The following is a 121,896-nucleotide window of genomic DNA, read 5'->3' as shown; positions in this document are numbered from 1 at the left end:
ATGGTCAGGGGTCCCTTTACCTTTACCTTTACCTATTCAATAGCTCAAAGTGGTATTAGCATCCTAGACATCAGACAAGAAATAGATCCCTACCCCTAAAGCTTTTGAAACCTATATGGGGACAATAGAAACAGCAACAAATGGTGGGTGATGCCTGACTATGTCATTCACATGAATGACACAGTTCTAAAATTCAATCATTTGTGGTTAAGTTCTGATACAGATCTAGCCTCCAAATTGGACAGTGTCGGTTTGCCTTTACTTTCATAAATACATATTTAAGAGCACAAAAATGCATCATGTATGAATGAAGAAGTGCTTATTTGCAAAGGCTTGGCAAAGCTCCCTTGTGATGGAGAGACTGAAAGCGGGAGAAGGCGAGTTGGGGGGAAAGAAAGGTGGCAAGTGTCCAATCTGCAAGGGAAGAGGGATGTTATTGCTGTTGTGAAACATGTTTAGAGAATTGGGAAAGGGGGACAAGCTCTGCAAGATCTAAGTAGCCTTGGCTAATGGATGAACTGGTTTAACCATTGTTATGGGGGGGCACAAGGGGGGGGGGGAAATAAAGAAAGGGGGGAGGAGGAGGAGAACAGCTTCCCTTGGGAGTACCCTGGCGATAATAATAATAATTTATTATTTATACCCCGCCCATCTGGCTGTCTTGGAGTTTCCTTCCTGTCCTGCCAGCCCAAACCTAGAAGCTCCCTCTTGCCTGAGCTGGCGCCACACCCTTGACCCGAGGCGATGAGCTGCAGCTGGGGCTGCTTTCCTTTATCACGCCGGTTTATCAAGTACGCGGCTGCCTCCGAGAGACCTGCAGAGGGCGGTCGCTCCCCTGAGAGGCCTCAGGCTGAGGAGGGAGCAGGGGGCTGCTGCGGCCGGCAACTTTATAGGGGAGGAGCCGCCACCCAGCAGCGCGGGGACCGTGCTCTGGAGCCGCCTGCCTCCACTTTCCCGGCGTTATGAGTTTGCCGCTGGCTTTCGAGGCGGAGCGGGATTTTTTTTTACCTCAGCAGCAGCTCGCTTCATCTCGCGACGAGCCTAGCGGAGCCTCATGGACGCGCAAAGTAGCCGCAGAAGCAGCAGCAGCAGCAAGAAAAAGGAGCTGAGGTACTCTGGGGGAGGTGGATCCTGCCTTCGGTTTAGCTAGGTTGGCGCGCTTGTGTTTCACGAGCAAGCTGCCTTGGCAGGCAAGAAACCAACAGGTGAAGCTGTTCCCGGCATGCATGGCGACATTTGCAAATAAACCTGCCGGGAAGTTTGCAGCTGCTGAAGCCAATATGACTTTGTTTGCTTGCTTGCTTCAGTTATTATTATTATTATTATTATTATTATTATTATTATTATTATTATTATTATTATTATAATATCTCGCGTTTTCTTCCAAAGGAGCTCAAGGTGGTGTGTGCCTGGTTCTCCCCTGCCTCATTGAATCCCCACAACCGCCCTTTGGGCTGAGAGGCAGCGACTGGGCCAAGAGCCCTTGCCTCCCAAGTAGTAGTAGTAGTAATAGTAATAATAATTAATATAACAACAACAACAACAACAACAACAACCATTTATTTATACCCCGCCCATCTGGCTGGGTTTCCCATAGCCTGACACTCATAACCATGACACCACACTGGCTCTCATATTTAGCATTCTTATGTGGATTGAGTGTATTTCCCACCCCGCTTCCTGACTGTAAACTGTTGGGGTTTGTGTGTGTGGAAAAGCATTAAATGTAAAAAGAAAAAAGAAAGAAGAAAGGTAAGTAACCCTGAGGTGAAACCGAAATAGAGTGTGTATGAAACCCCTGGGGAGCTGCTGCCAGTCACTGTCAACAATACTGATGGACTCAGTGTAAGTCAGCTTCCTAAATTCCTAAGGCGGTTACATAAATGTTTAGAAATGGCGGGTGAAAGGGGATGCACTACAGTATTGCCACTTTATGTAAGTTAAGGCGACATATATTGTAGGTACATACTTTCCTGTCTTTATGTCAGGTGAATCTACCGCCAGCCTGAAAATAAATGTTGCAAGCAAGTGGGATTCCTGACCTCCCTGCTATGTGTGTGCAAATTTCTTATTGTGCAAATAAGAAATATTTAGGGTGTGCATGCTAAATTTTGTTCTTGCTCAGGTGCCATATTACCAAAGTCTGCCCCTTGTTTCTCCTAATGTTCAACTGAAATCTACCCTTCTGTAACTTAAGCCCCTGAAAAACCTGCGTTTTACTGCAAACGCTTTTCTCCTAGCACTTTCCCCGGGAAAACCTGCGTTTTACTGCAAACGGCAATCCAGGGAAGACTTGATTGCTGTTTGCTCCAATTCAGCGGTAAAACACAGGTTTTCCCGGGGAAAGTACTAGGAGAAAAGCAACAACAACACTCGGACATGGAGCTTTAAAGTCTGGACCTGTGCCCACTGGGTAGTGAATGGTGATCCAGAAAAAGGTGGCAATTCCAGGTTTTCCCCATTTTGATTAGCCCCACTGTGTCCACCTTCTGATTGTGGTCTCCAGTATGTTCAGATCAAGTTACAAAATTCTTGCTATATGAAACTGGTTGCTAAGTTATGAGGAGAAAGCACTTTTCACGTGCTCAGAAGGTACCCTTTTCGTTTTTACTTCAAATATTTTCAGGGCTAAGCTTTGCTGTTGGGGGACAGGAGGTGGGAATGCTGGAAACAATGTTCCATCCTTGTCCCACAAACCCAGTTTTTTAAAACCCTAGAATATTTCTATTCCATCACTGCCAAAAGCTCAGTGTGTTTGTGTGTGAGAGCCTGCTTAGGTTGAATGTGCTGCCAGCTTTCTACAAAGCACAGGAGGAGATGTAGACCTATTAAATGTTAAACAGGACTTGGTAAAGGACAGGATATGCCAGAATTGATGATCTCTTTAATGTGCTTATTTGTTATTGAATTATTTATAAGCTTTTCAGTTGGATAAAATGACAGAGACAGTTAAAGAAAATTACACATGATCTTAGTCAAAAGGCCGAGAAGAAAATTAACAGTTGTGGGGGACCATTGTTCATTTTCTCTCTAGTTTTGGCAAGTCATGAGTTGGCTGCTCATATTGGATTACTATGGTACCTCGGGTTAAGAACTTAATTCGTTCTGGAAGTCTGTTCTTAACCTGAAACTGTTCTTAGCCTGCAGCACCACTTTAGCTAATGGGGCTGCTGCTGCTGCACCGCTTCTGTGAGATTTCTGTTCTCATCCTGAAGCAAAGTTCTTAACCTGAGGTATTATTTCTGGATTAGCAGAGTCTGTAACCTGAAGTGTCTGTAACCTGAAGCATATATAACCCGAGGTACCACTGTATTAAGTTTGCTCTGTTTTCATAAAGTCTTCAGAGGGTTGAGAAGGGCTCTGTGCAATAGATCAAAAGCTGTTGAGCACTTGAATAGGAGAGAAAGGGTTTGGGCACTATGCTGTATGAAGGAAAGTCTTTCATTTGAAAGCATGTCAAAGTGCAAGTAGATAAATAGGTACCGTTCTAGCGGGAAGATAAATGGCATTTCCGTGTGCTGCTCTGGTTCATCAGAAGCAGCTTAGTCATGCTGGCCACATGACCCGGAAGCTGTACGCTGGCTCCCTCGGCCAAAAAAGTGAGATGAGTGCCGCAACCCCAGAGTCTCCCACGACTGGACCTAATGGTCAGGGGTCCCTTTACCTTTATTCTTCAACACTGTCGCTAAGAGTTTTCCCATTTTAGAGATGTGGTGCCATGTAATCACTGATAAATTTGATCCAACTTGTACAGGGTTGAACACTGTTGGATTAAGTTCTATAAGGTGTTTTTTTTAATTTCCAATCAGCTTGTAGCAATCTACTCAAAATATTTTTAATATTTAGTATCATTCTACTATTGAAACTCCTTGATCTAGATCTTTCTCCCATTTGTCTTGTAAATCTGGAAGACTGAAAGTTTTAAATTTAACAGCAACAATAAAAGTTTGTCTGTCGTCAGATATATAATGTAATAAGTATTTTCTACTTTAAAACAAACAAACTCAGAGCCAGGCCTACGTTTTTCTTGCTACTCTGTTCAAATTCTTTCCTACATGCTGTGCAGCATAACAGCAGCACATTAAATGGTCATAGGTTGCCCAGAATACACTTCCTTTATTTTTAATCTTTAATGTCTGTTGCTTCTTACTTTCTCTGCTTTATGACTGTATTCTGTGCCCCAGGCAGGTGATAGAGGTCAAGAGGTTCTCTGTCATGTCCTCTGGGATGCTGAGGACACTGTCTAGCCTGGTAGCCGCCTTTTGCACTTCCTCCAAATGCACAGGTATTGGCTCATACTCCAGTATGTTAGTGGTTATGCTCAATGCATTCAACCCAAATTCAGTGTGTTTTTCCAATATAGTATTTTTTATGTCCTGAACAAATCCACTGCCTGTTTCTGTAAATCAAAATCATAAGTCAAAGCAGCCTACTTTGCTCGTGATGTTGCAATAGCTAACCCATAAATTAGGTTAGAGAAGTTTTATAATTAGCCAATGGACTGCATAATCTCTGGGCAACTTCTGATAGAAAAATGCACAGTAACTATACTTTGAAGTGGAAATAAACTTTGATAGGAAATAAACGTTGCTATTTCAAAGCCATGTTGTAAGTCCATTACAACAGCTGGGAAATTTAAAAGGAAATAAATATTACTTTGCATACCAAAAAGTACAATAGCTGATAGGTTTGCTAGTTTAATAGTTTATCCATAATCATCATTGTGTTTAGGACTTAAGAAATACACTAGGGTTATTGGCTAAAGCATTTCATATATATTTAAAAGTAACTGAGCTATTCAAATGTCTTTTATCTGGGGGCAGTGATGGGCCGGATGAGGGCTAATAAACTCAATCTCAACAAGACAGTGGTTCTATGAGTCAACGTGGTTCCCAGTTCCAGGCATTAGGTGGACAGCCTGTTCTTCAGTGGGAGTGCTGCCCCATATAGGAGCAGATTCATAGATGAGGGTGATTTTTGATTCCAAGCTGTCACAAGAGACCCAAGTGACTTAAAATGGTGAGACGTACCTGCGCCCAACTATTGCTGGTTCACTAGTTATGGCCGTTCCTGGACTGGAACAGCTTAACGCCAGTTATCAATGCTCTAATAACCACCCATATAGAGAAATGCAACATTCCAGAAGCTGCAGGTGGTACAGAATGCTGCAACCTGGCTGTTGGGCACAGCTGACAGGGTCATGTTACTTCAGTTCTGAAGATACTGTAGCGGCTGCCATTCATATACTGTACCAGGCCCGCTTCAAGGTGTTGGCATTAGTCTGTAATTAGTTTTTTTTAATAAAAAAAGTAATCCTTTTATGTATTTCCTAGTATGTGCTACCCCAAACCTTAAGAACTGCTGAAAAGTCTCTGCTTGTAGTCCCACTGGCTAGTGTGGTGAGTAAAATGGTGATATGAGGCATGGCATTTGCAGCAATGGCGCCCCTTTTACAGAGCTCCTCTCTGAGATATGAGAGTCCTCCACATTAGCTGTTTTCAGACAACAAGCAGAAACATGCTCTCCATCCAAGCTTTTGGAACCTGGTGCCTCCACTGGGAACTACCCAGTTGGTGTTAAACTATGGCAGGGCCTTTCCAGTAGTGATTCCCCACTTCTGGAATACCGTATTTTTTGCTCTATAAGACTCACTTTTTCCCTCCTAAAAATTAAGAGGAAATGTGTGTGCGTCTTATGGAGCGAATGCAGGCTGCACAGCTATCCCAGAAGCCAGAACAGCAAGAGGGATTGCTGCTTTCACTGCGCAGCGATCCCTCTCGCTGTTCTGGCTTCTGAAATTCAGAATTTTTTTTCTTGTTTTCCTCCTCCAAAAACTAGGTGCGTCTTGTGGTCTGGTGCGTCTTATAGAGCAAAAAATACGGTAGTTTCCCTGGTGAGGAGAGTCTGTCTTCCTCATTATTGACTTCAAAATATTCCTGTTCACCCAGGTATTAGAAAGCAGAAAGATACCATTCCTAGCAACCCTGAAATAATTCATTGAGAGACTGGTTGTATTTAGAATATTTTAAATATTATTTTAATGATGTGTTTGCCACCCTGGACTCCTTTGGCAGGAAGGCTGAGATATAAATTGAATAAATAATAATAAGTATCATGTTGGTGTTGATTCTGGATGGAATTGAGGTCTAGTGCTGCAGTTTTTTATAATGGATGTACAATTTAATTTTGTTACATGTTTTATATTGTTTATACTACATGTTGTGCTCTGTGCTCTGATTTGGGGGAAGGGCAGGGTATAACTGCTGAAATAAAGCAATTGAATAAATACTAGATGCTGCAGTGGAAATTAGCAATAAATCCATTGCTAGTCAAATATTTATGACTTTTTTTTAGTTGCCAGCTGCTGTAGTAGTTGAAAGAAGGAACCATATTCCTGTTTTGTGTGTGTGTGTGTGTGTGTGTGTGTGTGTTTTCCCCCAAGATTAAATTTTTATTCAGTTTTCCTTTTACAAGTATTAATTACAACCATAATTACAAATTTACAGTTTTTAAACTTCCACCAGCACCTCCCTCAATCATCCATTTTTCTTATTTTCCCGCATTTTCTATATAATATTGTTTTGTGTGTTTTTTAAAATGATATCGTAAGAACTTGCTTCTATGTTTGATGTGAATGTGTCCATGTCAATTAAATACTTCTGGAAGTGAGCAAGTTAAGTTTGGTCATGAATTATGAGATGCTATCCTTTGTGTTTTATTTATTGTTTCCAGATAATTTTTGAGTGCACAAAATGTTTAGTAGTTCTTATCTCATTTTGCTTAGGGAGGGAAGCAATTCCAGTAGGTGCACTGACGTCTATTGCTTCTTTTTAGTAGTTAATGTCTTAATTTAATATGAAATTATGCTAATAGTATTTTAAGGGCCACTACATTTGGATCAAAGGACAGAAAGATAATGACATTATTGGGGAGCATGAAGAACATGGAGAAGGAAGCAGTTAAGTCCATGTGAGCAATTGAAGATAAGTTGCTTGTTAAAATACCATGGAACAAGAGCACGTGAGACCCATCTCTATACTTATATCACAATCACAAGACATATTGTAAGTACATAAGAAGAGCCTGCTGGATCAGACCAGTGGTCGCTCTGGTCCAGCATCCTGTCCTCATAGTGACCAACCAGATGCTTGTGGGAAACCCATAAGCAGGATTAGAGCACAACAGCACTCTCCCCCAGCTGCAGTTTCCAGCACTGGCATTCATAAGCATTGCTGCCTCCAACTGTAGAGGCAGAGCATAGACTTCATGGCTTGTAGCCATTGATAGCCCTCTCCTCCATGAATTTGCCTAATTCTCTTTTAAAGGTTAGTGACCATCACGGCCTCCTGTGAGCTGCATGAATACATAATTTCTTTCATTTGTCCTGTAAAGAAGGTGTATATACTGCTAATTGTTCTGGAGGTTAAAACTTTATCTCAGACTCTCTGTATCATAGAAAAATGGTGGAATAGTGCTACTCTTAATCCTTTTCCATAATTGAACAGTGCTCAGCTTCTGACAATCTATTACATATGTTGTGTAGTGCATTAAACTATTTGAGGTTCTTTGAGTTTCAATGTGTTGTTATGCATTTCAGGTTTCTCTCTTTTTTTAAAAAAAGTAGAGCCTTGAACAGGAGCACTCATAGGGCGTGAGAATCCTCTGGTACATTTTGTTGCAGATGCACAAGCACAAAATGTTGCACCTTTCACATAATTTTTTTAAAAAGGCAATTTCAAACAAGATTGCCTGATGATATTTTCTAATATGGTGTTGATGGAGTAATTGTGCTTCGTATGTGAAAACTAAGGGTGCAATCCTATGCGTGCTTACCTGGGAGTAAGTTCTATTGAACTCAATGATTCTTACTTCTGACTAGACATGTACAGAAATACACTTTAAGAAAAGCATTCTAATAGTTAACATGCTGACCTTTGGGAGGACGGGACTTCTTTTTCTCATTCCGCATTGGAAACAGAGAAGTTAGCATTAACTCTTTTCTCTTTTTCCAGATCATCTGCACAGGACTTGAATGTTGCTCTCAGTGAATGTATGGCAGCTGTGGATCTGTTTCTAAATAACAAATTCCAGGATGCCCTTGTTTCTCTGCAAACTAAGTAAGCTTATTTATTTCTTTCTCTAATTATTGTTAGCATTTGTGCTTGACAAGAGAGGAGGGTTTTTTCCAAGCTATGGTGCTAAAGTAACTAGCTTTTACAAGTCTTTCTGTATTGTTGCATGCCACTCCAGTCTCCAAGCAGTGCGAGATTCCAAGGGTTCTAGGCGCCTACCAAGGGTTCATGTTTCCTTTGGAATGAGGTACAGCAGAGACTGTGGTGTCTTTATAATATATGGTTTGTTTACATATATATACAACCTGAGCTTTTGTGATGGAGGAGTTCACAGCATTAACACCCCAAGAGGGTCTTGCTGCACCCATAGCCACAGCCTTGGATTCAAACAGAAAATAAAACATGGCTCTGTCTCTCTCAGTTTCTAGCTTGCTACTTTCTGGGTTCTAGCTTCTAGTTCACATAACTCAACTTTCTACTCTGACCTATTGTCCTTCAAACTACCCACAAGTTGAGGTAGTGGGCCCCATCCATTTGCTCTCTCTCACAAATTCACTTCCTTTCTTCCCTTTAATGTTCTACTGGGAAGCTAACCTGACTATTCCAATAATGAGAAGGGGGCCCAGGCATTCAACTTCACCCACCCCGCAAAGGAACATAGGAATCTGACTCTCTGATTCTCAAATTATTTTTTAACCTGAAATGAAAAGCATTGAATAAGCCCCAGTGCAAGTATTAATACTCAGTTTCTGACAGAAAAACTTGTAACTCACTTCCAGACCTGGTGATGTTGTATCCATTTAGGGATGCAATGTACCACCAGCCGAATAGCTGAATAAGTTGTACAATTAAACATTTTCTTTTTTTAAATTATTTTTATTTTTCAAATTTTCAAAAACAACAGAAAAAAACATTCCATTTAAATTTACATCCAGTTCCAATCTTTGTACTTTTTTGGACTTCCCTCAGCCTGTCGGAGAATTTTTCATATTATCACTATTATTCACATTTCTTCAATCTGTATTGCATTTTAACAATCTTAATCTTATCGAATCTTATAAAACAATATTTCTATCAATTATTATCACAGAACTTCTTGAAAACCTACAAACGTTAATTGCTCTTCACATATACTTTTAATATACTCTATAAATTTATTCCAGTCCTCGGTGAATCTCTGGTCACGTTGGTTCCGAATTTTCCCCATTAATTTGTCCATTTCTGCGTATTCCATCAGCTTCATTCTCCATTCTTCTTTCGTCGGGATTTCTTCCTGTTTCCATTTTTGGGACACCAAAATTCTAGCTGCTGTTACTGCATATAAAAATAACTTCTCAACTTTCTTCTTAATATCATTCCTTAATAATCCTAACAAAAAAGATTCTGGCTTCTTAACAAAAGTATATTTCAACATTTTTTTCAATTCATTATAAATCATTTCCCAGAAACATTTCATTTTTTTACAATCCCACCACATAGGATAAAATGTTCCTTCTTTCTCTTGGCATTTCCAACATTGATTACTAACTTTATACATCTTCCCAAGTTTTACTGGTGTTACATACCATCTATATATCATTTTCTTGACATTTTCTTTTATTGTAGTACATTTCATGACATTTTCTTTTATTGTAGTACATGCAGTGAACTTCATTCCTTCTTCCCACAATCTTATCCAATCATCAAATTGTATGTTATAACCAAAATCTTTGGCCCACTGAATCATAGCAACTTTAACTTTCTCATTCTTTGTATGCCACTCAAGTAATAATTTATACATTTTAGATAAAATGTTTACATCATCATTCAAAATTTCTTTATGGAACCTAGATTTTTCTTCTTGAAAACCTCTTTCTAACAACTCTTTTTTAAACATCGCATTCAATTGAAAATAATGTAACCAACCAGTCATTTACATATTCTTTAACTTCTTCATATGGAAGTTTTTTTGAGAGCTTTAAGAAGTAATGAAAAGATAAAAGGTGTGACAGTTGGTTCTAAGGAATATAAGGTAAAAGCCTTTGCTGATGACTTGGTCATAACAATAGAAGATCCTATCAAAAGTGTAAAGGAAGTATTAGAAGAGATAGAGCAATTTGGACAAGTTGCTGGTTTTAAATTAAATAAGACTAAAATGAAAATAATGGTTAAGAATATGGATCAAGAGATAATAGAAAGAATACAACAACAAATAGAGATGGAAGTGGTTAAGAAAGTTAAATATCATGGGATTATGTTAACTCCCAAGAGTATTGATCTTTTTCAAAACAATTATGTACCGACATGGAATAAGATTAAGAGAGACCTGGAGGTGTGGGGGAGAATGAAGTTATCACTTTGGGGAAGAATTGCAATGATAAAGATGAGTATGCTACCAAAAATGATGTTTTTATTTCAATCAATACTGATAATTAAAGGAGTGACAATATTTAAAGAATGGCAAAGAATTATCTCAAGATATATCTGGCAGGGCAAAAAGCCGAGAATAAAGTTTAAGATATGAACAGATGCAAGAGACAGAGGAGGCTTTTTCCCTGCCAGATTTAAAGTTATATTATGAGGCTGCATGTCTTTGCTGGGTAAAAGAATGGATAAAGTTAGAAAATATGGAATTATTGGATTTAGAAGGTTATGATAACAGATTTGGTTGGCATGCATATTTATGGTATGAAAAAAAAAGTGCATAAAGGTTTTGAAAACCACATCTTTAGAGGTCCGTTGATTGAAGTATGGAACAGGAACAAAAATTTATTGGAGTTCAAAACTCCTCACTGGCTGTTGCCATTGGATGTAATGAGTGTTAAGAAGATCAGTATGACTGGGAGAGGGATTACATATGAGAATTTAATAGTTAAAGAAGGAAGTACAATTAAACATTTTCTACTCAAGAATAATAGTTGTAATGTGCTCCCACATTTTACTAGTATCTGTGCAAAAATAACCCTTAGTGTTTAAGGATTCTTTGAAAACACTTGCCTGGTTTGCATGACATGGTAATCCAAACAAATGTGCAGGATCCCAGACAGGAGCTCACAGCCACGTTGCTCCTCCTCAGTTCTTTTTACTTGTGTATCAAGCTGAAAGAAGCCAAAATTTGGCTTAATGTGTTGTCTGAGCCTGGGTTCATGGTTAAGCTCACTCCATGGTAACCACGAGCTGCAGCCAAGAACAAACTATAGTGTTGTGTGAACGAGGCCACTAAATAGAGAAATGTAGTATTATCAGTCTGGTAGTTCCTAGTGCTACCCAATTGTTGGTCTTCCAATGTAAGCTATATGTGGAATTGAAAATGACTAGGCATAGCCACATAGGCAAAGAAGGGATAGAGTATTAATATTAGCCTGCCTGATTAATGTCTATTTGCAAAACTAATACAAATATTTTTTTAAATAAAAATTTGCATTAAAATGTTTTTATTTAAAATTAAATTCTATCACACAAATATTTCAGTTTCTTTTTTTAAAAAAGGAAATCATTTTAGTTCAAATTAAATAACTGATTTTTAAAAAGAAAATAAATATGCCGATAAAATGATACCAGTGCAAAAGATCATAGTGAATGTATGCCAAAGAAGATGCCTCATAATAGGCTTCATTGCACATGTCAAAATGCCTCTTTTAAAAATGCAAAAAAAAAGCACTAAGTTGATCAGTACCTGTACAGATGTTGCTACTGTTGTGTTCCTTAGCAATAAGAATTTGATTTTGTTTGAAGTCTGGAAAGAAATGGAAGAACTGCAGGAAAAACAGAAGAACAATGATATGATGACAATGTATTGTAGGTGCCTCATAAAAAGTGAATGAAGACAACCTGGCTGTTCTGTAGTAAACAACTTGTTTTTATTTATTTATTTATTCATTCATTTATTCATTCATTCATTCAATTTATATGCCACCCTATACTGCTTTATAGGTCAAAACCAGCAATTTGAAATAGGTCTGGAAACTAATTGGTAGCCAGTGCAGTTGGACCAGGATCGGTGTAATATACTCAAACCGTCTTGCTCTGGTGAGCAACCTGGCCGCTGAATTCTGCACTAGCTGAAGTTTCTGAATCGTCTTCAGAGGCAGCCCTACATATACCGCAATGCAGTAATCTAACCTTGAAATTACCAGAGCATAGACAACAGTAATTAGGCTATCCCTATACAGATAGGGGCACAGCTGGGTCACCAGCCGAAGCTGATGGAAGGCACTCCGGGCCACGGAGGCCACCTGAGCCTCTAGTGACAGCAAAGGATCCAGGAGTACTCCCAGGCTACAAACCTGCTCCTTCAGAGGAAGTGTAACCCCATCTAGAGCAGGCGACCTCCCAGTCATCTGGTCTTGGTTGATAAGATGTTGGCAATATTCTTTAACTAGAGCAGCAAAGGAAATAATGTGTGTCCCCCTTCATTAGCTTTGGTAAGGTGGCTGCTTCTATAAAAGGGAAAATACTTGATTTTACAAAGGTGGAAGCTGCTACAGTGGTACCTTGGTTTACAAACTTAATCTGTTCCGGAAGTCCGTTCTTAAACCAAAGCGTTCTTAAACCAACACACGTTTTCCCATAGAAAGTAATGCAAAATGGATTCATCCATTCCAGACTTTTAAGGTAAATGTAAAGGGACCCCTGACCATTAGGTCCAGTCGTGACCATTAGGTCCAGTCTGGGGTTGCGGCACTCATCTCACTTTATTGGCCGAGGGAGCCAGTGTTTGTCCACAGACAGCTTCCAGGCCATGTGGCCAACATGACTAAGCCGCTTCTGGCGAACCAGAGCACTGCACGGAAACGTCGTTTACCTTCCTACCGGAGCGGTACCTATTTATCTACTTGCACTTTGACGTGCTTTCGAACTGCTAGGATGGCAGCAGCAGGGACCGAGCAACGGGAGCTCACCCTGTCGCGGGGATTCGAACCGCTGACCTTCTGATCGGCAAGTCCTAGGCTCTGTGGTTTAACCCACAGCGCCACCCGCGTCCCCTCCAGACTTTTAAAAGCAACCCCTAAATCAGCAATTTAACATGAATTTTACTATCTAACAAGACCATTGATCCATAAAATGAAAGCAATAATCAATGTACTGTACTATAAAATAATTAAAACAGTATTGTAGATGATAAAAATGAAAATTAAAAAATTTTCTTACCTGCGCTGATGATAGTCATTATTTGGATGTGGGGCTTTTATCCATTTCCTCAGTCACACAATCAATCAGTAGCAGAACTGGGATCCACACAGATCCAAACCCCCCCCCCTGTTGCAGGAAATACTCCCTAGAGAGCGCGTCTCCTGCAGGGGCATGGCATGGGGGGAGAGTTGCGAGCCTTCCAACCAGATGGCTGGCAGGCATGCAGCTTCCCTCCCAAGCCTCTGCAGGGATTGATCTCCTCTCGAAGCGGCATGGGGGAGAGTTGCAAGCCCACCAACCAGCAGCTTCCCTTCCTCGCGTCTGCGGGAAACACTGTGACAACCCCCTTCTCTGCTGCTGGACAACAGAAGTGTGGCACTCAAAACGGAAGTGCACCCCTGAATGGAGTACGTTTGTATACCAAAAAAAATACGCAACCTGGAACACTCATTTTTGGGTTTGAAGTGTTTGTAATCCAAAAAGTTCGTTAACTAGGCTGTTTGTAACCCGAGGTACCACTGTACTTGCAAGTTACAAAGTTCTTGAAATGCTGGTACGCCAGTTACTGTTTCTTAAAATTCTCCAATGGTTATTTGTTGCTCATTTTAATTTACAACTACTACTTCAATTTGACTGCATCTTTCCCTACTAAATTATACTTAGTTGCTATTAACAACTTTACAGAGAAGGATATAATTGAAAATGATTGTTCAAAGGTTGCATGACGTTAGCCAGCTTTGTCTCCCTATTTCCTCTCCTCCCTACCCACCGCTCCAATTTTCCGTTTTAGTCCCATGTGGAATGGAATATGGTGTACAGTGGTACCTCGTTTTAAGAACAGCCCTGTTTATGAACAGTTCGGTTTATGAACTCCACAAAACCAGAAGTAGTGTCCCGGTTTGTGAACTTTACCTCGGTGATGGGAGGCCTCATTAGGGAAAGCACACCTCGGTTTAAGAACAGACTTCCGGAACGGATTAAGTTCATAAACCGAGGTATCACTGTACTCAATATATATGACAAAAAATATATCTTTTATTGAATCGGAATGTCACTACATTTGGCAGAGACAGGCATAATCTTTTGGCTAAGCTCTGCTCATCTAGTAGCAGCACAAGGAGCAGGGTGGATAGATAGAAAAATGGCAGCTCTAGGATATGAAAGCATATGTGGTCTAACCTGGTATAGGCAGGACATGCAAACAGATAATTCTCTTTAAATGACATCCAGTCTTTTTGGATGCTATGTGCAAAGTGGAAAATATTACTGGGGCCTGGGAATTAATGGGAAAATCTGCATTTATTTAAACCTTTATCTATATATATAAAATCATTGCATATAAAACTTGAGGTGGGGGGCGCCTGCAAAAGTGATGGGAGCCATATCCTTTGTTTAAAAATGTTACACAGTTCATCACAGATGGTTTTGATTATTGCTTAAATGAGCCCCTGTTGAATTGGTTTAATGAGATGACTAGGTATCCTTGGATTTTACATGTGAATTTATTTCTCACTGTTAAACTACTTTAACTTAGAGAGTCAGTCAACTCCTTTTTTTGTCTTTGAATACAGAGTGATGGCCCCAAAGAGTCAAAGGGAGAAACAGGGAGCTTAATTTAACTGCAAATGAGCTTCATTATGACACACTCCTTGTGTCAAGGGAATGGTGGTAGAAGTGGGGCAGGCATATAATAATACACAATATTTTCTTTCAGAGACATCTGTTCCTCGTCATTCACTCTTTCAGTGTCCTGTGAATCTAAATGGGTTTTCACGGTCTATAAACACACACGTTCCCTCTCTTTCTCCTAGTGGAAAATACTTACTGCCTTACTTTATTTGACAGCAGGCAAGAATTTACCTTTGATAATATTTCAGGTTTATTGCTAAGTACCATTCTTGTAAAGCCACTGAAATAACTTTTGATGCACCAGCTTTGTTAAGGGAAAAAAAAATACTAGCAATATGGATAGGCTGGTGATTGCTATTTCTTTTGTGTGGTGGTGTCCATAGGACTGCATCCTTGTGGAGAAGGAAAAGCAGAAGCTCACTGGGGAGCTATGAAGCATATAGCCATATCATATAAAATTAGCATATTCCATTTGTTTGATAAAATTTTCCCTTGTGCCAGAATGTTTTAGCTCCAGATACCACTTCACCTAGGGAAAATGAAGTATTAATTATATTCTGTATAATCATAAGCTGCAAAACTGTGAAGAGTGTGTGTGGGGGGGAGAGTGATACAGGATTCAAGGAGCAAACTGCATGAGTGTGAAGGGCTTTGTAAAAATAGAGAAGTGGGTTCTGACAACACTGGTAACCCTATTGCATTTCAGCTTTTTGTCCTTTCAGAGCCCTGTATCCCTTGAAAGGTGCATGAGAGGTGGTGGTGCTTGGGGCAGTAAATGATTCTACATCTGTGAATCCCTAGGTTTGGCATAGTTACACTATTTATATTTCAGCCTGCCGTGCATTTGCTGAGAGAGACACTAAAAGGTAAAGGTACCCCTGACCATTAGGTCCAGTCGCAGATGACTCTGGGGTTGCAGCGCTCATCTCGCTCTGTTGGCCGAGGGAGCTGGCGTTTGTCCACAGACAGCTTCCGGGTCATGTGGCCAGCATGACTATGCCGCTTCTGGCGAACCAGAGCAGTGCACAAATACACCGTTTACCTTCCCGCCGGCGCAGTACCTATTTATCTACTTGCACTGGTATGCTTTCGAACTGCTAGGTGGGCAGGAGCTGGGACTGAACAACAGGAGCTCACCCCTTCACAGGGATTCGAACCACCGACCTTCCAATCGGCAAGCCCTAGGCTCAGTGGTTTAGACCACAGCGCTACCCTGTGGTTTAGACCACAGTGCCCTGAAAGAACAAGTAACTGGCTTCCTACTAGTTTCAGCCTCCGAATGACACTGTGGGTGGTTAATATCAGTGCCACTGTGTATGTTGGCTGGTTGCCTGTAGATGCAAGAGACACATAGAGATAGTGATGAATAATTGGTTGCATATTCTATTTTTTTAAATATTTGATGTTTTGTTGTATTTTTATATATGCTATAAGCTGCCAAGAGTGGCTAGGGAAACCCAGCCAGATTGGTGGGATATAAATAAAATATAATTAATAATAATTAATAATAATAATGTGATTGACCATTCCTGTGACTAGGTACTAACTAGAAGCTATTGGCAAGTGATTTAAGGAGTGTTGCCATTGTGTTGGTGTTCGCTTTCATGTCTCAGCCCCGCTTCCCACTGGAAATCCCATTGGAATATGAGTTAGAGAGTCACCTATTGGGAAAGATGATGCTTCCACCCAAAATGACCATTTTCCTCTGTCCTAGTAGGTGTCTATTTTCTCATTGAGCATGCATAAATTGAAGTTAGGATCACTCTGTTAGCTGCCTAGCTCTGTTTCCTTTGCCAAATGCTGGTGGTGACACACCAAATCTGGTCGCTTCATGCAGGGAGGACTTATGAATCTTTTAGGAACAGGTAACTCAAAGGAATATAAAAGGTTACTTTCTTCTAGCTCATAGAAGCTGATGGGCAAAAGCTATTTCAGGATTCAACAGTGTAGATGAAAGCTTCTTTGTAGTCCATATATTGTAGATTAAATGTCAGATCTAGTTATTAGGTTTCTCAAATTCTGATGTCATTGTTTTGATATGAATCAGAATAATGCACTGAATTTCCTGATGATATTGAAGATAACTGATCTGAGTGCCTGCCAGTCCTGACAGAAAAGCACTTTGCTAGCTTTTTATTGAAAGACCAAGACTATAACATAAATGCTATTTCAAAGTTTTTATATTGCCTTAGTAAATTGAATTGGTATTCATGCATCATGTAATGCCTGTCTTGAATGCAGGAACAAGTAAGTATTTTATCTAATTTATCTAGGTTTTGTGTTTGCCATTACACACCATAGAAAATACCTGAGAAATATATAAAATGTAGGTGCAGCACAGGAATACAAGAATACATCTTATGGAGAGAGAAAACAAAAACAAAAGCAAAACAATGCTTTTATCTTGCCCAAACGTAAAGGTAAACTAGTGTTTCCCAAACTTCTGAGTTCATTTGTTAAAGTTGTAATGAGGCTCAACCCAAATTCTTAGGAATGCAAATAAAATAAAGTAAAATAAATCAGTATAAAATCCACATTTATTTATAATCAACCAGCATTCCTAGGAATCGTAGAATGTAAAAATTCTATGATGCATTGCAGGGGGTTGGACTAGATGATACTTGGGGTCCCTTCCAATACTATGATTCTATGATTATATAAAAAAGAAACTAAACAACTAAAAAATAACAACATCTGTATACAATTTTTAGCAGTAAAACAGCATGTTATGAGAATACTGTAATATTGTGGAATCAGTTTATTAAATGCAGAGGTTATTCATTCACAAAGGAGATGCACTCTGTACCTGCCTTTATTTATGAGGCTCATAGTTCCTTGTTAATTTGATTGCACTATACATCCTAAACTGCTTTTCAACCTCAGGCCTTTTTCTACCTCTTTTGACCCTCAACTCCAGGGGGTCAATATATGTTGGCAAGCCCAAGTAGACAAGCTAATAAGTTATTGGCTTCTGTACCACTTATAACACATTTTATGATTGCTCTGTGGTATAACACACCAACTATCTGTACAAATATACTGCAAGAAGCAGTAGCAACCTTTCATTAAATGGCTGTATTTACAAGTAACCTCATGGGCTAGTAATAGGTTTGATTTTACAGTGTCATAAATGTGAGGTGGAAAGGCTTTTGCCACAAGGAGAAAGTACCTCTGTGGACAAACCTTAAGGGTATGCTGTGATTATCTCCAATTTAACATATAAATAAGATCTCTTTGTGAGTCAGACAAATCCCTCTCTTCCCTCCCAATGCAGATTGTTCCCCACAGAACAGTTTGCTGTTCTTTATCTAGTGTAATTAAATGTCGATTAATAGCTCCTCCTTTCCTTACTTTGGAGACTGTAATTTAATTAAGGGTTTGTCCCATTGTTGTGTTCTGTGTTAGTGTAGCTTTGCTGAATGCAAGGTCTCTAGCCTGAGGAACTGCTGTTTGGATGGTGAGGAGTCAAATAATGGAGAGATGAGAGAACCTATATGTCCTAGGGTGATAAACTGGGGGGGGCTACATCTTTTGGATTTAAATTTGCTTGAAGGAGATACTGTAACTGTTTGGAGGAAAAAAATGCCCACAGATAAGAAGTTGCTTTGACAGGAACCAGTAGCAACAGTCAAAACTAAGAGGTTCCTAGAAGGACCCTTTAGGATGTATTAGATGACAGAAGGCAGCACGCAGGTCTTTGTGTGCTTTCTGACTGGTAGCCCAGTCTTTGTTGCATTCCCCTCTTTCTATTTTTTCATAGTAGTGCAAATAACTAGATGACCATATACCAGTGCAGTCAATTGTGTGAACCTTTACAAGTGGTCTAATAACAAAGGATCCTAATAGATGACCCAACCCTTAAAAACATCTTTTAAGATAGTCTACTTGAGTTGCCACCGCCATCCAACACATGCAGACATACTTGTGGGGGATGGGAGAGAAAACCCATAGGAGTGGATGACAAAGGGAGTACATGTTCTAAGCACTGAAAACCAAATCCAACAAAAATTATAACCAGAAAATTCTGTAGAGCAGACAGAACTTTAGTAAAAATTTGGGCTTGGTCTCTTCAGTATTTCTGAGGTAAGCACACATTACAGTAATAGATGTTAATATTAGGGATTCCATGTCTGGTGCTAAGATTTTTACTTCAGGAGGTATCCTTTCAATGTGTGTTGCAGAATGTACAGACACAGCTGTTTTGTTTTCAAACATGTACAAGGGCTAAAGTTAAGTCAAGACCATGTACCATCATGCTGCCTCTTAAAAGCAGTTCAGTATCACCGTGGCCGCTCTTCTTATATCTCTGCTTGTCTGATCTCTTAAATCTTGATAGGATTGTTGTACTGAAATTTAAGAAATGAGGTCTACAGCAAGACTGCAGTGTTTATTCTGTGCTATTCAGAGAAGCGTTTGTGTTGTGAATGGCACTGTGATGTTCAACGACAAAGTCCAGTTCTTTAAAGGGAGGGGAATCTCCAACCCGTGGACTGAATGTGGCCCTTTAGGCCTCTCTATCCAGCCCTCAGTTTTTCCCCCAGGCCATGTCCCATCACACCTTGCCCTTCACCCTCCTAGAATGCTCTTGCTTGGCTGGAATGCGTCCTTGAAGTGTGGTAATGCCTCTTGCTTGCCTGGATGGACTTGTGTGCATGGAAACCTGGTTTTTGCACAGCTGGAATGTAGCCAACTGTACAAAGGAAAGAGTCCCACCTATTATTATGTACCTTTTCGCTCTGGCTCTTCCCACCACTGACATGTGGTCCACAGGAAGTTGCCAATGAAGGAATATGGCTCTTGGGCTGGTAGGTTTTCCAATCCTGCTTTTAAAATATCCTTCAGTGATCCTGGGTGTTGCTGCTTCTAACTCTCCACTCCCTTGACCTCCTACCTTTAAGGCCATTGTTTTTGTTTTCATTCCTTTACTCTTTATTGTGGCTTCTGTGAACATCATAGAATAGATGCATCTCCCTATAACTTGTTTCCCACAGAACAAAGGGGAGTATGTATCATGCATTGACATATGCCACCATATTGGAAATGCAAGCCATGATGACCTTTGACTCTCAGGACATACTGAATGCTGGAAACACAATGAAAGAAGCTCAAGCCATATGTCAGAAGTAAGCACAGAGAATTATTCTAGATGGTCAAAAGCATAGAATAAGTACATAAGACAGCTTTGCAACAGTAAGAATGAAGAAAATGTTTTAGTAGAGGAAAACGCTAAAGGATTCTTAGGAACCTTCATGTGCCACCAATAATTTTTTTTGACAGTTGGATTCCACCATATATAAATGCAGTCATCTACATTAAAGTTGAAAGGTATAATTTTACTTGCACTTTACCTACATATGGCCACATGTAAGCCATTTCGGAAATATTTATTTATTGTCATGCAGCCAAAATGACAATTGTGGGACTATAAACAACTATAGAATAACATACCGCTTTAAACGGAGATTAATGTTTATGTCAGAAAATGCTTGAGGTGACCACATAAAGGCATTGAGACCCAACTGTTCCTAGTCAGAAATTTTAACACATAGAAATATAATGGCAAAATTTAGTATGCCGAAGTACAGTGGTACCTCTGGTTACATTCTTAATTCGTTCCAGAGGTCCGTTCTTAAGCTGAAACTGTTCTTAACCTGAAGCACCACTTTAGCTAATGGGGCCTCCCACTGCTGCCGCGCCGCCACCACGCGATTTCTGTTCTCATCCTGAAGCGAAGTTCTTAACCCGAGGTACTATTTCTGGGTTAGCGGAATCTGTAACCTGAAGCGTATGTAACCTGAGGTGCCACTGTAATGTAAAAGATAATTGAAAAATAGTATATGAAACCTTTAATTATACATACAGCCTTTTCTTAAATCACTTTGAGCATAAGAACATATTGTTCTGTGTACTTGGCATTTTGCAGAGTAATAAATTAAAATTTCAAGTCTGTAATCTCCTTGGATTGGAATCTAAAGTTTTGACAGAGTGGAGGAAAAGCACTGAAATAAAAAAAAGACAAAGGTATTGGAGCAAGAATATATGCAGATATAGTTTAGATGTACTTAGACTCCATTCCTCTTTCTATTTAGCTTTCAGCAGTTGGACTTGCTTTTGATAATACATGCATAAGATTGCATTGTTAGGCTTAGTTTTTAAAGGCCAATATGACTAAAGGGTTTTGTCAATATGTTCTACATTTCCAGCCTCTTTTGTTTTTATGTAGGTTTCGGAAGAAATCCACCGTGGCCGATTCACTCAACAATTTAGTGCACAGACACAATGTTGACCAATTAACTGAAGGTAAAAAAATAAACAAAAATAAACATTAGCTCCTGTTTCTGTCCACATGACTACCTGGTAAAATAAATAAATATTCACCTGGTGCTTAACAGCTCAGGAGTGGGCAGCTGGCAAGCCTCTGTGGGGAAAGAATTGTGTAGGTGGGAAGCCACAACTGGAAAGGTCACCACCTGCCTAATTTTCAAAAACAAGGGCATCCAGGCAACAGCCTTAATAGAACATCCTAATGTGGACATTTTTGAGGTGTGCTTGTATTATAATGTGGAAGATTGTAGTGGTTATGATGACACTCTTCCATTTGGTCGTGAAGCTTTCCTGCTATTCACTTCATATATATTTTTCCCCTTTCCTCCTTTTTAAAAAGAGGAAATTCATGCAGAAATTTGCTATGCCGAATGTTTGCTTCAGAGAGCTGCTCTTACATTCCTTCAGGTAAGAGCATTTGTTTTTGGAACATTGTTGTGGAAACAGGAATGTGAGGCCTCAGTTAATTTCAATAAGACCGTGTTACAGATAGGTAGCCGTGTTGGTCTGCCATAGTCAAAATAAAAAAATTTCTTCCAGTAGCACCTTAAAGACCAACTAAGTTAGTTCTTGGTATGAGCTTTCGTGTGCATGCACACTTATTCAGATACACTGAGTTTCAGTGTATCTGAAGAAGTGTGCATGCACACGAAAGCTCATACCAAGAACTAACTTAGTTGGTCTTTAAGGTGCTACTGGAAGGAATTTTTTTATTTTGAATAAGACCGTGGTTACTGAGATCACAGTGAGTCGGGCAGGTGATGTTAATAAGAATCTCTTTCTTCGTCTACCCACACCAACACCATGCAGCTTTGCTTTTATGCATTTTGCATAACATGTAGCTTCTCACACACTGAGAAGCAAGTTTAATTAGGAAGTCAGGATGTTTCCAGTTTATAATATGGGGACTTGATAAATCATTCTGTAACTTACTTTTCACAGAGATTTCCTTGTCCTCGATTTGAGATGGAGACAGCTTGTTGGATCCTTATCAAACTCTACAGTGTCAGGGTGGCCTGGTTGCATTTTGCAAGTTCAATTCAGTCGAACACTGTTCTTGATACCTGCTTTCTCTAAGGTTTCTGATGCCTTTGCAAGTGTCCAGCATGTGTCTTGGATTAGCTAAAGCTGATGACCCCATGCTAATCATCGGTAGTCCAAATCATTGCAAAGCCTATGACATAGCATGTAGGAACAGTGGCTTTTGTGCAAAGTCAGTAATAATAGGTTCTTCTCCGATGAAATACTTCCTGTCTCATTTTTCTAGTGTTAATTAATAAGGAATACTACTATTCTGCTTCTGTTTTACTTGATGTATCCAAACTAAGGGCTAGAGCTTTGAAATTTATGTTAGATATTTAACAAGGTCAAAATTTTAAAGATTTTTTTTTAAAGGTATATGTGCATGTATTAGAAAAGACTGACCCTTAAGTATTTACCAGTCTAGATTTTGTAACTAACTTTTAGTCATTGTCCCCAAAAGCAAGAGGATTTTCATGTACACGTATGCTGAAATGTGTTATCTATTGTATTTTCCTTAGGATGAAAACATGGTTAGCTTTATCAAAGGAAGCATCAAAGTCAGAAACAGTTATCAAACATATAGGTTTGTAGCATTTTAATATTTTTTTACAATTATTATGTTCCAGGCATCCATCCAAATCAAAAACGTATTGCTTATTATGTTTGGTGCTCTGCACTTCAGGCTTCACTCTAGTCTAAATTGATTCTGGCTGATATTTTATTTTAATTAATTAATCAATCAATCAATCAATCTAATGTATTTATATCCTGCACTTTCAAAGTAAAAACTCTTATAAAGCAGCTTAGAGTGGTTACTAATAAATACAATATATGAATCTAAAAGCAAAACCAGTAAACTCACAGTTGAAACAACAGCAATGAATCACAAATATAAGTGAGGCCATTAATAAAAGTCTGAGTGGAATGATTTTTTTTTTATTAACTGCTCTTTAAAATCACCAGCAAGTGGGCGATGTGCACCTCCCCAGTGGGGAGGGAATTCAAAAGATGCAAGGCCATCTTTGGTACTCTCTTCATACCGTGGGTATTGGGTAAATGGTATATTAGCAGTAGCTCTTATTGTCATGCATTTCAAAGTGCTAGACCATGATTGGTATTAGAACTGGATTACATTCTGGGTTTTGATGAGATCTTTTGGTTTGATAGGGAGCTGGACAGTCTAATACATTCTCCCCACTATGTTAAAGGAGAAAATCATCCCCATTTTGAAGGTGGCGTAAAGCTGGGAGTTGGGGCATTTAATCTGGTATGTATCACAGTTTTGTTTTTTTTTGTATACATGGTTCTGGCTAGGGCTGCTGGGAGTTGTATTCCATCATGTGGCTTTATATTTGACTGTTCAAGAGATTATTTGAAGTTGACATCTTTTACATAAGAATTGGTTCCAGCGGCTGAAAATGCTGCTATGTGGTAGTAGCTCCATATAGTGGCTAAAACATTTTATGAGCTGCTTTCTTATGAGATTTCCCACCACCTGTAACTCTCTCACTGCTCTAGCTGCCAGTTTGCGACTGAGCCATATCTAAGGCCCATGTACTGGCTTAGAAGGCTCTAAACAACTTGAGATCAGGCTATTTTAGGGAGTGCCTTCTTCAATATCAGCCTGCCTGGCTGTTGAGGTATGCGAGTAAGGCCTTCCTGATTGTATTGTGGCCTGCAGCAGAAGGGCTGAGTCTCGGTGGTAGAGCATCAAGTTTGCATGCAGAAGGTCCCAGGTTCAGTCCTCAGCATCTCCAGGTGGGATTGGGAGAGACAGTAGTGAGTTAGATGGACCAGTGGTCTGACTCAATATAAGGCAACTTCCAGGGTGAGCCTTCTCTGTGGAACCAGAATAATTTCTGAGTTGTGACCGGCTAGCATTTTAGTTCTTACTGAAAGCCACTTTACTTCCCAAGCCTTTGATGGTGGTTTGTTCTTAATTTGTCATGATGGTTGATCATTTTATGATTATTATTGTATATTCATTCATAGACTCTCTTGTGCTAGCCAAAGGCCATGGCATCGTTCACAAGGGGAACAAAAGGAAAAACAGCAATAACCATAAAAACATTTAGCACTACCAGTGCAAAAAACCACGGTCAAGTCTCCTAGAAATTATTTGTTGCATAAGCTAGAATAGGAGCAGGGAAATCTCAGGTAAAATATGCCAGTTTAAGTGTCCGAATCCCAGTTGACTGCTATTTTATCTAGCTCTTTTCTCCTGATCTTTTTAGCTGCCAACACATATAGTGCTACTTTATAGGTTACAAAGTCATCAGTATCGCTCAGCAGCCATTTCACCCTTTCCACCCTGTTAGAGTGTATTCCATTCATAAGCAGGGGTTTTATAAATTGGTCTCTTGGATCTATATATAGTGGGCATTGCAATAAATAATGGTACAGGTCCTCTACACAGGGTTGCCCACATATACAAAGTCTCTCCTTGTACTGTACTTTGCTGTACCGACCAGCCAACACCATCAAGGGCACTGATTGGAATAATAATTCTGTAAAAGCGATTCTTAGTACGGCAAGTGGGAGCTTTGTCAGATATCTAGCTCGGGTGTGCTCCGTTTTAATAAGTGGGAGCCATGGTGAACTTTTGGTAGAGGCAATCGTGGATAAATCCCTTTCTTCATCGGACCTAAAGAGACAATCTATTAGGTGCCTCCTATCCATCTTCATGGTCACCTGAAGATCTTGTAATTGATATTGGGACAAGAGGCTTTGGATGACAGCCTTCCAGCATTTGGACTGTTCTCCTTCAGTGTGGGACATAGTGGGGAATCTCTCCTCCAAGAGCGATTGGAGTCTTTTCACATAGCTTAGACACAGATAGTCAATTCTAGCCCATATTGTTGTCACGTCCGCTTCAACGCGGATAAGAGCAGCTGGGGTCCCCTTGGGGAGCGAGAGCACTTTCCTGAGGAATTTGTTCTGTACTATTTCTAAGGCTTTGTTAGCATTTGGGTCCGTGTCCCATATCACTACTCCATAGAGCATTTGGGAAACCACTTTACTGGTGAAGATTTTCAGCACAGGTTCTAATAACTGGCCACCCAGTGTAAAATAGAATTTTATTAGTGCCCCACAAGCTTTCTGTGCGTTGAGTTTCGAGAAACTAGTCCTCGCCATAATTTCCTGTATGCTTTTCACCTGTGCAAATTTTATCACAATATACCAATTATACAGAACGTTTAGGCTACAGTGATTAAAATCACAAGCACTTCAGGAAATGAATTAACTTGTGTGAAGGAGTGAAGGCCTTTTCAGGGAGGAAATGTGTGAAACCTTACAACATGTGCTTGAAGCTCAAACTCATCAAGTTTGCAAGAGCTATATTTGTCACACTGGAAATGCTCAGATTATTCTATTATATATAGCTTGTTTCTTGCCAGTAATCAGAATGTTATAAGGGCAGCATTATGTATTGAAGAGCTACTGTACTGATGAAAAGCTTTTATGATATTGCAATTTTAATTTGCAGGAAGGTTCCCTCCATTATGACCCTTCTGATTTTATATTTTATATCAGTATCTGCTTGTGAGCTACTTGTGAGCTGTTTGTAGAATTTGTAGGGGCTAGCTAACTACAAGTTATATTAATTATGTGATTAGCAATTGCACTGTGGTTTTTAACAATGGAAATATTGGGAGTAGGGGATGGTAGTTTCATCGGTACCTTCAATATGCAAGAAAGTAACATTTAAGTCTTCCCTCTCCAGTAACACCTCATCCTCCTTTATTAGAGATTGGTGCTGAAGGGATATTTTTTTCTAATGGTGATTGCTGCGCACAGTCCAGTTTTTCTTGAACACCGCCAGAGAGATAAGGCTTAACAACCCCCACCCATTGTTGATGACAGCCCCCCCCCCCCAGTGTATAATTTTTTAAAACCCACAATTCAATTGCTAATTGCATCACTAAAGTACAGTAACACATAGCTAGGCTCTTAGTTTGCACATGTGTGGTATTATAAGCTGACATGTTCAGGAACAGAGGAGTAACTTTGCATCCTCCGCCCCTGATGTTTATGCAGTTATCTGTGGGGTGGGTGTTTTGCATGTTTAGTTGTACATGCAGAAGGTTTCCTGTAATCTGGAACTCGGATAGTTGCTGAACCATGATTTTTACTCATAATGCCCAATAGGGCTGCAGGTATAAGTACATCAAATGTCAAGATTTTCCTTTATAAAGGTGACTTGAACAAAAATAACAGAAGTGGCTCCTTCATACTGGAATCTTCTTTTCTGATGATTCAGCTCAGAGCTTTTTTTCTTAAAAAATGTTTAGGGGTACTCTCATTTTCCTATTTGTATTAAAATACAGCCCCTCAATGAGACCAAACTTAGATTCATAAAATGTTTAGGGGTATGCGTACCCCTGCATCACCCCAGAAAAACAGCACTGGTTCAGCTTCATTTCTAGATATGTTTGTTAAGCTTATTTCCAAAATAATAAGACTGTAAGGCACCACTTTATACTGCTGCTTTCATAATGAAGGAAGGAAGGAAGAGCAAAAACACACACAGAAAACTAACCCTGCCTACTGTTTGACCTTCCTCATTACCATGGCAGATTGTAATTACCAACCTCACAAGCTTGTTACCTGGTAGAGATGTGATGTCTCCACTCTGGTGAAAGATGACTTGACCCATGACTTGCTCAATGTGGAGGCATTGAGCATCTTCCCACACCTGCCCCATTATTTCTTGTGCTGACATGGGAACTCTCCACATTATGTGTAAATAATGTGCCTTAGGAGAGTTTGCCCTAAAATATGGCTTAAACATATAGTAATAAATAAACTAACAAATAAGAAGAAATTGCATTGTGCTCAGTGCTATGGAGGGGTGTGTGGTATGGCAAACATGACATATGGAAGCCATTTTAGGTGAGCTTGATATGAAACTTGTTCTTTTCCTTTTATTTGTAAAATATCTTTTCTGAGATGTTGCATGTAAAATAAATGTATATCTATATATAATTTTCTTTCCACAAATTTTCTTTGGTTTTTATTTCTATAGACTTTGTCTATGTTACCATCAAGGATTGTACGGTTACTGGAGTTTGTTGGGTTTTCAGGAAATAAGGCAAGTATATGTTTGTTTATGTTGTTTCATTTATTAAAATCTTTTATATGCCACCTGTCATTTCAAAAGACATACCAAGGCACTTCTCTGGGCAATAATAAAATACAACAATAAAAATCCTATAAATAAAAAACTGTAAAACACCAGTATTGATTGCAGTAGCCAAAAATGCCAGGAGTCAGTATTAGCGGTCAGCAAATGCCTGGGTAAATGAGTACATTTTTAGTTGCACCCCATAGCTGGCTCCCAAATGCTCTCTAAGCTAATATTATTTCAGGGTAGGAGCCACCACTGTGAACATTTAGTTGGCATCTATACAGTACAGACAAAACTAAGAACTGCTACACACACACACACACACACACACACACACATATATTACAGTAAGATAAGATAAATAAAACTTTATTCGCATTAGCCTATGGCCATAGCAACAGTAAAACATTACAGTATATGCAGAAAAGGAAATTTGATATAAAAGTACAATTTAAAGTCCTGAATCAGCAGTCAGTTAGTGGCCCTTATTCTGATTGCCCCTGCTATGAACCTAGCAACCTTTGCTGTTATCTGCTCATTTTGATCTGATAGAAGAAAGGACATTATGGCAGTGGTTGAGCACCCTGGGATGGTCAGTACGAGTGGGGTGATGATCTCGTTCCTAAGGTCTTTGTAGAGAGTACAGGACAGGAGGACTTGTGCCGCTGTTTTGGTGCTACCATCTCCACAGGGGCAAAGACGTTTCTTAGGCGGAATCTTTTGGAATCGACCCTCAGGTACCGCAGATGGCACAACATCCAGTCTTGCAAGTGTAAAAGCACATCTATTTTGGGATAATAAGTGTGCAGCTATGGGGCCAGAGAATCAAAATGGGGAGATGAAAACGGAACATACCAAGGGCAGAATTTCCTTATAGTGGCCAGGTTGTTCTGGTGCTCAATATCTTTTAGACGCTGACCAGTTAGACTGTTTGCTTTAGTGGGGCCCAAAGTGAGTAGATGTTGTGGGGATAGGCCACAAGAGTGAAGTTTTTGATAGACAGTTTTAAGTCAGGCACTTTTATGGGAGTCTTGAAGTACTAAGGATAGTAAACTGGGGGATTTGAGTTTAGGCGAAGCCAGAGGTTAAAAGTTATTTGCCAAGTCCATAGTTCTACTGAAGAGAGACTTGCCTCCAGTCTCAATGATGCGTTTGGGATGCATGGCGGCACCGAAAAAATCTGCCTTAGAAACTTTGATTGAACAGCTTCCAAAGTGCCAAGGTGGTTACCAGTCCAAATCTGAGCCCTGTATAGTAGCTGTGCTAGGGGTTTAGCTTGGAAGGCTTCTAGGGCTGATGGTATATATTTGCCACCCTTTGTATGGAAAAAGCGAGTCAAAGCCTTGGCACTTTGGGATGCTTTTTCTTTTGCACATTTTTGGTGTGCTCCCCATGACCCCGTGGACTGGAAGATAAGGCCCAAATATTTGAAAGCTTTGACCTGTTCAATAGGCTGATTGTCCATACACCAACTGTGGGGCCTATATTTTCTTGAGAAAACCGTAACTTTGGTTTTCTGATAATTTATGACCAGGTGTTCTCTCTGGTAATACACTGAGAATTCTCTTATCAATCTTTTTAGGCCTATTTTTGTTTGGGATAAGAAGACCGCATCATCAGCATATACAGTGGTGCCTCGCAAGACGAAATTAATTCGTTCCGCAAGTTCTTTCTTCTTGCGGGTTTTTCGTCTTGCGAAGCACGGTTTCCCATAGGAATGCATTGAAAATCAATTAATGCGTTCCTAGGGAAACCGCTTGCCAGGCTGGCGGTGCGGAGAAGGGCTTTTCTCCGCACCGCAAGCCTTCAGGACAGGTACGGGAACAGAGGGGAAGGGGCGCAGCGCTTTCCCTCTGTTCCCGGGGCTTGCGTGGGAGGAGGGTTTTTCCTCCCCACCGCCAACATTCAGAACAGCATTCTGAATGTTGGCGGTGGGAAGGAAAACCCTCCTCCCACCCCAAGTCTTCAGGAAAGCCATCCGATGCCGGGCGGCGGGAGAAGGCTTTCCCCCTCCCGGCATCGGAGCTTCCTCCCGATGCCGCACGGCGGGAGGAGACGTTCCCCCTCCGCCGCCCGGCATCGGGGCTTCGTCCCGATGCCGCGCGGCGTGGGGAGACGTTCCCCCTCCGCCGCCCGGCATCGGGGCTTCGTCCCGATGCCGCGCGGCGTGGGGAGACGTTCCCCCTCCGCCGCCCGGCATCGGGGCTTCGTCCCGATGCCGCGCGGCGTGGGGAGACGTTCCCCCTCCGCCGCCCGGCATCGGGGCTTCGTCCCGATGCCGCGCGGCGTGGGGAGACGTTCCCCCTCCGCCGCCCGGCATCGGGGCTTCGTCCCGATGCCGCGCGGCGTGGGGAGACGTTCCCCCTCCGCCGCCCGGCATCGGGGCTTCGTCCCGATGCCGCGCGGCGGGGGGAGACGTTCCCCCTCCGCCGCCCGGCATCGGGGCTTCGTCCCGATGCCGCGCGGCTGGGGAGACGTTCCCCCTCCGCCGCCCGGCATCGGGGCTTCGTCCCGATGCCCCGCGGCGTGGGGAGACGTTCCCCCTCCGCCGCCCGGCATCGGGGCTTCGTCCCGATGCCGCGCGGCTGGGGAGACGTTCCCCCTCCGCCGCCCGGCATCGGGGCTTCGTCCCGATGCCGCGCGGCGGGAGGAGACGTTCCCCCTCCGCCGCCCGGCATCGGGGCTTCGTCCCGATGCCGCGCGGCGGGAGGAGACGTTCCCCCTCCGCCGCCCGGCATCGGGAGGAGACGTTCCCCCTCCGCCGCCCGGCATCGGGGCTTCGTCCCGATGCCGCGCGGCGGGAGGAGACGTTCCCCCTCCGCCGCCCGGCATCGGAGCTTCGTTCCGAAGCCGGCGGCGGGAGGAGGTCCGAGGACAGCGGGGAAGACGCGCTGCGCTTCCCCGCTGTCCCTGAGATTTCCCTATGGGCTGTCGTCTTGCGAAGCAAGCCCATAGGGAAATTCGTTTTGCGAAGCGCCTCCAAAACGGAAAACCCTTTCGTCTAGCGGGTTTTCCGTCTTGCGAGGCGTTCGTCTTGCGGGGTACCACTGTAATAGTACAGAGATTGGTTTTGAGGCCAGTTTAGGAGCGTGGAATTCTGAAGATGTTAGGCACTGGACCATGTCGTTTATGTATAGGTTAAAGAGTGCCGGGGCTAAAATGCACCCTTTGTGGCTGGGACAGATCCTGTAAGTTGGCCATTTGTAGAGCAGCACACTTCCAGCACAGTGTCTTTATAAAGGCAGTTAATCGGATATAATAATCTTTTGTCTATGCTTGAGGTGTTTAATTTGGCCCATAGACTTATTCGTGAGATTGAATCAAAAGCAGCTTTCAAATCAATGAAAGCAGCATACAGCACACCGCAGGATTGCTTGGCGTACTTATCTATGAGGTGGGCTAGGACGAAGCAATGGTCTATAGTAGATCTGCCTTGCCTGAATCCTACTTGCTCTTCCACAAGGATAGTCTCAGCATCAATCCAGTTGATTAATTTATTGTGGAGGTGTTTTGCATATAATTTACTAACTATAGATAAGAGGCTGATAGGTCTGTAGCTGGCCAGATCCCATGTAGGGCCCTTTTTGAATATTGGGATGATTACCTCAATGGCCCAGCTGTCGGGGAGTAAACCAGATGAATCAATGTGAGAGAATAGTGCCACAAGCAGAGGTGCCCACCAGTCAATATTGGACTTCAAAAGTTCAGGGGGCAGGTGATCAATGCCTGGGGCTCTATTGTTTTTTAGCTGTGTAATTAGGTCTTTTATCTCAGTCGTGGACACTGGGGGCCAAGCTGGTAAGTTTTCTGGAGATACTGTTGCGTGATTAAGCTGAGCATCCTGGTCTTGGAAAAGTGAGCGGTAGTACTGCATTACATGCCTGCTGTAGAGAAACCTCAATACATTGTGCCCTTTGTGTGACCAGATGGCACATCTTCTAAGGGGAACACATGTTAATTGCGGTTGCATTTTCTGTAACCACTACTTCATTCATTTGGTGTTTTGTAAAAGAGATGTCTGATAACTTTATTGGGCACTATGGTGACATACATTGATATTGTTCTCCTGTACTAGCTGAGTAAACCAATTTAACTTTCTGTGTTGGAAGATACTTCTCTCCTTAGTTACGGTGGAACAAATAGAGCAAACCACAGGTGTAATTAATTTACAACCATTTATCTGACTGTGATGCAGGAACATGGTCTGCGACAGCTTCAGGAAGGAGCCTCAGTGTACAGCTTTAGGTCTGTGCTGTGCACTATGCTGCTGCTCTGCTATCATACCTTCATGACTTTTGTGCTAGGTAGGATTCCTTTTCTTCTCTAAATGTTGACCCTTCATACATCCAAGTGTGTTCATCACAAAGCTGGTTGTGAATTACTTATTCAGAATAGCTTTAGCATTGTTCATGTATGACTTAATTCTTCACAAACTTTTATTTTCTTCAAGAAACACTTAAGATGGATATGATATATGCATAAAGGTAAAGTGACCCCTGACCATTAGGTCCAGTCGCGGACAACTCTGGGGTTGCGGCGCTCATCTCGCTTTATTGGCCAAGGGAGCTGGCGTACAGCTTCTGGGTCATGTGGCCAGCATGACTAAGCCGCTTTTGGCGAACCAGAGCAGCGCACGGAAACGCCTTTTACCTTTCCGCCGGAGCGGTACCTATTTATCTACTTGCACTTTGAGATATATGCATAGCTTATCCCAAAATTCTAAAACATATAGGCAGTTTTTGAACCAGGCTAATCCTAGCAATTTAAACAGAAACATAACATTATGAGCTATAAATGCAAACATTTTGTTAGGTGTTTGCTGTTCCCCTAACCACTCTTTAACTTGTTTTAAAAACCTTAGCACAGGTCCTCCTAGTCACTGGGATCAGATGATATGAGGCCTTTATAGGGATGCAGCTTTAGGGAGCTTGGGGTTGCTGATTCTAGAAGTGTGACTCTTCCTGCCCATAGCTTCAGTTTTACAGAATCCCCTCCCCAGTGAAACCTGTAAATGCCCAAACTTGTTTTAATGAGTTGCCTAAAAGTCAACTATCTTCGGACTATTTAGGAGCTGCTCAGTTTTGATGAGAATTTCCCTGTAATCATTTGCTTTTAATATTTTTGTGTCACCATTATTTTTGAGCTAAATTAATGTTTATATTTGGCCTTGAGAGAAAGTATGGAAAGGACTCACAATGTAAACTAAGTCTGGGCTACCCCCACTTTCTAATTTTTTGTTCTCCCAATTAATTTAGGGACAGGAAAAGGAAATGTTGAAGAAGCAGAGAAACTTCTTAAGCCTTACTTGGCTCGATATCCAAAAGTAAGATATATCTTAAATAGGCCTGATATGTGTACCAATGTAATATCTTATTGTAGAAAGATGATTAAATGTATATGAAAATTGTTGCCAATGTTTTTTCTTGATTTATTCCAGGGATCCATATTCCTGTTTTTTGCAGGGAGAATAGAAACAATAAGAGGCAATGTTGATGGAGTAAGTAATTTGTTTTTATCCTTCACATACCTTCCTTGGGGCTTAAGAAATCTTTGGCCTTATGATTGGCCCACAGTTCCTGGTGGGTTTTGCTCTCTGCAGTATAGTACTTGGCCACACTAAGAGTGACAAATGGATGTTGGTCTGAAAGAAGTAGAAGGGCATGCAACTGGTTGACCTGGCAGATTTGATAAGAAGGATTCAATAAAGATTGTAAGCAAATCACGGTAGAAAAGCAAGGCTATTTGCCATCTTATTTTCCACATGAACCTGACCACATATATGAAGGTCATCTACAGAGGTCCTTCTCCACTGGTGCAACCCTGTCACTGGTTGAGATGCCCTTCAGCTGTAATGTCTCTGCTGTGGACTACCTTTCCCACCTGGTGCAAAGCCTGACATTTTTTCAGCATCAAGTATTTGCCTAGGCATTTTAAATCATTTGAGCCTTTTGGATTTAGATTTTGGACTGGTTACAACTATTTCTGATATGCTGTGTGAGTGTAGTGGTGGGTTTTTAAACTTTTATTATTTTAACTTCATGCGAGCCCCTCTAAGTATTAAAAGTGAATATAAATACTTCAACATAAATAAATGGAGCATCTATTATTGTTAGGTACTGGGTGGAAACAACACTAAATTACTACTAAACTGTGAATTGGCTCTTGGTTTGAGAAGCAATATGATGTGATAGTGTTTTGCTAGGACTTGGCAGACGCAGATTCAAAGCTGCACACCACCTCGAACCTCACTGAATGCTTTTGGGTTAGTATTTTCTCGCTCAGCCTAACCTATCTCACAGTGTAGGAGGTGAGGAACAATATATACCCCCTGAACTACTTGGAGGAAGTGTAGCATCAAAATTGAATTAAAAGTAAGAAATAACGTTTCTAAGCAAAGATATTGATATCTTCTGCTATTTCTGTCTCCCCCTTTCCATGGAGATGCAGACTGTCAGAACTGGTTGTAGTATGTGATTGATACAGGAACAGTAGTGTATGGCTTCTGGCCTGAGTGCATGCTTGACAAGTATATTCAAAAGCTGCGCTGACATTTTTGAATGAGGGGTGTAGTCCTTTAAGGTTTTCTTTTGATTTTCTAGGCCATCAAAAGGTTTGAAGAATGTTGTGAAGCCCAGCAGAATTGGAAGCAATTTCATCACATGTGCTATTGGGAACTCATGTGGTGCTTCACATACAAACGTCAGTGGAAGATGGCATACTTCTATGCAGATCTGCTCAGCAAAGAGAACACCTGGTCCAAGGTGAGTACAAGGAAGATGGGCTGATGAGCACATCTGATAAAGAAAGGTAATGTTATGGTGTGATTTGGATCAATCAGTTTTCCAGTAGACTTATTCCAGGTAGACATTAAAATATGATTGAAAGGCCACTGAAGATATTAAACAATGCTATTCCTAGTTGTACTTTAGTAGCAGACACTTTCTCCTCTTAATCAAGCTCAAGTGGCATATGCTGTTGCATAGAGCCAGAGTCCTTGAGAGGCCTATAGCTTTGGTCTTCTCTCTTGTTCTGAGCTGTTCAGTAAGCATATGAAGAGAAGCCATGTCTGCTGGCTCATTTCCACTGTGTCCCTGATTGCTATCTTTTAAATTTCCCCCGAAGAAGTGATTGCTTTCCATTGAGAAAGATTAGGGGCTTCTGATAGAAATTGTCTTCATTTTTATACATTTGGTCAGCTTAACCTGTCCAGGTCTGCCTTTTGTAATATCCCAAATCTTTCTCCTCCCTTCAAGCAGCTTGTTTTGATAATAAATGTGTGTTCAATTTCCTGTGTAGGAATCCTGTCTCGCTCAGATAGCAAGATGTGTACTCTTGTGTTGTCTAGAAAAAAAGGCTCACATTTGCATGAAATTTGAAAGCCTTCTGTGCTTTTGCTTACTCTTCAATAATTGGGTAGTTTTTCAGTTCTCTGCTTGACTTGCTAAAAGCCTTTCTTTGCTAATTCTGATTGGATACACTTTCAGTCCAATTAAATGTCTCACAGCAGAACCAACTGCTGCTTTGGCAAGAGAAATTCCGGTTGGCTGTGGGGTAGATGTTCTGCTTCTCTTTTGTTCTGAGACAACATGTGTCTTCATTTTGAAGTGGCTTGAATAAATGAGTAGTTAAAACCGTATAAGTTTGGGCTCCTTCTTATGGTAAGATACTGAGCTGGGCAGTATAGGAATCTTGTATTATTATACTTAGTCATGTGTGTTTCCCATTTTTATAAGTTTCTTCCCCTTATGCTTTTTAAATGCTATGTAAATCAGAATTTTCAATTTTACTTTTTCAAGGGATAATGTGCCTGGCAGGGTAGGGGTGGGGGTTGTGAAATATATTGCTAGTGGGTCTTGCTACCTGATTTGGACACTTAGAACATATTAGCCCTATTGATGTGTTATAGTCAATGCAGTTGCAGCAAGGCTTAGTTCCTGCTGGCAATGGGTGAACCTTTGTCTTGACTGTACCACTTTAGACTATAAGTGAGTGCTCACATGCCTGAACGCTTTTCTTTACAAAAATTGCCCACACATAGAAACTTAGCCATTTTCCTAGTTTCATGTAGAGATTGTTGTTTCGTATGAATAAGCATCCAGTCTTTTGCACCTCCATCTTCAGTCTGAAATGGAACCATTAAACATAGATTTACCACTTTAGGTGAGGACAAAGCCTAAGAATAGCCTGCTTTCGGGGCAGTGCTAGGCAAATGGCAGTGCTGTTGGATTACGATTCTAGACTAATGGTGCCTTTTTTGAGCCTATAAAAACAATGTTAATCAGGATAGATTCATGCCATCCTCAGGAGTGAGAAAAGGAATAGGAATGACCATAGTCATGTACTTTTGACTTAACTTCCTTGAAACGAAGTGCCCAAAAGCTGTTCCTTGGTGTAAGATCTGTTTTCTGCAAACACACACACACATACTAAACTGTAAAAGCAGGGCTTTTTTTCAGCCAGAAATCATTGGAACTCAGTTCCGGCACCTCTCAGGTGTGCGCCATTGCCATAATAAGAGAACAAGGGAGGCATTCATGGTGCATTCCGGCACCTCTTTTTCTAGAAAAATAGCACTGTGTAAAAGTATGTATCTGTACACACATCTTCTTTGCAAGTAGAAAAACTTGGATACAGAAAGAATTGAGTTCTAGTATATGTTTCTGATGTATTTACTTCCCTTTTCTGCTTCGATTTGGTTACAATATCCTAATGCAAGAATATATGTTCTAGGTAATTTCACTTATGATAGTATAAGGCCATATCCCTTAAATGTTTCACCATGCTGTCTTAGATATTGAAGATGACACAGGAATATAAATTACAATAAGGATTTTTAATCATACGTAATTTTCATTTTAGGCTACATACATATATATGAAAGCAGCTTATCTCTGTATGTTTGGACCAGATGATCATAAGCCTTTTGGGGATGATGACGTTGCACTATATCGGTAAGATTACCTGACTCTCCACAAGGCCTATATATTGACTGAGATTAGTCATGAAAAAAATACCCATTGTATTCAGCCCAGCTCTACACCTAAAATTGTAACTTTGTACATTCCTCTGTATTTAACACCAAGCCATATTTTAATTTATGGTCAATGGGATAATTCAACAACATTTCTTGAATATAGTTTTAATTTTCTCCTACTACTTGAGACATGGGAATCCTACCCACAATAACATTAATTGAATCTCTTCTTCTGTGTCACATGGGATAGAGGGTCAATATTAAATGTATATGGAGCAACACATGGAAATCTTAACACTTCTATATAGGCTACATTCTAGCCACAGAAGAGATGAAAGTTTCTGCACCCCAATTTTGCTCCGTCCTGGCATGCAACAGGGTGGTCACAGTGTTAAGGATGCATGTGAACCAGACAAGGCAAGCCCTTAAGGAGGGCATGAAGCAGAGCTGGAAGGGTTGTGGCCTATGGAGAAGTCTGCAGGGAGCATTTGGTGGTCTTTAACTCTGGGGCAAGACATGGGGTGGATAATTTGAATTGGATGTGCCATTACTCTAGCTAGTGCAGTACCATCCTCAGGTATTTGTTCTAGGAAACTTGGAAATGCCAGAATCCTCAAACTTCTGTAGCTGCCACAAAGTGTTTTTAAATTACGTACAGGTTTAAGGGGCCCTGAGATGCATGTCTGATTCTGTCACTAAGCAGCTGCCCAGAGGTCAGGTGTGATGTAGGAATGGATGGCTCCTCCGTGAATGCAGAGCAAGATGTCTAGTTATTCTATGATGTTGATATTTTGATGGTGCTGTATTCCTCCTCCACTACCACTTTCCTTCTTTCTGTTTTATGTTCTTTTAAATACCTAGATGTTTGTCTATTTGTTTACAATCAAGCAGTATACACATTTTGTTAAATAAAATAAGTACTTCTTCAGAGCTGATCATCTTTAGAATGGAATCTGCTGCTTGACAATGCAGATGGAAAAATATAGGGGAGAGTTTTCAGTTCTGATTTTGTCTTTCTAGTTCAGAGGGCTGCAGTATGTAGTAAATAAAGCAAATGAAATTTTGTATGCTTCCTTTCATCTTCCCCACACCTCACAGGGCTGTGCCTAGTTTGAAACTGAAAATAGCAGGAAAGTCCCTGCCTACAGAAAAATTTGCAATTCGGAAATCCCGCCGATATCTATCCTCAAATCCTGTTCCACTTCCTGTACCTGTTTTGGTAAGATGAAGAGGCTTCCCCTGCCCATCCATTGCTTAGAGATCTCATTATTTATATAAAAACTTCCCTGGTATTTCTTTTTTAAATGAAATGGTTGTTGGGGGGTGGGGAGAGGCTTGAAATGCTTCTGTCGTGGCAGCTAATAATGGATACTGCCTGTGCATACTTTCATGCATATGCCCTGCTGTACCAGGGGAAAACAGGTGGGTGGATAATGTGGACAACAGCTTAAGTATATAGAAATGTATGCAGTCAGTTGCATAACACATTGTGGATAAACCATATTTTCATGGTTCTTTGGATTGTCCTGAATACCACCATTTGGTAGCCAAGCCCCAAGCCAAAAGTCCTGCTTGGAATGCATTTTGGCTTGCCTCCTGATGAAACTGAGTGATGATTGATAATATTGTCATTTATCTGTTTTAGACCCCCTAAGTAGTAGCAGTTGCCAGGACATTGTTCTGTTCGCCTCAGACATTGTGGTAGATTGCAGTGTTTAGCTGGTGATATTGTGAGGTTTAGCTAGTGATAACATTGCAACGTTTAGCTGGTGAGTTATCACAGTGTTGAAAACCAAATATCTCTCAGCTCTTACACACATTGTGATTTGCGATATATTGCCAGCTCAAATATTATGAAACAATTATTACGATGTGAACTTCAAACCAGTTTTGCATGATATATTGATAAATCACCCAGTCTTAGCCTGCATCCAGTGATTATGGCTACTGGGAGCAAATAAGCACCTACATTACATCTCTTTCAGGTCAAAGTTAGTGGAGTCTGGTATTGAAACATGTGACTCTTGCAAGCCACCTTGACTTCTATGTGTCCTCCCTTTTCTGCTGAACTTGCACTACAAACACAGCAGATGGTGCTCTTTAACAATTCTCTCCATTGAGGAACTGGAAGTTGGTATTGAAGCTATTTATAGCACTCTGTTAATAGTTAATTGTGCTAGGTCTATTTGGTTTGGATCGAAAGGTCCTTACTGCTGGAAGCTTCTAATTTAAAGTGGGGGGGGGTATATTTTGTACTGCAATTTTTATTTTTTATTTTCTTCAAATCCCTGCTAGAATGATCTTGACAAAAACACAGTTTCTGCATTCAGTTACAGAATTGTTCAGTACAAAATATATAAAGCTGATATAAAAAGTGATGCTGCTTCAGTTGAATCTGTTCAGTCTAATCTACCAAGACAGGAAGAAAAGTAATGTGCAGGGTGGCCTAACCGAGATAAAAAGTAGCTAAGAGGAATAAATAGTATAGGATCAAATGTTTTGCTTTTTATTTGTCCAAGGAGACTACAGACCTTGCAGTTTTTCAGTCATTGCATACCTTTCCATAGCAGTGGATGTTCAAAGTAGATAGAAATAAAATGGAACACTTTCTTGCACATCTCGGCATAATTGGGGGTGTGGCTATTGGCATTCTCTAAGAACAAAGGAATTCAGCTAGGCTGGATGGACAGGCTGAACATTGTTTGCAGGGGGGAAAGGCAAGGCCTGAAATCTGGCAAAAAGTGTAGCAGTTCAGTTGGTCCAGCAGTAGATAAAATTTTCACTGCTAACTACGTGCATCGTGCACATTTTTATAACATTCTGATCTTTGAAAAAGTGGTTGTAAAATATATTTCAGAGGTTAGCTAGTTCACAAGCATTATTGTTGTTATTATTATTATTATTAGTGCTTTTTTCTGGGGGGATGCAGGGGGACTCATACCCCTAAACATTTTGTGAATCTAAGTTTGGCCTCATTGAGGGGCAGTATTTCAATATGAGTAGGAAAATGAGAGTACCCCTAAACATTTCCCCCCTGAAAAAGTTCTTCTTCATATTCAGCATTTATGCATACTCTTTGAACAAACTGAAGTATACCAGATCAATCACCTTTGTAATCTTTATAACAATCCTGTAAGGTAGGGCAATATTATCCCTATATTGCAAGTGGAGAGTGGGTAGACTAAGACTGAAATATGGTGGCTTGCCTAAGAACCGCATTGTATTGTGGTTGAGGTGAGATTCAAACGTTAAGTCTGCTGGGTCATAATTTAGTCAACCTGGTATTCAACAACATCTGGAGAACTACAATTCCCATCAGCCTCACCCAGCATCAGTCAATCATTTTATTTGTATGCCACCTTTCCAAAGTGCTCAAAGCGGCTTGCAACATATTTTTTTTAATAACATAGCTATAAGCCTAGCAAAAGTAGCCATAAACAATAAACAAAACATCAAAAAGTACGTAGCTAAATTGAACAATTTCCACATAAATCATAAGAGCCAAAATAAATATATAAAAAATAATATCAACGACAGGAGCACCTGCTCCCAAACAATGCCCCAGCCCCAACATGTCCTGTGGTCAGGGTTATGGGAGTTGTCAGTGGTGTTCTGTTGTACAGCACTGTTTTGGTGCCCCCTGCAAGGCAGGACCCAGTGCAACCCCACCAGTCCTGCTACCCTAAAACCACCTCTGGAGTTGTTGTAGTCCACAACATTGACAGGAACTTTGCGGCTACCCCTGCCTTAGTCTGTTGAACACTTCCCCCACATTAACATCACTTGCTACACTTCTCATTTGAATTTTAAATGGAAAAGCAGCTGAGCTTCATTTCAGTGTCTCTAGTCAGACCATTGATAGGGAATGGAGCCAGAATATTATGATCATAATAGGGCTATGTTTATTTGGGCTACAAATTATAGAAGGGAGAGGCTTTCACTAGATTTTTTCCACAGAACCCTGAGTTCTTTTAAGTATTATAGCCAACTAGCTTCAAAACCCAAATTCAAATATGGGAAATAAAGTTTAATAGCCCATTAAATTCATTATCTCATGCTTCCTTGAGGTCATCACATGGCACAAATAGTCCTAGTAGTTCCATCTTCTCTGGTTCCTTTGGAAAGTTCTTTCTGTTCCTTCCCTGCTCACTTCTTTTTTGTGTTATTCACTCATATGCTAGGTAACATCTGAAATAGAAATACCCATATAAAAGTTTCAGCTACTATATTCCTGCTTACCCACCTCTGCTATCCCATTGCTCTTGCCATTTCACTATTGATCACCTGTTTTTAAGGTCCAAACTAGAAAAGACTGGAAATAATTATAAATGTATGTATGTTTATATTTATTCATATACAGGCAACTTTCCACTAATGCAGGGATTACATTATAGGTCCTCGAATGCATAAGTTAAATGTATGTAAGTTGGGTACACCCTCTAAATGCCTTAATTCTAACACTAGCTTGATGGGAATTTAGAGGGGGCTAGCATTCACAAACTCATAACAATATTAAAGGGGATATATGTGGGTGCACTTGTGCAAATTCAGCATTTATTAGGAGTAATGTTAGAAAATGCAACAATATTATGTCATGGTCATCAGGTGGTTGAAATGAAATGTGACAAGAGTGCCAGTGGGATATAGGCCATTATTCGTCAGTTCCAGTGTAGTAATTAAGTACTCAGTGATTCAGATCAAACTTCCTAGAATCAGTTTTCCAGTTGGCCCCATATTGATAACATCTCCTGGATTTTGTGATTACATGTTACACAGGTGATCTCAGCTTAGCAAAGGAGCAAACTAAATGAAATATTTATGTCTAATTCTTACCATTAATATTAATCAGAGCCAATATGTTGCTTGCCATGGGAGCTATTTGCTTCTCCCCAGGGATTCTTTCCTTTACTGAGTTTGCATACCAATATCACAAAAAAATGTCCTGTTGATTCTTTCTCTTATCCTTTGGCTGAGTTGCTATGGACATGAATGTTCACAGACATTCTGCACGATCAGAGTGAATGAGTCAGCAATTTGCTGTCTGGTCAACTTGAAGCTTCCATGATAAAACAAAATAGTTCATTTTAGAGAGAGCTTATGCAGACCAAAGGTTGTGAGAACCAGTATGAGTAGGTTGGAAAGAAGGCCTAGGAGGTAGGGTGGCTGAAGAAGAAATGAAACCATGGAACAAGGAGCAGGAACCTTATGAAAAGGTTGGTAGAAGAAGCAGACTTGAGACAGAGAGAAATGGAATTCTGGAGAAACCATGAGAAAGAGGATCTCATATGGCTTTGGGACAAGACGCTATGATGAGAGAGAGAGAGCAGTGTTGGTTTACCTAGGAAGCTGAACAGAGGTTTGAAATCCAGAAGGCTAAAGTGAGGATAGTGTAGGCAGCTGGCTAAAGCTATCTTGATTTTGAGGGAATTAGGAGTGGGGAAGGTTGAAGAAAGGAGGAGCCAAGTTCAAAATGAATATTGAAGGAAAATAGTAAGTGAATGAGGGAGGCCAAATCCACCACTGAGAGGTAAGAGGTGGGGGAGCAGAAGTTAGTCTTGCAGTGTTGTAAAGACAACCAAATGAATGAGTTGGCTTTCTGATGAGTTAAATGGTTCTGGAGGTTTTTTGTCTGTTTTTGCTGAAACTGGCTAACTCTGCTTCCAGAATATTTGAACTAAACCAGCTAATTGTTTGGGCTTAACACCTCTAGTTTCCAGTAACTAAATTTCTCTACTGCTGTAACAACATGCTCTACTCTGATATCGCATCTAGGAGATGATGTATGTCTGGAATGGTTATGCTGTGATTGGGAAGTGTCCTGACCTGACTGGCGGTATTTTGGAGTGCTTGGAAGATGCAGAAGCAGCCCTGGAAAGGAGCCCAGGTACCTCATGTCTAATTTCAGAGGGTGTGGTCCATGAGAGATTGTGGTTGTCCGTCGAGTTGTTAGACGGTAAACCTATTAGCCCATTTTTATTTAATCAGCAAGTGGATTATGGGTCAATGAGTTGATGATACAGATAGTAGCAGTATTTTTACTGTTGCTTTGGCCTCCCCTCCCCAGTTACTACCTTATTAAATTGGGGGGAAAATACTATCGTATTTTTCCATGTATAAGACTAAAAAATAATGCAAAAATTAGGGGGCGTCTTATACATACATGGGGCCATTCCCCCCCCCCCGTTTTCTTAAATGAGTCCCCCAAAGTAGGAGGCGTCTTATACATGGGGGCGCCTTATAGACGAAAAAATACAGTAATCACTTCCAGGAATATACAGTGGTGCCCCGCAAGACGAATGCCTCGCAAGACGAAAAACCCGCTAGACGAAAGGGTTTTCCGTTTTTCGATGCGCTTCGCAAGACGAATTTCCCTATGGGCTTGCTTCGCAAAACGAAAAAGTCTTGCGAGTCTTGCGATTTTTCCCCATTCCCCCCCCTTTTTCTAAGCCGCTAAGCCGCTAATAGCCTTTTAGCCGCTAAGCCTTTAATAGCCGCTAAGCCTTTCATAGCCGCTAAACCGCTAATAGCGCTAATCCGCTAAGCCGCTAATAGGGTTGCTTCGCAAGACGAAAAAACCGCTAGACGAAGAGACTCGCGGAATGGATTAATTTCGTCTTGCGAGGCACCACTGTATTTACAACTATTTTTATATTTGGATGTAAGTTTGGGAAGTTGACTTTTCCTGACAATAAATTGACTGCCTTCAGTCAGTCTCTGTGTTGGGAGAAGTTGACTAACCTTTAAGGATGCAGTGGTATAACTGCATGTATGTTAGTCGGTGTGGTAGGGGGCGAGATACAAGAAATAAATGACTTTGGCAGTACAGGGACACAGGACTTTTGAACAAGATGCAAGGGGAAATATGTATGTATGTCTCAAGCAAAGCTCTTTTTTGCCTAATTATGTTTGGTTGTATTCAACATAAAACTAAGTAAATAGTTCCATCAGCACAAAAATTTCTATTTGCACAATGTTGTTGTTGTTTGTTGATGTTTATTAAATTTGTATACCACCCTTCATCCATAAGTCTCAGGGCAGTTCACAAGATAAAACTGCAATATAAAAGACACAAAATACATAATAAAAATAAGAACAAAAACAAGCCAATAACCCCCCCTCCCACAACACATTTAAAAGGGCATTGGATGCCAATAAGCCAAAGGTCTTGAACGTCTTCCCACCCCAATCTGTTTTAATCTGCATAGCAGATTTTGGGAGTGTACAGGTTACATGATGGAGGTGGAGAGGGTGGGAAATCCCACTGCACTTGCAGTAATCCTTCCACCCTTTGTTTTATCTTAGAAGGCTTCTGATCAGTAGCATGTTCTTAGCTGCTACATGCTAGTTCTAAATAACACTTGGTTTTATTTTTAATTGACCATTGGTTGATGACATTTTAATTTGACCAGTCTGGGATTTTTTTAAAGCTCAGATATTTATTTCAGATACACCAGTTAATGAAACCTAGCAATAAGGAATGCCTCTTTACAGCTATTGGTTTCCCCTGCCATTATCTTTTTGTCTTCACACGATATCAAAGGTTGGATGAAGCAAAGTTGTACTCAGAATAGATCCATCAAAGTCAATGGATAACTTACTCATATCCATTGATTTCCATGGGTCTACTCTGAGTATAGCATAGGCAGGTGCAACGCAAAAGTTTCTTCCCAGTGCATCAAACTACATTTAGCGAAAAGGAAAGGAAAGAAAAAAAGTGCATTGTCGCCTGGGCCTTTCTGCAGTACAGTACCTTACAAGGAAGTGCTCTCTCTGTAGGAAGTTTTGTACCTTGTGAAGTAGGACTAGATGACCATTGGGTCACTTCCAGCTACGATTCTATGATTCTATAAGTAGCAATTGCTCTCAATGGCAATTGCAGTAAAAGGGCCACAGCAGGGTATCCTGTAAGGCTGCAAACAAGCAAGGCGCAAAGAACTGTATATAGCCAATTATCGGTCAGACATGACAAACTAATGCCCAACTGGATACTGAAACCAGACAGGAAAGGTCACTATCTTCCCAGACTATTTTTGGAGACACCTGTCAGCAACACCCCCCTTTTTTGCTTGCATGACTAGACATTTTTTGCCTCTCCTCTCTTACATCATTTAGCTTTTATGTGGAGTGATTTGGGTCAAGCACACTTCATTTTCTCCTTCACCCAACAACTTTAGGTCCTCTTGTAGGCATTTGTGTGTCACTGCCTTTTATCTACAGACAGCATGGGTTAGCCAGAAGCAACCTCCTTTAATCTCTTGCTAACCCGCAGTCACTTCAGTTCAGTAAAAAAATCCCTCTCTCAAGTTTAAAGCCTATGTTACTTTGGATCCCAGCAACCATTGCCATTTCCCCCATAATTATTGAAAAGAGGCAGTAGAAAACAAACAAACAAAAAACGTGGTGATTTATGGTGTATGTGTGTCACTGATGTAACTGCATATTCTCATCACACATCTGTTCTGTATTTCTTTTCAGCTTAAACTGTGCTAAACCTCAGTTGTACTATTCAATCCATTAAGCTTTCCTTAAGGATCATTGTGGAGAAATCTCAACAGGCTGATACTTAGATAACATGCAGTGGGATGGTTACTACTTTAATTATGGTCACACTTGATGTATGGCATAGGGCAGCTTTCCCCAATCTAGTGCCCTCCAGATGTTTAGGACTACAACTCCTATTAGCACCAGCCAGCAAAGCTGTTGCAGTTCAAAATGTTTAGAGGGCACCAAGTTGGTGATAGCTGCTGCTGCTGCTTCTCTCTCTCTCTCTCTCTCTCTCTCTCTCTCTCTCTCTCTCTCGCTCTCTCTCTCTCTCTCTCTGTGTGTGTGTGTGTGTGTGTGTGTGTGTGTGTTTGTGTGTGTGTGTGTATTGTGATGGAATAGTTTCTTTCTCCCCCTTTTCAAAGTTTACAAAATTGTCTCAGTTCAGCTCCCTGTTGCTTTATTTTTCAGCTACAGATTTGTTTGTTGATGATCAGTGTGTAATCAAGTTACTGAAAGGGTTGTGCTTGAAATACCTTGGCAAGATTTCAGAAGCAGAAGAACACTTCACTTACATTCACTTAAAGTAAGTGTCCTAACTAGAGAAGATGACAGCGCAATAAGAAATACTGAGCCACATCAGCTTATCAAAACCTGTGAGCATTTCTCATTGGAAAGTGATTCTATAGAGATGTTTCAAAGTTTGGCGTAGTTAATGGACAACCATGCAGTTATATAAATTGTTGTACATTTCTGTATCTCACTATGTGCCTAGGTGTTGAACTTGCACCTCTGAATGTTCAGGATATAACAGAGGTCAGGATTATGCCTATGTGTCACAGTGGAACTCAGCACTGATAGTGCTCTTTACAGAGGCAGTCTGTCAGGAGTGGGACAGCAGTAAATCACATGACATCAGTAAAGTTAACTCTTTATTCAAGAAAAGGTCATCTCAGGAGGTGAGGCCTAGTGAGCACAGCAACTCGTCCCATTAAAACGGGGGGTTCCCCACAATTTCTTTGCATGCAGCCAGTCCATGACACAGGCACATCCAACCCACAAAGCAGGTTCCAGTATTCTACAAAAATCCTCAAACATTGAGGAGACCCTCCTCCTGTTCCTCTGCTGATTGACAGAAGAGTATAGGAGAGAGGCTGCCTGCATCTGCCACATGAGTGGGTAAATGTGTATTGGCCACTTTGGCCCTGCCTACCACTGCCATGCAGGCCCCAGAAAGTTGGCCAGGCCTCAGAGGCCTCAGTGCAGCCTCAGGTCAAAAAAGGTTAGTCATCCCCTGCCCAAGTTGAATAGAGACATAACCATCATACCACAAATTTTGCCAGAAACACAATTTAGCTGTGTCCTGGAGCACAAAAACTATATAACCAACCCCTGCAATGTAATGTATATTTGTACAAATATGCAGGTGCGAATCCATAGTTATATCACACATATATGACTACAGTGGGGGTCACTTGTTTAATTGGCTTCCTTAATCAGCATATCTGCCCTGACATCATGATGTCGTTTCATGCCAGTAATGTATTAACTATGCTGAGAAGTGATGAGGTCAGCACCCAGGAGACTCGGAATCTGTGGCTGATTTAGATATTGATTACAAGCTGAGGCTGAAAATGTAGAAATCCATCTGCACTTCTGGAGCCCCAGTTGTATGACCTGATGCTCTACTCTTCAAAATAGAAAACGAATGTGGGAACAGTTGCATTTCCTGTGCTTCAACCACTCCTTTACTGTCATAAAACTTTACATTGAAACAAGGGTACAGTACATGTATCTGTACACAGAATCGCCCTTACTCTGTCCCAAGACTGCAATATAATATCAATCCCAATTACAGATGAACATGGGACACTCCATGTTCTGTTATTATATTGTAAGGAAGCTATAACTGCATTGACTTGTTTCCTGAAAATTAAGTCTCTGGCCAAACCTGTGGTGTAACTCTGAAAGCCCCATGTGCAGGTGCTTGTAGGTATTATGTTCAAGTAAGGATCTTGAGGAGCCTGAGTGATGCCATACAAGAATGGCCATGGGATGTTCTTTGGTGCCAAAAATGTAGATTATTTAACAACCTAGGATACATTCAAACAATGTGAATCATTCGTGTCAGCACCAAGTGACTTTATTATTTGATTGTAGATAAAGCTGCTGTTGTTCATTAATTGCTATTTCTTCTTTAAAGTGAAAAGAAGATAAAGTATGATCATTATTTAATTCCAAATGCACTGCTTGAACTTGCTTTATTATACCTGGACCAAGACAGAAGAGAAGATGCTGTGAAGATCCTGGAGCGAGCAAAGTAAGCCTATAATAAGCACTTGATTATTAGAACTAGATAGAGCAGGGGGCTGAAACAGTGGTGGTTATTTAAGTGGAGTGTTGCAGAGTTCCGTCCTGGGCCCCTTGTTATTCAACATCTGTCTAAACAACTTGGACAAAGGAATTGAGGGGATACTCATCAAATTTGTAGATGGCATCAAGCTGGGTGTGGTAGCCAATGCCTTAACAGATTGGCCAATGTTGCCTTAACAGATTGGAGAACTGGGCCAAAACTTAACACACTGAATTTCAATAGGGACAAATTTAAGGTTCTACACTTAGATAGGAATATGGCATGAGTTTTGTATGCTTGTGTAATACTTTTCTTGAATATTCCTTTCTTCCAAACGTTTTCTCTGTGGAAAAAGAGAAATATTAATGTTGTCATTTATCCTGAGCTTGTTTTCTAAATTACTTAAGAATCTATTTCCTTCCCTCTTTAGCCAGTAGGGGGAGAATAAGTGACTAACATGGAGCAGGGGAGAGCCTATGGGCTTGGGGAAGAGAATGGGATCATGCTGACTCTTTTTAACAAGGCTTGCTAAAAAATGTGGGGGTGGGGGAACCAAGACTTGCTTTAGCTGACCTAAATCTACATACTAGCACAACCCAGGTTCTGAGACAGAAGAGAAGCCAATAAAAGCAGCTGTAAACAAACACACACCCTAATTCTGTCTTCATAGGTTAAAAATAACAGGTGCAATTCAGGTACTTTTTTCAACACTGATTGTGAGTTAAAAAAATACAGGCTGCATTTTGGAGACTACTGATTTTGCTATCACAAAATGGATTATAAGATAAATAATGTAAAACTGAAAACCTGGATTCTTTTCTAGTTGTACCCAATGGTGCCTTAAGAGTTAGCAGGAAGTACCTGATTTTTCTCTGCTTCCCACCATACCCCATAGTGTTCTGGAGGATCCACTTCAACCCTCTAAAGCATCTTTGAAGGGAGGGCAGGAGCTACCGGTGAAAACTAGTTATTTCATATTGCACAAACAAAAGTGCTCTCTACTAGTAAAAAGTCAGAATTGGATACCCTTCTTTAAACACCTCACATTGTATGTGTAGTATACCAAGTTTTTATGTTAAGTTTCTAAATATGTTCACTTTCTCACTTTAAAAACTGCCATATCTATAGGACTTGATCATATCAAGGCCAACCTGTCTAGAAAAATAAACACCAAGCTTTATCAGATTATTAATTAATTAATTGAATGAACTTAATGTAGAGTTGAAAATAAAATTCTAGGGCCCAATATGTTAAATATTTTGTGTCTTGCTGCATTCCCCACTGAAGCTACCTTCTTAGCTCCTTGCAGTGATATCTAGGAAGACGTATGAGATGCTTTTGTTGTGTGAGATCCCTGCCCATTTCTCCATTTCTTGGCTGCTGTAAGCTGGGAAACTTGTAATGTGATGACACTGCATCCCATTATAATTACTCCTAAATGAGATTGTAAGGTGTGCACTTCCTATGGGGATGCTACTTTCAGCAGTGATGCTGTGGCCTACACAATATGAATCCTGACAGAGCCAAAATGAGGTATTGGCTAGTGTGCTGAACTTGGGTTACAAGGTTCTATAGTCTAACTGCAGCATTCAGATAAAACTCTCAGGTTAACTCTTGGGTCCCTGTCGAGGCCCCTTGCCATTCCAAGTTTTAAGTTTGTTTAAGATTTAAGTTTGTTTATTTTTACCTTGAGCAGCAACTGGGCTGGCTGAAAAGACAAACTGTCCTGTCTTCCTCTAATGTCTCTGGGTCCATAGTGCAAAAGCATTTTAATAGGAAAGGAAGAGTAGCGGGGGTGGGCACAGCTAGTGGCCAGTCAGCTTTGAGGGTGGAAGTGTTTTGCATGTTCGTTGGGGTGCTCTCTCTGAGCATCATCAGTTTGTTCTTGTGAAATGGACATTTTGGGATGCCCATGACATCTGTTTTCCAAATGTTCTCCTGGGCCCAAAAAAAGTTTGGGATCCCTGACCTCACCAATTAGACTGTTGCAAGGATGAAGTGGATAATCCCTGTGTATCCACTGAGTGCTTTGAAGCTGTCTCTGTGACAGAGCGTACGCTTTGCATGAGGATTCAGTCCAAAGCATCCCCAGTTTAAAGGGGAACTTGGATTGCAAGGCTTTGAAAGATCTCTGCCTGGGAGCCTGGTGAGCCTCAGTCAATCAAGACAGATAATATTGCACTAGACCAATAGCTTGCATTTTGTATAAGGTGCTTCATACATTGATTGGGTTTATGTTTTTTGATAATACTTTACAGTATTGCTTAAATATCTTATTTTTGTATTTATGTACTCTCTGGGTTTATTTTGTATTGAGGGGGAAGATAGTTTAGATTTCTTTTCTCACTTTATACTCACCATAAAAGAGCAACATAGAGTTGCCTTCGTGTGTGTTTGTGGATTCTGAACTTTAGATTTATTCATTTTTTGCATAATGGACACTTACCGGTAATAGAGACTTGCTGTTTTGTTTTCTGGGCTGGGGGGCAGGATAAGCATGTATGAGTAAGCATGAGTAAGCATACATTTTCCAGGGAAATGTTAAGACTTGGAACTACAAAGAGATGCATCGTCCTGTTCTCTGTGTCTCTATTTCAGAGGAAGCAATGAAGACATTTGTGAATTAAGTTTGGTTTTTCTACCTTCACTTTGTAAAAATTGTTCTTTTAAATATTGCAATACAATGATGATGGGGAGGTGCAATATTTAAGTGCCTATCACAATATATCTCTGTTTTGTTTTAGGCAAAATTATAAGAATTATTCCATGGAAACAAGAACACACTTCAGAATTCAAGCTGCTTTGCACCAAGCCAAATTGTCTCCAGAAAATGGTGTTTTGGAAGCGGAGGTTTCATGTTAACTTTTAAAAAAGAAATCTTGTTTGGTATGCAAACTGCCACAAGAGGACATTACAGGCAATAGTTTTAAGGTGGTCTTTGTCAAGTTTAGCACAAAACGTATTTAAAAATGCTGAGGGGTTAACAAACCAGTATTTCATTCCACAACTGTTTATAATATATACAAATGTGACTTACTTTCTTTATAAGTTTTTTAAATAAGATATTCATGTTTGTTAATTTGGCAATGAATATTTAAATGGATGAAATCATGAATTCTATAGAGTTGCTGACAAATACCTAGATCACACTTGGTTATGAATATAACGTTTATTTTCTACATAGACTGAATTTTTAAAACTACTTTTTAAATGAGGTAATAATTTTCCTGATAGAAGGAACAACCAATTAATAACCTTTGATTCAGGTTTAATATTATAATGTACTGTTCTTTAATCTCGCTTTCATTTTTCTCTCTTCTAATGTATTCTATTTTGATAACCCTCAAGATGCCAACAAATTACCAATGCAGCCAAAATCCAATTGCAACGTGCTGTTGCTTACCAGTTTGAAAGAGTTATCAATGTTGAAATAGCCAAAGAACCAAAGTAAATAAACCGGAATCTCTCTCTTTCTGATGCAAAAGTCACATTTAGACTGCATTAAGAAAACTGGAGTTTTTCAAGAAGTTTAGTGTTGGTTTACTCTTTTTGTTAAGCAGCACACGGTTATTTTATTTCCCCCCTAAATTGGCATATGATTTGGAACAGGGATTGTCAGCATGGTGCCCTCCAGCTCTTGGGACTCCAGCTCCCATCAGTCTTAGCCACATAGCCAATGGCCAGGGATGATGATGCAACATCAAGGTGCCAAGTTGGCTACTCCTGTTTTAATATTCTACTGGAGGCATTGTGAACATTCATAAGCCATTTTAGAGTACAGTGGTGCTCCGCAAGACGAATGCCTCGCAAGACGGAAAACCCGCTAGACGAAAGGGTTTTCCGTTTTTGAGCTGCTTCGCAAGACGATTTTCCCTATGGGCTTGCTTTGCAAGACAAAAACGTCTTGCAAGTGTTCCGATTTTTTTCCGCTCCCCCCCTTTTTCTAAGCCGCTAAGCTGCTAATAGCCTTTTAGCCGCTAATCCGCTAATAGCCGCTAAGCCTTTAATAGCCGTTAAACCGCTAATAGCGCTGAGCCGCTAATAGGGTTGCTTCGCAAGACGAAAAAACCGCTAGACGAAGAGACTCGCGGAACGGATTAATTTCGTCTTGCAAGGCAGCACTGTACAGATTTTTTTTGAACTGGAGCATGTCCAGTTTGGATTAGCAATATCATTTGGGAGAGTGTTAATCATGCAGTCCTTCCTCTTTAACTAGCTGCTGGAACTTTTTTTTTGCGAGGGGGGGAGGTCTGCTAGAAATTTAGAGAGCACCAATGACCTCTTTGGCAGATGGCTGGATTCACTCTCTCCTTCTTACCAAACAATTGATTGGCTACTATTTAAATAGGACTGCACATATTGATCAGCCCCTCAGTGGTATTACAGAATGCCCATAGGTTCTGGAAGTCACCAATTTCTTGAAGCAGGGTTAGAAGCTACATTGCAGAAACAATGTACCCACTATAGATTTAAGGTGGCAGGAAGTTTGACACATTCTGTTGTACAGTAGGGGGATGATTTGTTACTGCATTTCTGTTACTTGCAGGACTTTCTTATGGAGTGTGTCAAATAGATTTGTGTCATTTCAAATTTCACCTTTCTTTAGTTTCAGTAGAGAACTGAAAACATAGATTTCACATGTGGCTGATTTCTCTCAATGCAAAACTAATATATACCAGAGAACCTTTTCGCTGAGTAGGCATTATTAATCTTTTCTCAATACAGTATACTAAAGACTCTTTATATTGGATGCAGAATATGTGTACAGTGCAACTATAAAAAGCACAAAATCGAGCTAGCTGTTCTTGTATTTTTGTTGTATGTATCATGTCTTCCCTTATACCCTCCCTCCCCTTCTTTTCAAAATACCCTTCTTGCTGAATAGACTTCCAGCAGCATTCAGGAAAACCTAATTGTTGCATTGAAGAGTGTTTGAAATCAATGGAAATGACAGCTTGGACATCTACAGATTTATAAGTAAATCCTAATGAGTTCAGTGGAATTTACCATTAATTTTGGATGTTTAAGATGGTAACAGTATAGTTCCATAATTCCATTGTTTTTAATAGAACTTATAGGCAAGTAACTTTTGAAAGTTATGCCTATTCAGGAAACTAAACTAAACTGTTGAAATTGATGAAGGTTGTGCAGGAGTATTGCTTTATAACTTCTAATAGTATTAAACACATATTTAATACATACTTAAGCGTAAGGTTAGAGGCGATGTTGTTTAAGCTACAATCTGAAAAACAGCAAGCTTTTGTAGAATAATTTGGGAAGTTTTGTAGATTCACCTAATTGTCATAGATTTTTGTGAATGTCATCCCTTGTTCATATCCTCTTAACACCCAGCAATAAAGAAAGCTTAATGGTCTGTTGAATTGCTAATGTCCCATTAGATATTTTTTTTATTTTACAGTAGGTACGACATATTAAATAGCGCACCCAATGTCCTATTACAGGTCTTTATGCAATATTTTTGTCAAATTTCAGTGGTCTTCCTTTGTTACCAAGAGCATTCAAACAACCTCAAATTCCCCTTTGCAATATGGTTGATATTTACTTCTACCTATTTAAACTTGTTGCGTTCCCCCTGAAAGATCCAATTCACAATTTGGCGGTTCTCATGGAGGAACAGGCAAGTTCTTTGAAATATATGGTGCTCTGTTTTGCATTAACTGTTGGTGTTTTAATGTCATAATGTTTTCCAAATGGAAAAAAATGAAAAAAATAATGTTATAATGCCTTTATTTTGCAGTGTTGTTTTAATGATATTTTGCCATGAAACATGACATTCAGTGGTGCCCCGCAAGACGAATGCCTCGCAAGACGAAAAACTCGCTAGACAAAAGGGTTTTTCGGTTTTGCGTTGCTTCGCTAGACGAATTTCCCTATGGGCTTGCTTCGCAAGATGAAAACGTCTTGCACTTTTTTTTTAAAGCCGCTTGAAGAGGCGCAGTTGCGACGGACCGTGCTTCGCAAGACGAAAAACATCGCAAGACGAAAAGACTCGCGGAACGAATTATTTTCGTCTTGCGAGGCACCACTGTATAAAGAAATAATTTACTTTCCATGTAATGTACAACTCATATTTACAATAGAGTTTGTTTTAGCCAGAGGATCATACGATAGAGTTTTAGAACAAAAGTTAAACTTAAATCTATCCAGTGCTGCTTTTCTATATATAAAAAAAAATGTTTAGGGGGTACTTATTTTCCTATTCATATTGAAATACTGCCCCTCAGTGAGGCCAAACTTAGAAGTATGCATACCTCTCGTCTCCCCCAGAAAAAAAGCACTGAATATGTTATGAAACTATGAGGGTTTAAAATCAATTTATATAAAATTGGTTTGGTATTTGAGTAAAAGGCCACAAGGCAACACAAATATAAGCACAACTCTTTACTCTTAAGGGCACTTAATTCTGTATTTAGCATCTTCTTTTGAAAGTCTCTTACAATTTTAACCCTTTAATATTTTAATAAATAGCTTAATAAAAAGTAGAAGGTTTGTGAAATTAAGTTGGGAAAACCAGTTACAACTCACTGCCTCTGTCTTTTGAAAAAAAATCTTGGGAACAAACAACAATGAACAAGAAAAAGGTGTTTAAAAAGTGTTCATTTGTCGATTTAACAATCCAAGGTAAAAGAAGAAAAGTCTGGCTATAATACTTGACAAGATAGACATCAACATATATGGAAAACAACAGGTGGAATGATAAGAAAGGTAGTATGATTTACTACTGAAAATATTGCACAACTTCATATTTTTCTTTCTCAGATTTACTTTCTGTAATTAAGAATAGCTGAATTAAAGGAGGGGAACTGGAAAAGGTTTGCAATACAAATGCAAATCAACCCAAGACTGTATACTGCTAGTTACTTTCTTCCAACAGTGCACCATTTATACTTTAACAACTATCCCAATCCAGCAGTCTTTTGCAGGTATGTCGATTCTGATGCAAACACTGAAGTTCACTTACAAGGGCAATTTGGAGTATGCCCGAGTTTGCCTTGACCAACAAAACAAATAGGGAAAGGCTGCTTGCATAGGTGCTGTGTATACACCACTACACACCATGGGATATGGAAGGCATTTGAATGGAAATAGTCTACAGTGTCTTATACAGCATCTTCCACAGGTTAGTGGATACTTTTGCAATCTGCCAACTAATCCTGTAGAAATTATTTTACATGTAAATGCTCTATTCTATAGCATTGAGGGAGGAATTCCACATTGTGCTCTTCTGATCTTACCATCAGCCCAAGCATTTCAGCTTGCCAGATGGAAGAAGCCTCCCTCTCCTCCCCTTGCATGCTGTTCTGGGGGGTCTCCTGACACACATCCAGAGCCAATTTCAGGAAGCATGGGGTGAGGAGAGGGGTGAAAGCCCTGTTGCATAAGTCCTTGTGTACAGCTTCAGCTGATGGAATTTGTTAGGTGAATGCTTACAGTCTGCAGTGCTTATACTGTAGACATAGTCTTCAGTGCAGTAGTTGTTTACATACAGTTTCTTCGAATCAATCAGAACAGTCCTTGATACGTTGCCTGCATCTCATGCTAAACTAAGACGTTTCAACATATTGGCTTTAAGTCAAAAGTATAAAGGTCACATTAAAGAATGTTTTAAGAGAACAAAACTCCACATCCTAAGTGGATTTTTTTTTTTTACAACTACCCTCTCTGCAAGACTGCATCTATCAAGCACATCACTTTTCTTTTTAGTTTCATAAATGTAAATACTTGGAACAGCCCTTACCAGCTGTAGGATCACTAACTTGATCAGTTTTATGTAATTATTTGCCAAATATGAATTTTGCATATAAAACATAAAATATAGAATATTTTAATATCTGCCGACAGACTGCTATGCCAACCAAAAGAATACCAAAGGTACACTTAATACACAGAAACCGAGACACAGTATGGTCTTGAGAATCTAAGAAGTACAAAAACAAGAGATGCAGTATTTTTTTTATATGATCCAAGATGAAACTTTTTAAAAAGAATGCATCCCCAACAAATTGTGTTTTTGAGATGCAGGGTGATCTTTATCTTGTCTTCATCATGCTCCATTTTAACTTAATAAATGTAAGATCAATTTTAGTATTTAAATTCTGCACTCTGTTTAGAAAGAAAATGATGAAAGGAAACACTAGAAAGGCAAATACTGGTTTGTGTTGGTTTTCTTTTAATATTGTCACATCAAAATGTCTCATATAGAAAAAAGTGCATCTCAAGTTTGCTTACAAGCTAGGAGATCTTCTCAAAGTCCACATAATCCTAACTGCAAACAAAATATAGCACTTTTATAACACGTTATAAATAAACTGGTTTTCAAGCATAGAGCCAGCCCCAAAATAAGAATACACTATTTTAGAAGACCTAAGGCAAAATGGATTCCATTTCCAATGAATAAAAAAACTGTGCAAACAAGCTTGAAACTATTTTTGTGCCAGTGTTATAAAATGTAGCTTTTTTTTTTTGTAAATAGAGCATTGACCCAAATACCAGGAACTTGTGAAGCAATCTGAACAAAAAATTTTCTTTAGGACAAAGGATACTCCAGCATCCCTTTCTCCTTTTTAGTGCTCTCTCTCTCTCTCTCTCTCACACACACACACACACTCACCCCCCCCCCTAGTATTCTTGTCATTCATCTCAAAGAAGCTTGAACAGGAAACTTCCTGGTGGGCTGCATCCACACAATTTAATTTTTAACATATTTTATTATTCACACAGTTCTTCTGTATGGGTGTGCTAACAGGCTTTCTTAAGGAGCAACTATTTGTAAGCACTGGATCAAGGCTTTACATAAAAATAACTTCCTACTTTTTCTATAGTCTATAAATGTGTTTCTTCTTCCTTCCTTCCCTCCCTCCCTCCTCCCTCTGTCTGCTATTCAGGATATTTATTCTTAAGAAAGGAGATTTTATTGTGCATGATTTTGTTTCCTAATCCCTGGTTCTTTGGGCAGATGGCAAAGGATCAAACCCCTTTAAAGTGGATGGTTTCCTTGACAGGTCAGAAGAGAAGCTCTGGCTCAGTTAGTCTCGTAGGAGGACAACAGTGCTGCATCAACTGGCTCCATGCAGGAAGGACACGTGAAAGATCTCATCAACCAGTCATCTATACAGTCCAGGTGGTAAATATGCATGCATGGCAGGAATCTGATAGGGTCCCCGTAAACAAAGTCCATCATACAGATCACACATCTAGAAAGGAAAAAAGGAAACAAGATGGAGAGAATCTGAACTCAGCTGAAATATTAGCCTGCCCACCTCTCACCAAAACATAAGGGGAAATGCTTGTTGCTGAAGCACCCATCTGCTAAAACAAATAGATTAGCCTAAACTTATTAACTTTTAAAATTTAGAGATGTAGAACTTTCCTAAATAATTTTGAATATTCTTTAGTTTTCCTATTATTGATTCCTATGTTTGCTTATACAGTGGTACCTTGGGTTAAGTACTTAATTCATTACGGAGGTCCGTTCTTAACCTGAAACTGTTCTTAACCTGAAGCACCACTTTAGCTAATGGGGCCTCCTGCTGCCGCCGCACAATTTCTGTTCTCATCCTGAAGCAAAGTTCTTAACCCGAGGTACTATTTCTGGGTTAGTGGAGTCTGTAACCTGAAGCGTATGTAACCTGAAGCGTATGTAACCTGAAGCGTATGTAACCTGAGGTACGACTGTAGAACCATACCTTTTGCAGGGGTTTCATATCCACAAGCTGCTAAATAATAGAATAAGTGCACTTGCTTATATCTGATGCAGCACCTAAAATTAATCTATAGTTTTAATATAAAACTACTTTGTTTTTATTTATTACTTCTACATTTTATCTCACAGGGAACATGCATGTGTTATGCCTAATGTTGGAGACAGATTCAAGACCTTTTAGTGCCATTTTTTGAAAATAACAGTCATGGACATTTACATTTTCTTTCCCAGCAACCACTGATGTAACCTAAAATCAGTTAGCAGAGGTTAATCCAAATAAGTCAGCAGAACTCTAAGGCTGTTATAATTGCAAATTTCATGGCAATATTATCATGCCAACTTTTTTCTTACTTTTTCTGCTTAACATTCAGCATCATGAAATGCTATACAGAACTCAGAAACTTGACCACTATTTTGTGGTCTTTTGGTTGGCCCTAAGGAAGGTCTTTCCCTCCTGTAGATTTGGAGCCATATTAAACACTTGTTGTTCCACTAACAGAGCAGACTTCTGCTTGTCTAACAGAACTTTCCCTTGCAGCCTGCACACACCCTCCATCTGTTCCAGAAAGTGGGAGGAAGCTCAGGAGATTTGGGGGGCGGGGGCAGCAAGAAGCTCCATTACATGAGGGCAACTCTGCACAGGCAATGCTAGATACAACTCTTGATATTCCCCCCCCCCGGTGGTCCAAAGTTTATTGTAACTCTTTTGTAGCTTACTCTGGAATCATTTTCGACGGTAATACCTTAAAGTTGCAAGCTGCTTTGAGCCATGAAGGAAAGCAAAATATAACTCAAAATCAGTCTAGAAATACCCACAGCATGAGGTTTTTTTTCTTATAAGTGTGTTTGCCTTGTAGTGCCATTACGGAAAGAGCATATCCAATTACTAGGAGCACTGAGCTGTACAGGTGTGAAGGAGACATGTGGAGGGAAACTGCTTGCTGCCTTATGAAGTTTCTTGGTAGCAGAGGGAGGTCTTCCTGGAAACAAACTTACTACTATATTCACTTGATATGACCTTCCCTATAGGCCCACCTTCAAAGATCAGCAGGCAATGTTGGAACTTAATTAGAAGTATCCTTTTGCAACCAGAAAGGGCAACCCAGTTTCTTAATTAATCCATTGTGAATTAGACAAAAATGATGTCATGACTGCTGTGTGGAGGACTGGCTCACAGTATCCACTAGGTTGTCCATCCTCTTCAGTCATTACTCAGCTGTGACAGCTATGTGCCACCCACCAACCCACTTCGCCAGGAGCCCCTCAGAAATCAGCATGACAAACCCAACTGGATTAGCGTTACTGGTTTTGGATCCAGATTTTACATAATAGTGTGAGATGGGGCACAGAAGGCTTCGGTTGCACATTGCTCCAAATTTCTGAGTAGTGTTCAAGAGCAAATATTGCCAGCCTTATTTCACAGTGGGCAAAATGAAGGAGTTGGGTTAAAAAAAATTACTGAAGTCTTGTGCAAGATCTCTGTGGTTAGGCAAGGAAGAAATAAGAGTGATTGTATGTATATGCAGTCTGAGGCAATACTGCAAGTGTTCCTCCTCATCAGGTTACAGCAGCTGATGAAAACAGCTACACTCAAATTCTCTGGGTGGCTAGCTTGTGTGCAGGTTTGGGGTAAACAGTAATAGGGGTCCGGAATTACAGGTCACCTATTGAAACAGCATTTTATATTTAAGAAATCACTCATCCCAAAAATGCACTAACAAGCATCTACGCCATTAGTGGCTGCAGATGTATAATACTTACATGATTTTCTATGGTAGTGAAAATCCAGTTTATAAAGTGAGGGGAGTAATGGGCTGGGATTGTTTTGACAATGTCACATGGAATGCATGAAAAAATTAGCATGCATGAGCAGCACTAATTCCACAATAAATTACAGTGGTGCCCCGCAAGATGAATGCCTCGCAAGACGGAAAACCCGCTAGACGAAAGGGTTTTCTGTTTTGGAGGTGCTTCGCAAAACGAATTTCCTATGGGCTTGCTTCGCCAGACGACAATGCCTTGCGAGTTCCTGCGGGGTTTTTTCCCTTTCCCCCCCTTTTTCTAAGCCGCTAAGCCGCTTATCAGCTGATCCGATCAGCAGATAAGCCGCTAAAAGCGCTAATCTGCTAATCTGTCAATGGGCTTGCTTCGCAAGACGAAAAAACCGCTAGACGAAGAGAATCACAGAACGGATTCTTTTCGTCTTGCAAGGCACCACTGTACTGTCTGGAAGCAGCCTATGTCAAAAAGGTTCTGAAGAAGACTGAGAATATGGGTATTCTCAGTAGTGGCACAACCTTCCCCTGGTAGCATGAACAACTACATCTTTGTGGTTCCTTATCACTGCAAGATAATTCTTATTCAGCAAAGCCTGTGGTGGATTTGCTTAACTTTATCTGATCTATGAGATTTTTCTTCTATCGTATTTTGTGGATTTTTCTGATGTTTTCACATATTGCATTATCTAATTTCTTCTTTGCAACAATTATTCTGATGAGAAGCAACTTACACATTGATGAAAACTGATAAGTAATTGCTTTTAGTGCAGCTATTTCATGTATTTACATAAGTGATGTTACCACAAAAAATGGCACTTACTCTCTGATCTTTTTCTCAGAACCATCTCTTCCTGGATCATAGACTCCTTTCGGCAGGTGCTGTATAAGGCCTATTCGTTGCGCTATCCTAATTTGTTCCTCTTCTGTAAGCTGGGTTGCTAGGCGGGTCTGGCTGGGAGTAGGATGGTAAACTGGAACTGGAACCTGTTCCTAAAATTAAAAGAAAGAAAATGAAAACAAATGCATTTGCTTTGTCAGTTTTAAAGTAATGATAGAAATGGACTTCACAGTATATGGAAATTTAAACCTCTTTCTTTCTGGGAGGAAATGTGTGTAACACTTCATTCTCCTTTTTAGTCTTATAAGCCATAAAATGGGGCAAACTGCAGTGCCATCATTGCTGGGAAGCTGGCATGGATCTATTTTAGGATGTTCTCTGTACAGACAATTTGACTTTTGTTTCTATTAGTTGCCTATGGATTAGTAAAACAAATGCATAACTATGACATGAGAATTGGAAAATTATGCTTGCAGGCTGGCTAACTGATGAACATATGGCCTGCCAATACAGAGAAAATTATATATTTTAACTATTACTTGACACCAATCTCATCATCTGCTTAAAACAAACAGTAACTTGATGTTGTAAGTTAGCGTCATAGAAATGAAATGTAACAGACCACTCAAACATCTGAAATACTGAAGGTTTTTGAATACCCTTGTGCCCAGACAATACAACTAGTTCTATTTAAATGGAAAAAACACCACACACACACACACACACACATTTTAAAAGTTTAAGTGAAAGTCTCTATAAAATCTCCAGGCACATTTATGGTAGCAATATCTCAAATACATACTCCTTTTTGTGTGGTGTTAGTGCAGCTACGTCACCTGTAAGTTTCCTGGGCTAAGGTGTGCCATCTCAACAATCACAGGTACAGGGTCATTTGCACAACCACATCACTGTAGTTTCAGTGTTGAGACACAACAGTGTTGCCACAAAGCAACAGAAGAGCTGCACGTGGGCAAGGATAAAATGCACCTCTGTGCAATTATGATTTTTAGCTGACTCACTGTGGGCTGCATTTTTGGTTTTCTTCCATCCATACCCTGTATGTATGCACACTGTGAATAATCACATAATCTATCTGAACACACTGCATTAGCACACATATAACACTCAGCATCTTCTATACCGAACAGCCAACTCCTCAGAACAGTTCCTGTAAAAGGCTTCCCTTTGATTCACCCCTCTTCCCACATTTATGCTGTATGTAAATGGCAGGTTACCATGCAGTGATTTTTTAAAGACCAATTACTAATGGAAGGGATTCCTAGTTTCACTTAATCCCCGAAGCCCCCCCCCCCAAAGCTATGAACAAATGGATACATGAGAGCTGCCAGATGGACATCTGTTAATCTTCAGCAGAAGGCGCTTACGGACTGTAAAATGGAGACTTCCCCATTCCACTTTTCTTTGTGCCCTTCATTTATCATTCAGAAGCCCTTTTTTATCTTTGGACAATTAGTGTATGTTATTTCACAGGGGTGTAACTACTGAGTATGTTCCATCCCTTTTTGCAAATAAGAAACCAAATTAAAGAACAGCAATATTCAGCAATAAAGGTCAAACTGGATGCAATGGGGGCAGGTCTGTGCATTTTGCAGCATGTCAGCCACATTTGCATGTCACACTAAGCCGAACCATGGCTTGGTGCAAACATGCTGGCTTGCGAGGAGTAGATTTTGCTCCTCCCTGGTCTTTTTAGGTGATAGATGGGTGGCAGCCAAGCCAAGGTTTGGCTCAGCATGTTGTATAGACCCACAACTGTGATAAGAGCTCTCCTTAACCATGTTTTTGGGGTTACAGGTTGTGGTTAAGGGGAGACCTTATCTACAATCCTGGATGCAATGGCATTAAATGGCAAATGGGGATTCTATGTAAGAAGTTACATGGGGGAAGGGAGCAAGTATGAAGTAACACATAAGGTAAAAAAAACAAAACCACTTCACAATTATGCTAATTGGCAACTGACTAGGAAAGAGATATTGGGCTTAGAGGAACTAGATCAATGAAAATGCTAACCCAGTGTGCAGCAGCTATGAAAATTAGAATCCCATGAAAGAAAGGGACTGAAAATAAAATTGCTTATATCATAATACTACCATTATACAAATACTATGTTCAAGTTCTGCTTGCCGTACCTAAAAAAAGGATATCATTGACCTGAAAAAAGTGCTAAATTGAGAACCAAAATGTTTTGGGGGCTGGAGAGGAAAGGTTATGTTAAACGTGTTGCTTTAGTGGGGAAAGTGAGTAAAGGGTGCGGGAAGAGAAATGATAGCGGTATATGCAATTATGTGTGGTATGGGGGAAAGTTGATAAAGAGCAAACTTCATAGCATGCATAGTTAACGTTAGGTTTTCTAGTGTTAAGAAAGAGGTTAAATTATGAAAAATAATAAAGACTCTTCAAGTGGCTAGTTCAGCCATCCACAGCCAGGTGCTCTCCTGGATTTTTGGACTACAATTCCCATCAGCCCCAGCCAGCATAACCATTAATAATGATATTATAATGCTTTGAAAAGAGGTCGTAGCTGGGAAACTACTAATCCTTGGATAAAGATAATCTGAAGATTACTTTTTTCAGTTTAATAAATTGATACAATGTTCAACATGATTTATATAAAAAAATCAGAAAATACTCTAATTGCTGTTCAAGTGTGTTGTCTGACCAACCAATATTGTGCTGTGACACTAATACTAGTTAAAAATAGGTATACTGATTGTCAGACTGTTACAAATCATAGCACTGACTTTGGTGTGCTCAAAATTTGTTGGCTCAAGGAGACCATTCTAGGCCCATTGAGCTGCTTCAGATATTTAGAATTGGAGCTTCTAGACCACAACAGAGAAGAGAATTCTGTTTTTTACTCCTGTAAGACATATATGAGCTTGAACCCTTGTATGCAGTAACTAAAATTGAAAGAAAGTATATGCCTTCGAAACACAAGAAGACAGAAAGAGCCTAATCTTGACACCTGGAAGACAGAAAGAGCCTAATCTTGACACCTGGAAACAAACTAGAAGGCAGTTTGCCCTGAAACATACCACTCTTGGGGTCTGTTGTGGAGACTAGGTATGTAGCAGAGCAAGGCAGGATAGGGATATAGCAAAAAAACAAAAACTGTATAGTGAACTTTATAGAAATTTAAGGGTAGTGAAATTTAAGGGTAGTGATTTTTCTTACCCCACCATTAAAAACATCTATCATGATTACAAAAACATTTTCCTGGGCATATTGATGTACAATATTATACCAAAGAAAACCCAAATACCAATTTTGATTTTTAAAAAGATATGTTGTTTTACCTTCTTTTGTTTACCCAAACCTAGTTCCTTAGGGTGCCTGCTGCCTACTATAAATAAAAGACTGTAATTTGAGAGTTTTTTTCTACAATTTTCATAACTGTGAGCATAACCCTAACCACCTAATGTTGATGGTTGAATAGAAGCCTGGGGAGGCCCAGACCACTGCTGGCTTTTGAGGCCCCTAGCCACAATAAATGCAGCCACAAAAAAAGATTGCTTATAACATGATCTTTAAAGAACGGCAAACCACAGCAATAAACAAGCAGATGAAGTGTGAGGGAACAGGAGAATCTGGCACTTAAAAACAACAAAGGTGGTACCTAGCAAATGTGTTTAGAAAGTTCCAAGGAAAGGGCCCCCTTTGGCTGCCACCTGACTGACCTCAGGGGGCTGGGATCCACAAGAGGACCCTCAGACTGAGTTCGCCTATAAATCAGATATACCAGCTTCACAGATTACTTTGAGGGCTCTGCTTTGAACTCTAATCTTACTGCATTTTCCTGTAAATTATCATTTATAACTTACAATATTATATGTGACTAAAGTTATTTTATTAAATAGCTTTCATCCTGCACCTTCATTCATAACAGTCCCCAGAGCAGTTTACAATCCTCTAAAAATCCATAAACCAATAAAACATAAATTGGAATGCAATAAACAGCATTCAGCTACAGCATTGGCTAAAAAAGCAACAAAACTCAGAAAAAAGCAGGAAGACATCAACCTACATAAGCTGCTGTGTTCAAACAGCATTTACCTTCTTTACCTTCTGTCCCATATTTATTTATTAAATATTATATACCACTATATACTAAATATTATATACCACTAAATATTATATACCAGTTAGTTTCTGCTAAGTGATAGTGGGAACCAAGTAATGCAGGTGCCACTACTGAAAATACCTGACCATGCATAACTTCCCTAACCCACAAAGCAAAGGGATGTGCAAGAGGACGTCTGTTGATCTCAAATGTGTGGCTGGATTCACACAGGGTCCTGCACTAAACCACCAAGCCACAAATAAATTTCTGTGTAGATAGTTATCTGTCTCTGTGTTATTTACATAATTGTGATTCTTTCCATTTCTTGAGACTATATACTTTTTTTCTCTTCCTAGAAACTAAACTAAAGGGAGAGCCAGTGTGGTGTAGTGGTTAAGAGCGGTAGTCCCTTAATCTGGGGAACCGGGTTCGTGTCTCCGCTCCTCCACATGCAGCTGCTGGGTGACCTTGGGCCAGTCACACTTCTTTGAAGTCTCTCAGCCCCACTCACCTCACAGAGTGTTTGTTGTGGGGGAGGAAGGGAAAGGAGAATGTTAGCCGCTTTGAGACTCCTTAAAGGGAGTGAAAGGCGGGATATCAAATCCAAATCCAACTCATAGCTAATCTTTAAAAGGTAAAAAATAATAAAATCTATTTTGTTTGTATTGCTGACTGCTGAATGCATTTGTTGTTGTTTAGTCGTGTCTGACTCTTCGTGACCCCATGGACCAGAGCACGCCAGGCACTCCTGTCTTCTGCAGCTTGGTCAAACTCATGTTCGTAGCTTCGAGAACACTGTCCAACCATCTCGTCCTCTGTCGTCCTCTTCTCCTCGTGCCCTCAATCTTTCCGAACATACAACTACAATAAACTTCATTAAATTTCTGCATTAAAAAAATTTAAATTACTCCAAGACAATGGGGCTGGAATCTGACTATTCATCCATCCAATGAAGATTCTGGAAACTGGCAAAAAAGAATTAAGTGAAGAGCAAGAAATAATAATTATTTTAATGAAGCATAAAGCTCCTTGTTACATGCAACTGATTTCTGCACTTCAATTATTGCACAGCATGCTCCCTCATTCCAGGATAATGTCTTAGGGTACAGTTCAGCCTGATGAGTTTAGTGGCTCATCAGTGCTGCTCTTCACTTGGTTCCTGTCCCTACCAGGTGTGATAAATTTCATTTTATCTGGCAAAAGTCCCATATTCAGCCTCATTGGAAAAGTACATGCAGCAGTATAGTTCAGATCCAAATCTCCAAGGTGGACAACCCCAGCTTGTACCTCTTTAATGAGGTACAAGCTTTGTGAGAATAAAAAATTCAGGAAACAGAGTGCAAACAGCGATAAGATTCACAGGATGTGGTGTGGAGTATCAGAAGCAGTTGCATAAACAGAAGTGCTGGTCTGAATGCATCCTTAGAAAGTTGTTTTGTTTTGAAGTGGAAGAAGGGAAGGGTCTACATAAAATTCATTGTTATCAGAAGCTACTCCTGAAAATCCAATAAATCACGATTTACACACTAGGAAAAAATGTTAATTTTAAGCACTCTAAATTGAGAAAGTGCTGTGTTTGCCGAGGACAGCAGAAAGGTTGCACAGCCTGGTCTGGAAGTCAAAAGCATTTGTCTTGAGAAAGCTGCAAAAATAACTCATTTCCAAGGGGCAATGAACAATACTACAACAATGGATGTGGCCCCTGCTTAATCCCTGCTTCCTTCCAAATTCCAGCAGCCTTTCTATGGAAGTCTATTCATGCTCCCACCTGCCTTGCATATTAACTGTAGATTTATAGAGATTGCTTCTTGGACTGAAGAAACCATTCCTGTTAGCAGCAGCCTTGCCTGGGCAATACAAAATATTGTGCAAAGCAGCCAAGTTAAACACTGCCTGGCAGGACTGGCTTTACCACGAAGCCAATGGGATAGAGTGGCATCATTTTACCCTGTAGACGGGAGAAAGTATTTCCTTCCTTAATAGTTTATTTACTACTGCTGTTTGCTTGCTCCTCTCCTCCACCCCACCCCCCAACTCTTCCATCAGCCAGTGCTTGTGTCACTTCAGGCAGGAGAGGACAAGCCAAATCAAACAGCCGAAGTAGCACATGAATCAGGCCACAGGCTGCTTCTCCATATTTGTGACATGGTAACTATGAAAAATGGAACCAGTAGCTCATTCCACCTTGGAAGCTACTTCAGTGAAGAGTGAGGGTTATGCCAACATTGTTAAAATTGGCTAAGCTGTGTAGAAAGTTGCCTCATATAAACAGCTTCCTAAGTATAATGGCACCCAGACTATTCCAGTGTTTTGATAAATGCTACCACGCTGCAGAAGTATGTATGCAACAAGAAGCAGGAACGGAACCACTGCAGTTCCCTTGCATGCAATATATTAGAGGGGCATTACTTCCTTGACTGTTTAGATTTAATCATCGTCTTTCACTTTTACAGAACTATATCTGAAACCTCAGATAGAAATACAACTCTATTACTAAGCATAAAATCTACCTTCCAAGTATCATAACATGGGACAAGAGTGGCCAACCTATGAACATTCAGGTGTTGTTGGGCAGTAATTCCCATCATTGCTGATCAGTGGTTGGGCTAATGGGAGTTGAAGTCTAACAACATCTGAAGGATCACAGAGTTAGCCAACCTTGATTCAGGGACTCTAGAACAAATTGGCTTGGAAAAACCCAATAACTGTGCTTTGATGGTGTCAAAAGCTGCTGAGAGGTCAAGGAGAATTAACATTGCTACATTTCCCTGTCTCTCTCAATAGATGTCTTCATACAGGGTGATCAAAGCAATTCCTGTGCCAAAACCGGACCTAAGCCCATTTGAAATGGATCTAGAATGTTGATTTCTAGAAAGCCTGGATCTTTCCAAGAAAGCCTAGATCTTTCCAAGAAAGCCTGGATTTGATCCATGATTCCACCCCCTTCTTAACAGTATGCATTTTTTAAAAACTGGCTTGATGATCAGACTACTTTCAGAACAGAAAAGTACATTATTTCAACATTTCTGCAAAGTTGCTCTCCAACCAACAGTTTATCAGCTTCTTTGGATGATACTGGGGGTGCACAAACAGAATCAATATATACAAACCGCACAAATTTAAAGTAAAGAATCAATGAAATGAACAAATCCCTCCCTTACATCCCTTCAGATCGGAGTTGGCAGGAATTCCTTGCTTTTGGAGATTGCAATCAGGGAAATAGCATATAATATCTATGTACAGTATGTCCCCACGACAGTTGATAGTTTAGAAATGTTGCCATTTGAGTTTCCTACAAATTCACTTTAATGTGAAAATTGTTTCTGTTTGTGGAGCATATATACGATCCCTAGGATTTTTACAGACTGAGCATCTCCATGCTGGTTGGCCATATGTCTCATACGCATTTAACCTTAATCAACAGATGGGCATTTCTGGCAGATTAATGCCTAGCTGCATAAATAGGGAACCATGTGTGAGGGATCACATTTGGAGAGAGGCCATAGCTTAAATGATAGAGCACATACCTTGGAAGCAGAAGCTCCCAGGATCAATCTGTCATATCCAACTGAAATATTCAGGTAGAAAGATCTTTGCCTGAGACCCTAGAAAGTTGCAGTCAGAGTAGGCAGTACTGGCTCACTAGATAAATATTCTGACTTGGAATCAGGCAACATCCATGCACAATTCACTCTCGGCACCAACCTAGTCCAAATATTTCCATCCTTGTTCTTGGGACTATTTTATTTTATACACTGTAGGAGTTACCATCTGATATGTGTGCCTGTGGAAAATTCTGCTGTTTCTTATTTAAACCAGATCACTCAACTTCTGTCCAAGATGGAGGTGAAAGTTACTTAAGTGTTTTGTGTGTAAGACCAAACCTCCTAGTTCTTCCCTTTTAAAACTGGCAAGATATCTTGGTGGGGCTTTTTTGGCTGCAACACTACTATTGTTTAGCATTATGTGCACAAACTGGAATAAGCCTTAGGCCTGTATAATCTTTCATCTCTCTCTGGCCATGGCAACAAGATCTGGAGCTGACACTTCTACTGTTAAATTAACCAGAGCCCCCTACTTGGAGGGACTCAGCAACAGCAACTAAGACACCATCCATTCTGTGAGGATCAATGACCAAACAAGACAAGTAAATGGTGTTGTATGGCGCTACACAAAATGGACCCCATTTACCCTGAAACATTGCATATTGAGTTCATTCTAGTTCTCTAGAAACAGAGTAAAGTAGATACAAAAAAAAAACCCCACACCTTGCTTGATTAAAGCAATTACCTTGTTAATTGGTAAGGCTCCAAAGTGGACTGTCCAGATGTAAAAGAGGGAAGGGTTTCTGCACCTTTAGCAGCAGTCATGCAAGTTACGCCTGCTGAATTTCCCTTTTCTGCACAACCAAGGTGCCCTAGTTTATCCCCTAATCCAAAGGGGATGTAAAATGTTTCTCTCAAATTACAATAACAATTTCCCTCAGGGATGAGGGAAGTAGACACTCCAATTTTACCATACAGCTTACAAAAATTGGTTTTTTGTTTTGCTTATTGCAACAGCTGAACAGCAACCAAAAAGCACTTTGTATGTTGAATAAAATGTGTTTACACTAATGTATCTGATATGGGAAGCATGGACAGTGGTACCTCGGGTTATATATGCTTCAGGTTACATACGCTTCAGGTTACAGACTCCGCTAACCCAGAAATGGTGCTTCAGGATGAGAACAGAAATTGTGCTTTGGCAGCAGGAGGCGCCATTAGCTAAAGTGCTGCTTCAGGTTAAGAACAGTTTCAGGTTAAGAACAGACCTCCAGAATGAATTAAGTTCTTAACCCGAGGTACCCCTGTACTATATTCCTTTTTGTGATAACCCAAAGCTTATCCCTGCTGTGACTGTGCATTTTCAGTTTCTAGGGCACAAGTCCAAGAGTGATCTCATTCAGAGCTCAACCACTTCTAATACAGAATATATGTTTGCACTAAGGACACATGCAAGAAAGAAGTATATTCACTCAGGTGGTTGATAATACTTTTTTTAAAAAAAACTTCCAAACAACTGGTTATTGGTTTTTTGTTTTTTTAAAAAAAGCTGTGCCTGGAGACAGATAATCAGGTTGTGTATCCATTGCAGTGACCAAAGGAGGAATGACTGATGAGAGGACAGCAGAAAGAAGGAAAACCATTGTACACCTGCATCAGCACAACCAGACACCTTCATCTGCCCCAGCTGCAACAAAACATGTCTCTACAGCCAGAACAGGTGCTGTGTAACTCTCCAATGGTTTGACTTCACCCCCAAAGGGACATTCTTCCATTGTCTGCCGAGACAGAGAGATACCAACTCTAAAAACACAGATTGTCTATGTTCAAGAAAATATTTTCTTAGCTGCTAGGATGGTTAATAACATGAACTGTGAAATTCCTGGTTCAAATATGAGACCAGTCTACCTTTCACTGCTGTTGTAAGGAATATCAGGTCAATGTATGGGAACTGTTTTGTGTATTTATAGGGCAAAGCAATATGATGTATACAAAGGGTTAAGTATCTAGCTATATTAGCATATAACCAACATACTGTAAACTGGGTGGATTAGGACTTTTTCAGGTTCTAAATAGAGCATTTCACTCCAAACTTTAGGTTTTGATCAAACACCAGTACTGATGACATTTCTGATGGGAGAATGGCTACCACAGCCTCTGATCTCCCACTGGTTTGAAAGCTGACTGTTTTGAGTTCAGAAAGTAAGACTCAATTGCAAGCTAGCAAAAAACATAACAAAACCATTTCCTCCAAAATACAAATACATTATATTGCTAAATTTGAGAAAGGTTTATTTATACACACAATGTTCCTTTAATATCAAGCATGCTAGATTTTTAGTTTGCTGTAGATTGGTTAAAGAAGGTGCTTTTTATATGAGCACTCCTATATTTTGATAGTGTTTAGCACAACTGAGATCAAATTATGATCACTACTTTTCCTAACAAGTAAACCAAAATTATCATGAGAATATTTTAATGCTAGCCAGTATCTCTCTAGCTGTACCACCTGAGGAACAACATCAATGCAGCCTGACATCCTTCACAGTGCATTTAAATACACTTAACCAGATTTTGTATTTTAGTAAAGTACCATAGAAATGAAGCTATTGAAACTGAGTTTTGGAGGATGATTGTTTAAGAAAAAATAATTATCATCAAAGCTGTTGGACAAGATGCACATAAGAAAGACACTGCAGTTCTAAAATCACAACCCAAGTCTCCTGACTCCTAGTCCACTGCCTTATTGCCTGAATTACTCATTTTAGGCTGCTGTAATACTGAACTATGAAAATATCATTGCCAAAGCACTAACTGGAATTTTATCTAAAGGAAACATAAAACAACTGAAAAAGCTGATTGTTCATTCTGGTCCAGAATCTAGCTAATGCTGGGTGTTCCTGGTTAGATCCTCAGGGTATTATGTAATGTTTCCCATAGATCAGTTAGAAAAATGCAGGCATCTCAGAAATCGGCCACCAACGGAGCCCTGCAGAATAATCTTATCATTTCTCTTACAATCATGAGGGCAGAAGGGAATAAAAACTAAATAAATAAAACCAACCTCCACAATACTGCAGAATCACCCATGTGTTAGACCACAGATCAACACACACAAGACCACCATACCTATGAGCCACAGGCTTGTGATTTTCATTATTAACTGCAGTAATGTCAATAAATCTTGGCTGTGAGTCCTGGAAGATCTGCTCCTTTACGGGCCTGGGAAAGCAGGGTCCTGACTGACTCCACTTACAAAGGCTGATGCTGCTGGAGAGACGAATACTGGCTGTCTTAGTGGAGACCAAGGTCATCAAGCCTGAGCCACTATTGGCAGTAACAGCAGAAATATATATGCTGTATGTTTAAGATAATATTTTATTCTCTTGCCAGCTATGCTGTTTCAAATGTGCATTTTATTGAACTTCCTTTAGTAATGTTTTCTTTTGTTATGTTTAATTTTTTTTGTTAACTTGCTGTGTTAAATGTGCATACTGTACATGGCCTCCTTTGTATTATTTTGAAACTTATAAAGAAATGTGATAAAGAAATGAAATGAAAAATAAAAATAAATAAAAAAGCACTCTTACTCTTCTTTTTTTAAAAAAAAAACACCCACCAAGAGTTACTTCCTGTATTATTTTTCACATATGGGATGACTGTCAAATGTCAGTTCTGTGACTCTTGTATATACACATATATAGATTCAGAAAGTCTCAAAAGAATTCCAGTGTTATCGAGTTCACAAATCAGTGACTTGTACTAATTAAAAAATGGTGATATGGAAGTAACTTGAGCAAGTCATCTCATGCCTGCAATAAAACATGAAAGAAACTCTATGTGACATCAGCTTGGAGGCAGAAGATGCAAAGTGTTACGCCAGTTTCAAGACAAAGTATTGGACACAATTTAAACAGATCACCACAATGCAATATGAAATTGCATTACAGACAATTACCGTACTAAAAACCTCACACTCATTAATACCCAGAAGTAAGACAATATACCAATATTGCTATGCTGGCTACTCAGCCTAGCACAGATGTGGTGCTGGTACCCTACAACCATAGCTTGCATATTAAGAATCAGCCTTAGGAATATTCACAATCTATCTCTTCCCAGTGTGAAATGCTGCCCTTCCCTTCATGGTTGTTCCATGTTTGCACCAACTGATCAGAGAAATGCAAGGGGAAGTTTTGCTCACAAAGGTGTAACCTTTGCTCATGTTTTTCTAAACAACATAGCATCCTGCACCACAGAGTACATGGTGCTGTTTAAATTCCTTTGTATACATATAGGGGCTTGTTGGCTTGGGACTACTTGTTAAGATTAGTCAATGTCCTAGTGTGTACAAAAAGAGCTCTATATCTTGGCAATGAGAGCTATATAGTATATTTCAAACAATGCTGTTATGTTATGGCGGCTAGAGAACGAGTATAATGGGGCTATTAAACCCCAAACCAAAAACCAGTTCATCTTATACAAATTTATGTGTTAATTATTTATAAGATTTTTACCCTGCCCTTTCTTCCTTAGGAGCACAGGGCAACTTAAACTAATAAGCAGCAAAATAACTAATCATACCATAGGGTGCTCAACACTGGCTCTATTGTCAATTGCAGCTCCCCCATTTAGCAGGCACTGTGTATTACTTCAAAATGCAGTAAGCCAGCCCTATTCATTTATCTGAGTGAGACCCTGGACTTCTTCCCCAAAATCGTTCCCTGATGGCACAACTGTCTGAATTGTGGTTCCACTTATCCCACAGTTAGTCCTATTAGTTCCAACATGACTCTGGAAGACGTATTTTGGTGACTACAGTCTTAGTCAACTATCTTGTTGCAGGCATTTTGGCACAGTATCAATCCTGCAATTTGGCAGCTTGTCATTTTAGATATCTTAGCTTAAATAGAGGAGTGACTGAGAATAGCTGTTCTGTATTAAACTACAAGGAGAATGTAGTTAGCCAGAATACAGTTGTGCTACCAAAGTTGGAGTTCAGCCAATACATCTTGTTGAAACATAATGAGATTTTTGAAGTTCAGTCAAACAACAGTATCACTTCTGCTGTAAATTCATTGTCCCTATATAAGAGATTACGATAGAATAGCTGAGTAGATTACAGTTTCTTACAGCAATTCAGCATCAAAGTGGATTAATAAACTCTACCTGGAACAGCCATACAAAATAAAATCATTAATAACCTTTGTTTTCCCCTCATTTTACCATGGGTATGTTGGGACACCAGAGCTTTAAAGCAGGCTATCACCCTATTAAAGAAAATAAATACTGGAACTGTTTTCAAATTGAAGGGCAACATTTAAATTCATAAACTCAATTAAACATGTTAGAGGTAAGGACCAGGATGCTAAATTCTCTTAAAAAAACAACTGCTACTCTTAGTCCTTGAGCTATGCTGACACTATGATAAACAGGGATGAGCATGACACTAAGTAAGTTTTCTGAAGCACTCGAGCACCTCTGAATGTAAGTGATGACACAGACAATGAAATCTGAAGAGCCCACAAACCAAATTAGGTTTGTAAGACATTTGGTTTAGCTCATTTATAAAATAATGCTGGAATGGCAATCATATGACATAGTTTTTATGCTCCAAGAGTCCTCAGGGACTGAATGCAGATACAGGCAGTGTGCAAACCTGGCACATGGCATGTCTCTCTGCATGCATGGAGGTCACTGCATTCTGTCTTCCATGCACAAATACAACTGGAGTGTGCTCTCCATAGCTAGAGACTCGGAATTAAGCATTTTCTGCTGTATCTTCCCTAGAATAGAATTACATTTTTGATCAGTATAAATCATTTGCTGTGAAAGCAGACACAAGTTCTATAAGTGATAAAGGAAAACTGAGCATCGTAAAAGCACAATGTGACTTAAGCATTTTGAAAACACAGCAAAGCTCCCACTCCCCCACCCAAGCCCAACCCTTTCTAGCACTCCACTATTTACCAAAGTCTGTTGCTGTGGAAACAAATCTACTGTAATAAATGACAGTTTTGAGAAGAGAAGGAAACACAGCCGAGTCCCATGACAGAAATGAATGACGTTATTGTAACCATCGATGTCTCGTGAGTTTATCACCCGCTTACATACATCAAAACAGATGCAAACACCCTCTAAATAATCTTTCACCAACATATGAAGACCTGATGACACACTTACTGTAAACTGCCCAGAGATGCTTAATTATTGGTGAGTATATAAATAGGGATGCGGGTGGCGCTGTGGGTTAAACCACAGAGCCTAGGACTTGCTGATCAGAAGGCCAGCAGTTCGAATACCCATGATGGGGTGAGCTCCCATTGCTTGGTGCCTGCTCCTGCCAACCTAGCAGTTCAAAAGCACGTCAAAGTGCAAGTAGATAAATAGGTACTGCTCCAGCGGGAAGGTAAACTGCGTTTCCGTGCGCTGCTCTGGTTCGCCAGAAGCAGCTTAGTCATGCTGGCCACATGACCCAGAAGCTGTACACCGGCTCCCTCGGCCAATCAAGCAAGATGAGCGCTGCAACCCCAGAGTCGGCCACGACTCGACCTAATGGTCAGGGGTCCCTTTACCTTTATATAAATATTATAAATAAATACAATTTCAAATATTAGTATTTTTACCTTTCAGGATCATACTCCAAAAGTAATGTCCTTTTGCAGCACATGGTTACTGGAAAGCTTGTATTTACTGCCAATGTCATACCACACAGTGAAAGTGTGAGAACAGTCAAAAGAGCTGACTTGCAGCTAAGGGAGGAGTGGAACCCTGAAGGAACTGAAAATCCCTCTTCCTATGAAGAAGCCAGAAAGAGCTTGCCCACTTCTATCTCATACAAAGGGTGAACAAAGACAACCATTAGGCAAGTGATACTCTACCGAGGTGTGCATGTAACCACTTTATAAGATGCTCATAGAACCATAAGTTGAAAGGGACCCTGAGGATTATCTAGTCCAACTCCCTGCAATGCAGGAATATGCAGCTATCCCTTACGGGCATCGAACCTTAAACCTTGGCATTATCAGCACCATGCTCTAACCAACTTAGCTGTCCAGCTGTTGTATTGTCATTTGTATTGTCCTGCGGAGTAGTGAGGAATCTTGTCACACCTCTGAACCCAACCATAAATCTAGGAAAGCAGAGGAATGGCAAGATTCTCCTCACCAGCTGGCAGGGTGATAAAAGAGAATACAGACAAAAAACCAGCTTGTTAAATGGTTATTCACTCATATTCACTCACATCTAGTACTGTTCAGGACACAAGAAATAATGGAACTTTCTCCTGGTAACCTCTTGATGAGATTGTTGCAGGGGTTGGGAGTTGTTGGCCCTCCAGATATTTGCTGAACTACAATTCCCATCAGCCCCAGCCACCATGGCCAATGGCCAGGGATGATGGTAATTGTAGTCCAGCGACATCCAGATTTCTAGAGCCCTAAAATTTCGAAGTAAAAAGTGATATAAATATTTAGAATAAATAAACTACTCCTGAAGAACTGCTATAGATCTTCAGTGTAAATAGAGCATGAGCAAAGAATATATAATTAACAAGAGAACAATACCGAATCAGGATTTTGAAAGTCTGCCTTGAAAAATAATGGGAGGGGCGTTTCCCCCTAAAAAGCAGCAGCAGCTTACTTTAACATAACTGATTGGCTTGATTTGTCCCATTAACCTACTTTGTAGCATCCAAGTGAGATGCCCCAACATTGCACAAATACGCTAAAAAAAGTAAATAAAGACTAATAAGTTCCCACTATTTCATCTTTATTTTTAAATTTTTCCTATTGAAATCTACCATGCAGTCTCACACATACACACCTGGCATTTAACAGATATACTTTATGACTACAATTCTCTGAACATTATGAATGGGTAAGGGCAGTTTTACATAAGGCTCTCTAACCTCCCTCTAAGAACAGGCCCGAACCCTTAGGGATGCTCTTTTCAGTTGGCAAGAGAGGGAGAACTTTATGTATATAAATGCTGGGTCCAATCAAGTTCACTGGAATGTGACTTTTTCCATTACTAAGCCATGAAGTTATTGAGCTGGAACAGCTGCAGAAATTGAACTTTTATGACATCAGAAAGCTTCAAACCTCAGAAAGTTGAGCGCTAAAAGTGGAGCTGGAAACAACAAAAGCTTGAATAAACTGCCAAATATAAAATAAACTAGTTTCTAAATGACAGTTCTTCTTCTACTCAGAGTTCATAAATTTAGTATGATCAAAAGGAATTTCATGAAACAATCACCCTGAATGGCCCTTACTGGGACAAATGGCATTTGTCTGAAATGTTACCCTACCTCACCTACTAACAACTACTCAGATGCAAGTCCACTGAGTACAATGGGGTTTATAACCAAAGGATTACAGTGGTACCTCTGGTTACATACTTAATTTGTTCCGGAGGTCCATTCTTAACATGAAGCACCACTTTAGCTAATGGGGCCTCCCGCTGCTGCTGCGCTGCTGCCATGCGATTTCTGTTCTCATCCTGAAGCAAAGTTCTTAACCCGAGGTACTATTTCCGGGTTAGCAGAGTCTGTAACCTGAAGCGTATGTAACCCGAGGTACCACTGTATAGCCAAAGTGATGTACAGCATTCAAAGGGAGGGGAGTGCTGTAGTGCAGAAAGGGTTAAAGCGAAGGCCCAGCTGTTACGGCATCCACAGCACCACCTGATAAAATTGCATGATGTTACTTGGTTAGAACAATGTGCTTCCAAGAACAAATGTCTATTACAATAAGAAGTGATAGTTGCACAAGTGTGAAGAGCGACTTACTGGACCTCGTTACTGTGACCTCGTTGGTGAGGAAAGACAAACTGCACTATTTCTTTGTTACGGCAGCACCATATTGCCACATTATGAGAATGCAGTTTTACTATATCACTCAAAGGAATTACCTCATGTAAATCTTTCAAATAAATAGGAGCACCTGCAAGGATACCCCAACCTGGTAACCTTTCCTTTTTGTAGATATTTCTATTTAGTACTTCCAATGTATTTTACCTCATGTCTTTTGTACAATAGTTGTTAGAGGATGAAAAATGTGAGCGTTCCTCTACTGTCCCACTCACCCCTACTTCCAACCTAGGAACAGGACATTGTGCTGGGTAAAAGTTAGTGCTAATACATCCCTTTGTGTATGTATAAAAACACAAAGGAAATGATATAAGTATTAGGGGAGATCCTTGCTAACAAATTAAGTTTGCAAGTCCAACCTGAATATGGATATGGCACCTCCAAAGGAATCAGTGTTGGCATTCTATGTTTTGGGGAAATGTGCTTTTGCTGTTAAAGTCAGCCTTGTACTGGTGGCTACAGCCTAGTTATGACACAGTGAATAATACATAAAGGTATTGTAACAAAACCAGGAAAAAAATTACAGGCTCACAAAAAATATTTAAAATCGTGACCTGATCTCTCTAGAACTTGCATAAATCAATACAGCCTTTAGATTTTTTTGCAGCTGGAAATGCTGTAACAAACATCACCATGGGTGCAATCATATGCCCACTTACCTGGCAGTAAACCCCTTTAACTCGATAGTTTTCCTTCTGAATGAACATGTAATAGTATTGTTCTACATATATGCCTTTCTTTAGAAATGCAATGCTTTTCTAGGAGTTGATGGCAGTTTTTTAGGCTGCAATCTTATGCTCATGGACACTGAGTTAGCTTAATGTACTAATTAGGACATACGTCTGAATGAAACATGCACAGGATTGAACTACATTATCCACTTCATAATGAAATATGCACTGGTGACTCTGGTTTTCAGTTATTATAGCCTATTTAATTAAAAGCTCCTTATGTTTAAGAGCCAGTGTTAAAGTATCAGATGAACCAGATCCAGCAGATCAATTATGTCAAATGCAATCTCAAAGTCTATTTTGATAAAGCAACACTATTTCAGGTATTCACCATATAGTTGGATTAAACACAGACACACACTCAATTAAAGGAAAAGTATTTAAATATTCAACTAGCAATTCAACTAGAAACTAGCAATACGAATTCAACTTTCATATCTTTGCCAAAATTAAAGTGTCTGCAACAGCAACTGAACACATTTCTCCATAGCTCTAATAGTTTTCAAGCTTAGCTCTAACAATGGATTCACCATTTGTGCCACAACAAAGAACTATTTCAAGCAGCACAGCAAAGCACACTAGCAATAGTTGTGGCTTCCAGGCACAGGTGTACCTGGCACACCACAAAAGAGCCCTAACTCTGGCCAACAGGGGGAGCAGCAAGAAACTAGCCAGACAGGTTCCTGAATGCCAACAGGCTTGACCACAGCAGGTCATGACAAAGCACACTTCTTTGATTTAAGCAGAGCAACTCAGCTTCCTGCCTTATATTTCCCACTCTCAGCTTTTCCCAATACCCATATCATCTCCAATGACTCAGTAGGAACCTGACATGACAAAATATCATTATTATAGTATTGTCCCAGGAGATCTTTTGGTTTGGAATCACGCTATACAAGCTAGCTCATGTCATCATACTTCATCCCAACATTTAGTATGATGGGAGGAGTTCTTTTTCCAATTCCTTCAAAATCCTTAACATCCCAAGTCTTTATGTAGCTTTACTGTTATACCTGAAACTAATCAAAAACTATTTCTAGGTTGTTGGATAACTTTTATTAGTTTAGTAAAATATTTGTGCCTCATCTTTCCATTCATACAGGGCTCACAAGGCAATAGTAAACAACCATATGTATCAGGCTAAGAAACATGATTTCCTTTACAATTGCTTAGCACTTAAAGGAACCATAAAATAATCCTTTGGGATCATTACTCTTTCTAAGCACATTTACTTGAAACTTTAAATTACTTCTAAATAAATGTGAATAAGAGGGGAAACCAAAGTGGTGCATGTGAATACAGAAAAGGTAAAGGTAAAGGTACCCCTGCCCGTACAGGCCAGTCGTGTCCAACTCTAGGGTTGTGCGCTCATCTCACTTAAGAGGCCGGGAGCCAGCGCTGTCCGCAGACACTTCCGGGTCACGTGCCCAGAGTGACGAAGCTGCTCTGGCGAGCCTGCACCAGCGCAGCACACGGAAACGCCGTTTACCTTCCCGCTATGAAGCAGTACCTATTTATCTACTTGCACTTAGGGGTGCTTTCGAACTGCTAGGTGGGCAGGAGCTGGGACCGAAAGCCGGGAGCTCACTCCGCCGCGGGGATTCGAACCGCCGACCATACGACCGGCAAGGCCTAGGCACTGAGGTTTTACCCACAGCGCCACCCACGTCCCAGTGAATACACAAGCATGCACACAAACCTCAAAGGAAAAAGTTCAAGTCAATCAGAATAGGTTTTTTTTAAAAAAAAAGATAAGTAATTTGGAATTAGCTTAGAAAAACACTGGTTGGAAACTGTTTCCTTATAGACAAATTAAAAGGTAAGAGACATATTGTTGTCGTGAAAGTGTAGTAAATTACTGTATTCCTTTATTCACCAGTGTTATATACAAATATCCTTTGTATATACACAAACATTTACCACTAAGAATGATATGAAATATAAGAAGTATAATAGTTGTGGAAATATATGCTAACCAATTATTACTACAAATCAGGGGGGGGAATATAATGGGAAACATGAGCAAAATAAAATGGTAGCAGACAAATATTTTCTGCCGCCAGTTGCTAAATGTGGTATATAACAGAATACATTAACTCTTTCCTGCCTCACCTCCTTCTGTTCCATTAGTGTGAGAGTTTATGACCTATATATTCAGTGTATAATTGGGGTATATGAGGGGATAAAGGAGGGGTAGTAGAGATAAGTGGATACAGAATTGCAGTTTAAGAATGTTCACTCAGAACTATCCACTGAGTTCAATCATATTTACGCTTTAGTAAGTATGTTAAGACTGCAGCCTTCTAACTTATGCATCTTTACCTAAAAGTAAATTTCACTGACTTCAATTAGACAAAATCCTAAATAAGTGTGCACATAATTGCAACTGTGCAGAGCCTATCCTATTCATGTTTATTGAGATAATCTGAGTTCAATGGAATATACAGTACACCCAAGTAACTGTGCATAGGAAAAGCAGCCTTGCATATCAATACTCAGAAAGAAAAAGTCCCACTTTTTTCAGTGCCATCTATTTCCCAAAAGTGTGCAAAGTTATGCACAAGATTCAGATATTGGTGATCCTTCTATAACATCCCTGCATTCTCTTCTTTTGAATCATTCACACAGTCCATCAGAGCCAACCTATAATTATCATCTAAAACACCTGTAGGTGACCGATATAAATTAAATACTTCCTGTAATTTTGTTAACTATTTATTATTTGAATATTTTGAATGACTTTACATCCTGATATTAAATACATGGAAGTAAGTCCTTGCAACATGATAGTTGTGAATGTGATCCTGATTAATGTGCATGCCAGATACATGCATGCACCCAAGGTAAAAATGAAAAACGCCAAATGAACAGTCTCTTGTACGTGCAGATATAACTTCACTGGATGACTGCTAGTGTTTTTAGGAGCAGCATTTTATCAAACCCCATTCCAAAATACCAAGGCTGCAATCATATGCATGCATACTTCAGCTGGAAATGTATCTCATTGAACTCAATGGGAGTTCAAATGGCCTGGTCTACATGTCACATTAAAACCATAGTTAAAAACAAAATATGGTTTAATGTGAATGTGCAGTATGTTTTAAAAATTCTTGCTCCACTCCAATGTTTGAAACACAGATATATAAGCTAGGGACCAAATGGCACCTTTAATCAAGGTTACAGTCGCCAAAATTGAATGTCTAGTTGCCATTTTGGGGCAAGATGGCTCTAAAGTCTTATTTTTCAAATGATGAACTGACTGTGGTTGATTATCAGTTAAACATCTGGCTAGTGCAGATGACAACCTTGAACTAGGAGTTGAGTTAAGTTGAGAACTTAAAGAAGAAAAGTCACTTGATCCACATATATATTGGCCTATTCCTGTCCCTTTTTCTTAATGGTCACTCGGACCATTCTTAACGTAAGAATATTCTTCACAACTGAGCAGGGCAGTGGGGTGGGGTAAGTGAAGACAAGCTACAACAGTTAACTATAGTGTTGTTCACTGCTCCTGTCTAAACATCAGGAGTTAAAGTTTTGCAGGACCTCCTCCATCAGCTTGAACACCTCCAAGTCTTGGCTTTCCCAAGTGCAGACAGGCTGTGCAAGCAGGAGGAGTGAGAGCAGCAGGGACCCGGTGCAGCCCTGCCACAGGGATCAGGCGATGGGGCAAGCGGGCAAGCGAGCTGCTGGCCTCCAAGCTGGGCTCAGCACTACTACTTATAGCAGGACCTCAGCCCTGCCCCACACAGATGGAAAAATGTGGAGTGGTACATAATGCTCTACAAAAGATGAAGTCTTCTGCTGCTACACAACTGCGCAAATCAGCTGGCTTGCAGAAGAAGAGACTGCCCTTTCGCTGAAGCACTATGGTGTGAACCAGGTGACTTACGCCATAGCATGGCAGCAAAAAGCCCCGCTGCTGTGCACCAGCCTGCCAGACGGTGCAGATATTGGGCACCATCCTGGTGCCCGGGCATCTTCACTTGGTCGCAAGTGGCCGAAAGCCAAGCGCAAAAAATTCTGGGGGAATTTTGAACATGGCTCCACTCCTGCTGTATCACCAGGAAACAAGTGACTCTCTGGCTTGCTGTGATGCCTGAACATGGGTTTGTGGTTTGTTTTCCCCAAACACATAATTGAGAAGTAAAGTAAGCCAAGATTCACACGTCACAACAAGCCAGACTGTCTTGTTTTCCAATGGGTCAGCAGCGGACAAGCAAAGGGAGAACTTTTGAGCCGTGTGCACCTTGCTTTTTTACATTAAACCATTGTTTGTTTTTAACTATGATTTAATGTGCTAAGCTCACCAGGCTTATGTTTGAGATGAGGGTGCAAGTCACATTTCAAGATTCAGTGCTTGCTAAGAAAACATCTCATATCCTGTAAAAAATAAAGTGATGGGGGGGAGGGGGAGAATCAATACTTCCTTTATCTTAAATAAAATATGGAAATATAATTGCTTAGAATCCAAGCCTTATATATTCATAAAATAATTCATTCTGTTTACAGCTGTTCTAATACCAAGGAATAAATCTAGATTAATACACTGTTAGATGTAAATCAATGAGACAAAAATAATTTATTGTTTCTCCAAAACATAAATAAGTGTGTTTTTCTGGTTATAAAATGAACGCAAATACAGATTAAATTTTCTTCATATATTTTGACATCAGCAAAAATATTAATGAAAAACAATAAAAAGCTAATAATCCCAATTCTAAAACTTGCAAATTCATACCAGAGAGGACACAAGGGAAAGAGAATAAGAAAACACCCAGGAGGAAAATGTCATTGCCCTGGCCTGCTGACAATCACATTTGGGAGAAATAGGATCTATTGCCATAAGAAAGTTCAAAATTAATGATTGGAGTTACTGCTTTTGCATATAATGAATGGCAGAATAAAGAAACTGAGACAAAGATACTGTGTGTGTGTGTGTGTGTGTGTGTGTGTGTGTGTGTACAGTCTTCGCCTTAACAAGGTAATGAGACAAGAACAACACCAGACAGTGATGTCACCGCATGAAGAAACAAAGGAAGCTGCACAAGCTGAAAAACTAGAACCCCTGTTCTGTGGCCTAAATGAAGAGACTATATCTGAAATCATAATTTTAAAATGTCATAATTAAGTTATCAGGTCCAGAAAAACAGTGTCATCAATTAGGTGTGAAACATGCTTACACAGAGGTAATCCCCGCTGAAATTTGGAGCTTGCTTCCAAGTAGAAATGGTTACAATCTGTTTTATTCAACCCAAGATGTAGTTCTGTTTTATTTTTGTTGCTGTTATATATATTTTGCCCAGTACAGTGTTCCAAGCTCACTTCTGAAAGCTGTTTTCTATATATCTGCCTTTTAAAAAGGGAGCTCGGCATATTAAAAGACAAACACAGCAGCATTTTAACGCTGAAAATCAGACAAGAGAGGCACAGAAGAAACAAAGAAAGTCTCCCCCATCAGGCTGAAAGCAAGAGGTTCAGCTTCGAGAGAGGTCTGGACAGTTGTCAAATTTCAAACCTCAGGAGTAGAATAAGCACTGGGGGTGGATAAGGTGGGGGCAGAAGGGAGGCCCCCAATTTCTGACATTCAACTCATGAGGTATAAGTATTTTGGTTAATATCGATTCCTAGCCGTTGCATAAATGTCACATGTATGAGGGATTTTCATTTAAAAAACAAAACAACAACACCCCCAACAAAACTGTGCACATCCACACAAATATCAATAAATGAAGCCTCTTCCCCACCAGGTTGTCCTGTGTTTTGGGGTGGTTTTTTTTTTTGTAGCCTTCCCGTCCACCTTTTAAATTCCTCTCCTTCCCCACCCCGCAAGCCCAGCCCCGGGTTTGCCCGTCTGACACGCGCAGCCGTTCTCACGGCGACCCCGACCTCCTCTCAATTTGTTGTGTTTTTCCCCTGCCCTTCTCCTCACCCCCCAACACACGGTACCTGATATGGCGGCGGCGGCTCCTGATCCGGCTCAGTCCCATCCCCATAGCTGGCCCTGTCCGACTGGGACTCGTGCAGCAGGGAGATGTCATCCGAGGTGGGGGATTTCAGGCAATTCCCCATCTTCCCCAAAGGGAAGTGGGGGGTGTCCTCCTCCTCCTCCTCCTCAGAGACACAATGGCAGCTCCGGGCGACGGCTTTCCTCCGGCCTCCCCTCAGCAGCAACAGCAGCAGGAGCCCAGCTCAGGAAGCTCATGCCAGCCTGCCAGCCTGCATAAGCAGCTTAGCCCCGAGTCGGCTCGCCCCAGGGACCCGCTGCCTGCCTGCCTGCCCGCCCGCCTCCCCCTCTTCCTCGCCGCACTCCGGCGGAGAAATGGCAGCGGGGTTGGGAAGGGAAGGGAGAGCGTTCTTAGCCCTCGGCCGCCATTAGGGCCTCGGCAAGGGGCTTGCTTAGACCTCCGGCGGGGGAACGGGCAGGGGAAGCGGCGTCGGCGGCGTCCAGGTATATACACAGAGCCCGTCTCCTCCCTCAGCCCCAAGCGCGGTTCTTCTTCCTGGTCACCAGCCTTCTGCGCACTGAGCTTTTGTCAGGCAGGCCTCTCTCGCTCCGGAGCTCCTCCTCCTCCCCTCCCTCCTCCCTCCTCTTGCCCTGATGTCTACAGGCCCGGCTTCTCTCGCTGCACGCCCGGCCCCCACCTTCCTCTCCGAGCCAAAGGGAGAAACAAGCACCTTCAGGATCTGCGGCGGCGTTGAAACCAGCGGCTTTTCCCCTTCGCCAAAGGAGGCGTTTTGTCCCGACATGCTTTCCGTATTAAGTTCCCGTCAGATTACGCGTTTCGTTCTAAAAGGAGCCCCCCCGGCACAGCTGTAGCACTTTTGTCTGGAAGGTGTAACGTTGCATCCCCTCAAATAAGAAGCAGCTGGCAACCTTTCTCCGTTAAGACCGTCGTTTTAATTCAGGGCAACTGTAGGGAGCCCGATTCTATGTACAGTATATACTTCCTGAGAAATCCCAAAGACTTGCTGCCGGATAAGTATGTTCGAGATGACAGCGTTAATATGTTGGCTACTTCCCCATTGCGCTGACAAGTGTTGTTTTCTCCCACTGTGTTGTTAGGTGGGGTGCATATTCTAATTCAGACTGGCAATGGCGTGCATAAAACCAAGAAGCAACAATGGTTTTGTATTATCTATTAAAAAACAACACTAGCAAAAAAAATGTGAGACACCAGAAATTATTCTCCAGCTTTGTTAATATTGTTGTAGGTTGAAGGAGTTGCTGAAGGAGGTCCTTGAGTCTGTAAGGGAGGAGGAGGAGGAGGGGCAGAACTCCATGTGATCTGGGAATGACAGCCAGGAGAAGAGATACACAGAGCAAGCCTTTTTGCAGTTCTTTGAATCAAATGCTGCACTTACGAAGGCCAGACCTGCTTGGAATGTGAATTCTCACAAATTAGCCCTTCATCTGGGTTTAAGTTGTATATATGTACAAATAAACCATATATCATAAAGATGCCAGTCTCCACTGTGTCTTATTCCCAAAGGAAACACAAACCCTGGGTAAATGCCTAGAATCCCTAAAGTGCACCACTCAGCAGAGATGGAGGTGGTTTTGACCTATAAAGCCTTATGTGACTCACGACCTCAGCACCTGAAGGATAGCCTCTCTCACATGAATCAACCTGAACCCTGCGTTCTTTACCTGAGGTCCTTCTCCTTGTGCCCCCTCTGAGGTGCAGAGGGTGGGAACACAAGGACGGGCCTTCTCAGTAGAGGGTCTCTGTTTATGGAATGCTGCCCCCAGGGAGGGAGGCCTAGCAGCAGCACTGTTTTTAAACACCAAGCAAAAACATTCTTATTCACCCAGGCCTCTGGACTGTCACAAGCCAGTGGTCAGATCACCGCCTCTTTCAGGATGGCCAGGACCACTCTCTCCTGCAAGGATATATGGATTTACCCGTAGACTCATCTGGTTATACCATTTCAGCAAGTTCTAGCAAGGCAAGGGGGCAAGGGGCAAGAAGACACATCTACCACATTGTCCTAAGCACCTTATCAGCACCGGTAGGCTGCATCCACCAAAACTGATCCCATAATGCTGCAACAGACATTGCACCTCAATGGAGACTGCAGTGGATATAGCATTAATATTGCTATAGAGGTGACTTTAGGCTTGAAGTGCCTTGCAAAGTATTCACAGTGGGTTTCCGAAGAGTCTAAAACTCTATTCCCTGGAGTAGGTGTTAATAGACATTTAGCAGCTAGCTACTATTTTTGAAACTGGGAGGCCATCCACTTCACTATTGCTAGTAGGATTTCAAAAATGGCTTCAGTTCAGTTCGATTTGGAAGTAGGCTGCTTGAGACCAGATAGAAAAAAGCATCATAAAAACTTAAGCTGGTCATCTCAGTGGAGGTATTAGTACCAGTCATCTGCAAAATAAGGACAGGTTATGTAGTGCTAAAAAATAACCCACCCATATTTCTACTACCATAAGCCAGGTGGTAAAAAGACAGGAATTCAAAATTGTGTCTACTCTTTATAGATCAATTCTGAGACTATAGCAAAAGGCCACCTTAAGCCCCATCAAATATATTTATAAGCAATTTTAAGGAGAAGGGAATCATATTTTTCCTGCAGTATGTCATCAAAGTTTCAGACTGACTGTCCAGAAGAAAGGAACTGTCTGAGAAGTGACAAAAAACAAGGGGCCTGTTCGTTCATCAGAGATCACAGGATGAGACAAAAGACAAGGGGCCTGTTCATTTGTCAGAGATCACAGGATGAAGGGAGATCACCATGCTGAGATTCAACATTGTTAGTTTGTGGCCAAGGTGGTTGTTAGGGCTGTTGTGGGTTGTCTTACTCACCCTCTCCATCAACCCCGCAATCTCCAAGAATTAAAAGTCTACCCTGCAAGAGGCTTGACATGCCTCCATCTGATCACAGATCCCCTATCCAGCTGAACATATACATTTTCTACTCCCCATGTGAGAGGGCAAGATTTCAGCAATCCATTTGATTACTTCATATGACTGTGATATGGCACTGTGGACGAAGGCTGGCACAACAAAACTGACAACACTTTGCACCACAAGTTAGAACATAGATGGAATGCACAACCCTACCAAAGTCAGTAGGAACACAATATTCTTCCCCCTTGTGTTAATTTAACGTGGTGACCACAAAAATATTAACTCAAAAACATGAGTAATTGTTGAACTTCAACAAGTATCGCAGTGACCATGTGAAAATTCTGTGTAATGAACAGCACAGGTAAAGATGGCACAGTATCATACACAGGTATCTGCGATTCACCAAGGAAAGGGAAAGAGACAAAAAAAACACAAAACAAAAAACCAGTGAGAAAAGAAGCACTGAAGCAAAAATCAAGTTCTCAGACCATGTGCAACCAGTGGAGCAGTAGCAATTATTTGCCAGCACCAGACTTCCACTGGGCCACTGCTGCCACACATAAGTTGACGTACCATCATGATTTGTGTTTTGAACGAGAATGTGTTTCGAACCAGAATGCCACTGGTTCATGTCTCATGGCCTCGTCCTGGTGTCCTTGAACTTCCTAGGTAGCTTTAAGCAAGTCACTATTCTCTCTCAGTATATCTGCAATATGACAATACTAAAACAATACCTTTATTGTCATTGTACAGCCTGTGTGCAATGAAATTAAATGAGCCTCCCCCCCACAAACACTCAATCTCTTATCAAACAATACACCACCTCGCAAGTCAATTTCGCTATGTTATTTTCCGTTCAACAGCCTAACAGCCCATGGATAGAAGCTATTTTTTAGCCTGTTGGTACGGCTGATTATACTTCTATATGTCCTGCCAGAGGGTAGAAGATTAAAGAGGTGATGGCCGGGGTGTGAGTCATCCCTGAGAATTTTTCTCGCTCTCCTAAGGCAACGATCCCTTGCGATGTCATCTAGCGGACTCCAGGGACAGCCCATGATATCATGTGCTGTATTCACCACCCTCTGTAGAGACTTTCTGTCCGTGGCTATCAGGCCAGCATACCACACTGTGATACAATATGAAAGGACACTTTCTATTGCAGACCGGCAGAAGGAGTTCATCAGCTGTTGTTTAATATTACTTTTGCGAGACCCTGAGGAAATGGAGTTTCTGTTGGGCCTTTCTGACCACCTGAGTTACGTTGATTTTCCAAGTGAGGTCCTCGATAAGGTAGACTCCCAGGAATTTAAAGGAGGAGACTCTCTCCACACAGCCCCTCCCCCCCAATATACAACGGGGCAGGTTCCCCTCTCTTCTTCTGGAAGTCCAACACCATCTCCTTTGTCTCACTAATATTTAGGTGCAAGTTATTCTCTAAGCACCATGTAGATACTTTTTGAACCTCCCTCTGCAATTAGGCCTACTTTGCAAGGTTGTTGCATGCAAGGATTATTGCAATAATTTATGGAAATGCTATAAACAGCAGAAACGGTCTAAGTTCTCATAAATGCTATGTGATTTTTAGATTTTCCTACTAAAATCTGAATGGTTTAATCATAAATATGTTCTGTTAAATAACATTCCTCCAGAGGAAAATGGGATTTGTTCTGCTGAAGTATTGAAATTTAATTTATGCCACTATAAGTATTTGCCTATTCACAGCCATCTCTATCTTGATCTGAGAAGGGAAAACCCAAATTATGTCCATACTAGGAACACTGGGAGGGACGCAGGTGGCACTGTGGTGTAAACCATGGAGCCTAGGGCTTGCCGATCGAAGGTCGGTGGTTCGAATCCCCGCGACGGGGTGAGCTCCCGTTGCTCGGTCCCTGCTCCTGCCAACCTAGCAGCTCAAAAGCACACCCAAAGTGCAAGTAGATAAATAGGTACTGCTCTGGCGGGAAGGTAAACAGCATTTCTGTGCGCTGCTCTGGTTATGCTGGCCACATGACCCGGAAAAACTGTCTGTGGACAAACACCAGCTCCCTTGGCCAGTAAAGCGAGATGAGCGCCATAACCCCAGAGTCATTTGTGACTGGACTTAACTGTCAGGGGTCCTTTACCTTTACCTTTTTAGGAACACTGGAAGCTCTTCCACTGAGCTATGGCCCTTTCCCACATGCTGTCCACACAACAACCTGAATACAAAGATGTCTGCCATCTCTCACCTAAATTAAAATGACTTCCAATATGTTTAGTCAGTTTTAATTTCTGAAAAATAATTCAGAATTTATGTTGCCCAGTACGTATACATTTTTTTAAAAAAAATCTTAAGACACATTACTACTATTCAACGGCTTTTTCGTCATAAAACTCAGATTGTAATTTCTCCATGTTTCATGTAAGCATATTCAAAGAATTTGTTTAGTGGGAAACAGAACCATCAACATTTGTGAGAAGAGTTAAAATTATTCACCAAGATGTAAAATATCGATCATGGATTTTGCACTGTAGAAATCTTGGTCAATGGCTGGTCCACTTGTGATACTGTCGTAGAAGAAGGTGGTATGATAGCATTGTCAGGTTCTGACTTTAAAATATTCTGCGTCTGGTCTGATTGTGATATTTCAGTGGAGAAGGGCCCTGGGATAGCATTGTCAAGTACTGGCTTCGAAATTATCACTGCTTGGTCTACTTGTGATACTGTGGTAGAGTAAAGCCCTATGACACCACTGTCAGTTTCTGACATTGAAATTGCCACTGCCTGGTCTACTTGTGATACTGTAGTGGAGAAAATCCCTATGACAGCATTGTCAAGTCCTGTGTTAGAAATTGCCTGTGTCTGACCTGCTTGTGATACTTCAGTTGATAAAGGCCCTGTGATAGCATTGTCAGGTTCTGACTTCAGAATTGCCTGTGTCTGGCCTGTTTGTGATGCTTCGGTAGAAGAAGGCCCTGTGGTAGCACTATCAGGTTCTGACTTCAGAATTGCCTGCGTCTGGCCTGTTTGTGATGCTTCGGTAGAAGAAGGCCCTGTGGTAGCACTATCAGGTTCTGACTTCAGAATTGCCTGTGTCTGGCCTGTTTGTGATGCTTCGGTAGAAGAAGGCCCCGTGGTAGCACTATCAGGTTCTGACTTCAGAATTGCCTGGGTCTGGCCTGTTTGTGATGCTTCGGTAGAAGAAGGCCCTGTGGTAGCACTATCAGGTTCTGACTTCAGAATTGCCTGTGTCTGGCCTGTTTGTGATGCTTCAGTAGAGGAAGGCTCTGTGGTAGCATTGCCAGGCTCTGACTTCAGAACTGCCTGTGTCTGGCCTGTTTGTGATGCTTTGGTAGGCTCTGTGATAGCACTGTCAGGTTTTGGCTCTGAGATGGTTGGTTTCTTTAGTGTCACATCCTTTGAAGTACTTGGTTCTTTAACATCATATAAACAATGGTCTGGCTGGACTCCTTGCAATACTTTACTAGATATTGTGAGATCATTGTCGGATTTTGATTTTGAAATAGTTGTTTTCTTCAGTTGTGATGATACATCATTAGAGGTACTCTGCTCTTGATTATCTGGCTGTTGTGGAACAGGAACCAGGTCGTTTTTGGGGGGGACAGCGCTGGAACCATTATCCATGGTCACGGACTGTTGGGAAGAGACCTCATCACGTACATCAAATAATGATTGTATGCTGTCACTGGACCGAGACGGAAGCACAATCGCTCTGGATCTTATAGTCAAACCTCTACATGATATTTCTGAACTGCCTTCTGTATCAGAGCTGCCATATATTTCCTTCATAATAACAAATTCCTCTTTGGAACATGTTTTAGTAGCTGCAATGAAAAGGATCACATTGTTCATTAGAAGTGCATGATTTAAAAAATGTAACCATATCATAAATTTATATTAGATAAAATGAGTTGGAACCAAAGATCTGTCTGAGGAAGGGGATGAGCAGAAGCTGTTTTTACCAGGACTTCCGGGTTAGCGCCATCGGCAAGGGCGGAGTTCCTCTGACCGAGAGGAACCCGCTCCGTGAAAATCGGGTCTTGCCGCCGCGGCGAAGGCGGAGACCCTTCAAAAATCCCAGGCGGAGGAAGCCTGGGAACGTGGGATTCGGCTGACACCAAGAGCGCCTCCACTACTCGTGGGGAAACCCTTTTTAGGGGATCCGAAGCGAAGTGGGGTGAGTGGCGCGGTGTTTTGAATCGACTGCTACTTTTACGGAGCGAAGCCGCACAGCCGTTGCCGGAGAGCGCTGATTTTTTCCTGTGGACAATTGGACTCTAAACAACTACCCGTGAGTAGAACGGAAAATTGGACTACGAAACATTTTAATTTGGCACCGAAGCGGGAAGGTTCTAAACAGGAAGTCCGCCTTCCGCTTTTGTAAATAGACTGAAGCAAAAATTTTGCAAGCTAAAGTCTGGAAAGTCGTATATAAAGGACTAAATTTCCTTCAGTTAAAATTACCAAAACCCCTCTTGGAAGCAGGAGAAGAGGGGGGGAATCTTAGATTGTTTAAACCTGCAGGAGAGAGAGTAAAGAAAGATAAATTTCCACCGTCTCAAACCTGGGAACGGGGTGTCAGTGACAGACGCTTTGGGGAAGTTCATCGACTGTGAATGAAACGTCTTTTGACAGATAGTTAAAAAAGAGAAACATACAGTGGTGCCTCGCAAGATGAAAAGAATCCGTTCCGCGAGTCTCTTCGTCTTGCGGTTTTTTCGTCTTGCGAAGCAAGCCCATTAGCGGCTTAGCGGATTAGCGCTACTAGCGGCTTAGCGGGCCAGCTGATAAGCGGCTTAGCTGATAAGCGGCTTAGCGGATCAGCTGTTAAGCGGCTTAGGGAATCAGCTGATAAGCGGCTTAGGGAATCAGCTGATAAGCGGTTTAGCGGATCAGCTGTTAAGCGGCTTAGCGGCTTAGGATCAGCTGATAAGCGTCTTAGCGGCTTGGGGAAAAGGGGGGGGGGAGGAAAAAACCCCCACAGGAACTCACAAGACATTTTCGTCTTGCGAAGCAAGCCCATAGGAAATTCGTTTTGCGAAGCACCTCCAAAATGGAAAACCCTTTTGTCTAGCGGGTTTTCGGTCTTGCGAGGCATTCGTCTTGCAGGGCACCACTGTACTGATTCCAATGTTGCCTTTTGCATTTAAAAGAAACAAAATACTTGAAAAACGAAAGTAATTTTTTTTTTCTTGCTGGACCTGCTTTCAAAAGATACAAATAGAAATTGTCTCCTCTAGAGGGAGCTTGTTAAACTGTTGCTGGAGTCGATCTGGGGAATTCCACAGCTGTGGAGATTAAGGATCGTGAGACCAGACTTTGACCTTGGATAAGAATGTGCTTAGAAGAAGTTTTGGTGCTTGCTTTTTGCAAGACAAGTGCTTTGTTGGAGGAGCTGCATGAGAAGATGGATTTGATGACTGTTGCAGTCAGTAATTTTGGACAAACAGTGAATACTCATATAGAAACCACTCAGGAACCAACCCAGGAATCTGCTTTGACAGGGCAAGTGCAGAAGATAATGGAAGAGGTTGTTGTTGAACCTCAAGTAACACAAATGGAGAGACCCGAGGCCTTGTCGGAACATAAGCTGCTGTCTTTGACGACTGAATCTGGAGAAAGTCAGATTTGGAGAGATGGAGTACTGTTTGGTTTGGAGATGGGAAGTTGGATGGACCCCCCTATGCAGGGATGTCTCGGCTTTTGGGATATGGTTTTGGGCCAGGGGGAGTCTGGAGTTGTGGGGGTTCTTAACTCTGGAGGGACTTTGAAACATGCCTACAAATACTTTTTGGATTACAGTGCTGACTGTGGAGAATGGGCTGACCTGCCGAGGGGGGATGGAGACATGGTTGGGTTGGAGTCTCCCCGAGACCTACTCCTCAATGAGAAAGGAAGGAAATTAAGAATAAGATCAGCAAAAGACAAAGTAAAGTGCAGGTATAAACAAGACGAAGATCTGCAGAAGGGACATGGAAAAGACTTAAGAGCCTCGGACAGAAGATCACCAGGTTGATGGACTAGATGGAATGGATAGAAAGGACTGACATAACCCGAGACCAGGAAGAAGAGACGTTGGATGAAGATTGGAAGAAAGTTTTTTAAAAATTCATTTTGAGAATTAGTGTAAAATTAATGAGTGTTAGGAAAAATGTTGGAATGAAATTACTTGGCTTTAGTAGAAATGATATAAGGAGTTATGTATAAATAAGTATTAAGTTTTAAGTTTTAAGGTTTTTTATGGTAAGATAAGGTTAAAATAAATTAAGGTAATTTAATGACAGAATACAGTTAAAGATGGAAAGGATTTGCTGAGTTAATAAATAGGTTAGACTGTTAAGATAAATTATAGAATAAAAATTGAGAAAGAGGGAAAGAATTTGCTGAAACAATTAATTGAACTAGAATACAAAAAGGGAGGTGTGAGGAGGTCGATGAAACAAGTAAATGAAAGATAAAGATATGGAATATTGGATTTTTAGTGTTATTGTTCTTTTTTGGTTATATTGTTGTATTGTTTTTTATGGTTTCCTTATTATGTATTGTAATGTATGTCTTGTTAAATTTTGTGTTGCTTTCTTTTTTTCTTTTTTCTGGTTCTTTTTTCTGGTGTGTATCTGAAGAAGTGTGCATGCACACGAAAGCTCATACCAAGAACTACTTAGTTGGTCTTTAAGGTGCTACTGGAAGGATTTGTTTTCTTTTTTTTGTAATTGTTAAACTTTTAATAAATATCATTTAAAAAAAGAAGAAGAAGAAGCTGTTTTTACCAGCCCTTCCTTTCACTGGCAGCCCCATAACACCTCTAAAATGACTCCCTCAAGAGATGGGAGACCCTGATGAATGGATTTGGCTGTGGCACAAGGGAAGGGAGAGATAGTAAAGGTCAAGGAGAAGCAGATTCTGCGAATAGGAGTGCTGCTTAGATGCCTGATTTTCAGTGATTTTGGTGTATTTGATACACGCATATGAGTTCAGAGTTCCTTCTACACATGTGCATGGACGTAGCCAGGATTTATTGGGGGGGCAGGCTTTCTGTTTGGGGGAAAGAACCTCAGTTTGCTATGTATTTTTATTTATTTTTATTGATTCAGGGGGGCAGCTGCCCCCCCTGCCCCCCCAGCTACTCCCATGCATATGTGCTATTTTTCCTGTGGTATAACTAATTTTTAATATTTTTGTGTATTCGTTAATTATTTATATCTCACATCTTCAGCCCCTTGAAAGGATCCTCGCAGTAGATAAGAAAACATGCACAAGCATAAAAGGGCATCAAAACGTATTTAAAAAGTAAAGAATAAAGCAACAAAAGCAATTCAACTGATTCTTGCCATGAAACAAAGTAGCAAGGCCATAATACTCCAATTTGCAAGTTGGAGTTTAGGGTAGATGTATTGAAGACTCTCTTATTAAAGAATAATGATTATTGGCCAGCTTTTCAAAAGCACATACAGTGTGTGTCTGAAAAGCACCATTTTCACTATACAGTAATTGAAAGTGACCAGAAGAGCTAGAATCCGTTATAGGGTTTTTTGTACCCTCTTCCATACTGCAAACTTGTATTTTAAGTGTTAAATTTCTACAAACAAAATGCAGCTGTAAAAGGAACTGCAGGTTCTGAGTATTAATGGGAGAAAGTGTTGTTTTATTCCTTTTGGCACTTTTTTGTGAAGAGACCAAGATTAGATGTTCCTCATAAGGAAGTCCATGCACTTTAGACAACATGGTCTCTGTGTAAGAGCCCCTTCTTGTGGATGGACAATACAACATGGTATGATGACTTCATCTGTTTGTTTCATCTATTTGTTAACGTTACATTTATTTCCTGCCCTACATTTATTTCCTGGCCTAAGCATCCTCAGTCATACAATATTATTGTATGTAGGGGTATATCACATTGTTACCAAGAGCCTTTTCGCAAAATGTTTTGCCTGAATCTAATTTTTCTAGTCTTTAAAAATAGACAACTGATAGTAGGAAACATGCATTTCCATATAGTTAGTAGTTTATATGATTTCTACTTTGTTTTATTTTACAAGCGATGCCAGCAGTATAACAAATTTTCAAACTGCACTCTTAAGAAAAGTTTTAATACCTGTTGCCAATATTTGATTTTTCCTTGATTCCTGTGAGACATAAAAGGAAAGATTATAATCAAAGCACCATGATTATTATATTAAAAATGATATAAAATAAAGTACTTTCAACTGTAGCTTGCTTGGTTTATAGCTGGCTTGTAAGAGACTCAGGAAGCCTCTGCATTCCTGTTCTAGTGGATCTCCACTACCCCTGTTCTGCAGAAACTCACCTACTGAGACTTCTGCTCCAATGTAATTGGTTTCCTATGGCTCAGAGTTGCCATCTTACAGAAAGACCTCCCTTGCTAAACTAGTGCAAACGTGTTTCGGTTTGAGGGATTAACTTGGCCTCAAAATATTACCAGTGCAAAAATGCCACATATATTAACAGTTCACTTTCCATTATTATATTTTACCTGTGGTTGTCCAAAATGAAAATTCTGTGAAAGAGAAATAGGCGGACAACACTGAGAAGCAGTGTGTTTCCATTCCTTTTTGCATTCTTCGCCTTTCAAACCAGCTTCAAGAAATGGAACAAATTGCCTGAAATGCATTTTAATATATAAATATTATGGTTCTATAGATCATGAATCTAAAGAACTAACATGTAATAAAATTAAACAGCAAGGTTTTAAAAAATGCTTTGCTGGTATATATCAGAGGTGGGAACCCTAAGGCCTAGGAGCTGAAGGTGGTCCTCTATTTCTCTCTATCTGGCCTTCAGAACTCTCCACAGGCCATGGCCCTCAATGACTCCTTGTTTTTGAGTGGCTGGAATGTGCTCTTGCTTTTCTGGATAGAGGATCCAAAGTGGTATGTGCTCATGGGCAAAATTTATATCTGTTGCTCCACTCCCTTTTATCTCCCTTTTTATCTTTATTCAAAAGGAAGCTGGCAACATTGCAGAGGGAAGGAATAGAGGCCACCATTATAAGGCACTAGTTGTGGTAAATTGCAGAACCCCAAATTACACAAATGTATATTTTCCTGTAACGGGGAATGGAATCCCAGGGTTATTTGGATCTGTTTGGCAGATGTGCACTATCTTCTGGCAGAGAGGTGGGGAGCCATAATAACCTTTCTCTACCTGGGACTTAAAATGTTTGGTATGCTCATAGTCAAAGGGGCTCTCCATAAAACATTGTGCTTGTGGCCTTTTCCCAGTCACACTGCCCCCTCCTTGCCCCCTCCCACAAGGTTAAGGGACACCACCAGACCCTCCAATTGTCCCTATTTTCCAAGGACATTCCTGATTTAGAGAAGGTGTCCCAGTTTCTGATTTGATCCAGGAATGTCCCGCTTTTTCCTAGGATGTCCCTATTTTCACTGGAGAAAAGTTGGAGGGTATGGAATTGTCCAACTCCCGAGTCATCTGAAGACAATCCTGTATAGGGAAGTTTTTTTTAATGCTTAATGTTTTATTGTGTTTTCATATATGTTGGGGCAACCCAGTAAGATGTGTGGGGTATAAATAGTAAAATTATCATTATGAAATGGGATGTCATTGGAGAAATGTTGGAGGGTATGAACCACCTGCCCTGTGGAGAGGGAGGGAGGCAGGCAAAGACAAAATCAAGGCCTGCTCCAATTGGAGGGTCCATCTCCCCACCTGGGCAAAATTTCCACGTTATATATATTTGTCTTAGTAGCTTAAAATTGTAAGTCCTCTTGGGTGCCTTGGCAGAAGGGCAGTATATAAATGCAATAAATCCATCAATAATAAAAATTCCCCAGTTCATGGAGATGTAAGAGGTGCGATACTCAACCAGTCCTTGCCCTAAGCCCCACACATCCCTGTCGTGGAAGCAATACAGCAGGATTGTTAATTGTGACTGTCTGGTATGAATATATTATGTCAGTCCTTCCAGTCCATTTCCAGTCCATATTAACTTTTAAAAGCCCTAAACAACTTGCAGTCAGTTTACCTGAAGGATCACCTCCTCACATAAAACTGCCTCAACTTTAAGAACATATTTTGATGCCCTTCTCAATATACCACCACCAAACATGGTGCAGAGAGTGGCTGCTAGAGTGAGAGCCTTTTCAGTGGTGGCACCCTGGTTGTGGAATACTTACCCCAAATGGACTTTATTTGTGGCGACACTGTGGTCTTTTTGGTACCTTTTAATTTTATTACTCTATTTTTTATTTATTTATGTCTTGAAACATTTAGTGCCTTTCAGATCTTTGGGATTTTTAAGATACATTGTTTAGAATATATATAACAAGATGAACTACTAAAACCTTTAAACCTACCTTCTATTATAGTACAAGTAACCTGCTGCTAATGCCAAAGTAAACAGAGCTAGTCCAAAAATAGTGGCACATGCTATAAGGGCAGAAGTTACATGCGTCAAAACATCTAAACAGAAAAAAATATTTTGAAAGTTAATAGTATGTACTCAACATTTACTTTGTGGGTGTTTCTTCTTTAAAAAATCACACTTCTGTCACAAACCAGACACTTTGAATGTGCAAAGCTAATTAGACATTTATAGCAGCGTATCCATGTTACTGAACGCAGGTCCTTTACACAGCTGTAAAGCAGAGTGACGTAGGGCAATTAAAAGTAGGTGGGATATGGGTGCTGACCTCTCCCTGTCCTTCACTTTTGACCATAACAATCCCTTCACAAAGTTGTGTTTTTGACCTTTTGACTCCAGTACCAGAAATAAACCCAGCTAGCAGAAATTCTGCCATACATCTAGGGCTGAAAGGAGCAAAAGCAATGGGAAGAGAAGGGTCTCTTACTCCTTTCCTCCTGGGCTGTTTCCTCTGCTTTAAATTACCATCACCACTACTTTACAACAATCTATTTTTCCCCTATGGGCCAAGAGACAGATTACTTTAGAAGTATACATTTCATTCTGTAATTTGTCTCTCTGCCCATAGGATAGAAAAATAGATGGTGAGTCTTTGGTCAGCATTGGCCTTTTAAAATTCTGTTTAAAACATAGGTAAAGGTAAAGGTACCCCTGCCCGTACGGGCCAGTCGTGTCCAACTCTAGGGTTGCGCGCTCATCTCGCTCAAGAGGCCGGGAGCCAGCGCTGTCCGGAGACACTTCCGGGTCACGTGGCCAGCGTGACTAAGCGGCATCTGGCGAGCCAGCACCAGCGCCACACACGGAAACGCCGTTTACCTTCCCGCTATAAAGTGGTACCTATTTATCTACTTGCACTTAGGGGTGCTTTCGAACTGCTAGGTGGGCAGGAGCTGGGACCGAAAGCCGGGAGCTCACTCCGCCGCGGGGATTCGAACCGCCGACCTTGCGATCAGCAAGTCCTAGGCACTGAGGTTTTACCCACAGCGCCACCCGCGTCCCACTCTTTAAAACATAGATGAGTATTTAAAAGTAATATTAGATCTAGCTGTATTTTTTCAACAATTTTCAAAATCAGCCTCTACAGTACTTTAATACATTTGGCACAGATTGTTTTGCCAATATGACAGAATGCATGCTGGCGACAAATGTATTGCTCTGCTTTCTTTTGAACCACATCAGCAAGGCTAAGAGTGGGGTCTTGCCATCTGGGCAGCCCAGGACCTCCATACACACTGCTCAAGCTTGCACCTCAGGGAGGTCACTTTGGTGCTGCTAATACAGTGGTTTTACTTCACCCACGGAGGCGCACTCCATTGTCTCTCAAGGCAGACAGATGCCAACAACAAATTATTGCCATCTCACTGACAAACAAAACTAGGTTGTTTAGACACATAATAGAACCAGCACTTCCCAAGGTGACACAACATAGTGAGCAGGAGAATAGAAAATTAATTAAGGATATGTTTCCGTGTTTTTGCCAGATTGCAGGCCTGTCTGTCTAACAAGGCTTAAGATATTACCAATAAAACACTTATGGATTGTAAAAAAAAGTACAGAATCACTCAAGGCAAGATGACTTGCCATTGCAGGATGACTCATGGGAAGTGTTTCATGAATGAAATAATAATAATGATGATGATGTTTGTCTACTCCATCTCCAGCAAATCTATCATATCAGTAGCTAGAACTTCAGAGACTAAGGCTAAGGTCTGTAGCAGAAGTCCATAAACAGGGCCCTGTAACCAGCAAGGAACTCAGAAATTGCAAGGCTCAATATTATGTTCCTTCCATTTTGAGTGATATCAGCCTTACAGAATCTTCCAAGGCCTCCAAGATTATACAAGCTCTATTACTCAGGCCACAATCTAGTGCAATCAGCAGTATGGGGCATACTAACTCTTATATTTATGCAACTTCATATACAGTATGTAACAATTTACTGATATGCCAAAAAGAGAAAGCACAGATGTTTAGAATTTGGTGTCAGACTAGAAATCCTTGAATACAATTCTTATTTATATTTATTTTTTATTTGTGTTAACATTTACAAGACATTTCCCAACTAAGAAGAGTCCTCAAGGCAATATTTAAAAAAACAGCAAAGAAAAGAAAAACAAACTTAACATTAATTTAGCACTGCCAGAGCAAAACAAGGACAAAAGTGAGCACAACGGACAACAAAGGCAGCGGCCTCAGCAAAACCAGCAGTCAGAGAAGATAACTTATCAATACTTAAAACCTGTTGGAAGTATGACATCCTTCCCTAAATATATGAAGGTTAATAAGGGGCCAGAAGAGCCTTTCACAACTTTGGCTTCACTTCCCCAAATAAAAATATTTTAAATATAAAGAAAACATGGTTTGTAGGACTGTCCTATGTTTAAAGAAATCTCAGCTGATCAATCAAGCTGGTTTTAATTTATTAATCTATTAAATCTGCATAAGTTTGCATTATTAAACATTTATTATGAAGCAGAAAATACTTCCTTAGTGCAAGAGCATTGCCATGATTTTCGTTGGGGTGGGCAGCCAAAGTAAAATACCCCTAAATAGGACATGGGGGGCAGGCTTCTGCTGGGGGGGCGGGGAAGAACCTCAGATAATTGAGTACTTTCAATGATTTTCAATAATATTTGTGAAGTCCCCCACCTTGACTACGCCCATGCCTTAGTGTTTTGGATAATGGATACATATTCTGCAGTACCATCTCAAAAGAGGCATTTCCTGTGTAAGAGGGAATGACCTTTCTAAAGTGCCATCTTCACTTTTGTATAAGTACTCATATTAAAAATGTTTAACATTTGGGAGGGAAATGCATTGCCCAATTACTCAGGGACGCTTTTAAAAATCAGGATACATTTTAAAGCTATGCCTCTAACTAAGGAGTAGGTTAGCGCCAGCCAGCATGGTCAATGGTTAGTGTTATGTACTGAAGTTCTCACCCTGGGCCAGCAGGGGGATACTGTAGATAGTTATGCAAATGAAGGATCGAAAGTGGCGTTCAGTGATTGGATAGTTTTAGAAAGTTGTTACAGTAACGTGGTACTGGAGCTCTATGTAAGCAGGCTGACTGAGCCCTTCAGTTCAGTTTTGCCCTGGCCTGTGAATAAACAAGAGCTGTTTGAAAGCTTTGTTGTCTGATATGTTCACCCACAACTTAACAGTTACCAATGATGGGAGCAGCAGTCCAACAACATCTGGAGTCACAGATTCCTAACTCCCAAGCTTGCTATCAATTAAATGTTACAGCCTTAACTCTTAAAAAATATCATTTCTATTCTACATGTAAATTATAGCATAAATAACAGCAGCGTAAACCTACCTACAGATATTGGTACCGTTTCTGCTTTTGCCGATCGTTTCGTTCTTTCAACAACCGATGGACCTTTAAAAATGTGTTTAAAGAGATATAACAAGATTGGTAAACTCTCTTCCGTATCAAGATGCTTTCTTACCATGAGTGCTTTTAGAGGCGAAATTCTAAATCCCTTATGAGCAACACTCAAGTATTTCTTTTTTATTCTCTTTGAGGGTTGCATGAGATATTTCAGCATTTTTGTCATGTAGATTGATGCCTTTGCTTCATCCATTTCTGAAGTAAATACTTCATTCTTCATACCCACAGCAGTTTTAATGGCTGGAAAGGTAGGACTCATTAAGGAAGGCTGCACATAGTAAATTGTTGATAAAACTTCTATTCCATTTTCCCCAGTTTTATTTTCTTTAGCTCTGAGCCACTTGACTAATTTCATTAATTTTTTGCTTCTGTACATTTTTATTTGAAATGCAGACTCCTTTATTTGTTGAATGTTGGGCATTACAGGTTCATGTCCTGAGAATATTTTCTGTTTGCTGGCACTACTTCTTTGGTAAGTAAATGCATGTATAAACGGAAACTTCTCATTTGCATTCATATAATTTTTAGTTCTTGTTTTCCATTTTTGCAACTTGATATTTTCTCTGATAGGAAAGCTTGTCCCCCGCAGAAAACTTTTAGAGAACTGGCCATATTTTTCAAATCCCATATATGGGCTGCTCCATTCTACATTTAATATTTTCTTCCCATCAGTCATTCTGAATTGTTCTTTATTGTAAATATTTGTGTTCTCTTTAGAAAAGACCCTTTCGTTGACAGAAGTGAATATTCTATTACTGTTATTTTTAGATTTTTTCTTTCGTAGTACCTCAGCTTCAGTAAGCACTTTTTCTCTTGGTATCTGTGGTTTTACTAACTTTATCACCATACTTTCTAAACCTTCCTGATCTTTTTGGAAATATGCTTCTTCAACGTTTAACATCATATTTGTTTGACATGCTATATAACCCAATAGTGACCCAGCTCTTATGGAATTGTGCCTATTTTCAAAGTATGTGATTTGCAATTGCTCCTTTCTTTTAGTTTCAGATTTCTTTCTAGCACCATTCAAAATACTGTGCCAATTCGCTTTTACTTCATAACCACCACATTTTCTGTTCAGAATATTCCTGAGTATGTGTCTTAAATAACTTTTTCTTCTCAGAATTAGTTCACTTCTTCCTAGATGTTTTCTTGAAATGTGTACACTTATGCTTCCATCTGTAATTGGATATGGATTTCCTTTATATAATATTACATATTTTAGCAAGATTTTATGCTGATAGTTCCTGTAAGCATTCTTCCTAGATGTTTTCAAATTTGTTCTGAAGCTGCTGTAATTTCTGATGCCCCTTTTCTGCGTTGACTGGTCTAAGATCACATTTCCTGATGTTTTGCATGAACAATTTTTTGCCGCTGGTACTGATACTTGTTGATACTCTAGTACGTGTCCTGCAACAAAGCAAACAACATTAATTTAATTAAAACATTTTAAGCTGCACCAAGTTCTAGTTATTATAAGGCTAAAGCTCAGTTACGTATAAAGCTATTTTTGCCAGTGCACAGTTCTTTAGGACAGGGTTTATGAACAACTCCCTCAGCGCAGAAAACTTTACAGTATGGCAGACTTTCGTAAATTTATAGTGGCATTATGTATCATCACAACTGCTAAGGACTAGTCCATATGTGGGGGTCTTGTAGTAAGGTTAAAGCTTACTGGGAAATGATATATAATGAACTGAAAAGGATGATCAAAATAACTTTTATTTAAAAAACCCAGAAGCTTTTCTTTTAGGAATTATAGGGACAGAACTATATTCCTCACCAAACAGATTCCTCACTGGCCTTGCAGACAACTTCATTGTCCAGAAAGTGGGAGAAGCAACAAGAGGAACAGCCATTTTAGATCTGGTCCTAACCAATGTTGATGAGCTGGTTACTGGGGTAGAAGTGGAAGGATCATTAGGCGCAAGTGATCATGCTCTTCTGAAGTTTACTATACAGCGGAAAGGAGCAGCCAAGCATACTAGGACTCAATTTCTTGACTTTAAGAAAGCCGACTTCATAAAACTTAGGGAAGTGCTGGGTGAGATCCCATGGACAGTAATACTAAAAGGAAAGGGAGTTCATGATGGCTGGGAGTTTGTTAAGAGGGAGATAGTAAAAGCACAACGTCAGGCAATTCCCCATGAGACGGAAACATGGAAGGTGCCTAAAGAAGCCAGGGTGGCTATCTAAAGAACTTTTAACTGAGTTAAGATTAAAAAAGGATGTGTACAAAAAATGGAAAAGGGGGGAAACCACCAAAGAGGAATTCAAACAAATAGCCAGCACGTGTAGACACAAAGTCAGAAAAGCTAAAGCACAGAATGAACTCAGGCTTGCTAGAGAGGTTAAAAGCAACAAAAAAGGCTTTTATGGGTATGTTCGTAGCAAAAGGAAGAACAAAGAAACAGTGGGGTCACTCAGAGGAGAAGATGGTGAAATGCAAACAGGGGACACAGAAAGGGCTGAACTCCTCAATGCCTTCTTTGCCTCAGTCTTCTCCGATAAAGAAAACAATGCCCGACCTGAAGAATTTGGAGCAAATGATTCAGCAAAGGAAACACAGCCCAGAATAACTAAGGAGATAGTACAAGAATACTTGGCTAGTTTAGATGTATTCAAGTCTCCAGGGCCAGATGAACTGCATCCAAGAGTATTAAAAGAACTGGCAGATGTGATCTCAGAACCACTGGCAGTCATCTTTGAGAATTCCTGGAGAACAGGCGAAGTCCCGGCAGACTGGAGGAGGGCAAATGTTGTCCCTATTTTCAAAAAGGGGGAAAGAGAGGACCCAAATAATTACCGCCCAGTCAGTCTGACATCAATACCAGGGAAGATTCTGGAGCAGATCATTAAGAAAACAGTCTGTGAGCACCTAGAAAGGAATGCTGTGATCACCAATAGTCAACATGGATTTCTGAAAAATAAGTCATGTCAGACTAACCTGATCTCGTTTTTTGACAGAATTACAAGCCTGGTAGATGAAGGGAACTCAGTGGATATAGCCTACCTTGATTTCAGTAAGGCATTTGACAAGGTGCCCCATGATATTCTTGCAAAGAAGCTGGTAAAATGCGGTCTTGACTATGCTACCACTCAGTGGATTTGTAACTGGCTGACTGACCGAACCCAAAGGGTGCTCATCAATGGTTCCTCTTCATCCTGGAGAAGAGTGACTAGTGGGGTGCCACAGGGTTCTGTCTTGGGCCCGGTCTTATTCAACATCTTTATCAACGACTTGGATGATGGACTCAAGGGCATCCTGATCAAATTTGCAGATGACACCAAACTGGGAGGGGTGGCTAACACCCCAGAGGACAGGATCACACTTCAAAACGACCTTGACAGATTAGAAAACTGGGCCAAAACAAACAAGATGAATTTTAACAGGGAGAAATGTAAAGTATTGCACTTGGGCAAAAAAAATGAGAGGCACAAATACAAGATGGGGGACACCTGGCTTGAGAGCAGTACATGTGAAAAGGATCTAGGAGTCTTGGTTGACCACAAACTTGACATGAGCCAACAGTGTGACGCGGCAGCTAAAAAAGCCAATGCAATTCTGGGCCTCATCAATAGGAGTATAGCATCTAGATCAAGGGAAGTAATAGTGCCACTGTATTCTGCTCTGGTCAGACCTCACCTGGAATACTGTGTCCAGTTCTGGGCACCACAATTCAAGAAGGACACTGACAAACTGGAACGTGTCCAGAGGAGGGCAACCAAAATGGTCAAAGGCCTGGAAACGATGCCTTATGAGGAACGGCTAAGGGAGCTGGGCATGTTTAGCCTGGAGAAGAGGAGGTTAAGGGGTGATATGATAGCCATGTTCAAATATATAAAAGGATGTCACATAGAGGAGGGAGAAAGGTTGTTTTCTGCTGCTCCAGAGAAGCGGACACGGAGCAATGGAGCCAAACTACAAGAAAGAAGATTCCACCTAAACATTAGGAAGAACTTCCTGACAGTAAGAGCTGTTCGACAGTGGAATTTGCTGCCAAGGAGTGTGGTGGAGTCTCCTACTTTGGAGGTCTTTAAGCAGAGGCTTGACAACCATATGTCAGGAGTGCTCTGATGGTGTTTCCTGCTTGGCAGGGGGTTGGACTCGATGGCCCTTGTGGTCTATTCCAACTCTATGATTCTATGATTCTATGATTCTATGATTCTATGATTCTGTGATTCTATGATTCTATGATTCTATGATTCTATTCTATGATTCTATGATTCTAACTACCTAAATTGTACAGAAATTTATTTATGTTTGCTACTGTAGCAGCAATAATGTTACTTGCCTATAAGTGGAAAGAAACAAGAGTCCCAGTAAAGGAAGAATGGATACAAAAACTTATGGAATATGCAGAAATGGCGAAACTTACCAGAAGAATAAGAAATCAAGATAACAAACTTTTTATAAAAGAATGGAAATTGTTTGTTGAATATTTACAGATAAATTGTAAACAGATAAAAAAAAAACATTAGGAGGATTAGTGTCATAACCTGCAGTTTTATAAGAGTATATATTTACAGTAGATAATTACATGAGTAAATTAAATGAACTTGGATATGCAGAAGATATTAAGAAATAAAATTTAAAAACCACAGAAAGAGGGGGAAGGAAGTCAAATTTTGGAATGTCAAATTGATTGTAAAACTAATGAAATGTATAAATTTGAAAAGTATAAATAAAAAACTAAAATGACAACAACTGATAAGGACTAGGATTGTCATAACTGTAAAAGCCACATGATGCCTTCTGTCTCTCTTTGTCATACATCATAGTGTAGCTTGACACAGAGACACGGTGCCTAGACAGGGTCTCCATGAAGCGCCTGTTTTAGATGCTATGCAAAAAGGGGGACTTTTCCCCTCAGCATCCCTTTCACCAATAAGACCAGTAACCACTAATGGTGCATGTGGTGAGGCAGAGCCCCCCTGCTAAAAGAAGAATTGCTACAGCTTACCATGCTGCTGGAGCTGGGGAAGTAGCGAGGCATCGTGACCCCCAATCTGCCACACCCCTTACTGCAACCCCATGGCCCAGTGCAATCCAAGCCATGTCTGCTCAGAAGTAATTCCTATTGAATTCAATGTAATTCACTCCCAACCAAGTGGCACCAGGATTACAGCCTTAGGCAGTGGACCTCCTGCTGTTGATGGACTCCAACTCCCATCAGTCTCAGCCAATCACAGACAATGGCCTGGGATGATGGGCATTGTAATCCAACAACATCTGGAGTGTCACAGGTTAGACCAGGGGTCAGCAAACTTTTTCAGCAGGGGGCCAGTCCACTGTCCCTCAGACCTTGTGGGGGGCCGGATTATATATATTTGGGGGGGGGATGCAAGAGCACCATGAGCTCCAGTGGCTGCTTACCTGTGTCTTACGAGTGGCAGGGGCTGGTGGCAGTGGAGGGATGATGAGCGGCGCGTGAAAGGGCTCCGGAGAGGGGCTGGTTAAAATGGCAGCCACTCGAAGCCCAGCCCCCTTCCTCTTCTAGGCAGGGAGGGGAGAAATCAGGAGGGAGGTAGAAGGTGCCGCCACTGCCGCCATGTGAGGGAGAGGGAAAGTATTCGTGTGCTGGCAATCCCTGCGGCGATCCCTGGACCATCTGTGGGCCGGATCCAGAAGGCAATTGGGCCTGATCCGGCCCACGGGCCTTAGTTTGCCTACCTATGGGTTAGACACTGAGGGAAGTTACAACAGATTATATTTCTAATCAGCTATCACAGCAGGCATTAAAATATACAGTGGTGCCTCGCAAGACGAAAATAATTCGTTCCGCGAGTCTTTTCGTCTTGCTATGCTTTTCGTCTTGCGAAGCACGGTCCGTCGCAACTGCGCCTCTTCAAGCGGCTTTTTAAAAAAAGTGCAAGACGTTTTCGTCTTGCGAAGCAAGCCCATGGGGAAATTCGTCTAGCGAAGCAACACAAAACCGAAAAACCCTTTCGTCTAGCGAGTTTTTCGTCTTGCGAGGCATTCGTCTTGCGGGGCACCACTGTACCCAAATCAAGAGGAAAGCCTGCCTATAAGGAGATTGGAACTGCCAGCAGTTCCCTATTTGGTAGGAAACATAAAGGATAAACACACTGGTAATTTAATGTAGATTCATTTGAGACATCTCAGAATTACTATTGGTTTTTTTCTTGTTTGTTTAATTCAGATTTGACTTTGTATCTATGTGAATTCCACAATGGGTCTGGCAGCGGTATCTAACGGATAATGATTTTTGTTATGTCTGAAATATAAAGTTTCCTTTAATTCTCAGGTTTGAAAGTCAGAGTGACTCTAGATTTATATTGTTGGGAAATGGCAGTGCCTATGAAACTTGGAGAAGGTATTGAAGTCAATATATACCCCTGCCATGCTTACTGCGTTGAGGGCAGGCCCCTAAAACCTCAGTCCCACCAAATAAATGCTACCCATGACTTCAAGCCCATACCACACAGTCCTCCCATTTTTTCCTTTCAAATACCAGGGACAGAGTGAGCAAGGAAGGAGCCCCCTAGTTTCATTTCGCAAACCCCATTCCCAGCTGTGACTCTATGCCTTCCTCTCACCTGGCCACACTTCCCAAAGGACAAGCAGATGGCCCAGAACAGGAGACCCTGTGACTGGCACCAGAACCAGCAGTGTAGCCATAAGGGATCTAGTGCTCAGCATGGCTTCCTCCTGGCTGGTGTAGAGGTAGAGTTGTTGTAAATGGTATGTTCCACAGCCGTCGCTGCTGTGATTGTTGGAATGGAACAGGCTGAGCGGGCCTGACAGTTGAAAACAGTTGGAGCCTGCAGCTGTTATGGCTATGTTGTGCTTGGCTCAAAAGAAGTGATCAAGTCTCTCGTTAATATTTTCATTACCAGTTTACTGCTGCTACAGACCACCCTAAAGGGAGCAACCTTTTCTAGAGCTTTTATCACACAGATCCATAGGGGAGCCTTTGCAACTCCCAAACACACTTGAATTCATCGGGCTGTAATAATCAGCGGGGACGCTGATAGGATGGGAAATCTCTATATGGAAATACAGAAGCAACTGCATCACCTACAATGTATTATTCCTCTGTGTGAGTACCTGGGAATCTGTGGAGGAGTGAAGAAGGTGGCAGGGAAAGATGAATGGCATTGCTGAGACACAATACCTCAGCAGTAAAAACATTACTAGCCTAGAAGATCAGGGATTGCAGTCTATGGTTGCATTCCTAGTCCCATTTGCCTGGAAGTAAACCCTATCAAACTCAATAGGATTAATTTCTGAATAGGCATGTTACAGATAGGTAGCCGTGTTGGTCTGCCATAGTCAAAATAAAAAAAATCCTTCCAGTAGCACCTTAAAGACCAACTAAGTACTTAGTACTAAGTACTTAGTTGGTCTTTAAGGTGCTACTGGAAGGAATTTTTTTATTTTGAATAGGCATGGTTAGGGTTGCACTGTAAAATACAGCATAGCCCACCTAGTAAGCCCACACTGGTAAGATAAGGCAACAGTAATGTCTGTAGCTAAGAAAAGCGTTCCTACTTTTGCAGGCCAGCAAAACCACAATGTTACTCTGAGGAGACCCAGAATGTCCCATGCATGTCAAAGGTCTCAGGCACAAGCAGCATGTAAGGTCAAACACATGATACATCTACTTATTAAACAAAAGTGCAATGAATGTGAATATGGAAATAATGAGTTTATATCAGTTCTTGTGTTTGTATGGTAAGTCATTGTCCATTTTATATTGAATTTGTTAGAGATAATTCATGGATAGATAGATATGGTGAGGTATAACTGGCAATAAAACTATAGAACACACTCATGCCCCATTCCAGACTGGCAATTAAGGGATGGGGGTAAACCCTTTCCTCCAAGCTGTCTTACTAACAAAAAGCTGCCTTCTCTCAAAGATGTCCCACAACCAAAACATATGACTGTGGCAATCTTGCTAGCTAATTCTCTGGCCTAACACACAACATCTGATCCACAGGGTACACCTTACAATTTGGACACCTGGCCCAGCAAGCAGGCTGCAAAAGAAAAAGCACAATTGGGCTCCATAGAGGGCTTAGCACACTTGATGACTTTTTTATTTACTGTACTTAGGCTCAGACCTCCTGGGACTTCCTAACATAACTCCAGTTCACCCCCCTTCATAGCAAATATCATCTTAAGAAGGATTTAAGCCCCGCCCCCCCGTGCTGCAGTTTTAATTCAGGCCTAGGCTTGCAGGAGCTGCTGTTTTTAATTTTATACCTTTTACATAAAAATTGCAATCACTGATTTCTTGTCATGTCCAGTTTGGCCCACTACCATGTCCAGTTTGGTCTCACTACCATGGAAGTTTGGTTGACAACTCAAGCCTCTTCATAGCTGATTTTAAAAGACTCATGAGCATCTCCTCTGAGCTCCCAGAAGGAAAACATGATTGCTGATTTACTCCCAAGTAAATGTGAACAGGATTTCAATTGCTGTTTGAATGGTAAAACTACTTGTACTTTGAAAAATCTGACATCTGAAAAGTTAATACAACTAAACTGTAGCAGCGTATCAAAAACCTTAAACAACACTCAGAGTCTGGTGTAAAGGAAAATTATTCATGCAGGAAAAATACCACCAACCCAACAGGAAACCCAATAGTCATTGAAGAAGAGCCAATACAAATACCCCCCAAAGTCCCAGCCACTCCAAGAGCAAGCCATAATACACTGTGGCCCTGACATATTGACATAGGCTATTTCCCCGGCAATTCCTTGGATTTCATAACGGTCTGGATTTTTAATAAACGGGTAATTCCTGTTCAGCTTTACAGAGGGCTGAACACTGCCATGAACAGTGGTGAGTAGTACCACTGACCAGTATAGGTATATGCAATATTATTTTCCACAGGTATATAAAAATATAAAGATTTTGTCTATATACCTTGCCATACTAGACCTGATGCAACATGACAAGGAGCCAAAAGGTTGACTAAGATTGATAAGCCAGACATAAACAAGGCTTCTAACTTATTAGTAATTAGAGGAACAAAATTACCATTGTGTAGGTCTTCTGGGAAAGGCTTTAGTGAAAAATGTACAATGTAAAGGAACTCAAATGCCTCTTAATTGTTAATAACTTTCAGTTTTGTCCTCTAGAACTAATCGGCTTGTTTTATGTTTGCAGAGTTCTCTCCATTTTTGTAGCTTTTCAGCCTTTTGTCATCTCATATAGGAACAGCGGTACATGGCTTCAAGAACCGGAGTTCAAATAAGACTAACATAGCCTCATCGTATAGCTCTGCTACTTAATATTGAATATTATGTACAGAATCATTTCTGAAATAGTTAAAAAAAATATACCAGCTGCAGAGTGGTGATGATCTTAACTGACTTTTACCAGTAGCTTTTTATTGTCCACAAGGTGGTGCTCTGTCAAACAAGTAATAAAACAGAAGGGGATATGATCTTGGCTCTGGGTGTATCATGTTGTTCACTCTTAAGCCATGAAGGACTGTAATATTACAGACACACAGAGAGAGAGAGAGAGAGATGAGAAATGCATAATGTAACAATAATGTATTAGACATAAACACACTGTAAAGAGCTATTGTTAATGATTAAATATTATATGGAATTATGATACCATTTAGTTTGATTTCACACCCACCCTATCCCTTAGGCTTAAGATGACAAACATCAGTTTTAAAAACTGCATTTGCAAAATGCATAAAACGTGGAATTTAAACACTTACAAACAGAAAACTGAAATGGCTCTGCACTCATCATCACCGATCACTACAATATGCATTTGGGGGAAATTCCTAGCCTAAGCTTTGGCATGTCACCAGATACAAAGTTCCAGGCTAGGGATCAGCTGCTAATAACTTGTCTCTGTGGGCCCAAAACAATTCAAACTCAGGACAATTTCAAGAGGCCCATTCTCTGTTGAATATCAAGATTGCATATGGGAAGGTGCTTACTAGGTAGTATAGACACCAAGCCATTCCAGTTTAGCACCTATCCAAATGGTGCCAAGTGTGTGCCATTTTAGCCATACTTTTTAAAATTATCATTTCATTATCAATCTTTTGCCTTAAATAATTTGAAATACTTAAGCAATAGTGCTTAATTTTTTAAAGTACTTTAGCACATATTAAAAAACTAAATAAGAACAGTGTGTGCGCACACGCAAACACAGAGCCTTTCCAGTTAACACCATTTTATCAACACATGAATCCCCTCCCCCATTTTTACTGTTTCCTCCTTAATGCCAAAGTATCAACGATAGCTTAGAAATTTAAAGAGCACTTCAGAAATTATTTTTTAAAATTGATCTGGAACAAATGGCATAAAAAATGGCATACTCTGGTTAATTGTTCCTTTGGCATCCACACAGTTGTTTGACACCCTCTGTGGAATGTAGAAGAAAGCAGAGAGAGAGAGAGAGAGAGAAAGAGAAAGAGAAAGAGAGAGAGAGAGAAAGAGAGATAGCTATAACTCTCAATATGTGAAAAGAAAAGTGCAATTCCTCATACAGCTTGCAATGACCAAATAAGAATAGGCCAGGACTAAGTGCTGCCAGAGCTGGAAACACCCACAGTCTCTATGACTATAGAACGTTTTTTACATGTAACAATTTAGAAAAATAATAATTATTGGTGATAACCTACTTGTTTTATACTGCAGTGTATTTCACAATAGTGAAGTTCCATGGACAATGCTTAGTGCAGCACAAAAACTTTAAAAAATATATGCATATTGCTAACAGGAAGGAATTTAGAGTTGTAGTAGCATCCTGTAGGATGTGTATATTTCATTTTGATACACGATGATTTACAGAGGGCTGCGCTTTCAGCTATACGTTCTAGTCATTGTGGTATTAGGATTACTGTGGCTACATCTAAACACAGGAAATAAGTACAAGTATATTGGTAGATATGATATCTATTTCCCACTTTTTAAAAACAAACTGTTTCAATGTCTACATATCACAATTAAAAGAAATGGATTATAATTTGCAGAAACAGGTCACCAGCAAAAAGAACAAAAGAACACAAACTGGCAGTCAATATTATTGTAATATTAGCATTGGTTTCCAGGCTTAGGGCAAACTACCATTTACAATGGAAATGAATGACTATACCTCTGTTTTTAATTACAAATAGCAGTGGCAGGGGGGCAGGAGGAATTGGGACTAGCCTGTGAGGGGTCAGCTGTTTTTTATTTGTACTTGGAGCCTCTATATCTCAGGAGGAAAACACAAACCCCACATCAATTTCCCTTAGTAGTTAATATCATAATATGCTGATGCTCAGAGCTTATATAGAAGTCAAGGAGAAAGGTAAGACTGCCTGCTTGCCGTCTAGGTACTACCTCTTTAGTGGAATCATGGTCAGAATGTACTACATGTGTTAGCAGCATACAGTTCTTAAAGCAAATAGACTTCCAGGAGCCACCTTGGCTGAAGAAGTAAAAAGGCAGTAATTTCAGAGGCAGTAGCTGTTGGCACAAACTCAACTCTGGGACAATTTGGTCTTGTCAATACTGCCGTTTGTTTCCTGCCACCCTTACAAAAGGGGATTCCACTACAGCCATATTGTTATAGAGCTGTCATTTCAGTTCATCCCAGTCACTCAACGGTTCAGCAACCCAAAGAAGTCTGAGAATGAAACTGTAACACTGTAAATATGGACATGAATACCATGGATAGAAATTTTCTTTGTGTGAAAACTAGGTCTCCGTAGATGCGTACATTGGGTCTTGAATTTCTGTTAAGGCCTATGGCTACTATGCAGATAAAACCAAACTAACTGTATTAATTACTGAAAAGCTGAGAAGCAGCAGGAGGAATTAAACACCGTGCTCTTCCAACTACTTTGTAGAGGGGGAAGGAGAGCTTGCGCTGACAGTGTTCTAGGGAGAGCAGAGGGGAGGGGTTTTTTTGGGGGGGGGTGCAGGATGCACAGAGGGAAGAAAGAGGAGAAAGTCCCATTGCATTATCAGGACTTGCTGTGCTGACTCCCACAAGCACACCTAGTTAGTTGAATCTGGCCCAGTTACCGTACATTGCAAATTTGCTTAATTTTAATTTTTTTTTTTAAAAAAACCACTATAGTGTTAACAAATCAATGTAAATAATTGAAAACTAAATATTATTGTTTTGTCTATTCTTAGTAGAACCACTAGTTACTAATATGACACAAATGAGATAAACTTCACTCACACAGTGCCAAATAATCGATGCCAGTCAAATGACAAACTCTACTGACAACAGGTATTGTTAAGCACACTGTTGCATATTTTATGCTGCTTGACTCATCTTAAAAAGTGGCATCTGATAAATCCCACAAGCCGACTCAGTGACTAGCTTGGGATACAGGCCCAAGCAGGCTATTGACTGATGGCTCTTGACAGCTTCTAGTGAAGTGGATCAGTTTAATGCTAGACTCATAGTGGATAATTCATACTCTTATCCATAGGCCTCTGAGAATTAAAAAAACTGAGCAAATATCATGGGTAAGAAGGAGACCATTTTCTCACATGGGAACAAGGCCTAGGACACTCTGATGTAAAATAAAAAGTACATCAGGGGAACTATGTTTTATACACATTGGGGGGTGCCCTGTCAGTTGAGGTGCAAAAGAGCCCCTTGTCTGAACTGACAGTGGAGGTCGGATTGGACCTCTCTCTCTCTCTCTCTCTCTCTCTCTCTCTCTCTCTCTCTCTCGCTTTTCTTGTCAGTTAGTCAAGGCATTTCTTTTCTGGAATGCCTTGACTCTGGAGCCAAGTGAGGATTCCCAGGTAAGAGCCTCCCTCTATTGTGTGGGCAGGTTATCCCTCCCCTACCTGGCCTGGTCTCCTTGGCAACGCTTCCCCCAGGTGGGATTGGACAACTAACTGAGGTAGGCGGAGACCTCCCACCTGAGAGAAGGCAAAGCCAAGCCTATGCTGATGGAGCCGCTCCAGATCCAGGGGCTGTGCGCGTCCATGCAAAGGCCCCCCCCCCCCGTTTTATGCGGGGAGCGATCATTCTGGCAGGCTTTTGGCCTGCCATTTTCAATAGTGTTTAGTGGACTAGACTCCTGCCTGAGAAGTTTTTATCCTCAGCACTTGTCTCTCTTTATATTTTAGTAGTTTATTCTTTTGGGGTTTGTTTATTTGGTAATTTTAACAGCTTGTAAGATGCCCAAAGTATTGCTACTGCAAAAGGAGGGCAAGGTATATCAGTACTGGGCAGTATCCAACTATGCCCTGTCAGAGCAAGGATTTATGCTTAACGCCACAGAACTCCCTCTTCCTCATCCCTCCAGTGCCGGATTTACGTATGAGCTAAACAAGCTATAGCTTAGGGACCCACTCTCTTGGGGGGCCCCAAAAATTTTAAAGGAAAAAAACTGGGTATACATAAAAAACAAATAAAATGGCTTTGGATAACTATTAGGTCCATAAATTACCGTATTTTTCGTCCTATAGGGCGCACCGGCCCATAGAACGCACCTCGGTTTTTTGGGGGGAAATGAATAAAAAAAAATCCCCCCCAGCCGCGGCTGCTGCCCCAAGCCTTGCGCACACCTGCCCGAAGCACAGGGCACCCTCCGGAGGGCGCCCCGTGCTTCGGGCTGCAGGCTGCCGCCCGCAAGCCTTGTGAGCCCGCGGGAACTCCCACCGGGCTTGCAAGGCTTGCAGATAGGTTCCTGAAGCCTGGAGAGCGAGAGGGGTCGGTGCCTTTCACTCTCCAGGCTTCAGCGAAAGCCTGCATTCGGCCCATAGGACGCACACACATTTCCCCTTCATTTTTGGAGGGGGGAAAGTGCGTCCTATGGGGCGAAAAATACAGTACCCTACAGCATATATTCAACACAAAAAACAGCAACAATTTGTTGTTGACAAAGGACAGCTGGACATATAAAGGGTCCCATTACCTTCAGTAGCTTAGGGCCTCATCAAACCTAAATCCGGCCCTGCTCTCGCCCACATGACCCACACTCCCCCCAAATCTGTTCTAAAGGGCTGAATGAAACTCAACCCCAAATAACAATTGTTGCTGTTATTATTTTCAGACCAAATATTCAAGATAGCAGTTGAGATGCAACTTTAAAGGCAGTTGCTGGCTTTGTTTCTCCAGCACCTTCATTGTGTAAGTTACGTTTGTGAGGTTAGCTGTGAAACATCCCTCTGGGTTCATCTGCCTGCAGCTATCATAAAGCTTCTTCAGCCTTGACTCTCTTTGCTTCAAAGATTGTATAGAAGGACATAGCACTGGTGTGTATGCTTCCTCTCACCAAAAATATTGAGGCCAAATGCAACTCTCTTAGATCTGCTCAACTGGTTTCATTTCAATAATGCTTTCTGTTTTTAAGTTACAAAGAAAACTGTCAGTAATCTGCTTTTTCACAATCTGCTCTTTTTTATTTCTTCACTTGAAAAGACAGTATTCTATAACAGTCTTTGTGTGTATGTCAGAAATATAGCTATTGCATGCCCTGGGGAAATATAAACAATCTGCCATATGGCTCATTATTGTTTTTGTCATTACTAGATTCCCAATAGCATATTTCTTCATTTGACACAATTGCCAAACAGAACACAATTGTGTTATTGAGATTATACAATCCATGCAGACAGTGTGTGAAACCCTGATTCTTAGACTTTCCTCTAGCTTGTGTAGCTTTAGTGGTTTAATAAGCAACTACACTGGTGTCTCAGTTCAAGTACAAATAGGTTTTTTATGCTTCAAGGAAGGGGAAAGGGCATATTGTATACAGCACTTGCTATTTTAACCTCCAGAGTATTTTTTTAAAAAAAATTGGCATTGTATAGTTTTTTTTTTTTTTAAATAGAGAATATGGCTGAAAGGTTAATAATGAGTACATACTCTATGCAAATAAAAGCACGTGATATAAAATATATTGGGTTACTGTATTAGAAAAGCAAGATATTTCTGAAGTAATGTACTCTTAACAAAGGCCACCAAGTTAACAGTAACTCTTTTTCTCTTGTTAAACTAAGTAACAAAAAACTTCTAGGTGGCTTTTCTGGCAAAATTATATTCAATGTGACATGCAAGCAATTGCTATCACTAAAATAATAAACATTAATTAACCAATGTAATCACTAAGGCCATGATCCGGCACACACTAGCATTTAACCAAACAGGTTCGAACAAAATACAAAATATCCTTTCTCATTTTGTGCTATTTTATCCCTTTTCTGTTTTTTAACAGTGGAATAAATATAGTTGTTCTATATTATAAAACAGCAGCAACATCACACCAAATATTTTAGAGATGGTCAAATGAGTTTTATCTAAAAGTTTCCAAAGTGACTCATGCTGATATTTAGCAGTTATTGGAATTTCTTTTACTATTCAGTTCTTTGTGGAGGAATGACCAACTGTTCTGCATACATAAAAAAGGATTTTGCACAAAAAGGCAAATGGACATGATAAATGGGTATACAATTGCACATAGTGCTGAGAAAGTGGGAAATGAGTTTATCTTCTCCCCTCATAATGCTAGAACCCAGAATCATCCCATTAGGCTGAACAGTAAGAAACTCAGGACAGTCAGAAGGAAATAATTCTTCTCACATTGCACAGAATCCACTTACACAAAGTGTAGTGATGAAAACCAACTTGGTTGGCTTTACTAGGGGATTAGAGAAATTCATAGAGGATTAGGCTATCAATAACTACTGGTCGTAAGGGCCACATCAGTGGCAGCACATGCGATGCAATGGAGCCACCCTCCCAAAACCAGCATGAACAGCTGCTTACTCAAACAGGGAAAAGTGGTGGTGAGGTTGGACCTGCACAGTTGCACCACAGAGGCTGCCACTGCCCAATCCAGCATTGCCACAGGTGCACCTGTGTAGCCCTCACCTGGCTGCCCCACAGCATATCCGGGTAAGCTGCAGTGCTGCCATGTTTGAAGCATGAGTCTGCCCCATCACAAACATCACTACTGGTTTATATATCACCCATTAACAGAGGCAGTACACATCTGAATACCAGTTGCTGGTTGGGGAACATGAGCAAGTGACTGCTATTCTGCCCATGGCCCGCTTGTGGTCTTCCCAGAGGCATCTATTTGGCCTCTTGAAATATGAACTAGGTAGGCCATTGGTCTGTTCCAGCATAGTTTTCTTACATTATAAATTGATTTGAGATGTTTGTTTTGTTCTAGCCTGCATTTATCTGAAAAGCGTTTTTTCAAAGTGGCATACTCTTTAAAAAAAAAAATCAATACAATGCAGATTGCTGTAGGAACACATTAAAGTTTATGTGTTAATTGACAGTAACCAAACATAAAAAAATGAATCTTACAAAGCACTGGGGGTTGTTTGCATTATGAGTGTATGTAGATCCAAAGCATATACGGTGTATTCTCTTGTTTTCTCTCACTATTACATAACAGCAGCAAAACAGGGAATACCATAGCTGTGAGCGGAATCATTTTAACTTGAAATGACTTATCTCCAAGAGCTAGGCTCTGTTCCCACCCCCACCCCATATTGATTTTAACAAAAGAAAGAAAAATGCTCATTATATAAATAAATAAATCAAAACTAAAAGAAAATTTAATTCCTTTTCTTTTTTAAAAAGACAAATAGTACCTTGAGCAGATATGAAGCTCCCACAACAGAGTTGTTGTGGGGATGAAATAGGGAGTAGGAGAACCATGTACACCACCTTTAGATGGTATATGAATGTAATAATAAATAAATATTATAAGAGGGAATGTCTAGGAAAGCACACACTTGTCTGTAGAGAAAATTGTCCTTTAAAAAGAAATCCAAATGGGTTTTCCTATTGGCCAGTAATATAGATGTACAAAAGTGAGAAAGGATGTGAAATACGATGTAGTAATCTCCCAGACCTTTGGTCACAGTGATGAAAACTAGAGGAAAAGCTCTCTCTCTCTCTATATATATATATATATATGCACAATGAATATACTCTTTTCAAACTGCAAAGCAAAGAGCTATGGAAAGCCCACTTATCAATGGTACTTAGCTTTGGGGAGGGAATAATAAGGAACTGGTCTGCGCTGCATTTTTTCCTGAGATTTCACCACGTATTGGGGTCATGAGTCAGAAATGCACAGCGCCACATGAAATTGTTGGCAAACTGAACTCATGGCAATGCACTCTGATGACAAGGGTACCTTGGGCAACCCTGTAACGCTCCTTCAGTCAGCCCACACTCTGCTGTGCTTCCAGGGTTGTACGAACTGACCTTTAGTTCCATATACATGCCATTTAGGCCTGGGTGCCAAAGAATCTTTATGATTGTTTTTCTTTCTTTTTTTAGATGTAATGCAAACATTAACACCTGCATGGCTCAAGTTGGGTTTCTCTAGCCATAGTTGAGCAGCTAAATGAAAGCCTGATTCTTTACTGTGTTTTTTTTTCACAGACACCTTCTGTGGCATTTATAAGAGGAAATCTCTTCATAACAATCCCATGAGCTGCGTCATGGGCACAGCAGTTCACAGGACCAGGAACGAAGACCCTGGCTCTGATGCTATGACAACACAACTGGTGTCTTTTTCCTCCTATTTGGGGTGAAATGGGACTTTCTGGCCAATCTGAGCTAGTGAAATCCTGGGCTTTTCTGCATTTGATAAATTTGGTTACCTGACAAATAGCAGCAGAGCCAAATAGTATTGGATTTGTCGATGAAACTGTGGAAGCTGCTTTTTTCAATGCTGTGGTTACAAACAACCTTTTCAGATTTCATTCCTTGCTCAATAAAGTATTGATCTGTAATGAAATAATGAAAGAAAAGCCACTTTAAATGATAAGGAAATCGGCAGCAACAATTTGTAAAGCATGTTATAACTGTTTGCTATCGTTCTTCTGGAGTACACATTTAGTAAATTACTGGAACATATTGTTAGATGAGTTATATATATATTGGGTGGTATTTTACTAAGTATTTCCAGACAAAACAATTTTTTCAAAAAATATTTATAGCCACCTTTCCTTTTGCTCTCTTATTTTATCATCAGAGGAACCCTGTAAGGTCAGCTAGTGAAGTTCATGCCTGGGATTTGAACCAGAACAGATCCAAGGAAATCAATTTATTTAAGCAAGTCAGTGAGCCATGACATGACCAGATACCACCACCCTCTGTAAAATGCAAACTTTAAGTGGGAGCAAGTTGAGTGTGGCTTCTCTAGAGGCCATAAAGAAATTAATGAGGGTGATAGAATGGACTCAACAGTATACAAACATGGCTGCCAATATGCCTTCATTCAGTTTTAATATGTCCATTCAGTTTAGTTACTAGTTGCTACCATAGAGCAGAACAATCCTTACAAGCATTGTATAAAACAAAAAACAAACAGAACTAAACACCCAGAGGTCTGTATAGGCAAGATGCTGAATGCGGCTTATATACGTTTTCTTCTTAACCAGATATCAGTAATCCAGACTGACAGAATGTTGGCTCCTGCCACTTCTCTCATCCCCACAGTCTTGCTCCACCATACTTATTTTCTGTTATGGTGGTATGAAAAATGAGAGTGCAATTGGCATTAAACAAATTAGTTAATTTTTAGTTAATACAAAAGACAGACAATATTTCACGAAATACATAGGTCTATTACAAATAAAAGCTAATGAGGCATTGCGGTCCATCCAATTACTTGATGTTATTTTTCACATTCCAGAGGATGAGATGGTTGGATAGTGTTCTCGAAGCTACCAGCATGAGTTTGACCAAACTGCGGGAGGCAGTGCCTGGCATGCTCTGGTCCATGGGGTCACAAAGAGTCGGACACGACTAAATGACTAAACAACAACAACAATTTTTCACATTCAAGGCCGCAATCTTGCCTGGAAGTAAGCTCCAATGAAACCAGTGGGACTTGCTTCTGAGTAAACATAACAGACAAGACTCACAGTTTAACTGTCCTTCAAGCAACCAAAACCAATGGCCATAATCAAAAACATCTTCAGAAATTAAATGAGCAGCTTCTTACTCTGTACTGCTGAAAACAAAAGCTGTTTGATATTTATGAAGATTCCCACATAGAGATGGAGCTGATGAAGCCATTTAAACAGCAACAGTGAACCTCTCCTCTCAACCTTACAGGAAGTTGGGTTCTCAGAATTATCGAGGTTGTATATTGCAACTCTGCATATGTATATCACTGCTTTTCGAAGCACAGCATTTCTTAGCACTGCTTTGAGAGGCAAAGGCTCAAGAATTCATTTTCTAAAACGTTTGAATGTTTTCTTCTTTCCTTTTTTTGTCACAGTAAACACTTTCAGGGATTTCTACTTTGAACAAAAAAAGTTTTGTTCCTCTGTTATCTTGACATTGCACATTTCTTTATTGTGCAGTAGCTAATAACTGCAAATCCTGTGTGTAAAAAAAGAATAGGCTACTTTCAATCTGTGGAAAGTTTGACCTCAAGGGCATAGAAACTGTTGACTCATTGTTTTTACTGCATATACTATTAGCCCTTTGTCACATTCTGAGAATGACATCATCTTCATCGCAGTTAGTAGCAGGTACTGGGTAAATTAAGAGCCCTCTGCTTTGCCAGGTTTTTTTAAAGGGTATACTTCTCAAATTAACAGTATATTTCTAGTTCCACCACTTTAGGCTATTATTTCTGACTAATCACATGTAGGAAAAGCTTGTAATCAGAATAGGAGTTGCTCAGAGTTTTCACCCTCCCCCACTGCGCATTCTGTTGCAAAGATCTAGACTTCTAGGCATGTTGCCAGGGAGAGCAAGGACTGAAGGATGAGTGCAATTGTCAGCACTTGCCTCTGCAAAAGAGGGTGGGATTTGAGAGAGGAGAGGGTGGGATCTGGTGCAGAGGGGACTAGGTCTGTACCCTCTTCATGGCTGAGCAGCAGCAGCAGCACACCCTGAGCTCCTCCCAGGATCTGTTTATTTGAAGCACAAATGCATTCCAAATTCTTGCTGGTCTCTGCATTAAAATGTAGGCAGAATCAAAAGAGGGAGACTTTCTCAAACAATGCACATGCTATGTCATATAGCAGCTTGACAGCAGTGGAAAGATACTGAATTCCAAAGGCCCAAAACTTGAAAAGGATATGGACAGTGCCTTAGAGCCTTGTTTTACCCTTAATTTAACATGTCGTCCAAAAATTACATTAAAGAATGTTATTTCAGGTTGCCTGGTCAAAAAGTGAGTCAAAATAGGAAATGCCAATTTTATGGTTACCCATAAAAGACTTACTTTCTCTTGCTGGTGAAGATTTAACGTGAGTGAAGCTTGGGAACTCTGTGACAAATAGCCTGCTTAAAACTAAAAGTCAATCTAGAATGCCAAATCTAAAAATCATAGTGAGATTGGTGCTAAGTTGCCATTTATGCAGAGACATTTTTTCATGGAAGGAGCCTTTGAAGATCTTAAACTTCAGTGGCAATTCCACCAACATATTTTGCTTTATTCTAATACTTAATTCAATGATGACTCTTAACAGCTGAGGCTATTAGCAGCACTTTGGCAACTTTTAAGTTTTTCTGGCATAATCCCAAAATAATGGTATAGTTTGAGATTTCTTGTCTAAAAGGCTATTAAATAATTTTGCATAGGTTTTGTATCCCACTTCTGTCAAAGGAAAAACAGTGCTCTAGACCAATAATTTAATTATACAATGACAAGATTTGGAAAGGGCCTAAATAAGTAGCTTCTTTATTATTATTATTTTTAAGCAGGAGGTTTGCTAAACAGAGGTTAACTGAAAATGTGTGTGAGAGCATGTGCATAAGTTACTGTGGCAGTTGTGTTCCCTTAGCTGTAAACTGAATAATATACCAGAATGTGGGGGGGGGGGGGACTGCACTCATTTTAAAATATAATGTTGCTTCCTCTTTCCTGAGCACTGAGACATACTGGGCAGCCTTACTAGAGTCAGTTTCCTTCAAAAGAGACAGAGCAAAAATATTACAGTATCTTTAAAATGGTTTATTTACAGATTTGCAAGTAAGTAAGGTATGATGAAAATAAAGCAGTAAGCACAATATTCATAAGGCAGAAGACAATCACATCTCAACTACTGGCTTACATCGCCTGTAACTGCATCCTTTTTAACCTGCCAAAATGGAAGAAAGTATTCTAACTTCAAGAAAGTTAACTTGAAGTGCTTTGCACCACACAGAACTGTTAAGAGCATCAGGTGGAAGTTCTGTTTGCAACATCCTTGTCTTGGCCACGATACCATTTAAGGCAAGTTCTTAATAAGTGAACGCTCCTTGGAGTTAACATCTGTGCATGGGCTTTTGGTATAAAACTAAAATACTAAGATTTAAGCATCACTCCCTTTCTCTCATAGACATCATCTGAAACACGGTAAATTAGTCTCTGAATGCAATTAATAATATTAACATGATAATAATTCCTTTCTCCTTTTCTTTTTTACTGCATTAAATTTCTGTCCCAGACTTTCAGCACACAAGATGCTTCACTATAAAAAGATCATGAAGAGCAAGAAACAGCAGAAACAATATAAATAAAAACTTGATAGGACAGAACTGGTAAAAAAACAACAAAAACTTTCACTGTGACTTAAAAGGTCTAAAAGGCCTGGGAGAATGAAAATATATTTGCCCAGCACAATAAAGACAAAAAAGTAGGCCCTAGGGGCAAGAGCTCGAACTTTCTAAAGGCATGGTGCTACAACTGAAAAGGCCCTTTCCCCAATCCTCATGCAAAGTATCTCAAAAACTGAAAGCACCTGCAAGAGAGCCTCAAATGACAGGCACAGAGATTAGCACATGGTTTGGGGTTTGACCAAAAACAGTCTGGGCTGCCTTTCTAATCAAGCAATGCAGTGATCTCTTTTGCTCAACTAGCTGTTGCTTTGACATGAGAGTGAGAAGGACAAATTCCAAAGCTAAATAATGTATGAACGTTATGCAATAGGGTGTTATCCTGACCCAAATGCAGATATGTTTGTTTGCAAAATGGCATTGTATGCAGCTAGAACTACTGTATACAGGAGGGAAAACATGCAGTAACAGGCTTCTAAATCAAGGGACAGATGGGGATGCTTATCATAGTCTATCAGGTGCTCTAGGGTGCCAGAATGTACCGAATGAGGTTCACTGCCCCATTTGTGCAGGCAGGGGTGACAACGAGGAAGGCAGAAAGTTCCCCAGCAGCCCCCATGTTTTTCAGGCCACATGTGTTTCTCGATAGCAGCTGTGTTCTGTTTATTATCAACTGTACTATGAGGTACAATATGTGATATTTAAAACGCACTGCTTTTTGTAATTTAATAATGAATAAATACAAGAAGGGGCCATTGAACCTTGCTGTGGCTCTCCTCACTCCTGTACTCTAACCCTGTTTAGGGAAGCTTTTAATGTTTGGTGTTTTATTGTATTTTTAATATATTGTTGTAAGCTGCCCAGAGTGGCTGGGGAAACCCAGCCAAATGGGCGGGGTATAAATAAATTATTATTATTATTATTATTATTATTAACAACCCTCTCCTTACCCCCCCCCCCCAAACCCACTGGCAATTCTATTCCAGAGTGTTTTTCCACATACACTGGGCACTGCTTTGTGTACATTTGACTACTTGTAAATCACATAATTAACAATACATGCACAACTATGGA

The 121,896-nt window shown here is 40.5% G+C and overlaps 3 protein-coding genes and 2 long non-coding RNA genes across 14 annotated transcripts in view; 2 read left to right on the top strand and 3 right to left on the bottom strand.

The window, feature by feature from the left end:
* Positions 1-925: 925 nt before the first annotated feature.
* TTC39A (tetratricopeptide repeat domain 39A) lies at positions 926-52,477 on the top strand. 3 transcript variants are annotated; one of them, XM_083509624.1, is made up of 20 exons: positions 4,147-4,285; positions 6,883-7,064; positions 8,013-8,117; positions 19,805-19,936; positions 21,037-21,113; positions 21,478-21,545; positions 22,679-22,743; positions 23,328-23,427; positions 27,187-27,252; positions 31,484-31,592; positions 32,544-32,611; positions 32,726-32,785; positions 33,888-34,049; positions 36,148-36,239; positions 37,361-37,481; positions 42,035-42,146; positions 45,215-45,329; positions 46,947-47,063; positions 49,841-50,876; positions 51,226-52,477. In XM_083509624.1, the coding sequence occupies exons 2-19, from the start codon at positions 7,006-7,008 to the stop codon at positions 49,956-49,958; spliced, it is 1,746 nt and encodes a 581-aa protein (XP_083365750.1). In that variant the 5' UTR covers positions 4,147-4,285; positions 6,883-7,005; the 3' UTR covers positions 49,959-50,876; positions 51,226-52,477. The 3 variants fall into 3 exon arrangements, with proteins under 3 accessions (XP_083365751.1, XP_083365750.1, XP_083365752.1); XM_083509625.1 differs by lacking the exons at positions 4,147-4,285; positions 6,883-7,064 and adding an exon at positions 926-1,110; XM_083509626.1 differs by lacking the exon at positions 6,883-7,064 and having other exon boundaries at positions 4,150-4,285.
* LOC310709750 lies at positions 46,871-49,587 on the bottom strand. The gene is made up of 2 exons (XR_014527673.1): positions 49,543-49,587; positions 46,871-47,439 (listed from the first exon to the last, which is right to left on the bottom strand). It is a non-coding gene; the product is annotated as an uncharacterized lncRNA (long non-coding RNA).
* Positions 52,478-53,697: 1,220 nt separating the features above from the next.
* On the bottom strand, positions 53,698-83,427 carry RNF11 (ring finger protein 11). 2 transcript variants are annotated; one of them, XM_083509766.1, is made up of 3 exons: positions 83,341-83,427; positions 59,419-59,588; positions 53,698-56,311 (listed from the first exon to the last, which is right to left on the bottom strand). In XM_083509766.1, exons 1-3 carry the CDS (start codon positions 83,410-83,412, stop codon positions 56,140-56,142), a joined length of 414 nt encoding a protein of 137 aa, XP_083365892.1. In that variant the 5' UTR covers positions 83,413-83,427; the 3' UTR covers positions 53,698-56,139. The 2 variants fall into 2 exon arrangements, with proteins under 2 accessions (XP_083365892.1, XP_083365891.1); XM_083509765.1 differs by lacking the exon at positions 83,341-83,427 and adding an exon at positions 82,612-83,260.
* Positions 83,428-87,775: 4,348 nt separating this feature from the next.
* LOC310709628 (uncharacterized protein) overlaps positions 87,776-121,896 on the bottom strand; it is a 37,868-nt gene continuing 3,747 nt past the window's right edge. For 2 of the 4 annotated variants that reach the window (XM_083509527.1, XM_083509525.1), the window contains exons 2-7: positions 116,922-117,047; positions 99,252-100,736; positions 95,862-95,967; positions 94,022-94,148; positions 93,623-93,653; positions 87,776-89,351 (exon numbers count right to left, since the gene is read on the bottom strand). In XM_083509527.1, the coding sequence (XP_083365653.1) occupies positions 88,021-89,351; positions 93,623-93,653; positions 94,022-94,148; positions 95,862-95,967; positions 99,252-100,736; positions 116,922-117,024 (3,183 nt within the window). In that variant the 5' untranslated portion in view covers positions 117,025-117,047 and the 3' untranslated portion in view covers positions 87,776-88,020. Of the gene's footprint in view, positions 89,352-93,622; positions 93,654-94,021; positions 94,149-95,861; positions 95,968-99,251; positions 100,737-105,887; positions 106,020-116,921; positions 117,048-121,896 lie in introns of those variants that run through there. The other 2 variants (XM_083509526.1, XM_083509528.1) reach the window with 2 other exon arrangements.
* LOC310709720 lies at positions 106,286-116,928 on the top strand. Of its 4 annotated transcripts, XR_014527628.1 has the most exons (5): positions 106,286-106,390; positions 106,851-106,928; positions 113,345-113,421; positions 115,273-115,396; positions 116,701-116,928. It is a non-coding gene; the product is annotated as an uncharacterized lncRNA (long non-coding RNA). The 4 variants fall into 4 exon arrangements; XR_014527627.1 differs by lacking the exon at positions 115,273-115,396; XR_014527626.1 differs by lacking the exons at positions 113,345-113,421; positions 115,273-115,396.

Source organism: Podarcis liolepis (genome assembly GCF_965112155.1).
Source record: "Podarcis liolepis genome assembly, chromosome: 6".
NCBI lineage: Eukaryota > Metazoa > Chordata > Lepidosauria > Squamata > Lacertidae > Podarcis > Podarcis liolepis.
The sequence above is the reverse complement of the archived record's forward strand: the minus strand, read 5'-3'. Positions and strand labels throughout refer to the sequence as shown.

Coding starts and splice junctions, on each gene's coding strand:
- TTC39A (XM_083509624.1), top strand. CDS start 7,006: ATGGAACAAGAGCACGTGAGACCCATCTCTATACTTATATCACAATCA. Junction 8,118..19,804: donor CTTGTTTCTCTGCAAACTAA/GTAAGCTTATTT, acceptor TGTTTCCCACAG/AACAAAGGGGAGTATGTATC. Junction 23,428..27,186: donor GAGTTGGGGCATTTAATCTG/GTATGTATCACA, acceptor TTATTTCTATAG/ACTTTGTCTATGTTACCATC.
- RNF11 (XM_083509765.1), bottom strand. CDS start 82,734: ATGGGGAATTGCCTGAAATCCCCCACCTCGGATGACATCTCCCTGCTG. Junction 59,589..82,611: donor AGCCGCCGCCGCCATATCAG/GTACCGTGTGTT, acceptor TTTTAATTTTAG/GAACAGGTTCCAGTTCCAGT. Junction 56,312..59,418: donor TCTGAGAAAAAGATCAGAGA/GTAAGTGCCATT, acceptor TTTCCTTTCTAG/ATGTGTGATCTGTATGATGG.